At 48.9% G+C, this 135,302-nt stretch overlaps 9 protein-coding genes across 26 annotated transcripts; 4 read left to right on the top strand and 5 right to left on the bottom strand.

Moving 5' to 3' along the window:
* Nucleotides 1-2,074: 2,074 nt before the first annotated feature.
* LOC141573564 (zinc finger MYND domain-containing protein 15) lies at nt 2,075-8,152 on the bottom strand. 9 transcript variants are annotated; one of them, XM_074342361.1, is made up of 13 exons: nt 6,563-8,152; nt 5,920-6,154; nt 5,679-5,834; nt 5,257-5,417; nt 4,592-4,744; nt 4,193-4,273; nt 3,931-4,047; nt 3,725-3,813; nt 3,539-3,637; nt 3,268-3,421; nt 3,126-3,184; nt 2,695-2,855; nt 2,075-2,354 (listed from the first exon to the last, which is right to left on the bottom strand). In XM_074342361.1, exons 1-13 carry the CDS (start codon nt 7,125-7,127, stop codon nt 2,183-2,185), a joined length of 2,202 nt encoding a protein of 733 aa, XP_074198462.1. In that variant the 5' UTR covers nt 7,128-8,152; the 3' UTR covers nt 2,075-2,182. The 9 variants fall into 9 exon arrangements, with proteins under 9 accessions (XP_074198462.1, XP_074198459.1, XP_074198460.1 ...); XM_074342358.1 differs by having other exon boundaries at nt 3,725-4,047; XM_074342359.1 differs by having other exon boundaries at nt 3,539-3,813.
* A 2,434-nt stretch (nt 8,153-10,586) lies between these two features.
* Nucleotides 10,587-11,670, top strand: LOC105072081 (vitelline membrane outer layer protein 1 homolog). The gene is made up of 3 exons (XM_010958899.3): nt 10,587-10,841; nt 10,934-11,049; nt 11,306-11,670. The coding sequence occupies exons 1-3, from the start codon at nt 10,653-10,655 to the stop codon at nt 11,601-11,603; spliced, it is 603 nt and encodes a 200-aa protein (XP_010957201.1). The 5' UTR covers nt 10,587-10,652; the 3' UTR covers nt 11,604-11,670.
* A 793-nt stretch (nt 11,671-12,463) lies between these two features.
* On the bottom strand, nt 12,464-18,382 carry LOC105072084 (transmembrane 4 L6 family member 5). The gene is made up of 5 exons (XM_010958904.3): nt 18,044-18,382; nt 13,522-13,602; nt 13,043-13,179; nt 12,636-12,819; nt 12,464-12,558 (listed from the first exon to the last, which is right to left on the bottom strand). Exons 1-5 carry the CDS (start codon nt 18,215-18,217, stop codon nt 12,544-12,546), a joined length of 591 nt encoding a protein of 196 aa, XP_010957206.1. The 5' UTR covers nt 18,218-18,382; the 3' UTR covers nt 12,464-12,543.
* A 25,159-nt stretch (nt 18,383-43,541) lies between these two features.
* On the bottom strand, nt 43,542-49,429 carry LOC105066400 (zinc finger MYND domain-containing protein 15). Of its 8 annotated transcripts, XM_074342350.1 has the most exons (13): nt 48,030-48,600; nt 47,387-47,621; nt 47,146-47,301; nt 46,724-46,884; nt 46,059-46,211; nt 45,660-45,740; nt 45,398-45,514; nt 45,192-45,280; nt 45,006-45,104; nt 44,735-44,888; nt 44,593-44,651; nt 44,162-44,322; nt 43,542-43,821 (listed from the first exon to the last, which is right to left on the bottom strand). In XM_074342350.1, exons 1-13 carry the CDS (start codon nt 48,592-48,594, stop codon nt 43,650-43,652), a joined length of 2,202 nt encoding a protein of 733 aa, XP_074198451.1. In that variant the 5' UTR covers nt 48,595-48,600; the 3' UTR covers nt 43,542-43,649. The 8 variants fall into 8 exon arrangements, with proteins under 8 accessions (XP_074198451.1, XP_074198446.1, XP_074198445.1 ...); XM_074342345.1 differs by adding an exon at nt 49,298-49,429 and having other exon boundaries at nt 45,006-45,514; nt 48,030-48,629; XM_074342344.1 differs by adding an exon at nt 49,099-49,238 and having other exon boundaries at nt 45,006-45,514; nt 48,030-48,629.
* Nucleotides 49,430-49,603: 174 nt separating this feature from the next.
* CXCL16 (C-X-C motif chemokine ligand 16) lies at nt 49,604-53,060 on the top strand. Its single transcript, XM_010951722.3, has 5 exons — nt 49,604-49,802; nt 50,147-50,285; nt 50,563-50,645; nt 51,811-52,239; nt 52,764-53,060. Exons 1-5 carry the CDS (start codon nt 49,733-49,735, stop codon nt 52,808-52,810), a joined length of 768 nt encoding a protein of 255 aa, XP_010950024.1. The 5' UTR covers nt 49,604-49,732; the 3' UTR covers nt 52,811-53,060.
* On the bottom strand, nt 52,608-54,960 carry MED11 (mediator complex subunit 11). The gene is made up of 3 exons (XM_010951724.3): nt 54,804-54,960; nt 54,471-54,601; nt 52,608-53,867 (listed from the first exon to the last, which is right to left on the bottom strand). The coding sequence occupies exons 1-3, from the start codon at nt 54,886-54,888 to the stop codon at nt 53,730-53,732; spliced, it is 354 nt and encodes a 117-aa protein (XP_010950026.1). The 5' UTR covers nt 54,889-54,960; the 3' UTR covers nt 52,608-53,729.
* Nucleotides 54,955-99,380, top strand: PELP1 (proline, glutamate and leucine rich protein 1). 3 transcript variants are annotated; one of them, XM_074342343.1, is made up of 18 exons: nt 54,955-55,116; nt 68,600-68,676; nt 80,963-81,027; nt 81,403-81,508; nt 84,724-84,873; nt 85,114-85,185; nt 94,078-94,137; nt 94,418-94,568; nt 94,766-94,895; nt 95,043-95,130; nt 95,578-95,678; nt 95,758-95,874; nt 95,987-96,134; nt 96,270-96,429; nt 97,102-97,157; nt 97,304-97,510; nt 97,644-99,119; nt 99,234-99,380. In XM_074342343.1, the coding sequence occupies exons 4-18, from the start codon at nt 81,455-81,457 to the stop codon at nt 99,324-99,326; spliced, it is 3,063 nt and encodes a 1,020-aa protein (XP_074198444.1). In that variant the 5' UTR covers nt 54,955-55,116; nt 68,600-68,676; nt 80,963-81,027; nt 81,403-81,454; the 3' UTR covers nt 99,327-99,380. The 3 variants fall into 3 exon arrangements, with proteins under 3 accessions (XP_074198444.1, XP_074198443.1, XP_074198442.1); XM_074342342.1 differs by lacking the exons at nt 54,955-55,116; nt 68,600-68,676 and adding an exon at nt 75,105-75,564 and having other exon boundaries at nt 95,590-95,678; XM_074342341.1 differs by lacking the exons at nt 54,955-55,116; nt 68,600-68,676 and adding an exon at nt 75,105-75,564.
* ARRB2 (arrestin beta 2) lies at nt 62,436-70,799 on the bottom strand. The gene is made up of 15 exons (XM_074342353.1): nt 70,675-70,799; nt 67,652-67,682; nt 66,954-67,014; nt 66,797-66,841; nt 66,371-66,567; nt 66,091-66,150; nt 65,707-65,774; nt 65,467-65,602; nt 65,171-65,255; nt 64,824-64,896; nt 64,413-64,550; nt 63,620-63,703; nt 63,446-63,525; nt 63,280-63,334; nt 62,436-62,987 (listed from the first exon to the last, which is right to left on the bottom strand). The coding sequence occupies exons 1-15, from the start codon at nt 70,695-70,697 to the stop codon at nt 62,894-62,896; spliced, it is 1,230 nt and encodes a 409-aa protein (XP_074198454.1). The 5' UTR covers nt 70,698-70,799; the 3' UTR covers nt 62,436-62,893.
* A 16,680-nt stretch (nt 99,381-116,060) lies between the features above and the next one.
* LOC141573563 (polyunsaturated fatty acid lipoxygenase ALOX15) lies at nt 116,061-125,277 on the top strand. The gene is made up of 14 exons (XM_074342340.1): nt 116,061-116,206; nt 117,779-117,983; nt 118,233-118,314; nt 118,404-118,526; nt 118,689-118,792; nt 118,992-119,152; nt 119,798-119,941; nt 121,161-121,370; nt 122,678-122,764; nt 122,854-123,023; nt 123,203-123,324; nt 123,887-123,987; nt 124,110-124,277; nt 124,387-125,277. Exons 1-14 carry the CDS (start codon nt 116,072-116,074, stop codon nt 124,564-124,566), a joined length of 1,992 nt encoding a protein of 663 aa, XP_074198441.1. The 5' UTR covers nt 116,061-116,071; the 3' UTR covers nt 124,567-125,277.
* Nucleotides 125,278-135,302: the final 10,025 nt, after the last annotated feature.

Below are 135,302 nucleotides of genomic sequence, written 5' to 3'. Positions count from 1 at the left end.
CTCCAAATATCCTGACACCAACTGAGTGTCCTACAATTCAATCAGTTCTGACAGTAAATACCCGGAGTGAGCAGAAGCCCTACAGGTTAAGGGCTTGATCCTACAAGACTGCCCCCACTTCAGATACTAATGGCAAGTCCTGAGCAACTCTGACCAACTGAGTATAAATTGAGCTATCGCATGACCTCCTTCTCAGGTTCCATAATTTACTAAAATGGCTCACAGAACTCAGGAAAACAGTTTACTTATTATTACTGGTTTATTATAAAGGACACAACTCCGGAGCTGCCACATGGAAGGGATGTACAGGGCAAGGTGTGCTGGGGGTGGCCTGGAGCGTTCACGCTCTCTCCAGGTATGCTACCCTGAGTACCTCAGTGTGTTCACCAACCCCGAAGCTCTCTGAATCTCATCATTTAGGAATTTTTATGGAGGTTGCTTGGTGATTAACTTAATCTCCAGCACACCCCTCTTCTTCTACCTGGAGGCCAAGGAGTGGGGCTGAATGTTTCAGCCCTCTAATCACATGGTTGGTTCCTCTAGTATCCAGCCTCCAGCCTGAAGTTAAGTAAGAGCCCACCTAGAGTCACCTTATTAAAATAACCTCAGGTAATGCTGAAAGGGGCTCATTATGAATAAGCTGTCCCTCTTCACGTCTATCTCTCAGTTTATAGAAGCTCTTGTGCCAGGAATGGGGGATGCAGACCAAATATATGTCTTATAAAATCACACTATCACAGGGAGTAATAATGAAATTGGGAAAATGTTGGTAACTGTTGAAGCTGACTGATGGGTACATAGAGATTCATTATGCTAAATCTTCTGGGCTTTTGTGTATATTTGGAAACTTAGATAATAAAATGTTTATAATAAAAGAGGATGACAGAAAGAGAGGCACCTTATATGCCATACTAAGGAGTCTGAACTTGATTTTTAACTTTTTACTTTGAAATAGTTTTAGATTTATAGGTGAGTTGCAAAGATAGTAGTGTTTCCAAATACTCTTCACCCATCTTCCTTTAGTGTTACATCTTATATAACATGGCACGTTTATCAAAAGTTAGAAATTAGCATTGATATAATACCATTACCTAAACTGCAAACTTTATCAAATTTGTCCAGTTTTTCCTTTTTCGTTGTTTTCCCTGTTCTGGGATCCAATCCATCACATTTAGTTGTCATGTACCCTGAATCTCTTCCAATCTGTTTCTGGCCTTTGCCTTCTGTGACTTTGATACTTTTGAAGAATAGCAGTTAGGTGTTTTGTAGACTGTCCCATAATTTGAATGTGTCTGATACATTCTCATGATTAGACTGAGACTATGGGCTTTGGGGACAAATACTACAGAGGTGATGTGGCCATCTCACTGCATCATGTCAGGGAGCATGAGGTCAACATGACTTCTTATTTCTTCGAAGCCTTAGTCACTTGGTCCACGTGGTACCTGCCAGGTTTCTCCACTGTTTCCCTTTCTATACCTTGTGACAAGAGTCATTAAGCCCGGTCTACAGTCAAGGGGATTTTAAAATCAGGGGAAAGTCACTGAAGGGTTTTAAGCAGGGAGTAATGTTTTGAACGTGTGTTTTAGAAGCACTATTCTTGTTGAAATGTGGTGACAAGACATGGTGGAGTTTGCAGTGGGACTGGACATAAAGTGGTGGATGTGAGCGACCAGCAGTCAGTTGGAGTTGGTTCTTTATTGGAAGGTGAAGGACGGAGAAGGTGAAGTCAAGGATGGCCACGAGATTTCTAACTTGGACACCTGAGTGGCTGAGCTCTTTCACTGAATCTAAGCCAAGGCTTCTGTGTGCTCCCAGGAAGCTGGATACCTCCCCTGCCCCCAAGGGAGAAGCCACTTTTTGTTTCTTGGTCTTGCCTTGCCTCCGGTCGGGTCCCTGACAAATCAATTTACAGGTTAGAAGAAGTGTGGGATTACCAAGGAGGGTCGGAATCCCAAGAAAGAGAGGGGGCAGCCGTCAAGGAGCTGAAAAAGAGCTGGAGGAAAATGTTATCCCTAAATCCTTTTCTCCTCTCCCCGTTGAAGGACCCAATTAAGACCGTTTGTCTCAGTGGTTTCAAACAAGTAATTTTATTTACCTTTTTGTGTTCCGCCAACCATCCTCCCCCTCGGCCTCGCCTGTTACGTGTTGGGAGAGGGGGCGGCCTGCTACCTCTCCGGACTCAGCTCCGCCTGCGGGACCCCCGCCCCGGTTTCTTTTCTCCTCGGCGCCTGCGGGCTGGGGCGGGAGGAGCCGCAGGAGTCGGGGCGGGGGGCGCGGGCCCGGGCGCCGGGCGGGCCGCGCCCCCTTGCGGAGGCTTGTAGACCAGGTGGAAGATGAAGGCGTTGCAGTACCTGAGGGGGGCGTGGCGCCGTCAGGGGCGGGGCCAAGAGGCCGCGATTTCCCAAGGGGCGGGGCTTGTGGGCTCTGAGTTCTAGGGGGTGGGGCTAGAGCTAGGGCTCGGCCAATCATAGGACAGCAGGAACTTTTGAGGGGTGGGCCAGGAGTCGGAGAAATTTTGTGAGCCGGCTCTTAAGAGGGGTGTTTGGACGACGTGGAGACCCTGTAGAGGGGTGGTGAGGAGTGCGGGGCTGGGGCCAGGACGGTCCCAGGACAGCAGAGACAAGCAGCAGAGACGACGGTAGAGGTGGTGGGCCTTTTAGGATGCACAGCCAGGGAGTAAGAAGGCCTTACCAGGGCATGCAGTTGTCGGCCGCTCTGAGGCGAAAGGGGGAGCGGAAAGGGTTGGGCTGTGGAGGGCTGGTCCCCCCTCCTGTGGCCACCGCCATGGTCTGGTCATCCATCACACAGCCGTACTCGCTGCTCTCAGTGAAGAAGGCCGGCACTCGGAGGGACTGGGGTGGGTGCGGGACGTCAGACACTCTCGGTATAGGCTCCCACCCCCACGGACATCCCGAGCAACAAGGATCGCCACCCCGGTTGAAAACTGAGGACCCAGGAGGGCCGGGAGCCGGGGAGGCACGAGGCAGCCACAGAGAGGGGCAGGAGGACCCGTGGGCTCAACCCAGGTCTGTGGAACAGATAATGGGGAAGAAGAGACTTTCAGAAAAGGAGGAGGGACTGGGCAGGGGGTGAGAGAAGATCCTCTTTGTCCCGTCCCCCACCTGTAACCGGGGCAGCAAGCTCAGCCAAGTGTCCTTTAGACCAAAGCCGGAGTTATATCCTGTGGGCAGAGGGAGAGCAGGGAGCAGCTGGATCCTGTGGCCTCTCTCCCACCCTCCCCACACTTCTGCCCCAGGCTCTTACCAATAACCAAGTCAGGCTTGGGCCCCTGGAGCAGGTGGTAGGGCCGTGCAGACACCTTGATGTGCAGGTCTCTGCGGCCCCCCTTCTCCTTAGTCCCAGAGTTGAGCCGTGCTGATACCCCAGAACCAGAGCGGACAGGTACTTCGGGGCCATCCTGGGGAGTTAAGTGGGGTGGGGAAGCCACTGGAAGTTAGGGTACTGGAGGATGCGACAGGTGAGACAGGGGAGGGGAGGCAGGGAGCTGAAGAGCAGGGCCCCCCTCAGCCCTTACCCTCTGCAGGGTAAAATGCTGCTGGTCACTCTCGGGGGGCAGGCCGTCACCCACAAACTGCAGCTCCAAGGCCACGTGAGGGAGCAAGACCAGGAGCTCCTGAAGGACAGACAGGACAGATCTGGGTCCCACCCTTCGTCCATCTCCACACCCAAAGGCCCAACCTTCAAGCCCGGAGAGACTTACCCAAAACACCATGACAAGGTCAAACTCCTTCCCGGCCTCCACTACATGGATTTTCAGTGACTGTTTGTTCTGGATGTTCAGCTCAGGGACTGGGTGACAAGCTAGCCATTTCAGAATATGGTCTCCTCCCCGCCACCTGCTGTTCCCTACCAGCTCCCCGTCCCCCCTGCTCCATGCACTCCTCCCCGGGCCTCGGCTCTGCTTACAGGACTGGGGCACCAGGTGGGTGATGACATAGTACACCGTCAGTGGGTAGGTGAGAAGCACGGCCATGGGGGAGTCGAAGCTGAGGCCCCGCCATGTGTAGTAGTCCTGCCATGAGCCTGGGAAGAGTGGGTTACTGGGGACCTGGCCCCAGGCCTGGACCCCAAGCCCTCCAGTCTAATAGCCCCCTTCTCAGCCACCCAGACTGCTGGCCCTGCAGTCCCTTTCCCTACCCCTAGCTCCCTCAGGGCCCTTCCAGCTCACCAAAGAGGCCCCTGGGTGGATCTGGGGGCACAGGAGGCATCAGGGCAGGCCCGTCCCCCTGGAGAAGCTGGTAGGGATCTCCTGAGAGGATGAAAGAAGACGAGCCTGGTGTCAGGGAGATCCACACCTGCCTCTTCTTCTTTTAAAGGAGTTCTGTTCCCTGTGAGAGGGCCTGGGGCAGCAGCAAGAGGACTAGGGGGCTGCCTCGCGATGGGGCTCCTGGATGGGGTGGGTAGGAGTGACTTCTCTGAGGGTTAGGGAAAGGCCCGAAACAGCCCTGGGGCTAGCGGTGGGATTTGGTGCCTACGTGGAGGGGTCATCTAGGACTGGACAACTTTTTGCTTTCCCATCCTTCCCTCTAGTCTGAGGGGCCCATGCCTGGAGAGAGGCCCCATGTACCACGGAGAAGAAGGCTGAGGGATGGCATGCTGCCCCGGGGGTGCCTGGGGGTGCCAGGGCCTGATATCAGCATGCTGAGCTGCATCCAGTAGCCACGAGTGAGGCCCCGCGAGGCCAGGAAGGCCTCCTTGTTAAAGGTTTCACTGGTCACCTCTGGAGAAGGATGAGGGGAGCGGTTGAGGGCCCGGTGGGCAGGATTCCAGACTTTGGCTCTCCTCAGCCTCTCCCCAGGACCCTGGGTCTGAGTCTGGTTTCAGTCGGGGAGAGAACTGACAGTTCCGAGTGTTTACAGTATAGCCCACAGAAGCCATGTAACAGTTCCATGGGTTTTAACATTTGTTAGTCTGCCCATTTTACAGATGAGGAAACTGAGTCTCTAAGAAGGAAAGTGATTTAAGGTCACCAGTTAGTGGTGGAATGGAGAAGCAAGTACTTGATACCTCCTCCCGAATCCTCTAAGCTCTCTCAGGGGCCTACACATTCAGTCCTCAGCTCCAGAGATGCTGTCTCCAGCCCCAGGGGTCTAGCCCCCAGCCCCAAATACCCAGCCATTATTCCAGGGATCTAGACTCCAGCCCCAGGACCCTGTTCCCAGGCACCTGGGGCCCCAGTTCCAAGGATCTGGCCCCACTTCCCCCCTCCCCATCCTGACTTCCTTATGGTACCTGCGGTGTAGGTAAAAGGCAGAGTCGCCAGTTCTCCGGCCCGCTCCATGAAGGCTGCAAGCCTTGGGCACCAAAATTGGTGACTCACATCATCTGGGCACCGCTTCCAGTCGGTCTGGAGACAAGCCTCTCCACAGTACAAGACAGCACCACACTGGGGGCTGGGGTCACAGTGGGTGGTGGACATCCAGGGTCCGTCTCTGTAGGTCCCCTGTCTGCTGTGCCACTGTCCCACAGCTGCCTGTACGTCACTTGGTCTGTTTGTTCTCTCTCTGCCTATAACAGCTTGGTTTGGTTTTCTTTTTTCATCTTTTTCCCCTGTCCTTCACCCTATCTGTCCACAAGGTCCCGCAGCGGCCTGCTGTCTCTCTGTTTGCCTGACTTGGGCTCTTCCTCCCACTGCATCTCTGCAGGCTACTCACCAGGGTGTCAGCTTCACTTCAAAGCTGTGTCTGTGACAAACGTGGCAGGTTCGAGCCCGAAGGGAGGCAAAAGTGAAGCCTGGCTGGGGACCCCATGTCCGCATTGGAGTCTTGGCTAATTTCACTCCCAGTCTGGGGACCAGATTCTCTAGCTCTCTGAGTGGGGGTGGAGACAGCATCAGGCTGGGGGGCTCAGGACTTCAGGCCCCAGGCCTCCCCACCCTTTACCAGGTTTCCATACTTATGCAGCTGGGCATCTCCCACCGTAAGCTGTCGGGGCTTTCGGGGGTCTCCAGAGCCCATGGGGCAGGCCATGCTGTGGCAGAGGAGAGCATAGGCCCGGGGAGCCAGGTTCTCTGTCCCTGAGCCCCTGCCTGCAGTCCCCTGGGCTCCATCCATTAGCAGATCAATGCCCAAGATGGTGCCATGTTTATCTGTCACCAGTAGGAGGCAGGAAAGGTGCAGGGGTGCAGCCTCTGGGGAAGAAGGGAAAAGTTGGGGGTGGGTGGCAGCAAAGATGGTCGGGGTCAGGGGCATCAAATCAAATGCCTGCAAGAGGCTAGGAAACTGAGTGAAGGGGACAAGCCTCATCTGAAGGGGACAGCTGCTAAGCAGGCCCAGCATCTGCTGCCAGGTAGAAATGCGGGCCTGCAGTCGGAACTTTACATCTTCTTGCGAAGGTAGAACTGCAGACTTCTGAAATTTTTGTTTCTTTGAATGTTTAAAGGTTGGCTCAAATTAAAAAACAGCCTTGTGGATCAATGAAAAAATCCTTTTCAGGCCAGACTGGCCTGAGGGCCACCCATTTGTGACTCCTAGCTGGATTCTGAGGGGTGCAGGAGGGTTGGGCAGGGCACAGGGCAGGGCCAGCCCTGGGTTCTTACCACTTGTCCGTCCCTTCCTCCTCTCAGGCCCCGGCTCCATCTCTGCCCTGTCCTCTCGGCAGCCATCTTCGCCACCTCCTGCCTCCTGCTCAGCCTCCTCTGGCTCCCCTCCAGGACTTGCTTCCTGGGGAGACTCCCTGCTGGTGGGGGCTGGCTCCCCATCCTCTGTTTCTGCCTTCTCCATGCCCACACCCTCCTCTCCATTCTCTCGCTCCTCCTCCCCTTCCTCTCCTTCCTCCAGGCTGACAAAGCTGACATAGGGGCTTAGATCTCGCAGGTGGAGTAGGAGCTCATCTCCCAGGAGCCGAGCAGCTCCCAGGCCAGGTCCAGGGCCTGGCTCTGCCCCTCGTCCCAGGCTGATGCCCACACTACGGTTGGGCAAGACGTGGAGCACCCAGAGGGCAGGGTCCTGGGGCAGCCTTCTGATCTGAGCCTCCAGCTGTCGCCAGCGACCCTCGAGGCTGGTCCGCCCAGCCCCACGCTCTGCCACAAACTTGCGGTACCAGCCAAAGAGGAGGGCGGTGAAATCAAGGAACTCATCCCGGTATCCAGACACAAATTCCATGTCCTCAGGGGCACAGCGCCTGGGCCCACACTGGGCTGAGGAAGGGATAAATAGTGAGGGAGAGATCCTGGTGAGAGTTTAGGGCTGGGTCACAAAATGGGGGCGGGCTGTGTTTGAGGGTCCCTTAGGGTGGAATCTATGGGTGAGTGTTCGGAGTGAGAAAGGAGTTTTCAGGGCTGAGGATGGGAGTTTGGGATGAAATGGGGGCCAGACTTGAAAGTGGGTCATTAGGGTTAAGGATGAGTCGTCAGAAAGGAGATGGTATTTGAGGCTGCAAATTTGAGGCTCAAGCCGTCAGAGGTAGGGTTTGAACTGAGGATGGAGGTGAGGAGAGCTAACCCTATGGGAAAGGGTTTGGTGAGGAGGGAAGAGTCCCGTGGGCTGTGGGAGAAGGGTGTAGGAGCCAGGGCATCCCTTGGGCTTGGATCGGCTTGGCGGTGAGCCCCTCCCCGCCGCTCCTCTACTCCGGTACCTGTAGCCGCCACCACTTTCAAAGGTAAATACCTCGGGGTGGGGCGTGACGTCAGGCTCCCGAGACCCCGGCCCGCTCCCGGGTGGCCACGCCCCCGCGTGTCCCGCGCGGCCCCGGCCAGTGTCTGCGCAGCGGGGCGCGCGGACTTGCCTGCAGCGATCGCCCCGGCCGTGTGACTGACCCCGGCGAGGAAAGGGAGAGCCTCTCAGGGAGGAGGTCCAGCCAACTGACCTGCGGAGGGCGGGGGGAGCTGGCATCCCCGCGCCGAGCTAGATAAGCCCAAGGGACTGTCTTTCGCTTTCCTTCTCCGTTTTCCCACGCTCCTGGCCGCCCCCTCGACGAGGCTCGGGCCTGGGCGCGGGGGCGTAGACGGAGGAGCTCCGCCTCCCGGAGTTTCCTGGCCGCCGGAGGCCCGCGATCACGCGGCTTCGACAGTACTGACCGCACTGTCCCTTCGAGACGGTGGGACCCCCGGCAGGGAGGCGGAGCCGCCTCGCGCCCCGCCTCTGCCGGGCCTCTGGCGCTGACGGACGGCCGTGGTCTCCACCCCCCCCCCCCCCCCCGCCCCGGAGTCTCCGGCCCAGCGGGAGAAGGAAGCGAAAGCCCTTGAGAAACGGTCTGGACGTCAGGCTCCGGAGCCCGTCTGGGAATGAGAGAGGGAGACGCGGCCCCGAGTTGCTGTTAGGCTGGGAACATGCACCAGAGCCTCGAGGGCAGTGACTTTGGCGAAGGCCTCACTGGTGGCGAAGGCGTAGATGGAGCCGAGGGGAATTAGGAACCTGTGTGTGTGATGGTGGGAAGGGTGGGAAGGTTTGTGAAAGAGCGACGGAGCCACAAAGAGGCGGGGACTGGATTGGGGGAGGGAGACCACTCACCTGACTAGCTCCCTCCATCCTGCCAGATACTGCGACAACTCCACATCCCCTTCGGGGGTCATACTGGCGTGGAACGGCCTCACCATGCGGCCCAGCATCCCCTGGGGGCCCAGACACTGAGACTCTTCCCTTTCCAGGCCCTCCAGGGGTCCCGGCTGTTTCCGGACCTGGGGGTTAGATATGAGGGCAAGGGGGGAGCCGAATCCCTAGCCCGCTGGGCCTCTTTGGCCAAGCAGCCCAGTCGGACTGAAGAAATTGTTCCTAGGGTCTAGCTGGTGTCCCTCCTGCCGAACTCTCAGCAGGAGGCGGGAGAGTGGAGAGGAGGAGGAGGAGGAGGATCGGCCCTTCACCAGCTCCTCTGCCTAGCCTACTTGCCCCTGCTCCCACCTGGAGCTCCCAGTCCCAGTCCTGCCTGGAGCGTACCTGTAAAGGCGGCGGTCCCTCGGCAATGCAGGTCTGCGTCCCCGATCCACAGCCTGAGAGGGCGCCTGGGGAGAGACGAGACAAAGAATTGAGGGCTCTAGGAGGAGTCTTCGGTCCCCAGAGCCCGGATTCCTGGGTTCCTCCCGGAGCAGGTGAGGGAAGGGACCACTCACGAAGGCTCCGAGTCCAGAGATAAAGAAGCAGAAGCGCGAAGATAGCGAGAGGAATTGCATGACGCAAGCAGAGCCTCGGGACCTGCGGAGGGAGTGCGACCCCCATGACTGCTGAGGGGACCACCGCCCCCTCACCGGCCCCTAGCCAGTGCTTGTCCCTCTGCCTTTAGGAGGGGAGAGAAGCCCTGAGGGTGCAAAGGGTTAATAATTAACCTAGGAAGTCCCCTTCCCCTGTGCCCTTTGCCCCAGAGGGCAGCATCTGAGGGGTGAGGGACTGGATGAAGAGGATTTGGGAGATTCTGTAGCAATGACACGTCTTTACATTTCCCTTCCCGGTATGGCGAGGTTGTAGTAAGAGGCAGCCTGAGGACTGGGGAGAGACGCTGAGGTCAGAACCAGCTCCCCCTCTGAGCAGTGCTGGGGGCCTCAAGTTAACTCTGGGCTTGAGTTCCCTCCACTGTACACTGAGGATACTAATAGGTACGTTTGCAGTCATCATACAATGATATTGCATGTGCAACACAGTCAGTGGAAATGAATACCACAATTGCTCCATAAATCTTAACCTATTAAGTTCAAGCACGGGGCACCTGGATCCAGGGAACACTCATTTCTAAATTCCCTATCCTATCCCAGAATGTGAGCTCTGATGAAGACAAGGGACTTTTCTTTTTACAGGACTCTTCTATTTACAACACTTAGAATATTGACTGAGCCAAAACACATTATTGCTAAATAAATATATATTGAATAAACTAACGGATGTGTATGGTGGCAGGCAAATCAGGGGTGGAACGCCCCATGACAAATTTGAGCCCGTTTTTTTTATCTCCCCAAATTAGGAGTCCACCTGGTGGTCATGGGGGGAAAAACATTCAGGGAAAGGATACAGGAAGCAATGAAAGAAACAGCATCTCCTGTTCTCAGTCCCCTGTCCATAAACTTTTTAGAATCATTCCAGTCTCTGTGTATATTTTCTTTTGAGGGGGAAAGGTGTCCCAGATTCTGAATGAGTCACGGCCCCAGTCGCTCACCACATGCTTCCCAGCTCCCACAGTTCATGGATTCTTGTCCTGTCTCTCACTCTGATGCTCCCTCACATCTTGGAGGTCCCTAGGGTTGCTCCTAACCCATTGTGTCCGGTGGGATTTGGGAGCCATCACTTCCATCCCTAGCCTTGGGCTCCCTGCTTCCCAATGTTTGGATGTTTCCCAGCTTGCTGACTGTGACCTTGGGCAAATCGCTTGCCACTACAGCCCCAGTTCCCTCATCTGCAGCGTAGGAAGGGTAATTCCCACCCCTGAAAATTGTTGAGGGTTAAACAAAACATGCCTGCAAGACACCACGATTCGTGCCCTATAGCTAGTAAGTGTTCTGTTAAGTTGTGGTTACTTCCAGTCTTCGGTTCTCACAGCCCCTCCTCCTCTGGCGCTGGGAGCCTCCGTCTCCCTGAGGTGAGAACAAGTCTGTAGGCTTCCGGAGCGGATTAGTTTTGGGCGTCACTTAATCCGGGTGGCCCTTCCGTAATCAGAGTCCCTTGCACACACCTGCACAAGAGGCCGGGGCTCACAGAGGCTGCGGGATGGAGCTGGGTGCGGGAGCCAAGCTGCTGCTGCTGCTGCTGTGGGCGACATGCCGCAGACATGCTAGCGCAGATGGTCTGGGCGGCTACACGTCGGTCATCAGGGTGACCAACGGGGGCCCCTGGGGCGACTGGGCCTGGCCCGAGATGTGTCCTGAGGGATTCTTCGCCAGAGGCTTCTCACTCAAGGTAGGGGCTCGGGCCTAGGTCTCGGAGGAGACCTCAGAGCCGAGGATGTGGTCTTCTGACTCGTCCTCACTCCTCTTCTTGCCGACGCCCAGGTGGAGCCCCCACAAGGCGCTCTTGGAGACGACACCGCTCTGAACGGGATCCGGCTGCACTGCGTGGGGCGGAATGCGGCGCTCGACACTCACGTGGTGGAATCGGAGTCTGGAAGGTGGGGGGCCGGGGCCGAGGATCCTCTAGGGTGGGGGTACGCCCCTTACCCTCCGCCACACACCCCCTCCTGGCAGGCAGGTTCCCCCAGAGCTGTGGGGCAGTTCAGACCTGGGAAGCGGGTGGAAGACCTCCCCTCCGCACCCCGGGGGAGGTCAGGTGACTGGAGCACCTGGTGGGAAGCCCCGAGGTCTGGGTCCAGCTGGAGGTGGGCAGGGGGCGCCCGCGGAGCCCGCTCGTCTTTGCTCCCCTCGCAGGTGGGGCGCGTGGAGGGAGCCCCTGTGGTGTCCCGGCGGCGGCTTCCTCGTGGCTTTCTCGCTCCGCGTGGAGGTCCCTGTGACCCCCGGGGACAACACGGCTGCGAACAACGTGCGCTTCCGCTGCTCCGACGGCACGGAGCTGCAGGGGCCCGGCCTGACCTGGGGCAAATTTGGAGGCTGGAGTGAGCCGTGCCCTAAAGGCTTGTGCGGCTTGCAGACCAAGATCCAGCGGCCCGAAGGCCTCCTTGATGACACCGCCCTAAACGACGCGCGCTTTTTCTGCTGCCGCAGTTGATACCATTGCCCCCCTCTCCCTCCCAAGCCTAGTCTTACCTCTGGTATTAAAGCTTCTCTGTCTTGGCTTTGGTCTGGCTTGTGCTAGGGGTGGGAAACTGCGTCTCTCCGTCTTCCTAACCTAGCACTGGGCCAGGCCCACATTCGGGTTTGGTCTCAGGAGTCCGTAGCAGCCTCCTGAAAGTTACCAACCCATAGTTCAGAAAATACACACTTAAGCACAATTTTGTGTACAAGTTCAAGAAGTCTCTGCAGACATGTCGTCTCCAATAAGAGTCCAGGCTCTTTCCTTTCTGAACCACCAGTGACCTTACATTAAGAAACTTCTACCAAATTAGGAAGTGACAATACTATAAAGTCGTAAGTCTTCATTTTCTAGAGCATAAGAGGCTAACATGTCTTTCCCATAGTTTTCCTTTTGCCCCCTACACAACTCAGTAGCTTTTCTATATACTGAGTCCCATTTAGGGCCTTTGTCCTTGCTGTTCTCTCTTCCTGACCCGGCTGTCCAGATAGCTAGCCCATCCACCAGAGTTCAGCTTCAATTTCACATTCTCGGACTTTATCTTATTTTAAAAAAGTGCACTCATCATTTAAAAAGTGCTTATCACCAACTGAAATACTCTATTGCTTCTTTTAAAAATTGCCCATCTTCCACACCTGGAATGTTAAATTCTTTTAAGAGCTCAGAACTTGCTTGTCTTGTTTACACTGTATTTCCAGCGCACCAATAGCGCAGTAACTATTTATTAAGAAAATAACAAGCGGGGTGTAAGGGCCCCAAACAAGAGAGCTCCAAGCCCCGATGTATCTGGAGGCCTTCCAGCATTCCTTGTATAGAGCACAGTCTGAGACCGGGAGGAGGGCTCTAAATAGTTTATTCCAGGGACGGGGGAGGGCCAGGCGGGCGTCCAGGAGCGACGGACCAGGTCGGTGGAGCCTCAGTGGGGGGCGCCCTGCGGAAAACAGAAAGTGAGGACGCAGCTAGGGAGCAAACAGGTTTCCTAGACAGCTCCATCCCACGCCGTCCCACCTCTTTCTTCCTGCAATCGCCACAGAAGACACCAATGGTCGCGTTCACCAGCTGCAGCCCACACAGCAAGATCTCCAGGCACGAGGCGGCCACCAGCAGCGAGAAGAGAGTCACGTTCCAGTAGACAATACCAGGCGGCTGCACGCACAAGCTCCACTGCGTGCGGTTGTACAGATAAGAGCCCCTGCGGGCGGGGCGGGGCCCCGTGAGAGGAGGTCAGGCGGAGTGCCCCCGCCCCCCGCCCCGCGCACGCGCTGAGGCAGATATGGAAAGGGCTGTTTTGGCCCACGTGGAGGAAGCTCTCTCGAAGCCGAGTCCTGCCTAGGTTTCCAGGCCCACGTGGGAAAGGCAAGTAGGCAGAGGTAGAGAATGGGAGGGACGGGGCTCGAATACAGGCCAAGCCTTACAAGGTCTCTTTGAAGTGGTAATCCCAGGTGTCATTCATTAAGCATTTGGGTCCAATTCGGAGCGCAGTTCCTGATACCGAGAGGCAGTAGATGCCACCAAGCAACCCGAACGCGGAGCAAAAGATCGAGCGCAGCATCTGGATGCAGAATACGAGGAGGAGTGAGTAGCCCCCTCTCCACTCGTGTCTAGACCGCACCTGGCTCCGTCCCTCTTATAACCGCGCTCGTCTCCAGTCACGATAAAAATACATTTCTCGTCAAACCCCGGGGCTTGGAGTTGTGCTCACCCTAGGAGCCAGCGGCCGCGGAGGTTCATGGGGATTGTAGTCCCCTCTGGGCAGGCCCGCTGAAGCCTAAGATTTGCAGGTGCGAGGGAGGAGTGAGGTAGAGCCTAGGAGTCTGCAGAGGAACTCGGGAAGCTAGGAATTCTGTAGACGGGCCGTGGCTTTACGTATAGATAGTCTGAACCTGGATCTTACCCTGCAGCGATTTCCACAGCAGCCTGCACCACAACAGCCTTTGCCCCCTGCGCGGACGGCAGCAATTCCCGGACACAGTATCTATGAGAGAAGAGTCAATGTGATAGCGAGCCCCCCACGTCCCCAACTTGTATCCGTTCTTACCGCCTCCAGGAAGCTGCCTGTGATGGCCTCAGCCCTTTGGACTGCAGGAAGGCCGTATCTCTGGGGCACTGTCGAGCTCTGCTTTAATTTTTCTTTATTTCTGTGCCTATTTATATCTGTCCAGATTGTAGCCTCTAGGAGGGTAGGGCCCAATATCATTATAGCCCCTATAAACGTTCAGTAGGTGCCAACGGAACGGGAGTCAGGAGGCCTGAGTTTAATGCCAACCTTGTGCTCACTGCATACTCCATGAATTGATTCACCTCTGGGGGCCTCAGTTTTGTCCTCTGTAAAATGGGTCTGCAAGACCTACCTCCCAGGGCTGTTCTCAAGATCTTAACGGAATAACAGGTTGACGATGTCAAGATGGGCTAAGGGTAAATGCTCAGTAACTATAAAGTCCCTCAACAGCAGGTAGGAATAGTGGTGTTGGAGTGTCTGGTGAGTTGGGGTTATGGGGGAGGGTGGAGGAGCATGATAGTGAAGACTGCTGGGAAGTGTAGGAATCCCCAAGGTACAGCCCTGATCCTCTTTGTCTTTCTTTCTCCTATAGCCCCGCCCCTCTTAGGACATCAGCTGTTCCCTGTAACAGAAGTTCCCTCATAAGTCGATGCCTCCAAATTCAAACCTGCCTGAAAGACATTCCTTTCCTTCAGTGGGTCTTGAATCTGTCAGTCCTTTCTTCTTCCCCACCGTCAATCCCTAATCGCCTCCCATGAGAATGATGTGCTCAACCTCCATACTAGGTTCCTGTAGCTCTTGCCCTGTGCTCCCCCGCCACTCCATCCTACATTACTACCATCAGATTAAACTTAGTTTTCAACTGATCTTTCCCAAATCCAATCCCTTAGGGTCTCCTCAAAGAGGAACCCATCAAGACTGAATTTGAGGCAGGAATTCAAGGCTCCTGACTTTGGCTCCAGCCTTATCTTTGTTATCCCAGGCCAAGTTCTCTGAAATTCCACAGCTGTTTGGATCTTTGCTTCCTTGGGTGCCTTGTCTGAGTCTGAGCTGAGTGAGTTTAATTCCATAATAGCGTCCACAGCAGCATTACAGAAACACCTGCAGAACTGAATGAATTTTCCACCAGATGCTCCCTGCTCTCACATGTCTGACGGCAGATCTAGGGTCAGTGCTGGCCTCCTTGCTGAGCCTCTCTGGCACTTACTCGGAAGTTCCTGGATCCAGAAATCCCTGGTATTTGGAGTTACCTTTTGGATTCACCAATGTTGAATGACCTCCGCATTGGAGATGTTTACTTCTCTAGTCAAAGGGTTTGTCTCCTCTTGTTTACATTTCTTTCTCGCTTTCTGTGATCTCCTCTGATCGAAAAGAGAAGGATCATTGAAAACGCAAGAGGAAATGTGAAGGAAAAGCCGGGCTGGGCTAATAAGCTAACTCACAAATCCAAGTGCAACAAGTGTCGGATTACTGATCTAAGTTCTGCTGGGCGAACTCCTAAATCTAAGTTATTGGTGGCGGTTTGCTGCTTCCCTGTTCATGTTTTTTTTTTTTTTTTTTTTTTTTTTGCTAGCCAGCTGGATTCTCAAAGAGACATATCTGGCCTTGAAATGTTGGTTTGCTTCCTCCCTGCCTCTACTTTTGTGATAATGATGCTGCTAAAGCTGTTCCACGCCTATTGGCCGAATACCCAAAGCTTGTAATTAACCCTATAAAACCTCACGCACACATCTTGGAGGTGCTGAGAGCTTCTGAGTACAAGCCCCTCTAAGCCTGCCGGCGTAATAAGTCTGAGTATTCCAACTCTGAGTGGTGCTTGTTTCTTGCTGGCCTGTCATTTCCGTAACAGAAACACTGAGTTTATAGCTCAAATCTGTTTACTTTTCTCCATCTCCATGGCTGTTGGCCTAGTCCAAAGCCACTAACATCTCCCCTGGGCAACTGCAGTGACCTCATTCTGGGTCCACTGCTGACCTCCTGCTGTCCATTCTCCACCCAGTAGCCAGAGAGATCTTCTTAAGTCCAATAGAAAAGGGACTAACTAGAACTCAGACTTGGCTGATGGGAATGCAATTAATATAAGCACTTCAGACAACTGTTTGGCGATGTCTCTGAGCGCTGAACATTTGCATACCTTCAGAATCAACAGTTTTCCTCCTAGGTATATATTCAACAGAAATGCAATTGTGCATTCACCTAGAGACATTTACAGGAATGTTTCGAGAGCATTATTTGTAATAAACCCACACTGGGATCTCTCCAAGTGTCCCTCAACAGTAGAATGTTAAAGTAAATTGTGATCTATTCACACAATGGAACGCATAAGAAATCATAAACCACGACTATATGTAATAATGTGGATGAATCTTACAAACATAATATTGAGCTCAAGAAGCCAGACCCAGAAGTGTCCATGCTGCACGCTTCCGTTTATATAAAGTGCTTTACAGGTGAAACTAATCAACGATGTAGACGTCAGGATAGTGAAGTCGTTGTTGGTGGGGCGTTCAGGCCTGGTGGGAGGCATGTCTGGGATTCTGGTAATGACCCCTGTCTTGATCTGAGTGCCAAGTATATGGGTGTGTTCCCTTTGTAAAAATTGGCTGAGCAGTACATGAAGGAGCTAGGCATTTGTCTGTATGACGTAAATAAAAAGTTCCCCCCACAGTTTAAGAAGTTCAAAAAAAAAAAAAAAGGTAAAAAGTCCATCAGTAGTTTTCTGGGTACTTATAATAAAATTCCAGTTCCTCACTGTGCCTTTCAGGGGTGCTGTGGCCTCTGCCCACCTGAGATCTCGTCTCATTAGACCTCAGCTGCCCTGGCCGCCTGTCTGGTTGTCGCTGCGAGAGCCTGTTTCTGCCTCAGGCTTTTGCACCAGTCCCCCTGTCTGCTACGCCGAGTCCTGCTTTTTGTCATTTGGATCTCAGTTCAGACATCATGTCATCTAGGCCTTTCTTGAAAATGCTATAAAAAGTGGCCCCCCACCTTGCCCTCAAAGTTCTTTATGAGCACATCCTGCTTTGTCTTCTAGATGGGCCCTTGCTCGTGTCTTTGCACAGTGTTAACAGAGCGCAGGTTAAGGCACTAGCCTAGGCGCGCAGCAGCCAACACAACAAGCAGGGCTTACGGTCTCGCTTCCTGCTGTGTGTTTCCCTAGTGGGCTCACCGGCTTCAGGGAGAGCGGGGACCTCGCCTGTGTCCCTGTGGGGTAGCACAGACCATGTGACTACATTTGACACAGCATTCTCAAGGGTGGCAGCAAGAGGGTTGCTGGGAGTGAGCAAGTGGAGAGGGCATTGTTGGGAATCTCCCCAGAGGCAGGCTGATAAGATTGTGGCACTTTAGACTGAGGCTGGAGAAGGGGTGTGATGTGACGGAGCGTGAGTGTGTCAGCCTGGGAGGAGTGTGACGTCTCAGAGACAGTTGAAGTCAGAGCCATGGAGTGGAGTCCAACGGCCATAACGCCTTGCGGGAGGGGGAGTGGGAGAGAAGACCCGGACAGACGGACGGACGGACGGACGGGTGAGAGGGGACTGCTGAGTGACGGAGAAGAGGTCTCCCCATTTAGCTAAGGAAGGTGTGGCCAGCAAAAGAGACGCAGGTGAGGCATCCCCCGGAGAAGTTCATCAGCCAGCCATCCTGAGGAGTGGGGAACTGTACTGGGTTGATTTTTTGTCTTCATGCCATGAAGATATTAAATTCTCTGGACCTTCCCAAAAGTTCCCCTAAATGGGGAGGGGGTGGCGAATGGGGGTTAGGAAGTCCAGGAAATCTGGGTGTCCCCGTCCCCCACTCCTGCTGACAGATTCTAGTCTCCAGGAAGCCGCCAGGACCCACCCTTCTCCACCATCTGGACCCAGGTTCTGAGTTTATCCATGGCGCCCAGTGCAGAGTGGGCATCGGGAACGTGTGCTGAGAACGAATGGACATGGGGGCGGGGGAGGTGACACCAAGCTGATCTGTGACATCGCTCCCTGGCTCCAGATACTGTCATGCACCTGCCCTCCGCCGCCAAGCCCATCATTATCTTGCCCCGACAACCTCCCACACAATCAGCTGCTCCTTCTGCCTCAACGCTGGTAGCCAGTGTTCCCAGCATCTGCCAGGCAGTGGGGATGGGGGACGGGGCTTGGGGTGGGGTGGGTGCAGGTAGGACATACTCCGTACCCTGGAGGTAACTGTTTAGAGCAGCGAGGCTCCTTCCCCTCAGACATTCAGCTCAGGACCCCGGGGCTCCTCCAGAACCTCCCTTACAGAGCGCTCAGTGTTTGGGGGCAGACTGGACAGGCTCCAGGTCCCCAGCAAGCCACTGCCATCTGGCAGCTATCCTTTTCCCTCTCTCCCTCTCCCTCCTGTTCAGAACCCTGGAGAACGGCACCCAGGCCCCTGGCCTGTGCTCTCAGGCCGGCCCTCTCACCATCAGGCCCCCGCCGATGAAGCCGGCCATGAGCCAGACTTGCAAGCTGATGTGATCCTTGGTCCAGGTGGTCCTCCCGTTGGGCACCAGCAGGAGAGCGTTGGCCGTGATGCAGATCAGGGAGAGGGAGACGAGGGAGAGCCCCACAAAGCGGGCACACTTCCCCGTGCACATGGCGGAGCGTCTGGTCAGGACAGGCCGTGAGTGAAAGTGAGCCCGAGCTCCCCGGGACCCAGAGGAAAACAAGCCTCGAGCAAAGGTCGGGGAGGAGGTGCGCGCAGCTGGCAGGAGCTGATGATAAGGGACAGAGGCACCAGACAACCCGGGGCTGCTGCAAAGACACAGGCAAAGGGGAGGAGGTGGGGGAGCGAGACACCCAGAGGAAGTTGCCTGGTGTTAGTGTGTTCTTCCTCTTTTTCTGCACACACGCCTCTCCACAGGCCCTCTGTCTGCTCCTTACCTGCTCTGAGACTTAGCCAAGTCTCTCAGACTCCGTTGCCTCATCTGATGCCCCTTGGCTCTCGGTTGGTGGTGAGGATTAAATGGGACATGGAGAGAAGCATTTTGTAAACAAGGATGCCCTAAGCAGATGTACTGTGGCCTCATCATCTCTGTTAGTCCCATAGGGAAGGTTCCTCCTGGAAAATGACTAAAAAAATAGTGGTGGACTTTTGTCGTCCTTCCGTTTCTCCTTGGTCTTATTGCACCCTCCTCCTTTTGAGGCCACCCTCTGTCTCTCAGGCAGGCTCTCGACTGAGGTCTGACTGATTAAAGCATCCATCTCCCTGGCTTCCATATTTGATTCAGTGATGGCCACGTGATCCAAGCCAATCCCGTGAGAACCAATTTCTGGTTTTTGTTGTTGGCAATGTGAGGTTGAAGTCCTGTGTTTTGTCGTGGTGCTGCCGTTGCTGGTGGCATAGTGTCGCCTGCCTGCTGGAGAGTGAAGTCCATCCAGAGGAAAGAACGATCGAAACTTGGGAGAGGGACTAAGTCTTGATGACGTCATCGAACTTGTAGATCCAGCTGTGCCTGAAGCCTGATTGTTCCTTGGAAAGTTTTGATGATGGGACTCACTTTGTGTTTCCGTCAACTGCAATATAAAAAGTCTTTTCTGATACAGAGATGAGGTCACTAAGCCCTTGCTGTGGACAGGGCCTCGTGCTGGAGAGTATAGGGATTCACAGTTGCATGCATGGGACTCATATATGGGGTTCGGGAGCAAAAAAGAGAGGGAAGGCCCAAGTAGGATGTAGGATAGTGGTGCCCTTGGAGAGATGAGGGTGGCAGGAAGTTCTGGGGGGCTTCAGAGAGCACGTGATGAGGGTATCACGCAGGAAGTGATGTCCAGGTAGTGGCCTCTGAGGTAGCTTGTCCCAGCAGCCCTCTCAAACGGCTACAGAGACATGGAAAACGGTGAGTGCTTACAGCTCAAATTGAGTGCCAAAATCTGGGAGGGACTCCTCCTGTTGATAAGACAGAGGAGCCGGACAGAAAAATGTACGAGGAAGTTATTCCTTGAATCAGAGGATATCTGAAAAAAGGAAATGCTTGGCATCTCCCTGGTCCTGACACATAGACAGTTACTGTGGTAACCGATGTTTGGTTTTGCCCCTGTTGTATCGTTTATTGTTTTATATTTTCTTCCATGTTGTTTCTGATGTCTCTTTCCCTTAAATTTTCTCTCTCTTTTTATGAAAGTTTTTACATCCTCCTGTGTTTTATTTATTTTATTTTTTTTATTGGAGTACAGTCAGTTTATAATGTTGTATCAGTTTCTGGTGTACAGCATCATGCCTCAGTCATACATAGACATGTATTCATTTTCATACTCTTTTTCATTACAGATTACTACAAGACATTGAATACAGTTCCCTGTGCTATACAGAAGACACTTCTTGTGTATCTATTTTATATATAGTAGTTAGTATGTGCAAATCTTGAACTCCCAATTTATCCCTTCCTATCCCTTCTGTGTTTTAGATGGCATGGTTTAAATCCTGGTAGTGGTTGCTTGTAAGTGTCGCAAAAATATTCTTTAACTTGTCACCTTGCCTCTTTCTGAGAAACCTCAGACTGCCTGTCATCCCAGAAGCCTTCTTTGAGGGGTTCTGTACAGACGGTTTATGATGCTTAGCTTTATGGCTTATGGCTACCTGACCATCTGATCCTGTGATAAAGATTGAACTATTTGCTCCAATTCATAAATCCCTCCTGCCCTTTGCTATATCATTTTGTAGCCTCTCCCACTAGAGGTATATTCTACCTCCCACCCTATGGGCACAGTGGAAGGTGGGCAGAATTGGCAATATTCCTGTTCTGGGCCTCAGTCTCAAGAGGCTTTGTGTGTTGCTACTTGACATCTTGTGCCCCATCGTTGCCATGGAGAAACATGCCCGAGTTAGCCCACTGGTAAAAGGAAGGCATAAGGTACAAGGAAAAGCCCCTGATCAGATCCCAGCCCACATCAAGTGACTTTCAACAAATCCATATACGTTTGGGTGAAGTAAATGCCTGTCTTTGTAAGTCAGTAAGACTTTGTGGGATTTTTTGTTCCACAGCAGTAGCTGACTGACACAGACCTCATTATCCGGGCCACAGCTGATTGATCCAAGAATGATTAGCTGAGCAAAAGCAGACATGAAACCGGAAACCTGTGAGGTAGCTTGAGGTGAAAACTCACCCAACAGAGGAACCCTCACTGAATGATGACTGATCAACATATTGGATCATCATTCTTAGGAAAGGTGACTACAGACCACCTGAGAGAGTCATTAGAACTGAGGGAAGTATGAAAGCAGTGCTTGAAAAAAAACCGTGAGGCAACTGAAACAGTAAATAAGCAGAAGCCATGAGAAGAGAATTGTGTAGAATACAGTTATTCAAAAACAGCACAGGAGAAGGAAGCACATGGACTGGGGAGTAGAGGTGGAGAGCCTGGGTCCAGGTAAGGCGATGAGGAGAGGTTCTGCAGAGTCACCAGAAGTGATGTTGAGTTACCTGAGCAGCTGTGATGCCCGCGTAGCAACCTTCCCACTGTGGGCCTGAGGAGGGGATCCAGCCATTGTCCCGATGGACCCGGAGTAGGGCCAAGAGCAAAGTGCATATTCTTCTCACGTTCAGCGATCCTGAGTCTGAGAGGTGGTACTACTTTTCAAGCTAATTAAAGAGAGAAAAGAAAAGTTGTGTGTGGGGATGGCCCACAGATATTCATTTATATTATATTTTCTACACTTCTGTGTACATGAAATAATGTTAGTAGTGTTAATGACACCAGGGGGATTCTGAAAATTTTCCCCAAAACAAGTTAAGAGGCACATCGTCCTGAGGACTGAAAGAAAGAGAACTCTTGAGAAATATTTACTGTAGGATTCAGGTGGAATTTTCAGGAAGGGTTTCACTATACTCTCCTGGAAGGAAGAGCAGAGGACATTAAGGAAGAAAAGGCTGAGATGAGAAGGCACCAGCGTCTTTTTGAAGGAGAAGAAGGAGAATTTCTTGGAAACTCAAAATGCACAGAGTGCTGAAGCTCACGTTGGCAGCACCGAAGAAGAGAACTCAAAGTGAGACCAAGTGGGTGAGGGATACAGAGGACAGACTTGAGCAAAATTCACAGGAAAAGGACCAAAAGACTAGGAAAAAAAAAAAAAAAAAAAGGACCAGCAATGAAAGCAGCAGAAGGGAAGGTGACAGGGAGAACAGAGAGGAAAGGGAAGGAATCCAGCTGCTCCCAAAGACCAGAACAGGGCTGGTGGAAGCGTCCCCACAGATAACAGATCTGTGCTGGGAGAAGGCTTCCCTGGGCATACATTCACTTGAGTTAGCAGCCTGGAGGGCATCCTGTATCCCAGGTGAAGTATGAAAAGTGAGCTGAACCTAGATCCATCCTGACAAAACGTGTGACTTAAAGGAAACATCTCAACAAAGTTAAAAGGCTTCCTAAAAAGGAACAGAAGTCTGTCTGACTTGAGGCTTCTCTGTAGCACTAAACATCCAGAAGACAACGGCGCAATGTCTTTAGTTATGACAGTGAAAAAAAGCCATGACTCAATTACTGTATATATATTCAAGTTACGTTCTGTGTGTCAAAAGCAACAGAACTGCATTTCTGAGAATGTTTGGGTTTTGAAATACCACTATGTCTCTTCCTCCTTCCTCCTCCTCCTCCTGCCCCCCCCACCCTTCTTCTTCTTTTTCTCAGTAAGAGAGGACATGAAATAAATACTCCAAAATAGGGAAATCTTGGCATAACTAAATAATTCTTAGAAACCCAGTTCTGAAACTGAATGTTTTAAAAAATCCTTTTAAAGAGAAAACATATAATGTAAATTCTAAGAAATATATTAACAGTAGTAAAGATGTCAATTTTTTTTGAGGAGCGAGGCAATTAGGTTTAGTTATTTACTTAAAAATTTTTTTTCAAATGGAAGTATTGGGGATTGAACCCAGGACCTCATGCATGCTAAGCACGCACTCTACCACTGAGCTGTACCCTTCCAACAAGATGTCAATTATTTATTGCCTGCCATGACCAGAGTCCATTGTAAAGAGATATATCAGGTCACAGAAAACCAACTCTTCTGAAACAAAAAGGGCATTTACTGGTTCAGGCAGTCAAAAATGGGGGGAAAGTATTTGTGAGAGACATATCTGGTAAAGGACTGTCATCCAAAACATACAAAGAACTCTGAAAACTCAACAGTAAAAAAAAAAAAAAAAAAAAAAAAGAACCACCTGATGTAAAAATTACATAAAAGACCCGAATAGACACCTCATCAAAGAAGATATATAAATGACAAATAAGTATATGAGAAGATGCTCAACATCATATGTCATTGCCCTACAATATGATACCACTACAAACCTATTAGAATGGCCAAAATTCAAAACACTGACAATATCAAATGCTGATGACGATGTGGAGCAACAGGAATTCTCATTTATTGCTGGTGGAAGTGCAAAGTGGTACAGCCTCTTTGGAAGAAATTTGGCAGTTTCTTATAAAACTAAACATACTCTTACCATATGACCTAGGAATCTTGCTTCTAGGTATTTACACAAATGAGTTGAAAACTTATTTCCACATAGAAACCTGCATACAGATATTCATAGCAGCTTTATTCCTGATTGCCAAAACTTGGAAGCAACCAAGATGTCCTTCAATAGATGAATGGATAAATAAACTGTGGTACATCCAGGCTATAGAATATGTTCAGCCCTAAAAGAAATGAGCTCTTAAGTCATGAAAGACATAGAGGAAACTTAAATGCACCAATCTGAAAATGTTATAAGTTATGTGATTCCAACTATAAGACATTCTAGAAAAGGCAAAACTCTAGAGGCAATAAAAAGGTCAGTGGCTACATGGAAGCAACCTAAATGTCCATCAATAGATGAATGGATAAAGATGAAACAGCCTACACTCTATGCAGTAAGTATCTCTCCAAATAAACCTACCTTTACTCAAAAAAAAAAAAAAAAGATGTAATATACATATATAATGGAATATTACTCAGCCACAAAAAAGAATGAAATAATGCCATTTGCAGCAACATGGATGGACCTAGAGATTATTGTACTAAGTGAAGTAACTCAGACAGAGAAAGATGAATATATGATATCACTTATATGTGGAATCTAAAAAAATGATACAAATGAACTTATTTACAAAACAGAAACAGATTCACAGACATAGAAAACAAACTTATGTTTACCAGAGTGGAAGGGATTGGGGGAGGGATAATTTAGGAGTTTGGAATTAACAGATACACACTACTATATATAAAATAGATAAACAACAAAGACCTACTGTATAGCACAGGAAACCTTATTCAATATCTTGTAATAACCTATATTAGAAAAGAATCTGAAAAAGAATACACACACACACACACACACACACACACACACACACACGTATCTAAATCACTATGCTGTACACCCTGAAACTAACACAACATTGTAAATCAACTATACTTGGGGGAAAAAAGATCATTGGTTGCCAGGGGTTCAGCAATGGGGGAGGGTTGAATAGGCAGAGCACAGAGGATTTTTAGGACAGGGAAATTATTCTGTACGATACTGTGATGGTGGATCCATGTCATTATACATTTGTCAAAACCCATAGAATGTACACCACCAAGACTGAACCCTGTGTGGACTATGGACTTCGGGTGACAGTGATGTGTCAATGTAGGTTCATTGACTGTAACAAAAGTTCCACTCTGGTGGGGGATATTGTTAGTGGGGAAGACTGAGCGTGTCGGAGGCAGTGGGTATACGGAACTCTCTGCACTTTCTGCTCACTTTTGCTGTGACCCTAAAACTGCTCTAAAAAATAGTCTTTTTTTAGTGTCCAAGCTGAGAGAGTAGATCTTAAAAGCTCTCATCACAAGAAAAAAAATTGTTACTATGTGAAGCAATGGATGTTAACCCAACTTACAGTGGCAATCATTTTGCAATATATACATGTGTATATCAAATCATTATTTTGTATATTTAAAACCTATACGATGTTATCTGTCAGTTATGGCTCAAATTTTAAAAGGTCGCCAAAAAGATTACAGTGGGTTTTAAAATTGAGACAAAAAGCTAATGATATATTTAGAAAGTCACAAAGTAGTGCATCAAGAATTGGACGTGGGTGAAGGTGTTGATTCTGTTGATACCATGTGGTCAAACAAGAAAGCACCAGACTCGCAGGAGAACAATCTCGGTGACAGTAGGGGAACACCCTTGAGAACTGCTGCATCACGAGTGCCCTTGATGGCACAGAGGACAGTGTGGTGCGGAAAAACACAGACGTTGGTAACTCAGGCAGAAAATGAATCAGAAGGGTCAGACTCTGAAGAAACTCTGGGAATATTTTAACCACTATTTCACTTACAGTTTTCTTTTCCTGTATGCATGCACTAGCATGATTTTTTTTAAGGGCCCTTAAGACCTTTTAATTATAAAATAAGCATTTCAGGTGCTAAGAAAACGCAGTGTTATAATTTACAAGGCAGCATCTTTTCTTGGCGGTACACAAAATGATAGCTTGTGTTACAATTGCAGGTGTCTTAGATTCAGCGAAATTCAGTACTGAGCATCCTCTCTGGATGGGCCCAGTTCTGGGCCCAGTAGATCAAGCACTAACCTTGCCCAATAAGGTTCCTCCCTGTAGTTTAGATTCTACTTTGGGGAGACAGGCAATAAACAAGAAATTAGAGACTGTGCTAAATTCTGTACAGCAAGCAGCAGGATGTGATGGAAAGGGACGCGGGCGGTGGCTACTCTGGATTCTGTGGTGAGGGAGTGAGAACCACACCGAGACCTGGGCAGGAGGGGTCCCTGCCTGGCTTTCTGCTTAGTCCAGTGTTTCTCCAACTTTAACCTTGTGCAGATCTCTGGGGGATTTTGTTAAAATGCAGATTCTGACTCAGTAGGGCTGGGAGAGAACCAGAGAATCTGCATGTCTAACAGGCTCCCAGGTGACTGAAGCTCCTGTTCTAAGGACCGCACTATGGTGGCCAGGCTGCGGGGTGCCCTGCGTATCACAATGACTGAAACCCGAGGCCCCTTTCCATCCCTTTTGGCCTGTGAGAAAGTCTTGGAAAGTTTGTTAACTGACTGCGCTAATGGGGATTATAAGAGAGCATCGTGCTGGCTGGAGTGGCCTGGGGACCAAGGGGCTGCAGCTGTGTGTGCGCCGGTGGATCTGGTCAACCACAGAGGAGCCTGGGCCCAGAGCAGCTTCTGCTCACCCTGCCCCCGCCATCCTGGGCCGACCCACAGGCTCGGAAGCCCGAGCCCTGGTCCAGGGAAGAATCTGGCTCCTTTAGCCTCTGAGTTGTGAGGAGGCTAGCAGGCCGAGGGTGTGAATGTGGGCCAGGCCTCGGGCATGCCTTGATTTACACATTTAAGTATTTATTTATGTATTCATTCATTCATTTATTTATTTTTATTGATTCAGTTATACATGTACAAGATAGTGAATGGATTTCCCTGTGTTAAACGGTAAGACCTTGTTGTTTTTCAATTTTATATCTAGTAGTTAGTATCTGCAAATCCCAAACTCCTAATTTATCCCACTCCGCACCTTGTGCATTTAAGTACTTCGACTTAGGGTTTATATGCCTTCATTTGTGCTGCTGTCCTGGTCCTTACAGATGTTAGCAGTGGGCCTGCGGGATATGAAAGTAACAATAACTAACGTAATAGTAATGGCTGTACGCCAGGCTCGGTTCTAAGGACTTAACACATGTTAACTCCCGGGATTCTCCTAACAAACCTACGAATGGTTTCCTCATCCCCGTCTTGTAGATCAGGAAACTGGAAGAGCCTGCATTGGAACCCTGGCGGTTGGGCTCCAGGGTCTATGCGCTTGACCGTGGAGCTCTGTGGCCTCTGCTCAGAGAGGGGAGCATCCTGGAGGAAGCCCAAAGGACAGGAGGAGGCAGGCACACGATGAGCTGGAGGCAGAGCAGCGCTGGGTTGAGGGCAGAGACAGAGGCTCTGGGGGAGTGGAGTTGCACTAAGGAACTGAAAAGAGGCCAGTGTGATTAGGAAGGGAAGAGAGGTCCAAGGGGAGGAGACAGGCAAGATGAGAAAGGTAGGCAGGGGCTAGATCATGCAGGGCCGTCTGAGGAACTTAAAAGGCTTTGGAGGGTTTTAAGCAAGGGGTGACATGATTTTATTTACTTCAGGAAAAAAAACTGATGTATAGTTTGTTTACAATGTTGTGTTAATTTCTGGTGTACAGTATAGTGATTCACTTACACATATATATATTCCTTTTCATATTCTTTTTCATTATAGGCCATTAAAGGGTATTGAATATAGTTCCCTGTGCTGTACAGTAGGACCTTGTTGTTTATCTATTTTATATATAGTAGTGTGTATCTGCAAATCCCAAACTCCCAGTTTATTTCTCCTTACCCACTTTCCCCCCTGGTAACCCTAAGTTTATTTTCTATGTCTGTGAGTCTGTTTTGTAAATAAGTTCATTTGTGTCTTTATTTACTTAAAAAAAATTTTTTTGAGGGAGATAATTAGGTTTATTTATTTGTTTACTTGATAGAGGAACTGAGGATTGAATCCAGGACCTTGTGCATGCTAAGCATACACTCTACCAATTGAGCTATATCCTACCCATTTCATTTACTGTTTAAAAGCCCATGTTGGTGGTGTCTAGAGAATGGCTTGCAGGAGGGGAGGGTGGAAGCAGGGGGACCAGTGTGAGGAGATTATTGCAGTAGCCCAGGTGAGGAATGACTTAGGTGTGGATCAGGGACACACAGAGACAGAACTGGATTCCTGGGGGTTTGAATGTGAGGGAAATGGGAAAAAAGAAAGAGATCAAAGATGGTTTCTGAATTTGGGGTTTGGGTAACTGAATGGATAGTGATTTTGTCTTCTTAAGTGGGGAAGTTAAAGGTATGAAGGGAGACCCAGGCTGTTCAGAGGACCTGATGAACTGCGGCTGAGGATGGTTTGTAATACAAGCTGGGGTCGGGGGGAAGGACGCATGCTCTCTCAGCTTAGTAAGGCCAGTGTTGTCAGCTCCTGACAAGTAAGGTCCAAATGAGGACCAGAGGGAGCCCTCAGAAGGGAACTGTTCCTCAGATGGTGAAGAATGTTTGAATTCATATTTTTCAGTATACACCCTGCAAGTATAACCCTTCTGCATTTCTCTCTTCCCTCTCCGCTGAGCGCCCTGGAGACAGAGCCCACCCCACCCCCCCTTGCCCTCCACTCTATGTTTGTGCTGTGATAGCAGGAAAAAGTGCTTTTGGTTATGATATTTATAAGACCCAGAATGTTTGGGGAATAGATTCTTTCCATAGGCAGGAAGGGGTGGTGTTTCCTGAGAAAAAGGCAACACATTAACCGGGGTCAGAGAGAATGGTGAAAAGAGACAGGGTGCCGGGAATGCATTATCTGCCAGTGAGTCACACTTTTGTGTGTAGGACAAGGAACAAGGTTGCTGGAGCAGGTGCTCCACACCTGGTGTCTCTCTCCTCGTTATCTCCAGGGGAAGCTATCTGAATATTGCAGTAAGGATCGCTTAACTCCTTATCATAGGAGGCTAGCAAGGCAGAATCCTGAACGGGGGAGGGTCACTTCCTGTTCCATGTCCTCTAAGAGGCGTCAGTCACCACATCCTCATCAGAGACCGCTGAGCATCAAGGAAGAGATGCCCACGGAGGGCAGGCCGGTGGGGAGCACATCATGGTCTGTCCCTCCATTGGTCCCTCTCTTGAGGGTCATTAGAGACACCCTGTGGGGCTATGAGAGGGGCTTGCCCGTGGTCCCCGTTTTCCTTATTTTGGGTGATGTGTTATTTTGCTAGGGCCGCCATCACAAAGCCCCATGGACTGTGTGGCTTCAACAACAGACTTTATTTCTCCAGTTCTGGAGGCTGGAAATCTGAGGTCAAGGTATCGGCAGGACTGGTTTCTCCTGAAGCTTCTTTCTTTGGTGTCTCCCTGTGTCTTCACGCGATCTCTCCTCCCTACCTGTCTGTGTCCCGATTTCCTCTTCCTATAAGGACATCAGTCATATTGGATTAGGGCCGACTGTAATGACCTCTTTTTAACTTAATTACCTCTTAAAAGACCTTGTCTCCAGATAGAGTCACATCCTGAGATACTGGGGGTTCGGACTTCAACGTATGAATTTTGGGGAGATACAACTGAACCCTTAACAGGTGGGTAAGTCTCCCTTCCAACCACAGAGCAAGACTGGAGCAGTAGTAGCCATCTATGTCTATAACCCTCAATTTTATCAACATTATCTGAGGAGGAGAGGAAAGAGATATGCTAAGTTTTTTTTAACTTTTTTTTTTAATGAAGATACTAGGGAATTGAACCCGAGACGTCGTGCATGCTAAGCACATGCTCTACCACTGAGCTATTTCTGCCCCCCCACTTAACTTCTTGATTTAATTGGGAAGACATAGCGTGTTATTTTACTCTTGACTCCAAGTCAAGAAATACAAGTTAAGAAATATTTTTGAAAATATTTAAGGAAAAATTAGAGAAATAAATAATGGGCTCTCTGCCTTCTAAAGCTTCAGAAAGATAAAGCAAAGAAAATTTAATCCATACAGCAGAAGAGAAAGCATCAAAGAAGCGTAAGAAACAGAAAGCATAAAATAAGATGACTCATTATACTAAATATGTGGATCAAAGCAATTCATGTAAATATTTTAAATTCCTCTATGAAAAAAATTAATATTTTCATATTAAGCTAATTAGCAAATTCTATTAACAGCAATTGCCTCAGGGGAGGGAAACTAGGCAATGGGAGACCAAGGGAAAGGGAAATTACTTTTCACTTTTATGAAGGTACTATGGCACCTGTTGAATTTTATGTTTATGTTTTGCTTATTCAAAATAATAAATGCATGATCAAATTAAAGCATATCTTTAGATAATATTTTTTTAAGTGTTCATTTTATATTGATACATGGTATATTTACAATGATTATATAATAGCCACAAACCTTCAGGCATGAAATCATATTGTATTGAAATATATATATATATCTATATAGTAATTCACTGCTTTTTATTCTTGCATCATTTTCCCAAGCACCCCATAAATCGGATGTCCAAAAACAGGCTCCCTGAAGGACATGGGTGCTTCCTCAAATCCCCTTTCTCGGCTGGTGCTTGGAGCCGCCAGCTATTCCTGTGGACTTTTTTTTTTGCACACTTTTTCAGTTTTATTATGTAGAATTATTACAGTTCGACTGCACATACACATTATATTGCATGTAAATACATATATACAGTATATTACACTTTTTTTTAGTTTTCATATATGTACTAATCATTGTTTCTAAGAACAGATTAGATCTCTAGCTTTTTAAACTTACATAGTTATCAAAGGAATAAAGCCGACTACAAAATAAGAATCAACAGAATGAGGTAATCTAATCATAAAGGACAGTCAAATGTGCTTACACATATTCAAGAAATCAAAATAATAATTAGTTCATTTGTGTCCTTATTATTATTGTTATTATTTTTTAGATTCTTCATATAAATGATGTCATATGGCATTTTTCTTTCTCTTTCTGGCCCACTTCACTTAGAATAACAGTCTTCAGGTCCATCCATATTGCTGCAAATGGCACTATTCTGTTCTTTTTTATGGCTGAGTAGTGTTCCATTGTATATATGTACCACATCTTCTTTATCCAGTCATCTGTTGATGGACATTTGGGTTGTTTCCATGTCTTGGCTATTGTAAATAGTGCTGCTATGAACATTGGGATGCATGTGTCTTTCTGAATTTTATTTTTCTCCAGATATATGCCCAGGAGTGGGATTGCTTTGAAATACACTTTTTAAAAAAAGAAAAGAAAAGAAAAGGAAATATATAAAGTCAGAATACTTGGAAGTACACTGGGAAACTATCCATCTATCTATATCTATATATAGACAAGGAAATAAAATAGTAGGGAGAAACTGTAACATAACTCACCAGACTTTGGCAGATGAACTAAGAAAAAAATACACAAAAGTACAAAGGTATTGAGAATTTAAGTGATAATAAGGTTAACTGATTCATTAGCCAACCGTTCAGCAAATATTTACTGCCTTGTATGACGTGCACCAGGTCCTTTGCTGGATACCAGGAACACAGCGATAAATAAAGTCTCCATGCTGGAGCTCACATTCAGATGGTGTTTGTTGAACTTTGTAGCTCATCAGTGGAGACCACGCCCTTTTCAATGCCAATGAAACATTTAGAAAGATTGATAAAATATGAGGCTCCAAAGGAAATACCAAGTACCCCAAACCTGAAATTGTACCGGCCACCTTCTCCCACCATAATGCAATAAATCAGAAATTTACAAATGTTTAAGTAACAAAATCCAACCTTTAAAAAAGAAACCCAAAACAGTGCCAAATAATTCTTTGGTCACCAAGAAAATCCAAATTGCAAACATAGATGATTGTAAACAGACAGTTAGAATGTATCATGGCAAAACTCGAGGAATGGATGTAAACGACACCAGATTACTGAGTAGTTATGGTTAACACTTATGATGGGTGCCAGAGACTTTTCAAACATTATCTCATATAATCCTTACAGCAGATACGGCATAGTGCCCCTGTTGTAAAGATAGACACTCACAAAAACTTGCTGGAGGAGTGTATGTGGCTCAGAGACATTAAGTGACTTGCCTAAAACCACACAGCTGACATCAGTCAAGGTAGGACTTGTACTAAAGTCTGGCAGACTCTTGGGCTTGTAATTGCTGTGCTATCTGATCAGCATTGAGGATTGAGGAGGCATGCAGAGGGGAGGAGCCCGTGTTGTAAGCTGGCTTTAACCAAAACCTGTTGAAGTGCGGAGAGGCAGACAACAAACAAGTAAACCACACATATACAACTTTAGGGAGCAGTAAGTGCTATGAAGAAAAAGAAAACAAGATAAGGAGATAGATGGACAAGTATGGAGAGCTATTTAAATATTGATTTTATTTATTTTATTTTAAAAAAATTTTTATTGAAGTGTAGTTGATTTACACTGTTAGTTTCAGGCTTACAACAAAGTGATTCAGTTATATATATATATACACATATATATTTTCTTTTCAGATTCTCTTCCATTATATTTTGTTACAAGAAATTGAATATGGTTCCCTGTGCAATACAGTGGGTCCTTGTTGTTTGCCTGTTTTATATATAGTAGTGTGTATCTGTTAATCCTCAACCCCTAATCCCCTAAACACCTCCTCACCCTTTCCCCCTTGGTAACCACAGTTCTTTTTTTCTATGTCTATGAGTCTGTTTTTAGTTTGTAAATAGAATTTGTATCTTTTTTTTTTCAGATTACACATATAAGTGATATTATATGATATTTGTCTTTCTCTGTCAGACTTACTTCACTCAATGTGATAATCTCTGGGTCCATCCATGTTGCTGCAAGTGGCATTATTTCATTCTTTTTATGACTGACAAATATTCCATTTTCTATATACACACATATTCTTTATCCAGTCATCTGTTGATGGACATTGAGGTTGTTTCCATGTCTTGGCTATTCTTGGCTATTGTAAATAGTGCTACTATGAACATGTGAATGTGTTTTTTTGCCCAGGAGTGGGACTGCTGGATCAGATGGTAAGTCTATTTTTAGTTTTTTAAGGAACATTCATACTGTCTGGAGGGCTAGTGTAGTTAGGGAGATCAGGGAAGGTCTCTCCGAGGCAGTGACCTTCAACAAGGAAGTGAGATTTGGGAGGAAGAGTGATCCAGTGATGGCAATGGCAAGTGCAAAGGCCCTAAGGAAGAGAACTTAATATACTATAGGCTCAGCAAAGAACAGCAGAGTGGTTGGAGCTCGGGAAGTGGGGAAGAGCTGTAGAGGGGAGGCGGGGCTCTAGCCCACTTGGTCACTGTTAAGAGATTGAGGGCTGTCGTAGGTGTGATGGGGCAGCCCCCCGGAGAGTCTGGAGCAGGGATTGATGTGATCTGGTACAGGTTTTACTGTTACCCTTTGTTACAGGAGAATGGATTGAAGGAAGGCAAGACCGGAAGTCAGGAGATGAGTGAAGAGCTTACTGTAGTAGCCCAGGTGAAGGATAGTGATGGCTTGAACTGTGGGGTAAAGGCAGAGGTGGGGAAGAGTGATCAGATTTGGGGTAGAGTTTGAACGTAAAGCCATTGGGATCTGCTGAGGGGTTGCGTGCATGGAGGAACTCTAAGATTTGGACCCAGTGATGGAAGAAGTGGGGCCATTTATAAACACAAGGAAGCATGGGGAAGACAGATGTTGGGGGGCAGGGGTGGGAGAGGGAGTGTACTCAGAGAAAAGAGAGTAAAGCAGGGAGAGACATGCAAGAGGAGCAGGAGACAGCAAAAGACCCCCAAGCAAGCTGGGAGGAAAACGAGGAGAGTGTGATGACCTGGAAGCCAACACAGTGCTTCAAGGAGGGGGTGCATCTAACAACTCTGTTAAATGCCACTAAGAGGGTGAGTACTGACCATTTGGTTGTGCTTTATCTCCATAAGTATCCTTTCATCAGAATGGTTGGGATGTGAATAAGAGGAAAGTATAACCAGACATTTGAGGAATGCATTTAACAAGAAAGACCAAGAAACAAACAGAAAGAGGAAATTGTGGGTAATAGACATTGTAAGAAGCACTGGTGGAAAGATGAGGAAGTTCTTTTCTGATTGCTTCTCTTTTCTCTGTAAAATAAGAATTAAGATCACGAGCTAAAGATGGGGGTTGCAGTGTTGCCATCTGAGGCAAGAGACGGTATTTCAGAGGGCAGAAGAGCGTATTGAGCAGGGAAACCATAGGACTGTTGGGGATACTAAGAGCCTACTTGTGATCTATCATTACACATTCAAGGGGAGATTTATCAGCACAGTTGTTTATCCCCAGCCATGCTCAGTAGCTCAGGGAAAGTCTCACTGTTGGTGGAGTTTGGTTTGACTCTTCTTGCAGTTTTGCAAGTAAGATGGCAGGAGAAGGACAAGAGAATTGAGAGTGTAAGCAAAGGAATCATTATAGCCATGGACAATTGGATCTAAACTGGATGATGTGGGAATGTGAAGACATGAAAAGTGTGATGGACAGTGAAAATGTGGAGAGGTCAAAGGGCTAAAGAACCCAAAAGTTTGAAGGATTGATGCTGGGGAATCAGAAGATTGGAAGTGGTACAGTTACTGACAATGACAGGGCTCGAGGGTTTGGCGTTTGGAGGGTGTGGCTGAGGTGGGATGGAAGAGAAGAGTACAAGGAACCAAGAGGTGGGGGTGTTGGGTGGATTGTCTGGGTGGATGTCTGAGTTACACAGACGAAGACAATGCTTAATGATGGAGACATAAACATAAGCCAAATACTTAAGCCCTTGATGATGCCGGTAGATGCTGGAAGATGACTGCAACAAGGACGGGCATGGTCTGTTGGCACGTACTTCAAAGGGGCTGGCGTTTTGAAGGGAGGAGAAATTTTTTGGAAGCAAAAACAGTGGGTAAGAAAGACAACTGCCTCACCTCAGCGTCTGTGGAATGTGGGAAAACAAACAAACAAGTACCCCTTCAAAGGGTTGCCAGAGAAGAGTGGCTTCGGAGGAGAGCTATGTTAATAAGCCCAAAAAGGCAAAGGGAAAACTAAGAGAAGAGGTTGATTATTTGGGGGATCTTGTTGATCTTAAGTCCCAGAGGGTCCAACAAAAGGATCTGGGGCAAGAAAGGGAAGAGGTAGGAGACTGAACCCAAGAAGGGATGAACAGAGTCATCTGGGGATAAGTCAAGGTGACAATGGGTGCCCTGATAAGTGTGGACTTCCGACGTGCCTACAGTCAAAGGAGATTTATGGCACAATGTCTCTTTGTGAAATGTAGTTAGTTGTTTGTACTCTCTGTCTCGGGGTTGAACTTTTAGGCAGTTTGCAATAATGGTAACAACATACAGCATCTACTGAATACTTAACTATGCTGAGGAGTCTTCTGAGCACGTGCATTTATTTCCTTCATCCTCATGAGAACCCTATTACTATCCCCATTTTAAAGGGAAACAGACACGTTGAGGTTGGTCAATTGCTCAAGGTCATGAAGGTCGAAAGTGGGGGGCCTGGATTTAAACTCAGGCTGTCTGAATGCGGAATAGTGATCTTACTAGGAAATCGTGGATCTGTCTTTGTGGTCCCCTTAAATTCCTCCATGTATCTTAAAGAAAATTTGGGTGTGTCTGATTCTTTGCATGGTCAATCATCAAGGGAAAAAGAGCTTTCATAATGAGCCTTTCTATCTGTCCTAGGAAATGATGTCGTTTGCCAAGAAGCCGTAGGGTATAGAGGTTGGAACTGCATATTCTGGAGCCAGATTGCCTAGGTTTGTTTCCAGGCCACCCTACTTGACCTTGGTTAAGGTGCTTAGTCTCCCTGGGCCTCAATTTCCTCATCTGTGAAATGGGGGATAATGATAATAAGAATGTGCAGTTTTGTTGGGAGAATTAAATTGATACAAAGTTCTTAGAATACTGCCTGGCACAGAGTAAACACTATATCAGTATTTGCTGCTGCGTTTTTCATGCTAGGCCAATATAGCGTCGATCTCAGAAGGGCTTCTCCAGGGTTCTGGATCTGAATCTGCCTGGGTTCGAACCAGCTTTGTCCAAATTGGTCACCCATGGTCTATCTCTCCGCAACTGATTGAGCAGCTAGAGAGAAAATTAGCAAGGATATAGAAGAATTCAACACACCATCAACCGACAGGATGTAGCTGATACTGACTGGTCAATTACTCCACCCAACAACAGCAGAATACATATTCTTTTCAAGAACTCATGTAACATATGTCAAGATAGACCCTGTCCTAGGCTACAAAATGAACCCTAATAATTTTAAAAGAATTGAAACCATAGAGTGTGTTTTCTGACCACGATGGACTCAAACTAGAAATCACTGACAGAAGGATAACAGGAAAGTCTCCAAACACTTGGAAAGTAAACAAACCCATGGGCTCACTAGCTGGTCGGTACCAACGAGGGCCGTTGTTGGCAACAACCTGTAGCTTACTGGTCCTTGTCTCACCTGTGTGATGCTCCCAGTGTGAAACTGACAGCTTCTAAACCTGCCAGTCATCCATGTGCCAGTGCCATTTTTGGGGTTCTTTGGGGTTCTCAATGCCCCCCAAAGCCACATTGTGTTCCCAGAGAAGTGAGAGGAGCCCCTTCCATGTGTGACTTTGCTTCCTGGGCTCTAGGTGCTGTGAGGTTCGTGCCCCATGGTTTTCCAGCGGCTCCTTTGGCCTCTGCCTGTGGTCCCTCTCTTCTAGGCCTCAGATCTGAGTTCGTCAGGCTGGGATGGGACTAGCATTCCACACAGACCCATGTTGCCTCCCTCGTCCTACGCTTCTACCCAAGTCCCGACAATCTGCCTTCCCTCTTCCTTGGCTGGAACCTCCATGCGAAGTATCTCAGGCATGTCAACTCCCCACCAACAGGCAGGCCCAGGAAGTCTTGGGTCCCAAACTTGGATACCTTCTACTTCCTCCTTCATTTATAATAGAGAAAAATTAGGAACTGCCTAAATGTCCCACGGGGACATGTCACATTCACAGAGTAGACTAATACACAGCCATCCATGAAAAGAGACTGTCTAATGACATGTAAAGCTGTTCCTGACATATTTTTTATCTTTTTATTTAAAAAAATTTTTTTATGTAACTGTTTTATTAAAAAAGCGAGCTTTACAAACTACTATATATAAAATATATAAACAAGGTCCTATCATAGAGGACAGGAAACTATGTTCAATATCTTGTAATAACCTATAATGAAAAAGAATATATGTATGCATAATGGAACCACTATGCTGTACACCAGAAACTAACACAACACTGCAAATGAACTATACTTCAATTAAAAAAAAAAGCATATAAAGGAAAAAAGCAAAGTAGGGGGAGAGTAGAATTCAGTGCTAGAGTGTGTGCTTAGCATGCACAAAGTCCTGGGTTCAATTCCCAGTACCTCTCTTAAAAATAATAAACCAACAAATCTAATTACCCACCCCCCAAAAAAGAAAAAATGCAAACTAGTTAGCATGATGTACAGTATGATTAAAGTTTGTAAAACTATGTACATTCTAATGAAAGAGACAGTAAACACACCAAAATGGCAACGGTGGTTATCGCTGGGTGTTGGGATTGAGCGTCATTTGAACTTTCTTTTTAGTATTTTCTGTATTTTGTAAGTTGCCCAATTGTTGCGTCCAGTTTGCCTCTCTCTCACTTATCTATCCTCTCAAGTTGGCCCCCCCCATGCAATTGAATACTCTCATGTCTTTTTCGTGAAGTACTGGGTACCCTTCTTCACCCTGATCTTGCTGCAGAAAGACGTGTTACAGCTCAGTTGTGACAGGATCCTAGATCCAGGCGAGAGACCAAGCAGCACTCACAGAGGTGGAGAACTCAGGTTTACTACACCAGCAGGCACAAAGGAATTAACACCCCAAGCTCTGGACAGTATCTGTGGGTTTACACAGGCTTTATAGGCTGCCGGTTTACACTTTGCAAGATTATATGCAAATAAGGTATAACAAAAGTTGACTAATTAGGAACAAGCTTTGTAGAAATGGACCAGTCAGGAGGGAGAGAAATAACCAATCAAGAATGAGGGAAATGTACCAATCAGGAGTGAGGGAATTGTACCAATCAGGAGTGAGAGAAACAACCAATTAGGAGTGAGCCCCATGCAAATGAAGTACTACGAATGGACCAATCAGGACTGAGGGAAATGGACGAATAGAATTCTAGGGGTAAGTTCCACTTTCCTAGAAGTAAGCCTTTTCAGAGGCAAAAAGTGAGAGAGCTGCTGGGCCAGGGAACCTGATGGTGCTGGCAGGAGAGTAGTGGCCCTGCTTGGGGGTCCTGCTGGTCTTTTCTATGGGGCTTCCCAACTGAATCTGACCACCCTTTCTTGTTTCTGCTACCCAGTTTTCTTGCTTCCCTCAGCACTTCTCCCTCTCCTGGCTGGCTCCCCTTTCTCTGATCATCTTTATGTTCACCAGGATTCTGTTTTTAAGGTCTCTCCTCTCTAGGCCCCTCATTCACTCTCCTAGTTCTATGAGTCCCCTGTCCACTGCCTACCAGAATCTCCACCAGGAGATCCCACAAGCATTTCAAACTTAACAAGTCCCACCCTGAATTCAATACCTTCCACTCCCACCCCTTCCGACCACTCTAACTCTACCCCCTCCTCTTCCAGGGTCCCCACTTCCTTCTCTCCAGTTGCCCTGGCCAGGAACCAACGAGCCATCCTTTATTCCGTCACCTCCACTTGGCCTTCCCTTTGCCTCCAATTCATTGATCATCACCTGTTATTTCTGCTTCATCATTAGCCCTAGGACTTACCTGTTTCTCTCCAATATCAAGGCAGCATCAGCTCCTGCCTGTATTATAACTAAAAACTCCTGGCTGATCTGTCTCAAGTCTTACCCTCTCTTAGTCCATTTTCCCTCCAGCATAGTAGGAATATCTTTCTAAAATTTCTGTAGTAAATACTGAGTGGCTGTTACATCCTAGCACTGTGCTAGGACACAGTTATAACCAGACAGACAAGGTCTCCCCTTTCATGGGATTTACTTGTGAGCGTGTGTTGGAGGAGGAGGGGTAATAAACATAAATAAATGAATGACATAATAAAATAACTGTGATAAGTGCTCAAAGAAAATGAAAGAATAATGTGATGGAAAGTGATGGGAATAGCAAGTCCCATCTCATTCGAAGCTCCAACCATATTGAACATCATGTAGTTTCTCCCAAGTGCCTTGCTTACCTTTGCCTCAGGGGCTTTGCACAGGCTATTACTATTTTTATCTCTTCTTTACCTAGCTAACTCTACTTGTCCTTCAGGGCTGAGATATAATTTCTTCCAGGAAGCCTTCCCTGATATCCTAGGGCTGTCTTATCTGCCTCCTCTGTGTCTCCAAGAGTCTTTCATCATCACCCAGTCATACTGTAGTGTAATTTTCCTGTTACTTCTCTGTTTCTTCTAGGCCTCCCTCCAAGCCAGTGACTTTCAGATGTTTTGACCATGGTATGTAGGAAATATATCTTATATCATGATGCAGCACATACACACATAGAAGCATGTATCGTGTGTATAAGTGGAACAAATGTTTCACAAAACAATATTTGCTCTTACTACATGTGACACACCTAATCTTTTTAATTTTATTTCAATAAAAAGAGAATGTTGTTTGAGGCCCACTAAGTTGATTTTATGTCCCCCACAAAAATCTCATAAACCTGCATTTTGAAAATCTTGTCTTGAACCAGGAGTCAGCAAAACTTTTTCTTTTTTTTCTTTTTCTTTTCTTTTCTTTTTTTTTTACAGCTTGACTAATTTTTATGAAGTTTTGTTGGTTTTTTTTTTTGAAATATACTCAGTTTACAATTTTGTGTCGATTTCTGGTGTACAGCACAGTGCTTCAGTCATACATATATTTATTTTCATATTGTTGGGATTTTTAAATGTGTTTCTTGTTGCTAATTTTCTGTTGTTTGGTTTTTGTTTTGTTTTGTTTTGTTTTGTTTTAGCAAACCTATGATGAGCCTATTAGTCAATATTTTAGGCTTTGTTGGCCAAATAGTTTCTGTCACAAGTACAGCACTCAGACCCTGCTGTTTCAGTAGCCACATGAAAGGAGCCATAGACCATTCACAAAGAAATGGCTGTAGGTCTATTTCAATATAAATTTATGGATACTGCTATTTGAATTTCCTCTTTTGATTTCTTGGCTTGAGGCCACACAAAAACAGGTGGTGGGCTGGATTTGGCCAGAGGCTATAGTTTACTGAACCCTGCAATAGATGGTAAACTTCATGTTGGCAGGGACCACTCTCTTGTCTCTTCCCCATTGCAAGTCTAACTCAAAGCCATGTGTGCATTCAATCAATATTTAGTAAGTGAATTAGTAAAGAATACAATTTGTGAATTAAACATTTGTATTACTAAAGTGCTGTGTGTTCCTGGAAGAAAAATGAGCAGGACAGCTAAATAAAACAAATAAACAAACCCTGAGTAATCCCACCACTCAGAGATCACAATGTGCTTTCATAGTTTTATGAAGGAGAGGGCAGGAAATGAGGGAGGTTATTTTCGGGCCAAGAGAGTGGTGAAATGTTCTATTTCCCCTCAATCCATCAGGGACCTAGGCTGCCCTTTTGTGACTGTACTGGGCATGCAGGGCACTAGGAAGGCTTAGCAGGGGTGTGTACCCTCAGCTGGGATCAAGGAAGTCCTCCCCAACAAAGGAAATGACCTTTAGGCTGATAAGGATTCAGTTGTGCAATCAAACAGGGAAGTTCCACACTGAGAGGGTATGGTGTCTTCATTCCCAGCTCTGGCTCCAGGATAGAGGGGGGGCAGGAAGTGGTGTGAGATCAGCCTGGGGAGGCTGGCAAGGGGCCACATGAAAAGGGCCTTGCCATCTAGCTCTAACTGCCAGTTGACAGGAACTAAATATGGATGAACATATTAAAAAAGAAAACACCCTGAGGAAAATAATCAGCCAGAATGAGGAACATTCTACAGGACAAATGATTTAGTTTCTCGTTGAATCAGTGGGTTGAAAATAAAAACAGAAAAGGGAAGGAGGTCTGTTATGGAAAAAAAGAGACTTAAGAGAAAGGTATGACAACCAAAAGCCATGTGTGGATCTTATTTATTTCTTAATTGGAAAAAGCCACCTGTAAAAAGCATCTTTGAGATAATTGAGAAGACATGAATATGAAGTGGGTATTATCAAATTAAAGAACAATTGTTCATTTTATTGGTTATGATACTACTGGCATGGTGGTTCGTTTTTTAAAGCCCTTATTACTTATAGATACATATGAGTGAGATAACTGATGTCTGGGGTGTGCTTGAAAATGCTCTGGGAAAAAGCTGGGGGGGGGGTTATATTGTGATATAATAAGAAATATATATTTGGTCTTTGTCCCAGGTTCCTGGCTAAAAAGCTTGTGAAGCCCTTGGAATTTCCTAAGTGGCAGGGGTGAGAGGAGTGTCTTTTGTTACTCATAAAAAGCTCCTTTCAACTACATCCGGGTTGATGCTAACGAGGTGACTCTTGGTGGGCCCCTGTGTAGCTTCAGGATTATTCCCCAGGAATAAACTGTGTGTCTGAGTGATGGACATCCACCTGTGACTGTTTAATAGGGAACTGTGGACCCTGTATCAACCCAAATATGCTCTTCTGCCCCGCAGAATTTACAAACACAGATATTGCCCCTAAATTAGTCACTCTCAGAAGCCATTTTAGTAGAAGTTCTTCAACAAGCTGATGATACCAATCCACAAAATGAAGCAACTCCTTCACAACTCGATTCCTGGTTTCGGTAGTTTGTTGGTTTTGTCCTCCTCCTGTACTGACAACCTTGGTGACCACAGAGGCCTTAGAGATACTTTCTGTTCTAGCGTAATTTTTCCCTTTTTGTGGATAGCTTTGAGGCTAGTGGCCAAAACTCAGACTGACCCAAATCTGACCTTGGTCTAGCATCAACGTCCAAACCAGAACTCTTTTAAAATTTCATTTGCACTATTACAGATAATAACCGAGCGAATCATGGGGCTGTATATTTCACTTTTTGCCCCGTTGGTTTGCATTGCCTTATGCATCTAGTGAAACACCTTCCTGGGAGTTGAATCCAACTCTAACTATCCACTGATGACCTTTATCCTTAGTAACGGCAGCACAGCTGGTTTCCATGCTGTGGATGACCACGTGGCCACTCAGGTATCAAAGTTTCCTCATCTCCCACTTTCTTATCCTTTCTCTTCCCCAACCACATATTTCTGTGAGCCAGGGCCAGTCTAGCAAATCTCAGTTCTGACACCAATTATTAGCTATTTTTACTATCAGCAAATAGATGGGGTTTCATTTCCCCCTTAACACTAACCAATTCTCCAAATATCCTGACACCAACTGAGTGTCCTACAATTCAATCAGTTCTGACAGTAAATACCCGGAGTGAGCAGAAGCCCTACAGGTTAAGGGCTTGATCCTACAAGACTGCCCCCACTTCAGATACTAATGGCAAGTCCTGAGCAACTCTGACCAACTGAGTATAAATTGAGCTATCGCATGACCTCCTTCTCAGGTTCCATAATTTACTAAAATGGCTCACAGAACTCAGGAAAACAGTTTACTTATTATTACTGGTTTATTATAAAGGACACAACTCCGGAGCTGCCACATGGAAGGGATGTACAGGGCAAGGTGTGCTGGGGGTGGCCTGGAGCGTTCACGCTCTCTCCAGGTATGCTACCCTGAGTACCTCAGTGTGTTCACCAACCCCGAAGCTCTCTGAATCTCATCATTTAGGAATTTTTATGGAGGTTGCTTGGTGATTAACTTAATCTCCAGCACACCCCTCTTCTTCTACCTGGAGGCCAAGGAGTGGGGCTGAATGTTTCAGCCCTCTAATCACATGGTTGGTTCCTCTAGTATCCAGCCTCCAGCCTGAAGTTAAGTAAGAGCCCACCTAGAGTCACCTTATTAAAATAACCTCAGGTAATGCTGAAAGGGGCTCATTATGAATAAGCTGTCCCTCTTCACGTCTATCTCTCAGTTTATAGAAGCTCTTGTGCCAGGAATGGGGGATGCAGACCAAATATATGTCTTATAAAATCACACTATCACAGGGAGTAATAATGAAATTGGGAAAATGTTGGTAACTGTTGAAGCTGACTGATGGGTACATAGAGATTCATTATGCTAAATCTTCTGGGCTTTTGTGTATATTTGGAAACTTAGATAATAAAATGTTTATAATAAAAGAGGATGACAGAAAGAGAGGCACCTTATATGCCATACTAAGGAGTCTGAACTTGATTTTTAACTTTTTACTTTGAAATAGTTTTAGATTTATAGGTGAGTTGCAAAGATAGTAGTGTTTCCAAATACTCTTCACCCATCTTCCTTTAGTGTTACATCTTATATAACATGGCACGTTTATCAAAAGTTAGAAATTAGCATTGATATAATACCATTACCTAAACTGCAAACTTTATCAAATTTGTCCAGTTTTTCCTTTTTCGTTGTTTTCCCTGTTCTGGGATCCAATCCATCACATTTAGTTGTCATGTACCCTGAATCTCTTCCAATCTGTTTCTGGCCTTTGCCTTCTGTGACTTTGATACTTTTGAAGAATAGCAGTTAGGTGTTTTGTAGACTGTCCCATAATTTGAATGTGTCTGATACATTCTCATGATTAGACTGAGACTATGGGCTTTGGGGACAAATACTACAGAGGTGATGTGGCCATCTCACTGCATCATGTCAGGGAGCATGAGGTCAACATGACTTCTTATTTCTTCGAAGCCTTAGTCACTTGGTCCACGTGGTACCTGCCAGGTTTCTCCACTGTTTCCCTTTCTATACCTTGTGACAAGAGTCATTAAGCCTGGTCTACAGTCAAGGGGATTTTAAAATCAGGGGAAAGTCACTGAAGGGTTTTAAGCAGGGAGTAATGTTTTGAACGTGTGTTTTAGAAGCACTATTCTTGTTGAAATGTGGTGACAAGACATGGTGGAGTTTGCAGTGGGACTGGACATAAAGTGGTGGATGTGAGCGACCAGCAGTCAGTTGGAGTTGGTTCTTTATTGGAAGGTGAAGGACGGAGAAGGTGAAGTCAAGGATGGCCACGAGATTTCTAACTTGGACACCTGAGTGGCTGAGCTCTTTCACTGAATCTAAGCCAAGGCTTCTGTGTGCTCCCAGGAAGCTGGATACCTCCCCTGCCCCCAAGGGAGAAGCCACTTTTTGTTTCTTGGTCTTGCCTTGCCTCCGGTCGGGTCCCTGACAAATCAGTTTACAGGTTAGAAGAAGTGTGGGATTACCAAGGAGGGTCGGAATCCCGAGAAAGAGAGGGGGCAGCCGTCAAGGAGCTGAAAAAGAGCTGGAGGAAAATGTTATCCCTAAATCCTTTTCTCCTCTCCCCGTTGAAGGACCCAATTAAGACCGTTTGTCTCAGTGGTTTCAAACAAGTAATTTTATTTACCTTTTTGTGTTCCGCCAACCATCCTCCCCCTCGGCCTCGCCTGTTACGTGTTGGGAGAGGGGGCGGCCTGCTACCTCTCCGGACTCAGCTCCGCCTGCGGGACCCCCGCCCCGGTTTCTTTTCTCCTCGGCGCCTGCGGGCTGGGGCGGGAGGAGCCGCAGGAGTCGGGGCGGGGGGCGCGGGCCCGGGCGCCGGGCGGGCCGCGCCCCCTTGCGGAGGCTTGTAGACCAGGTGGAAGATGAAGGCGTTGCAGTACCTGAGGGGGGCGTGGCGCCGTCAGGGGCGGGGCCAAGAGGCCGCGATTTCCCAAGGGGCGGGGCTTGTGGGCTCCGAGTTCTAGGGGGTGGGGCTAGAGCTAGGGCTCGGCCAATCATAGGACAGCAGGACCTTTTGAGGGGTGGGCCAGGAGTCGGAGAAATTTTGTGAGCCGGCTCTTAAGAGGAGTGTTTGGACAACGTGGAGACCCTGTAGAGGGGTGGTGAGGAGTGCGGGGCTGGGGCCAGGACGGTCCCAGGACAGCAGAGACAAGCAGCAGAGACGACAGTAGAGGTGGTGGGCCTTTTAGGATGCACAGCCAGGGAGTAAGAAGGCCTTACCAGGGCATGCAGTTGTCGGCCGCTCTGAGGCGAAAGGGGGAGCGGAAAGGGTTGGGCTGTGGAGGGCTGGTCCCCCCTCCTGTGGCCACCGCCATGGTCTGGTCATCCATCACACAGCCGTACTCGCTGCTCTCAGTGAAGAAGGCCGGCACTCGGAGGGACTGGGGTGGGTGCGGGACGTCAGACACTCTCGGTATAGGCTCCCACCCCCACGGACATCCCGAGCAACAAGGATCGCCACCCCGGTTGAAAACTGAGGACCCAGGAGGGCCGGGAGCCGGGGAGGCACGAGGCAGCCACAGAGAGGGGCAGGAGGACCCGTGGGCTCAACCCAGGTCTGTGGAACAGATAATGGGGAAGAAGAGACTTTCAGAAAAGGAGGAGGGACTGGGCAGGGGGTGAGAGAAGATCCTCTTTGTCCCGTCCCCCACCTGTAACCGGGGCAGCAAGCTCAGCCAAGTGTCCTTTAGACCAAAGCCGGAGTTATATCCTGTGGGCAGAGGGAGAGCAGGGAGCAGCTGGATCCTGTGGCCTCTCTCCCACCCTCCCCACACTTCTGCCCCAGGCTCTTACCAATAACCAAGTCAGGCTTGGGCCCCTGGAGCAGGTGGTAGGGCCGTGCAGACACCTTGATGTGCAGGTCTCTGCGGCCCCCCTTCTCCTTAGTCCCAGAGTTGAGCCGTGCTGATACCCCAGAACCAGAGCGGACAGGTACTTCGGGGCCATCCTGGGGAGTTAAGTGGGGTGGGGAAGCCACTGGAAGTTAGGGTACTGGAGGATGCGACAGGTGAGACAGGGGAGGGGAGGCAGGGAGCTGAAGAGCAGGGCCCCCCTCAGCCCTTACCCTCTGCAGGGTAAAATGCTGCTGGTCACTCTCGGGGGGCAGGCCGTCACCCACAAACTGCAGCTCCAAGGCCACGTGGGGGAGCAAGACCAGGAGCTCCTGAAGGACAGACAGGACAGATCTGGGTCCCACCCTTCGTCCATCTCCACACCCAAAGGCCCAACCTTCAAGCCCGGAGAGACTTACCCAAAACACCATGACAAGGTCAAACTCCTTCCCGGCCTCCACTACATGGATTTTCAGTGACTGTTTGTTCTGGATGTTCAGCTCAGGGACTGGGTGACAAGCTAGCCATTTCAGAATATGGTCTCCTCCCCGCCACCTGCTGTTCCCTACCAGCTCCCCGTCCCCCCTGCTCCATGCACTCCTCCCCGGGCCTCGGCTCTGCTTACAGGACTGGGGCACCAGGTGGGTGATGACATAGTACACCGTCAGTGGGTAGGTGAGAAGCACGGCCATGGGGGAGTCGAAGCTGAGGCCCCGCCATGTGTAGTAGTCCTGCCATGAGCCTGGGAAGAGTGGGTTACTGGGGACCTGGCCCCAGGCCTGGACCCCAAGCCCTCCAGTCTAATAGCCCCCTTCTCAGCCACCCAGACTGCTGGCCCTGCAGTCCCTTTCCCTACCCCTAGCTCCCTCAGGGCCCTTCCAGCTCACCAAAGAGGCCCCTGGGTGGATCTGGGGGCACAGGAGGCATCAGGGCAGGCCCGTCCCCCTGGAGAAGCTGGTAGGGATCTCCTGAGAGGATGAAAGAAGACGAGCCTGGTGTCAGGGAGATCCACACCTGCCTCTTCTTCTTTTAAAGGAGTTCTGTTCCCTGTGAGAGGGCCTGGGGCAGCAGCAAGAGGACTAGGGGGCTGCCTCGCGATGGGGCTCCTGGATGGGGTGGGTAGGAGTGACTTCTCTGAGGGTTAGGGAAAGGCCCGAAACAGCCCTGGGGCTAGCGGTGGGATTTGGTGCCTACGTGGAGGGGTCATCTAGGACTGGACAACTTTTTGCTTTCCCATCCTTCCCTCTAGTCTGAGGGGCCCATGCCTGGAGAGAGGCCCCATGTACCACGGAGAAGAAGGCTGAGGGATGGCATGCTGCCCCGGGGGTGCCTGGGGGTGCCAGGGCCTGATATCAGCATGCTGAGCTGCATCCAGTAGCCACGAGTGAGGCCCCGCGAGGCCAGGAAGGCCTCCTTGTTAAAGGTTTCACTGGTCACCTCTGGAGAAGGATGAGGGGAGCGGTTGAGGGCCCGGTGGGCAGGATTCCAGACTTTGGCTCTCCTCAGCCTCTCCCCAGGACCCTGGGTCTGAGTCTGGTTTCAGTCGGGGAGAGAACTGACAGTTCCGAGTGTTTACAGTATAGCCCACAGAAGCCATGTAACAGTTCCATGGGTTTTAACATTTGTTAGTCTGCCCATTTTACAGATGAGGAAACTGAGTCTCTAAGAAGGAAAGTGATTTAAGGTCACCAGTTAGTGGTGGAATGGAGAAGCAAGTACTTGATACCTCCTCCCGAATCCTCTAAGCTCTCTCAGGGGCCTACACATTCAGTCCTCAGCTCCAGAGATGCTGTCTCCAGCCCCAGAGGTCTAGCCCCCAGCCCCAAATACCCAGCCATTATTCCAGGGATCTAGACTCCAGCCCCAGGACCCTGTTCCCAGGCACCTGGGGCCCCAGTTCCAAGGATCTGGCCCCACTTCCCCCCTCCCCATCCTGACTTCCTTATGGTACCTGCGGTGTAGGTAAAAGGCAGAGTCGCCAGTTCTCCGGCCCGCTCCATGAAGGCTGCAAGCCTTGGGCACCAAAATTGGTGACTCACATCATCTGGGCACCGCTTCCAGTCGGTCTGGAGACAAGCCTCTCCACAGTACAAGACAGCACCACACTGGGGGCTGGGGTCACAGTGGGTGGTGGACATCCAGGGTCCGTCTCTGTAGGTCCCCTGTCTGCTGTGCCACTGTCCCACAGCTGCCTGTACGTCACTTGGTCTGTTTGTTCTCTCTCTGCCTATAACAGCTTGGTTTGGTTTTCTTTTTTCATCTTTTTCCCCTGTCCTTCACCCTATCTGTCCACAAGGTCCCGCAGCGGCCTGCTGTCTCTCTGTTTGCCTGACTTGGGCTCTTCCTCCCACTGCATCTCTGCAGGCTACTCACCAGGGTGTCAGCTTCACTTCAAAGCTGTGTCTGTGACAAACGTGGCAGGTTCGAGCCCGAAGGGAGGCAAAAGTGAAGCCTGGCTGGGGACCCCATGTCCGCATTGGAGTCTTGGCTAATTTCACTCCCAGTCTGGGGACCAGATTCTCTAGCTCTCTGAGTGGGGGTGGAGACAGCATCAGGCTGGGGGGCTCAGGACTTCAGGCCCCAGGCCTCCCCACCCTTTACCAGGTTTCCATACTTATGCAGCTGGGCATCTCCCACCGTAAGCTGTTGGGGCTTTCGGGGGTCTCCAGAGCCCATGGGGCAGGCCATGCTGTGGCAGAGGAGAGCATAGGCCCGGGGAGCCAGGTTCTCTGTCCCTGAGCCCCTGCCTGCAGTCCCCTGGGCTCCATCCATTAGCAGATCAATGCCCAAGATGGTGCCATGTTTATCTGTCACCAGTAGGAGGCAGGAAAGGTGCAGGGGTGCAGCCTCTGGGGAAGAAGGGAAAAGTTGGGGGTGGGTGGCAGCAAAGATGGTCGGGGTCAGGGGCATCAAATCAAATGCCTGCAAGAGGCTAGGAAACTGAGTGAAGGGGACAAGCCTCATCTGAAGGGGACAGCTGCTAAGCAGGCCCAGCATCTGCTGCCAGGTAGAAATGCGGGCCTGCAGTCGGAACTTTACATCTTCTTGCGAAGGTAGAACTGCAGACTTCTGAAATTTTTGTTTCTTTGAATGTTTAAAGGTTGGCTCAAATTAAAAAACAGCCTTGTGGATCAATGAAAAAATCCTTTTCAGGCCAGACTGGCCTGAGGGCCACCCATTTGTGACTCCTAGCTGGATTCTGAGGGGTGCAGGAGGGTTGGGCAGGGCACAGGGCAGGGCCAGCCCTGGGTTCTTACCACTTGTCCGTCCCTTCCTCCTCTCAGGCCCCGGCTCCATCTCTGCCCTGTCCTCTCGGCAGCCATCTTCGCCACCTCCTGCCTCCTGCTCAGCCTCCTCTGGCTCCCCTCCAGGACTTGCTTCCTGGGGAGACTCCCTGCTGGTGGGGGCTGGCTCCCCATCCTCTGTTTCTGCCTTCTCCATGCCCACACCCTCCTCTCCATTCTCTCGCTCCTCCTCCCCTTCCTCTCCTTCCTCCAGGCTGACAAAGCTGACATAGGGGCTTAGATCTCGCAGGTGGAGTAGGAGCTCATCTCCCAGGAGCCGAGCAGCTCCCAGGCCAGGTCCAGGGCCTGGCTCTGCCCCTCGTCCCAGGCTGATGCCCACACTACGGTTGGGCAAGACGTGGAGCACCCAGAGGGCAGGGTCCTGGGGCAGCCTTCTGATCTGAGCCTCCAGCTGTCGCCAGCGACCCTCGAGGCTGGTCCGCCCAGCCCCACGCTCTGCCACAAACTTGCGGTACCAGCCAAAGAGGATGGCGGTGAAATCAAGGAACTCATCCCGGTATCCAGACACAAATTCCATGTCCTCAGGGGCACAGCGCCTGGGCCCACACTGGGCTGAGGAAGGGATAAATAGTGAGGGAGAGATCCTGGTGAGAGTTTAGGGCTGGGTCACAAAATGGGGGCGGGCTGTGTTTGAGGGTCCCTTAGGGTGGAATCTATGGGTGAGTGTTCGGAGTGAGAAAGGAGTTTTCAGGGCTGAGGATGGGAGTTGGGGATGAAATGGGGGCCAGACTTGAAAGTGGGTCATTAGGGTTAAGGATGAGTCGTCAGAAAGGAGATGGTATTTGAGGCTGCAAATTTGAGGCTCAAGCCGTCAGAGGTAGGGTTTGAACTGAGGATGGAGGTGAGGAGAGCTAACCCTATGGGAAAGGGTTTGGTGAGGAGGGAAGAGTCCCGTGGGCTGTGGGAGAAGGGTGTAGGAGCCAGGGCATCCCTTGGGCTTGGATCGGCTTGGCGGTGAGCCCCTCCCCGCCGCTCCTCTACTCCGGTACCTGTAGCCGCCACCACTTTCAAAGGTAAATACCTCGGGGTGGGGCGTGACGTCAGGCTCCCGAGACCCCGGCCCGCTCCCGGGTGGCCACGCCCCCGCGTGTCCCGCGCGGCCCCGGCCAGTGTCTGCGCAGCGGGGCGCGCGGACTTGCCTGCAGCGATCGCCCCGGCCGTGTGACTGACCCCGGCGAGGAAAGGGAGAGCCTCTCAGGGAGGAGGTCCAGCCAACTGACCTGCGGAGGGCGGGGGGAGCTGGCATCCTCGCGCCGAGCTAGATAAGCCCAAGGGACTGTCTTTCGCTTTCCTTCTCCGTTTTCCCACGCTCCTGGCCGCCCCCTCGACGAGGCTCGGGCCTGGGCGCGGGGGCGCAGACGGAGGAGTTCCGCCTCCCGGAGTTTCCCGGCCGCCGGAGGCCCGCGATCACGCGGCTTCGACAGTACTGACCGCACTGTCCGTTCGAGACGGTGGGACCCCTGGCAGGGAGGCGCAGCCGCCTCGCGCCCCGCCTCTGCCGGGCCTCTGGCGCTGACGGACGGCCGTGGTCTCCCTCCCCCCCTCCCCGGAGTCTCCGGCCCAGCGGGAGAAGGAAGCGAAAGCCCTTGAGAAAAGGTCTGGACGTCAGGCTCCGGAGCCCGTCTGGGAATCAGAGAGGGAGAGGCGGCCTCGTGATGCTGTTAGTCTGGGAAGCCCGGTCCCTCTTGTTGCTGACTCTCCTGATAGCTTGGCTGACTCCGCAAGGTTCGTCTGGGGCCCGGCTCGTGCCTAGATTCCTGAATCCGGGGAAGGGGATGGGAGGCCCTAGGGCCACGGATTTGAGTTGAATAAATGGGGAGCCTGCGTCCCCAAGGCAGCCGGGGTCGGGAGAAAGCCAGTTGTCTGGGGGTGGGGACAGGGCAGGGAACATCTGAGTCCAGGTGTGATTCTGGACGTATTTGCAAGTGTGATGTTCAGGTTGAGCTCGGGGATGGTACCCTGGGGTCTACGGGAGTGGCTGCAGTGGAGCTGTGGGTTGGAGGCCAAATAACACCTTGTGTGGTCCCCTAAACCTGGGAAACCGCTCTGACTACCTTGATCCTTCTCAGCTGATAGCAACGAGGGCAGCATCGTTGGAAGTTGTCCTTGTAATAGAAGATTTTCTTCCCACTCCCCTCCAAACGGCCGATACATGGGACAACTGCAAAAGCGCCTGAAAGCCTATCAGCGCTGTAATTCCTATGTCAGGTAATCTCACCCAAGCCTGGGAGGGCAGCGCCCCTGGGTGCCTGGAGGACCGTCTGTGGTCAAACTTGAACTCCTTCTGGGAGGACCTCTAGCCCCCTCTTGGGGGTAGGTTTGCCCTGATTTCCCTGTCCTACCTCCCTGGGATTTCCCAGCCCCAGCAGAAAGTGCTGAATCTTGACCGTGACTGCACAGCTTTGGAATGAGGAAAGACCTGTGAAAGGAGTGGGTGGTGTGTGTGGAGAAGGAACTGCTACTGAGACCAGGTTCTTCCTCACAGGTTCCAGCTACCCTTGGGAAGTGTGTGTGGGGGCAGCAGTGACCGGTGGGTCCAGGAACTGATGCACTGCTTTGATCGCAGAGGTAAGAGCTTCCCCGCTCATCCCCAGGCTCTGGCTCCAGGGCTGAGCCTCCTCCACCTTACAATTTTCTTTGCTTCAGCCCTTTTCCCTGTGATACCTCACATTCCTTTTCTGATGGACTTTCACTTTAGTCCCTGTTTACCAGAAATCATTCACCACCACTTTCATGAGTTTTGCCAATTCATCCTATCACCTGTGCTGTAATTTCCCTAATGTTTCGCTTGAAATCAAGGCACTATTTTTATTTGCCAATATTGTATTATGGAAATTCAAAGACATACACAAAAGTTGAAAGATTTGTACAGTGAACATCCATATACCCACCACTGAGATTCTACAACATTTGATTTTTATATTTTACATACATACCTAATAAAGCAAATGTGTTTTATATTTTACAATATCAAGTTTATAGCATTTTAACTATATCTGCTTTATTGCACACCTATCTGCCTAGGCATCACTCTGTTCCTCATCGATCTTTATATTTTTGGTACATTTCCAAGTAAGCTGCAGGTTTGACACTACTTTATCCCCAGACATTTCATCAGGAGAGTTCTTTTTATTGTTCCTTTTTTCTTTTTGAGGTAAATTTTGCAAACAATGAAACAAATAAATCTTAAGTGTACATAGACACTTTTGAAAAACTTCATGGCAATTTGTCCCAAGCAAGGACATCTGTGAAGTCCCAAATTTGATATGTTGATTGTATTTTTCTCCTAAAAATACACGACCATGAAGACACAAAGTGTTCTTCCAGGTCCCAGCTAAAGTTGTCTTCTGTAGCATTGGTGGTACTCATAGTGCCTTTCGGCTGTGAAGACCTACAAGATTTCACTTAGTCTTTCTAACTACCTTGGTATTAAAATGATTCCTACTTTACAGCTGGAGAAAATGAATCCCAGAGAGGTCACAGCTACTTGGTAGCAGAGCTGGGGTTCCAGTCTAGCTCTCCTGACTTCTCAGTTCAGAATGCATGCTCGCCCCAGTGCTTCCATGCTGTGATTTTCTCACCTCCCTCTCCCCAAGTCTGCCCTCTGCCCCTGCCCCCTTACCTGGCCTTTAGCTATTCCCTTGATGTTCTCCTTGACCCAGTACCCTTCCCTCTAGTTATTTCTTCACCTTGTCCCCTCATATCCCTGATCCATCCCTTCTTGTCTTTTCAGAATGTGGACTTGCTTACACCAGCAGTATGGCCCGCCAGAGGCATTTACCTTCCCGCAGCACCCAGGTTCCTGACCCCACGGAAAGGGCACGTTCAGACACCAGCACCCCTACCCAGATGTACCTGCCAGACACCCTGCAGTCTACCCAGCCGTCCACCCTTCCAGCAGACTTGCTGTCCTCAGACCAAAAGCTCATCCTCACTAACCAAACCACCATGTCCTCTGTGGGCCACAGTCTGGGGGTTAAGCCTGAGGCCAGGGAGAACCAGAAGCAGGGAAGCAAGCTGGAAGAAAATGTGGGCCCTGCAGCTGGGACGTCAGCCATGGTGCCGGTGCTGTCCCTCTTGGCCATCGTTTTCGTCCTGACAGGAGTCCTCCTTTATGTGGTGTGCAAGAGGAGGCGGGAGCGCTCGCCACAGCACTTTCCAGGTAAACTGGGCCTCTGAATGCCTCCTCCAGGGACCCAGAGCCTCTCTGGCCAGGATCATGCCCCCCACCACCCGCCACCTGTAGCTCTCAGGCAGACAAATATTGAGGTTGTCTGCACCATGGACTATAAGCCAGGGGGAAGACTCAGACAGGCTACGGAGGAGTCTGATGGCCACCTGACCACCCCCCAACCGCCCCCTGCCCTGTCCCAAGTCTTTCTTCACACCACACGAGCTGTTCCTCCTGGGGAGGGAGAGAAGCCACCATGGGCTCAGGGTCCAGTGCTTGGCCTTCAAAGCCAGGCAGTGCTTGGAACCCAGAGCAGGGTAGTGGAAGATGAAGCTGAGGAGGAAAGTAGGAGACATTCATTCAATTCACAGATCTTTACTGAGCACCTACTGTGTACCTGGTCATATAGTTAACATTTTGTAATGATTCCCCAGTTCAAGGTATGAGCCCTGCCCTCCCTTCACCCAACTTCCCATGGTCTCAAGCTGATCTCTCAATTTCTTGATCTTTTCCAGATTTGCAGCTTCATTATGTACCTGTGGCAGGACACCCCAACGCTTGAGTAAGAGTGTAACCTTCTTGAGAGCCAATTATGATTTATCATCAAATGCATTTAATATACTGGAACAATTACGGGTACATAGTAGTCACTCTCTAAAAATGTAATACGCAAATAACCAGCCACTGCCCTCTTAGAGCTTCCCTCTGTTCATTTTTTTTCTATGCTATAATGTATAGTTGCTTTTTATATAAGATATCTTGGGCAAATTCTGTGTGTAGGTATCTTTAACTACTAAAACTTATTTTTCTAATGATTGACTCTTCTTTCTGCAGACATTGGTCTCATGCCCTTGTCCCTTTACCATGATTCCTGGCTTCAGCTTCTCTGTTGACGGCCATACAATGCCCCTCCCCGCACCCCACCCCACCCCAAGTCTCTCTTCACACCACACCAGCTGTTCCTCCCCCACCTCAGCCCTCTCCCGCTTCTTCCCCTGACCCCACAGTGAGGGCCTGGACTTTCCCACCCCTTCCTCATCAGCAGCTGCCATACAGCCTGGTTTTACTTCCTCAATCCCTTACATCACCCACATATGCCCCAGTGAGAGTTTGAGCTCCTGGTTTTTAGTGTTATTGTTTTTTATTATTAAAACCCTTAGTTCTTCTTTTGTCTTTTCCAGTGGAGAAGAATGTGTCTTCACTGGCCCAAGTCATGAGGAAGTGGGTTGAGTGTCTGAGTCTCCACCTCCCATCTGAGCCCCTCAGCACTTGGTCAAGTGCACGGCAGGAGAACCCTGCTGGAGGAGCCTGGGCGCAGCGGTGGGCAGGCTTGGTCTTTAAGCTTCTCCATTCCCACCTTTTGGCCCCTTGTCCTCTAGCCTCTGACCAGCAGGGCCTGTAGGGGGCAGCCCATGCTCTCCAGGTTCTGTCCCAGGTGCAGGTGGTAGTCTGCCTCCAAGCTCTCATTCCACCTGCTTGGCCTAGTTTTCCAGCATCTGTTCACAGGTTCGGGCCACCTCACTAAGCTTGAGACGAGCATAGTCCACGCGCTTCAGGGCCATCTGACAGTCCTTCCTGGAAGAGTAGCTGGAACCCTCATGGGGCTGCCCTGTGGCAACCTACAGGACATTTAGATTGATCAATGAAGAACCCCTTCCCTTTCCCATTTCCCCAACCAGGCATCAGGTCTCCTGTCTTGTTTCCCTTGAGTCTGAATTTCTTACACCACCTGGTAGCTGAATTACCTACTACGGCACTTAACTTCTGTTAACCTCATCTGTGAAGTTGGGGGTGGGGGCAGTAACTACTACCTAGAGTTGTTGTAAGATTGTATAACACAGGGTGTCTGGCGCATTGTATAAGTTTAGTAAATGGTGATTGCTGCTGTAATGACGTCAGGGCCCTTTCAATCCTGTTCTCAAGAGACAGTCATCTGGGGCGCCAGACCCTTGAGGTCAGCTCATGTTTCTAAGGGCAAGTCCTGTGGCTTTGGTATTGTCTACATGTTCTCTCCCAGGACTTCCCCATCCTGTGGCTCATGTGATGCGACTCAGTGACATACACAGGGACGCCTTTAATTCTTTCCTTTTAGGGGAAGAAACCAGCCCTGGAAGGGAGGGATCATCCAGCCCGCTGGTGAAAGCTCTGCCTAGGACTTCTGAAAGCTAAGGTTAAGGCAGAGTGCTGAGGTGGATGCGTAGCACGTCCCACCACACACACACCTGAGTGAGATAGCGGATCTGAGCCGACAGCTCCGCCTCCACGTGCTGCACCGACGCGGTGAAGGCCGCTGCCTGTCGGTCTAGGAGCCGCTCGTTGGTTTTTTCCTTGGACAGTTCCAAGATCACTGTACCTACCGGGGTGGAGAGAGGGCGGGGCTATCCGGTGACTGCCAGTGTAGCCCCGCCACAGGGCCAGCCCCTCCCAATCCTGCACACACTGCGTGCACTTAGGATCCCTCCCAACCCGGATCCCAGTCTCCGGTCGGCGCATGTGCACGCGGTCGGTCTTGCTCTCGCTCTCGCTCCCGCACCCTCTCCAGTAGTATCCTGAACCTGCATTCTGAAGAATGGCTCCGATTTCCCGCTCGATGTCTTCCAAGGCGCGTAGTCGCTCGTTCGCCAGGCTGTAGGTAGCCATTGTCACCCTGGCAATCCGCGGGATTTTCTCCTTTTGCGAAATGAGACGGGAAGGTGCCCGGAAGCGGCTGACGGTTTGCGCCCGCGCAGAAGGCGCCTATGGGCTAACACTACACTTCCCAGGATGCTCAGCGCGGCCTCGCCTAGCCCTGCTCTCCTGGTAAACTACAACTCCCAGAGTCTCCTGCGCGTGGCCAGGTCTGCGCCAAGCACCGCGTGACCACCTGGGGTAAGAGGCAGTACCGAAATACTCCCTAGGCTGAGGCCGTTCAGAGCTGTCTTCACGACCGTCTTGTAGTCTATATTTAATTCGTTCTACGATAATTTATTGAGCGTCTGCTGGGTGCTAGTTGATGATGGCTGGAGCCCCGGGGTGTTTCAGCCTGGACAGCCATGGACAGCCATGGACCCTCTGTTTGCTTATCCCACTCCGCCACCTATCGGGGCCTGGGGAAAGCTTGATTTGATGAGTGTTAACACTGTTCGCCCTAGCGCTTCCCCTCGACAGGAACCCAGCTGAAACAGACGCTTAGAAGCCAGCTCCTTTCAGAGCTTATTGATTGCCTATTATGTGGATACAAAGGTGAAGGAGGTGCACTCTCACGTGACGATGGAATAGATGTTTTGTTAGAGATACACCCAGGGTGTATCTCTAGGAACACGGAGAAAGCATTGTGGGAGGAAATGCTGCTTGAACTGAATCTTAAGGGTTAACCAGGTGGATGAGAGGTTAGTGTGGAAACGGGAGAGACGCAGACAAGCTCGTGGTGCCGTGACGGGGGCTGGCATATTGAAAGTCCAGCCAGGGGTTCGTTGGCTGGAGAGAGTGTGGAGTGTGGCGGTGGATAGTTGTGCGTGGCCAGACCAGGAAGAGGCTTGCAAGCTAAGGAATTTGGACTTTATTTTGAAGGCATTTGGGAGCCTTTGTAGGATTTTCAAGAAGTGTGTTCTGACCAGCTTTACCTTTTAGGAAGGATCAATCTTGACAGTTTATGAAAGATTGAGAATGAAGCCAGTTTGCACAGCGTTAGCAAACGAGCAGACTTTCAGTTACACTTGAGGGATCTAGAGTTTAATTTCACCCCTTTCCCAAATCCTAATCAAATAACAAGGAGATTTTATAAAGGGGTCAAGGAGAAAGAGAGGAGTTAATAGCAAAACTCTAAATAGAAACTGGAAGACAGAAGGGTACGTGGTAACTGATTTAGCAGTGAAGTGGTAACTAAGCCGGCAGTGAAGAAAGCTTAGAAGCAACTTGATTTACCCTGAAATCAGTGGCATCCCAGTACAACTCGGCTGTAGGTGATATTAGAATTAGGAAGATTATTTGAAGCAGTTAGACACCACCCCCGTCCCCTCGGCAGTCGCCTCATTTACTCCATAGATCTTAGCAGATTCTCACCCCCAACTCATCAGATTACTGAGGTCATCGTTGTTGTTGTTGTTGGAGATGGAAAACAGAATCTTTGGCATGGAGGGCACCTGGGCGTGATTGTACTGAGAACAGAGATTAAGTGAAAGTTGATTTTACTGAGTGGTGGTTTCTAGAACTCTGGCAGGCAGGTCAGAGACTGGAAGACTCTTATCTAGGAAATTTGACTCTTCAGAGAAAAGACCAGGGGTTCTTCAACAAAGCAGCTAGCCAGGTCACCCCATAGTGAAATACACAGTTGTTAAGTCCCAGCTGTGTCCGTAGATCTTCTAGTCAACTTCTTAGTACCTCATCCTTAAATATGAGCAGACAGAAGAGAAAGGATTTCTAGATATTTGAAGAAATTTTCTAAGATGAAAGGCAGAGAGCAAAATAAACAGGGAAAGAAAAAATCCACACACACACCCCTTAGATAATGTAGAGTAAAACTTAAGGGGAAAAAAAAAGAACCTATTGATGCTCTTGGGTAAGAGATGCCAAAATAAAGGACTGAACTCAAGGAAACACACTTGAGAAATAAAACCATGAGGGTAGGAATGAGAACTAGGCAAAAGGGTGGGAAGAGAAATTGAGGCACTCTCCCAGCAAGTAAAGCAAAAGAAAAAAGATGGCGTAGAAGAAGGAAAAGGTAAGAAAATTAGAGAATCAGCCCAGGGGGGTTAAATTCTGTAAGAAGAGAACAGAGAAAACAAAGGGGAAGGAAGGACTTGCACTTCCAGAAGAAAAGAGCTCATTCAGTGTCCCGCATCAAGGCACGTCATGAACTGTCAGAACACTAGGCTCAAAGAAAAAGGTCTTGCAGAAGCTTCCAGAGAGAAAACAGACCACATGCTATGGATCAGCAATCAGAAGGGCGCTGGGCCTCTGAACAGGAACACTCCACAGAGAAGATGGTGGAGCAGGGCCTGCAACATTTTAGGGGAAAGTGATCTCCAATCTGGAATTCTCAACTCCGGCTGTGCTAGGGTGAAGGTTGAAAATGCTGTGACTCAACAAAATAGAACTTTTTTTTTTTTTCCTCAGAAAACAGTTCCATGTGCTCCACAAATCACACAGAGACCAAGGCCAGCAGTGCGGCTCTGCCATCCTTTAGGGTCTGATGCTCAGAAGTACAGTCTGCAGGCCAGCAGCATTGGCATCACCTAGATGCTTATTAGAAATGCAGAACCTCATACCTGCACCCCAGTGTTCATAGCAGCGTTATATACAATAGCCAAGACATGGAAACAATGTAAATGTCCATCGACAGATGACTGGATAAAGAAACTGTGGTGTGTTTATACAATGGAATACTACTCAACCATAAAAAGAATAAGATAATGCCATTTGCAGCAACATGGATGGATCTGGAGATTGTCATTCTAAGTGAAGTAAGCCAGAAAGAGAAAGAAAAATACCATATGCTATCACTCATATGTGGAATCTTAAAAAATAGAAAAATGAAGACACTAACGAACTTACCTACAAAATAGAAACAGACTCACAGTAAACAAACTTATGGTTACGGGGTGAGGGAAAGGAGGCAGAAAGGGGTAAATTGGAAGTTCGAGGTTTGCAAATATTAACTACTATATATAAAATAGGTGAACAACAAGTTTCTTCTGTATAGTGTGAGGAACTATATTCAATATCTTGTAATAACCTATAATGAAAAAGAATATGAAAAGGAATATATGTGTGTGTATGTGTATGACTGAAACATTATGCTGTGCACCAAAATGGATACACTGTAGAGTGACTGTGCTTCAATTAAAAAAAAAAAAAGAAATGCAGAATCTCAGGCCCCACCACAGACCTACTTTACTGTGTTTAAAGATCTCCGGTGATCTGCATGCCCAGTAAACTTTGAGAAACACTGCTTGGGGGCATTGCTGTCTGCAGTGTCAGAACTGGGTTGCTGCCCTCCCTGGGTTGCAGCTGGCAGGAAGGCAGAATGTAGACAGGAGGCACCCCAGTCTCAGAGGTCTGGCCAGGGAGTGGCCCATGTAATTTCTACTCACGTGCTTTTGAAGAGAACTCAGTCACGTGGTCTTCCCCAGCTCTTGGGTTCTGGGAAGTCCAGTCCTGACCCAGGCGGCCTGTTCTTGTTTCAGCACTGTAGCAGAAGGGATTTTAGAGGATATCTGGACTCTCACAACAACCATTAATAACAAAGAAAGAATGAGGGCATCTTGATATGTACAAGGTCTCAAATTTCTCTTCCCAGTACCTTTCTTAGGAGGTTATTAGAGTTGGACCCAAGTTAGAAGGCTCCTGGAGAGATTTCTTCAAGGAGGTGGAAGAGATAACATCTGTTTTCTTCTGAATGAAGCAAGAGGATGTATAGACTTTTGGAGGAGAGTATAGGGCGGAATTAGTGATAAATTTGGAGAATAAGCAAAATTTTAAAATGACAGTTGTTCAGGGAAAACAGTTGTGCAGGAAGAGAAAGATAATCGTAATATACCACGTGACGCAGCCATGGATAACGTTTGCGATAAGTGCTGAGCGCTGACTTAACCTTGATTGATGGAATTCTCTTGGGAGCGTGGGACGTGGGGACAGGATGGAGAATGTCCCACAGTAGGGGTTGGGGGGCGAAAGGGAGCTCAGGCTTCACCTTCCATGGCGGGAAGATGATGCTTTAAACAAAGATCAAGAAGTAGCAGAAATAAGCTTGTTAGAGACATGGAGGTAAATACCCAAAGAAACATCCGGAGGAGGTGAAGCAGTTGCCTTAAGGAGAAGGAAATTGGAGAGGAAAGGGGTTTACTTTTTATTGTAATAGGCCATGTAGTCCTGCCTGACTCCTTAAAAAATGTGCATCTATAACTTTGAAAATAAAAACACAGAAAGTGGGAGAAGAAATGGAGGCATACTTTACTGTGAAAGAGCCCTGAGTGTGGAGGAGTGTTTTCTCTTTTGCTTCTTTCCTTTATCTCTTCTTCCCTCCCTCCCTCTCTTCTTCCCTCCCTCCCTTTCTCTCTTCTTCCTTTAATGGAAGAGACTTGTGTGGGTTTATTTACCATGGAGGAAGAACCAGCAGAGCGAGGCAGAGTTTGAAGACTCGGGGGTGGTTCGATGAATGAAGGTCTCAGAGAGGGTGGGAGGGGAGCGATCTGAGCACAGGTGTAGGGATTAGCTTGGAACCAGAGGAGGCATCCTAGCCTGGGCCGTGTAGGAGAAACGGTGTCGATGTCAGTGCTTGTCGGTAGGAGGTGGGAATTGAAATCATTCATCCCTCGCAGCCTCATCTCTGGAAAATGGGAGAAGCATCCTGAAAGTGAGGAAGGTTTGGAAAATTAGTGAGTAGGATGGGACCAGGAGAAGGAAGCGACCAGGCACTTGGAGAGGGACCAGAGTTTATGGGGTATCGAGGGCCCAGCTGAGATGAGGTTAAAGACCATAGGTTTGTAGTGGCCCAGATCCATCCCCAGCGCCTAGCACTGTGTGGGCACCTAGGATGTGTTTAAAAAAAAAAAAACTTGTTAAATGAACGAGTGAAGATGGTTATGTGACTTTCCTCTGGCAGTCCTCAGCAGCCCTGTGGGGAAGCTGAGAAGGGCGGGGTGGCGGTTGGACAGAGCCAAGGGTGGGGTTTGAGAGCCAGTATTGTGATAGGAGGGCTGGTTGAGGGTGCCGAGGAGATACGGGTTGGATATAATGATCCTGAAGTTTAGTCTGGAAAGAGAATGCAGTGTCAAATTGTGAGAAAACACAAGGGCTAAGAGCTTTGTGACAAAAAACCAAGAAGCTATTAAAAAAAAGTGATTATAATTGACTACGGATTAAAAATTTTAATTTAAAGATTATGAATTATTAGAAATACCAGAAGCAAAATACTTTGAAACCAGAAGTGATGGTGGCACAGCATTGTGCAGGGACTAGATGTCACCAGATTGTACACTTTAAAATGGTTAACTTTGTGTTATGTGAATTTTAAGGGGAAAAAAAAAGCTAGGAACAAATCTAGAAGACAAACTGGGAAAAATATTTTCAAAACATATGACAAAGGGCTAATTCCTTTACTATATAAAGAGTTCTTACAGTCCATTAAGAAAAACATCAAACCCAATAAATTGGCTTCATCCTCACTCATAGTCAAAGAGAAGCAAATTAAAACGTGCGTGATTAAGTCACCTGCGTGATTGGCAGTGATGAAAAAGACACTCACCCTTTATGAGCCGCCGATTCTGCTTTTAAGAATTTGTCCTTATGCACTTTGCATGTGCAAAAAAGACATATCCTCAAGGATAATTATTGTAATACTGTCTGAATTAGCGAGAGTGGACATCCTTTATGTCCATCGATAGAAAATTGGAAAAAATAAAGGACATCTAGGCAACGGAAAGCTGTCTAGCTCTTTAAAAGAATGAGGTAGATCTGTCTGTATTGATAAAGGAGTGTTCTCCCAGCTGCGTTAAGGGGAAAAAGCAAGGTGTAGAAGAGTGTTCATAGGATGCTACCATCTGTATTTAAAATAAGCGGGAAGTGTGTTCCTGTGTGTGTGACTGACTGAAGAATGTCTTTGGAGGAAGAGTCAAGCACCTGGTGATAGTGATCGCCTTTAGGAATGAGAAATGGGAGCCTGGAGATCAGGGACAGGAAGGAGCCTTCTGTTCACTCTGTACTGTTTGGATTTTTTTTGAACCATGTGTGTGTTTTACTTTCTTAAAAACATGAAAAGCTGAAAGAAACAAGGCATTGTTTCTCAAAACGTATGCTAACTCAAAAATATGGATTCGTGGATTTTTCCCGGGACGGGCTGAATGGGAATCGGGGACGTAGAGCCTGGGACTCTGTCTTTATTGTGTGTCCCAGAGGATTCTAATTCATCTGAAAAAGTTGGAGATCCGCAGGCCAAGAGCTCAGAGGTCAAGGAGCAGGCTCATGGGAGTCAGAGGGAGTCCTCCTCCCCTGAGGAGGACCAGGGTCTGCAGGGTGGGCGGCTGCCCTGGGGAAGTAAGCAAGGTCATTGGCGTTTTGGCAGCACTGCAAGCCTGTTGGTAAATAATGATGTAACTAGATGTCTTGAGCCCTGTCGTGGATTAAAGGCCTGTGTGAGCTGCCCCATTTCCCTCACCAGCCCCATCTGGAAGTACTTTGTCCCGGGCTGTCTCTGTCCCAGTCCCTCTGAAATACGCTGTTCCTTCCTGCCGTCACACGTGGTGTTACTGCTGCCGAGACCCTGGAATTCCTCCTCGTCTTCCAGTTCTCTCTCTGCTCAAAGGTCCCTGCCTCCAGGAAATCTCCCTCCAGCCACGGCCTAGGTCAGGACTCGCTAGCTCCTGCAGTTCTCCTTTGGGGCACAGGTTTTGTAATGTTTTCATGTTCGTTTTGATCACTGCCATCCCGCCAGGATGCCTGGCACATAATAGGGATCTAAGCCAAGATAGCTCATGGCATGAATGAATGAGCCTTAAGAGAAAAAGGAGAAAGGTTGGGCTGCAGAAGCGGGAGTGGGTGGTGGAGGTGAGGAACGTCAGGGGAGTATTGCTGACTCCCTCCAGCCCAGCCTGGGACTTCAGCCAAGCCTCTGGGAGTCCCTGATGAACGTCAGAGGAGCAGCAGCAGGATGTAGCTTCTTGGACTTGTCCACAGCAGTGTGACTCCCTTTGGCTGCCCAGAGCCTTGGCTTCTGTGCTAAAAATGTAAGTATGAGGCTCCCCTGAGATGTCTGTCATGTGGCTTCTGCCTGCTGCTGTGGTCCCACTGAGCCCCAGGAAGGGACAGCTCGAGCAACCCTGAGGAGCAGTGGGGACGGACACACTGGGTCACAGCAGGTCACCGTGCAGCCATGCGTGGCAGCCCCGACAGGGGCGGGCCTGCCTGCCCAGCTCCCAAGAGCATCTAGTCTGCAGGGGAGTGAGTTACTATTCCCTCTGTAAATGAACACGTTTACTCTGTGGCTTTACCCAGCTGTACCTTTGAGTTTGGACTGATCAAATCAAGTTTCCGTGTTTACCTTGGAACACAGGTTCAGCTAAGCCATTCAGTAAATGTTTATTGACAGACAGCATGTGGGCCAGGTGCCCTGCAGGTGTAGAGAAGAGACTGGCCCTCACCCACAGCTGCCAGAGTCCTGAAGGAACACACGATGTACTCCCTAAACGCTATGCAGAAAACACACGTGCTCATGCCTATTAAAAGGTTTATTTTCTTCTTTATGCTCAGAAACAAAGAAGTGGCCTTGCCCCCCAAAGGGTCTCATCTTGAAGGAATGGAAGGCAGAGGCAGTGACAGGAAGGGGGTGTTGGTATGAGGTTGACTGTAGGAATGCTTTCTCCCCCTTCCCTCCTAGCCCTCCTCTAAGGCGTCCCCATCCAAAAAATTTCAGTATGAACACAGCTTGCCACCCGCTGGGGGGTCGGGGAAGCACAGCTGTAGTCAAAAAATTAATGCCCACGTTCCACAAGAGATGGGTCCAGTGCGTATCTGGTCGGGGGTGGGGGCAGGAGGCAGGGGAGGGGCCGGTTGAGGAAGCTGCTGGCTGGGCGGGGCAGGAAGAGAGGCTGGGATTCCCCCTGTGGCAGTGGGGATAACGGTCCTGCCCGTACCTCTCCCAGCACCACCACTCCCTTCATCCAGCCCCTTCTTAGCAGAACTGGTCGTCGTAGTCCTCATCCTTCATCCCCTTCAGCCGAAGCCGGGCGAAGTCCTCAAACACGATGTCGTCATCTGTGGCGTAGCTGGGTGGTGGGGAAGAGGGGGTGAGGGGGGCTCCAGACCCTCTTCACTGTCTCCCACGGCCCTCCCAGAGACGGGGCTGTTGAAGCAGCAGCAGGACTGGAGGTATTTGCAAGAAGGGACCAAGGGTGGGAGGCGGGGTATAATAGGCAGCTCAGCTCACAGGGCTAAGTCATCTCTTCAACCATCCCTCCCTCAAAGAGAGAAAAATAAGAGGTAGTGGGGTAGACCTGAATGTTACAAGAATCTTTGTCCAGAGAGTCAAAGCAGGAAGGCAGGGGACAAGCCTCTTACTTGGTATCAAATTCAATGAGGTTGGTGTCCACAGGGGCATCTGTTTCAGGAGCAGCTGAGGGGAGGAGAGCGGGTGAGTGGGTGGGCGCTGAAAGGACCAGCTTTTTTCTCCACTGGCCCTCCTGTAGGCCCTTCCTTTGGGGGCTTGGGCGGGTGGCCAGCTCACCTGACTGGGGCCTGGGGAGGGTGATGTGGTCATGGGGCTTGGGGTGCATAAGGACAAAAGGCAGCTCCACGGAGACATCCCTGGGGAGGGAGAGACAATACGAAGAGACAATGAAAAGCCAGAGGAAACCATCGGGCCCCCCACCCTTGGCGCCCTCTCCCCACAGCCACTCACCCGCCTCGAGACACCACCAGCTTCACCTTGACCCTGTAGGACACCAGGATTCCCAGCACCTCCTTGTTCGCACCTTCTTTCACACTGCAGGTAGGGGGCGGAGTCGGACCAGAGCCCTTTGCCCTGCACCCCAGCCTACCCTGGGGGCTCACATCAGGATTTGGAGCAGGACTCTAAACTTGCTATCATGTAAAGTACCCCAGTGCGTCCTAAAAGCCCTAGTTCTTCTGACCCCACAGCCCTGAACTGTCTTGCTCTCCATTCGTCCATCCTCTGACCTCACTTCCTACCCCTCTCCAGGCTCGCCATGTGTGGTTGTGCATGCAACGCCAGCGGGGGTGGAACCCAGCCCTCCCAGGGGTTCGTGCAGGCCAGCAGGGGCTCGGTGGCCCCTGACGGGGACCAAGACACGGGGGCCGGCCTGCCTCTGTGTCTTCGTGCTGCTAGTGCCCTCTGCCAGGGGCCCTCCCACCCTGCGTAGCCACGTCGCCTGCTTCCTTTGGGTCCTTACTCAGAATTCACCTCTGGCCACCTTCTTTAAAGTTAACACCCCCCCACCCCCACCCCCATCTCCCTTCTCTGCCTTTTCTCATCAACACTGGTCACCACACAAGCTCTGTATTTTGCCATTTCTGATTCTTCTGGCCTCCCTCTCCAAGAATGTATGGGATCCTGGGGGTCTGTTCTGTTTACCGAGAGCGCACCGGTCCCTGGGACTGAGCCTGGCACGTTGCTGGCCCAGAATGAGTGTCTGTCTCCTGCGCTGCAGGCCCCCCACCCTGACCCCCCTCACATGGTGCTGGAAGCCAGGTTGGTGTCCTCGTGCTTGAGCTTCCCATCCAGGGCGAGGCCTCGCTTCTCCCGGTTGTCGCTGAGCAGGGGGGTGATGGTGTACACCTTACAGAACGTGGAGCTGGGTGACACCTGGTCACTGGGAAGTGGGGACAAGAGAACGAGACCCTTGGAGGGGCCAGGCGGGGTGAGGGGGCAGCTCCCCCATCATGAACCCCTTCTCTCTTTGGGCTTGGGGCCCAGGGGGTAGGTTTTGGCTCGACCGACTCAAGAAAATGAGCAGCTCAGACTGGAGGGAATGCCCTTGTAAGTGGAGACAGTTCGGGAAGGATTCTGCCCCGCCTCACATCCCCGCACCCCAGGCCTACCCTTCTCCCTGGAGATGGGGACCCAGGGCTGTTATGGTACTCACTCTTGTTCGATCTGAGCCACAGGACACTTGTACTGGGCCGTGCTGAAGAGGCAGATGTCAGCATACTGTCTCACTGCGGGGCGGGGTGAGGCTGAGCAGCTCTGACACCCACTCCACCCAACTCCAGACCGCCAGGCAGGGCCCCAGGCTCCAGCCCATCACTGCCTCTACCCCTCTGATGACACCTGCCCGCCCCTTAGCAGTAACCCCCCCCCCATCTCGTCCTGAATTCTCTGAGCCCTGTGGGTCTCCTGCCTTGGAGTATGTCCTTGGGCTGAGGGGATGCCTGAAGCCACGTTGGCAGCAACTCCCTCCCCTAAGAGCCCTTTCCAACCCCCACCTCCTACCAGAGACTTTGATCTTCTTGACGGTCTTGGTGGAGTTGTTGGTGACGTGGACGTTGACATTGAGGGGCTCCCCATGGTAATATAGCTTTTGAAGGGAGGGAGGTCCAGTTAATTGGGTCTGTTTCCACTGACCCCATTATGAGCATGCTCCCCCCCATCACTGGGCTTCCCCCCTCTAACCCCGAGCCCACACCCAGCTAAAGTGGCCTCCATTAAGAAAACCGCCACCCTGATGTGTGGCTTCCCCCTCCCGCCATGGTCTGGCCTGCACTGCAGCACCTGCGTCACCTCCCCACCTCCTTGTCCAGGGACGCCTCAAGGTGCAGGGACCGGTCAGACATGAGGAAGTGGCGTGTGGTTTCAGCTGAAGGCTGGGGGCCGGGCTTCTCGGGGGCAAACTGCACCTTTCGGATCACCAGCCGCACAGAGTTCCTGGGGGCGGGGATGAGGGGTGGGAGGGGTTGGTCCTCAGACACCCAGACATCCTGGTAGCTGGGAGGGAATGGTCAAGCCCAGTGGGAGGTTGGTTCCTTCACCTTTTGTGGCTTTTCTCTTCGAGGGATTTGGCACAGAAGGCTCGAATCTCGAAGTCTACCCCGCAGGCCTTGGGAGGGGGAGGAAAGGTCACATCTTACACAAGGCGCCCCCCCACCCCCGCCGCTCCCTTCCTGCCTGCTGCCCTCATCTAGGGCAGGGACTCTTGCCCCATCCTGGGCTGAGGAGCACAGGGCCTGGGGCTTCCTCCTCCCTGAGGCCTAGGGCCTGGCAGCGTCACATGGGCAGTGGCCAGCTGAGACGCCCCCCCTCCACTACCCTGGGGACTTTTCCCTACCCTTAGTCCCACCTTGACTTCACCTCAACAGCCCACCCCACTCTTGGGGGGCGGCCCAGGCTCCTGCTGGACCCCGTTCCTCCTGTACCTTCCCTGTGTCCTCTGGGCCCGGCTGCAGGGTGACGGAGCAGGGCAGGTTCTGGGGTATCTGTGGCAGAGGGAAGGAGAGGCTTCAGTTCTTCCAGAAAGTTCCCCAGATCTTCCTCCCAGTCTCAACTTTAAAGGCTGGAGAAGGACTTTGGGGGACCCTGAAGGGAGGGGGGTCTGGGGTCCCTCCTCACTGTTTCTTCCAGATCTGCCTGTACTGGGCGCCTCACCCCCCAACAGCCCCAGGCCCCTTGCTCTGCAGCAGGTGGGGGTGTCCTTACAGTGAAGAAAAAGGGGTGGGCGTGCTGGCCTAGCTTCCTCAGCAGCCGGTCCTGCAGGCGGGTGGGGGGCCGGGGCGGGTTGGGCACTGGGGGAAAGGCCTGGTAGGTGGCGATGAACAAGTCTTTGCGGAAGGACAAGCCCAGCACGTCCAGGTCTTCGCGGCCATAGCGGAAGGCGCAGGTGAGGGTCACGAACACTGGTGAGGGAGGGCAAGGTGGGGCGGTCAGGAGTGCCCCCTTCCCTGACCCCCAGGTCCTAGGGTCCTAGCAGCAGCTGCACCTCCCTCAGCAGCACAAGACCTGCCTGAATCCCACTCCTGGCTTCTGCCTCAGCCCTCTATCTCTCTGGGGTCCCCCTCAGGGTCAGCTCGTTTCATCTCCCCACCTCCCTCCCTCCCCTTGGGTGCCTGGACTCCGGGCTAGTACCTTTGCGGTCCTTCAAGTAGTCAGGGTCCACGAGCACCACGCCATCTGGGAAGGGGACACGTGAACTCAGTTCCCATTAGGGCCTCTCCTCCACTCCTGTGCCCAGGAACTTCTGCCCATCTTGGGGGACATGATGCCACTTTCTGGGCACACTTACCTACGGGATCCACTTTATCCAGGTGATCTACAAAGTCTCGCTTGCCCAGGTACACAGTGAGCTGAGGATGTAGAAGGGGTCACAGGGAAGACTGGGTGGTAGGAGGGTGGCAGGGCATCAGAGCCCTCCAAAGTGGCTGCCCTGCCCTGGTCTTCCCAGGCTGGGGTATCTGGAAGGAGTTTCTCCTGCTTTCCTCCCAGTAGGGTTTGAGTGTGTGGTGGGGGGGTGTTTCCCAGGCTGCCCAACCTTGAGGCTTTTTAACTGCCCCCCTAATACCTATTCACACTTTTGCTCACCAGTGTGTGTGTGTGTGTGTGTGTGTGTGTGTCTAGGAGGACCTCACCCTGGGCAGCCAGTAGAGAGATTCACCTGTGACTCCAAGGATCTCGGATAAAGAAGCCATATCCTGGGGGCTTGTGAACTCTTCTGGCCCCAGGCACATGGGTTGGCTCCTAAGAGGGCTCTAAGCATGGGCTTCGGGCCCCTCCCCCCTGGTCTTGCTTAGGGACCCAAGCCTGTCCCCACCCAGCCCTGTGGCTGGCTCAGGCTTTTGCGGCATAGGGCTTCAGGAGGGAAGGAAGTCAGCTCTTAGCTGTCACAGGAAGTGGGGAGCCTGGGGTTGGGGATCGACTAGGGGCAGGCTGAGCCTGGTGAGGGCCCAGGGAGGGTTGGGAGGAGGAGCACTGTGGGAGACTCACCTTGCAGTTAGGACTCGACTTCTTGAAGACCCTAACAAAACAGAAAGGGAAACCCCACTGCCTCCCTCAGACTCAGCAGGGACCCTGGTGCCAGGACCTTGTCCCTTCCCAGCCTGAGAAGCAGAGCTCACCCGAGATTCTTGCCTGGAGGCTTCAGGCCTTTACCCAGCCCTATCCCGTCCTGCTCCTGCCCAGAAGGAAAGGTAACCCCAGGTCCTTAATAATTCCCAGCATGGCAGGCCCTCAAAGCCGGTTGCCATGGCAACCCCCTTGCTCCACCCTCAGTCTTCCCCTCCTTCCATGGTAGTGGCCACTGGTTGCCAGAGGAACCACTTAGCCTCTTCCCAGAGGACCTCCCCCAGGGGGACCTGAATGAGGAGGTTGCAGTAGTGTCTGTGTAAGACCTAACCCTCTTGCATCTCTTCTCCACCTCCAACAAGAGCTGGAGTACTTGGAAGAGCAATGGCTCTGGGCTTCGCCTCTAAAATGGTTTCTATTATGGGCACTACCTAAGTGCGACCCCACTCTCCATTAACCTCCAACTGTCCCCATCTCTGATCTCAGCAGCTTAAAAGCTTATTTGTCTTTCAAGGCCCAGCTCAGATATCACCTCTTTTAGAAAGCAGATCCAGCCCAGACTCCCAGTCACTCCTGTTTTTGGGATTCCTGTCACACCTTGTTTATGCTTTCCCTGGGGTGGGATAGCCTGTAAGGGCAGCTGTATGTATCATCTGTCTCACTAGATAGACTGAGTATCAGAGGCCTTACTGATGTAGGCGTCCCCAGCACTACGCCAGCTGTAAGATGAAGATGACGATGCTGGCTAACATTTATTGGATGAACGGTCCATGCCCAGCACTGTTGCAAGCATTTCATGTGTGTTATCTCATTTAGTACTCTTAGCAACCCACTGATGGAGGTCCTAATAATAATATTCCTGTTTTACAGATGAGGAAACTTTCCAGTGGCTTGGCACAAGTCCAGTGGGGATCCCCCTCCTAGCATCCAGCCTGGCCATAGCACAGGTGAGGTCAAGTATTTTGTCTAAGGTCACAGAGAGTGGACATGGTGGAACTGCGTACAGACAGAAGCAGTCTGGCTCCGAGTCCATGCTCTTCATCACTAAACTACTATACTCTCCTGCCTCTGCAATTGGCCTTATGTTTGTTGGAGTGAAGGGGATCCGCTTTCCAGTTGCTGAAACAATCTAAGCCTGGACTCCACCCATTGCTGGGAGGGTAAGGAAGTGTCTGGCAACCCTGATGCCCTGGCCACTTGTGGGCCTGTTCTTTGCTGGACCACCTTATTCCTCCCAATCCACTCTGCTTCAGCAGTGGTGCTGGGAAGCGTCCCCAGGTAGTAGAAATTGAAAGCCCACCAACTGGCCCAACCCTCCTCCAATTCCACCCCTTAGTTTCCGCTATATCAACTTCACATGGCCCTTCCAGAGGGCCAAGCTATCCAAAGACTGTAAGGCAAAGGGTATGGAGGCCCCCAAGTATCGCCATCCAATAAAGGAGAGCAGATACTGGTATGGGGCAGCTGGGATAAGCCCCCCGTCTCTTGTCCCAGCTCAGGGGCTGATTGCTATGGCACCATCCAGCTTTCCCTCCCCTTGGCTTCTGGTTTTCCTCCTTGTCCCAGTGCTTCTTCCAATTAGGCGTCCTGGCAGAAGGTTGGAACAGCCACAATCCATTGGACAACTGGGAGTGTGGCTTTAGGGTAATTGCTTTGAAGCAGCTGCAGAGCACCTGTCCTTTGGATCTTAACCCAGCCAACCTCCTGCTGGTTAGGCAAGAGCAGCAGGTGTATACTGAGGTTGGCCAAGGAGGCGGAGTGTTGGGGTGATCGCAGAAGAGCCCAGCGTGGGGGACAGCAAAAGCAGATGCCCCCCTCACACTTCCTGCTATTCTCTCCAGTTCCTGTGGCCCAGAATTTGATGGGGGTGGGAGGAATTGTGCCAAGTCAGCAGTACCCCTTTGGTACATCCATCCCCCTCCCTGAACCACATAACGGAAATCTAGGGCCTCCTTCAAGTCAGCAACTTCCCCTTTCTCTGTGTTTAACCCCTAATCCAGGACACTAATCCTCCCTCTGATCACCTCTCCAATATCAGCCGACTTGGCACTCAGAAACCTATGTTCTCCTACTCTATGGGTAGGGAGTAGTGGGGCTGATATGATAATGTTTTGCAGAACAAGTGACAGCTCAGAACAGGGCCCCCATTCCTGATCCCATAGCCCCAGTCTTTTTCCTCTTTTGCTCCTGCTCCCCACGGACTCAGGCATTCACCCCCTTCCCCCTTAGGGGTGTTGGGTCACAACAGGAAGTGGATTTTGCTAGAGACCAAAAAAGAGAACTCGGGGTGTCAGTGGAAGGAAGGAGCCTCGATTACAGAGAAAACATCCGGGGAGTGGATGGTGCGCCCAGGGCGGATACTGCCTCCCCTCACTCCCTGGAAGAAGGGTAAGGCCCAGAATCGGGGAAGGTAGCCACGCATTCTGCTACCCCAAGATGAAGCTGTTGCTCCTAGCAACCCAGGGGAAGGCAGAAGTTTCGAAGCGGAGCCACCTGGCCCTTGGGACAGGTTGGGGCAGCCCAACTGCCTGTAGGGTATTGGACAGGAGGCTTTCCAGTGGCTCGGCACAAGTCCAGTGGGGATCCCCCTCCTAGCATCCAGCCTGGCCATAGCCGACCCCTCGGGGCCGGCCACCTGCTCCTCCTTCCTCCGCCCCTGCATCGCAGCCTGCACCAAAGAACCCAGTCGTCCGGCCCCCACATGCCTGGGAGAACCCATAGGCAGGTTTCCTGATTCTCTTCAGCCCTCCCGTTCTGCAGGGGCCGTAGCATGCGTTCCCTTCATTATCCCGGAGGACCCAGGCGTGCGGCCCCGGATGGCTGCCCCCTAGGGACCCAGGTGTCTGGCCCCCGGCTTCTCTCCCCGGTGTCCTTGTCTGGGGACTGTCCCGGCACCCGCCCGGAGCCGCCGCCCACGTCCCGCCGCGTGGCCCCACCTCCCTTACCTGGTCCCGGGTTTCTCCCCCATGGTGCGCGCGCCCGCCACCCGCCTGGTTCACGGCTGGCTCGCAGCCTCCTAGCCCGCTGCTAGGTCCCTGCTCCTCCCCGCGCCACTGCGCACGCGCGCCCCTGTTCTTTCTCCACTCCCCCCTCCCCTCCTGCCCCCACCTCGGATCCTGGGGAACCGAGGCCAGATGCGTCAGCCCGGATCGCGCGCGCCGCGGCGCTGCCCGCCCTCTCCTCACAGTCACGCGCGCTGATTGGCTCAGCCCGCCCCCCTCCCGAGGGATCCCTCCCCAGCGCGCGCCGTCCCTACACCCTGCTCTTCCCGCCCATCTCCCCGCCCCACCGAGCTCACCTAGGAACTGATTGGACGTCCTCAAACCAAGGCTCCCGCCCTCCAGAAGGTTAGGGCCTTCTGATTGGTTCCCTGTGTCCAGGACACTGCAGGGGTCCCCTCCCTTTTGTTTGCTTTCTCGGTGGAGGTGGAGGCGACGGGGGCGGTGGGGGGCAGTGAATGAGCTCAAGCAGTCTAGGAAGGAAGATGAGGGGATGCACACTTGTGTGAGCGGTTCCAGTTGCGAGATGCTCGCTTATTGCGCGCCGCTCACCGGCTCACCCCAGAGGTTGCAGCCTTCTTTGGTTCGCTCTCCGGCTTTATTGTGATGTGTCAGCTCCCCCTGGTGTCTGTCTTTGTTCTTCGCAGGGTTGCTTTTCCTAATTTCTCTTACTACCCTTCTCCATCCATTCATCGCAGCTAACATCCATTCATCCGTCATCCATCCACCCATCCATCCATGCTTATTTTGTGCTAATCACTGTGCTAATACATGGGGACCCAGACATACATTAATATGGTCCCTGGCTTCCTAGGATAGTTGAGGAGACACATAAACAGGTTATTATGATCCCAGGATTGCGGTAATAGAGGTAGGACTCAGAAGACAAAGCAACTCCCAGCGCTTGACTTGGGGAGGGATGGAGGGAGTGAACGCTGTCCAGAGGAGGGGACATTTGAGGACAGTCTTTCTGTCCTCGTGGCATGATGAGATTTCTCCTTTAGGAAGATAATTTTGGGCCAAGTGGAGGGTGGAGGGAGTGGGGCCAGACTTTTGTAGACTAAAACTAGACACGAAGGGATGACGAACCATAGAGTGGAAGGGAGAAGCGGGTGCCAGGCTGAAGAGTCATTTCTAGGGCAAAAGTTGACTGGACTTGGGGAGGATGACGAATGACATTTCTGGACTTGAGGAGATAAAATATTTCCCTTCTTTCATCTCTTTTCCCATACTCCCCCATCTTCCCCAGATAAACTAACTTCACTCTTCTCCCTCCACTTTTCCATGCAATAAAAAGTAATGTGCACAGCAAGACAGTTTCTGAGATTATCTTTAAGGTTCAAACACAGGCCTTACTCACCCGCTGCCACCTCCCCATCCCCAGTTCTATCACCATCTTCTAAGCTCATTCTCCACCCCTTTCAAGCTATAGCTCATATATTTCTTTTAGACTCATGAATCACTCTTATCAAGGGGTCATGACCAGAAGGTAATGAGATCTACATTGCTACATATCTAGAATGATTTTGGAACTGGCGGGTAGTGATCTGCCTGGCATGAAAGCTACTGTATTAAAAAATACTAATATAAAGACAACTGTAGAAAGATATTAAAGAAGACCAGAAAGAACGAAAGAGATACACCATATCCTAGGTAGGAAAAACTATCATTACAATGATGTCATTTCCCTTCATAGTGTGTATAAATTTAACACCATATCAGAATAACAATGGGACTTTTTTTGGGGGGGGGGGGACGACCAGATTCTAAACATAATTAGAAGAACCAACTTTCAAGTAAAGCCAGGAAAATTCTGAAAAAATAGGAGTAAAGGAGGCAGTTGTCTTACCAGATAATTTATTATGTTACAATCACTAAAATAGTGTTGTTGGTGTGGTAATATGAAAAATGGCAATGAAACAGAATAGAGAGCCCAGATACCCACGTGGTATTTCAAGTCAATGGGGAAATAAAGGCAGATTCACTAAATAGGGCGGGGACAATTGGCTATCCACTTGGGGAAAAAATTGTATCTCCCACATGTAAACAATAAATTCTAACTGGGTTAAAGATCTAAATGCACAGAACCAAACTATGAAAGTATTAGGACGAAGAAATACTTTTATATTAGAACAGTTTTATAATCTCAGAGGTTAGGGAAAGCCTCCCAAGATAAATTCCAGGGCTGTAAGTGATAACAGCTGAACACTTTATGTACAGTATCTACCAGGTGCCAAACATTGTTCCAAGCGTTTTACAAATATCAACTCATTTAATCCTCACAATCCTATGAATTAAGGTTCTATGATATCCCCACTTCCTAGATAAAGAAATGGAGACACAGTTAAGTAACTTGCAGACTCACACAATCAGCAAGAGGCAAAGCTGGTGTTTGAACCCAGCAGTCTAGCTCTAGAGTCTGTGCACTTAATCATAACATCTTACTTCAAAAAGACTGAGATTAAAAAAATAGCAAATAAAAAGGCAAACTGGTAAAAAAAAAAAACAAAAAAACACCCCTTGCAACCTTGCAATACATATAGCCATCAAGAATAAATTCCCCCCCAAAAAAGAAAAAAAAAGAAAAAATTCCCTCATCTACAAAGAGTCCCTAGAAATTAATAAGATAAACAACCCAATAGAAATTAAGTAAAAGGTATAAAAAGGTAATTAATAAAGAAGAAATATAAAGGCCTACTAAACATATGAGAAGTTATTCCATTTTACTAATGATCAGGGAAAATGAATTAAAAGAAGGTGATATTCTTTTTTATCATTTGGTTGACAAAATTAAAAAATAAACCTATTATTGGGATGATGTATAAACAATAAAGCACTATTCTACATAGTTGGCAGGGGTATTAATTGATACAATCTTTCTAGAGGGCATTTTGCTTAGTTCTTGTCAAAATTAAAAATAATCATCTTCTTTCATCCAACACCAATTCATTTAGTCACTCAATAAATATTTATTGAGCATCTTTTATGTGCACTGTTCTACGTAATGAGAATACAGTAATGAAGTTGACAAGACCCCTCTCATGGAGTTGTTTTTTTTTTTTAATGGAAGAGATAGTCAGTAAATAAGGAAGATAATAAGTAAATTTTGGATAGTGCTATGAGTTGTAAAAAAGAAAAATTAAGCAGGGTAATGTGATAGAGGGTGATAGGGGTGGGAGTGGGAACTTCTTAAAAAGAAGCCCTTTCTAAGGATGGCCAGATGGTGTCAGTTATACAGAATCCAAGGAAAGTTTCTCCAGACAGCAGCAGTAGCGTGGGAAAAGGCTCTGAGGCTTGCTGGAGGATAGCAAGTAGGCTAGTTTGGCTCAAGGATAGGGAAAGAGAGGGAGAATGACTCCTGTGGTATGTGTTGAAGTCAGAGAGGTGAGTAGGGGTCTGATCGTGTAGGTTCTAGTTGGCCACGGGTGAAAAGATGGTATTGCATTCACATCATAATGGGAAGCCACTGAAGGGCCTTAAGGAAGGAGTGACAAGAACTGATTTACCTTTGAAAAGACCACTCTGGTTGCTGTGTGAAGAGACTACAGAGGGCCAAACAGGGAGCAAAGAGAGCAATGAAGAGGCCACTGCAGGAGGCTAGGATAAGAGGCCAGGTGAAAGAGAATGGTGGCTTGGCCCAGAGTGGCACTGCAGATGGAGAAAGAGAGAACAACGAACCCTCTTGGGTTAGTGTATTTTGGAGGCAGAATGCCAGGATTTGAAGGATTAGATAGAGTGCAATAAAAGAGGAAAAAAATGATCCTTGGATTTGAATCTTGGATTTGAACTTGATTATATTCAAATTATTAAGATTATCTCTGTGCACAAAAAGTGCACAAAGGTTCACTAAAGTGTTTGTATTAGTGAAAAACTGGAGCAGTTTGAAGTATTCGTCAATAGAATTGTGAACTCACGGTGCACGCCAATTATTGTACCATGCCGCTTAAAAAATGGCTTAATGTTGCCCACAATATAGAGTGAAAAAAGCCAAGTGCAGCCTCCGCTCCTGTAAAATAAACTGTGTGTTTATGCACAGACTAATATTGGAAAGTATACACATTACTCGGGGAACGACTTAAGGGGAGAGGTTCTCTTTTTACTTTATGCCCTCTTTTGAATTTGTTTTTGCAAGGCGCGTGTATTGTATTATTTCTGTAGTTGTAAACGCAGTTTAAAAACGTCGGTGAGTTCAGACAAGGCCAGTCCCTTAGGTATCAGTGAAGCCTTGAGTGAAAGTGTCCTGAAACTCCGTTACATCAAAGGCTAGCTTTCAGACTTCGGCGCCTTTTGTCCGGACCACGTGTTCTTTAAGCGTCACTGGCCCGCCCCGGGCCTGCCCCTGCTCCCGCCCCCACCCCCGCCCACCTGGCCGGCCTTGATAGCCAGGGAACCGACTGAACCGCCGCCGCCCAGGCGCCCGGGCTTCTCCGCGCTGCGCATGCTCCTTCCCAGCCGGAGCGCGGAGTCCAACCTCCGTTCACGCAACGCGCAGGACCACGGCCCCCTCCCCACGCCCCTTCCCCACGAGGCGTTGGTCGCGGTGTGTTTGCGTCATCGCGCCACGCCAGCACTAGAGCCCGGGTGAAGATGGCGGCAGCCGTTCTTAGCGGGCCCTCTGCGGGCTCCGCGGCTGGGGTTCCCGGCGGGACCGGGGGTCTCTCGGCCGTAGCCTCTGGCCCTCGTCTCCGCCTGCTGCTGCTGGAGAGCGTGTCGGGGTTGCTGCAGCCGCGAGCGGGGTCCACCGTTGCACCCGTACATCCCCCAGTCCGCTCGGCCCCACATTTACCGGGGCTCATGTGCCTATTGCGGCTACATGGGACGGTGGGCGGGGCCCAGGTGAGTGGCCCGCACGCCGGCGGCCCTGTTGGAAGGTTGGCGCAGCTTTTGTGCGCCGGGGTCTCGGTGTACCGTCGCTGCAGTTGGGAGGTGGAGGGAAGGAGAGCCGGGGGCAGAAAGTGGATCCAGATATCACGTGGACGAGATTCACGCGTTTCTCCCTCATCAGCCATGAGCAGGAGAAACTCAGGGAAGAGGAAGGGCCTCATTTTTGTATTGCTAGGCTGTTGGTAGTCACACGTGAATGGGTTCTATTCCAGGCCCCGTCACTCATTAGAGGTATGATGTTTAACTAAACTCTGGCAGTATGTATGTTTGGGATTGTTTCGACTGAGTGGATGGACGTATTTAATAAATATTTACCGAGCTCTTACCGAGGGCCAAATCCTGGGCACTCCAGTTACAGATGAAATGGCGATGAACAAAATGTTATGAAACACTATGAGAATTGTATGGTAGGGATCTCAAACCTAATCTGGAAAATTGCAGCGATTTTCCTGAGGTGCTGGAATTTAAGCTGAGATCCCCAAGGATAAGTAGAGGTTGGGTAGGGAAAGAAAATGGGAGGAGCGGTTCAGTTAGCGGAGAACTCGTGTGGGGAGGTCCTGTGGTAGGAAGGAACTGAATAGAAGGGCATCGTGCCTGGAGCTCCCAGGTGGAGGGGAAGAGAGTGGGCGCGATGAGGCTGCTGAGGTGAGTAGGCAGTGGACAGATCATGGAGCGCTTTGTAGACTGGCTTAGAATGGTCCATTGAGTTATATCAAGAGTAGACTCTAACATCCATTCAGTTCTTCAAGCTAGAAACCCAGATGTCATTCTAAACACTTTTTTCTTGCTCACTCATCTCTATATGCAGTATGTTAAGTCCTTTTGATTTTATCTTTTAAGTAACTTTCAGATCTGTCCACTCCTTTCCATATCTTTCCCATTGCCCCCATCCTAGCCTAATCCCCATCATCTTGCCCAGGTGAAAGCACTGATTCTAAGATGTAACTGGCTAACCTGTGGTAGGTTCACCTTTAATATTTTCTGTCTTTCATCTTTCCCCCTAATCCTCCCGCAAATTCTGCTCATCTTTGAAGACCTGTGTACATGAGGTCTTCCTTGTCCAACCTTTGTTACTGGGACCTTCCCAGCTCTACGATTCCTTTCAGGAAGAGAGTTGTGACAACCTGCTGGGAGGTTCCATAATCTTAGCCACAGATTTATCAGAGATGACCTTATTTGTTTATTTATATTAACATTACTCCTCAGTGAGGGTGACAGAACTGTGTCTCTGGTACATTCCCACTTTCTCAACTCTATCTCCCGCCCCTGGAGCATTTTAAAGCAAATCTCAGATCTCAGTTCCCCTGTAATTGTATAGACTTTCAAGGATAGAGTGTATTGTTCTGCACTGTGTCCTTAGGGCTTTGTACTATCCCATTGCCTGGCCAATAGCCAGTGATTTTTAAAAAAATATCGATGAGATTACAGAATTCTCTTGCTTAAAACTGTACAGTAACTTACTGCACCAGGCCCTACATAGTGTGACCTCTGCTTACCTCTTGACCTCATCTCATACGACTCCTGGCCTGTCTTCACTGTGCTCCAGCCACCCAGGCTGATCTCATTTCTGCTGCAGCTAAGGCCACTGCTAGTCAGTCCTCTCTCTGCTGGGAAACACCTGGGGAGGTGAGCTGCTTAATTTGGTCTCAGCTTACCTGTCTCCATTCAGAGGAGCCTTTCCTGGCCACCGTGTTTTAAATACAGTAGTCCTTCCCACTTCAGTCATTCTCAGATTATTCTGTTTTGTTTCTTTCCTAGCGTTTATCACTATTTGAAATAAATTAACTTATTTATTATCTGTCATGTTCTCTCTTCTCTTCTTACCCTGTTTAAATTCCACTATAATCACTTCCTTGCCCCTCTCCTTTCATTGTACTTGCCTGGCAGCAGTCCGTCTGTGTTGAATCCAAATCTGTTTATTTGGTGCCTGCACCTGCATCGCTCGGTATAGCTGGAGAAGAACATGTATCCTGATGACTGGTCTCACTTAATTAAAAATTTTTTTTTTATTTTTTAAATTTAGATTTTTAATCGAAGTATAGTTGATTTACAATGTTGTGTTGGTTTCATGTATACAGCAAAGTGATTCAGTTATATATATGTATTTCAGATTCTTTTCCATTATAGGTTATTATAAGCTAATGAATATAGTTTCCTGTGCTATACAGTGGGACCTTGTTGTTTATCTATTTTATATACAGTAGTCTGTATCTGCTAATCCCAAACTCCTAATTTTCCCCTCCCCTACTACCTTCCCCCTTGGTAACAATAAGTTTGTTTTCTATGTTTGTGAGTCTGTTTCTGTTTTGTAAATAAGTTCATTTGTATTATTTTTTTAGATTCCACATATAAGTAATATCACATGATATTTGTTTTTCTTTGACTTCACTTCGTATGATAATATCTAGGTCCATCCATGTTGCTGCAAATGGCAATTTTTCATTCTTTTTTATGGCTGAGTAGTATTCGTGTGTGTGTGTGTGTGTGTGTGTGTGTGTGTATACACCACATCGTCTTTATCCAGTCATCTGTCAGTGGACATTTAGGTTGCTTCCATGTCTTGGCTAATGTAAATAGAGCTGCTGTGAACACTGGGGTGCATGTATCTTTTTGAATTAGAGTTTTCTCCAGATGTATGTCCAAGAGTGACTGTACTGGTCACTCCCTTATAGTCTTGTTTACTGGTTCCTCCTCACCTCTTTGATCTGTAAGTATTTGAGTGCCCAAGAACCCAGTCCTTGTGCTGCCTTTTTTCTTCGTTTATACTCATTTGCTCAGGGAGCTGATCCAGTCTCATGACTGACAACTTCCCGTATTCATACTCTACGTAGGATTTCTCCTAACTCCAGACTTATCCACCCAGTGCCTGTTTGGCATCTCTATTCTGATGTTGAATAGACATCCCAGATTTAACATATCTGAAACTGAATTCCTGATTCTCACCCCCAAAATCTGCTCCTCCTGCAATGGTCCCCTTCTTAGTAAATGACGACTGCATCTTTCTAGTTGTTCAAGTGAAAAACCTTGGAATTATCTTTGCCTCTTCTCTTTATCTCCCACCCATATCCAATGTGTTGTCAAGTCCTGTGGGCTCTACCTTCAGAATCTGTCCAGAATTTGATGCGTTGTGTCCCCACTATTACAGTGCCTTATAAACTGCATCCTCTCTCTCCTGGATCATTACAGTGGCCACCTGCTTCTGTCTGCTTCTGCCTTCTCTGCAACGCAACTCATGTATTGTGGATGTGTTTTAAAAAATAAATTATGTCAAATAACATCCCTTCTCTGCCTAGTTCTCTCCCACCATGGCTTTTATCTAATTGAGAGTAAAAGTCAGCAATCGCCTATACGAACGACTGCAAGATCCGGCTCTGCTCCTGGGACCTTTGGTTTTTTACTCCTCTTCTCTCTTGCTCAGTCTTCTCTAGAGACAGTTCGCCTCCTGGCTATTCCCCAGATGTACTAAGGGCACTGTTGTCCCACAACCTTTCCTTTTTCTCTGCTCTGCCTGGAACATCCTTTGTTTTTTGTTTTTTGTTTTTTGTTTTTTGTTTCATTATCAGTGTGCCTTTTTTTAAAAAAAACAGTTTTGGGTTTTTTTTTTTTTGAATTTTTTTTAACATTTTTTATTGATTTATAATCATTTTACAATGTTGTGTCAAATTCCAGTGTTCAGCACAATTTTTCAGTTATTCATGGACATATACACACTCATTGTCACATTTTTTTCTCTGTGAGTTATCATAACATTTTGTGTATATTAAAAAAACAGATTTATTGAGGTGCAATTCACATACATACAGTTCACTGATTCAAAATACACAGTTTCATGGTTTTTAGTATTTGCAGAGTTGTGCAGCCTTCACCACGATCAACTTTAGAACATTTTCATCACTCCCAAAGGAAGCCCTAAACCCATCGGTCGTCACTCCCATGTCCCACCAAGCCCTCTCTGCCCTTCAGCCCTGGGCAGCCACTAATCTACTTGTCTCTATAGGTTTGCCTGCTCTGACCATGTCATAGAAATGAGTCCTACAACGTGTGGCTTTTTGGGTCTGGCTTCTTTCACTTAGCATGATGTTTTTAAGGTTCATCCATGTCTCAGAACTCCATTCCTTTTTATGGCCAAATAATATTCCATTGTATGGGTATACTACGTTTTGTTTATCCATTCATGGACATTTAGGTTGTTTCTACTTTCTGGCTCTTACGAGTAATGTTGCTGTGAATGTTTGTGTACAAGTCTCTGTGAGAACATACATTCTCTTTTTTCTTGGCCATATACTTAGTGGGCTTGTTGGGTCATATGTTAACTCCGTATATAACCTTTTCAGGAGCTGCTGGGCTGTTTTCCAGAGTGGCTGCACCATTTTGTGTTCTTAGCAGCAGTGTGTGAGCGTATCAGTGTGTCTTGCTCTCACTTTCCTCTGCTCCAGTGGCCTTTTTAGTGAAGGCCCTGTGTCCCCTCCACATAAAATGCTGTCTCCCTTCCCTACTCCAAGTGCTCTGTTCTGACCTCAGTCTGCTTTATTCTTCCTGTAGCACCTAGCACCAGCCAACACACTATTTGTTATGTGGCCATTTGTTTATTTTCTGTCTCCTCTAACAAGAATATAAGCTCTCCAGCCCCTAAAACAATGTCTTACATGAAGTAGATGGTAAATAAATGTTTATTGGGTAAAAGAATCAGCATTGCTCTTCATGAGAACTGGGACCTTATCTATTTTATTTAGCTCTGTATTCCGTCATCTGACTCGGTGCATAATACGTGTTTGTTGAAAGGAGTGATGAGTACCGTTAGGGAGATACTGGGGGAGATAAGAGTGGAGGCTGGGGGTAAAGAGGTTACTTGTGGGAAGGCTGAGGAGGAGACCTTTCAGGGCTCCCACATGTGCTCCAAGAAAGCCAGGAACAGGAGGAGGATTTGTGTGGGGTGAAGGAAGAAGGCTATCAGATGAGTTCAGTGTCCAGTCAGCAAGCATTTAGGGATGTCCTTCTGTGCTCGATGCTGTCCAGGGAAACAGAGGTAAAGGAGCCTCTGAAGTCTGGGAGCTGGGACGAGTCGGGGTGTCTAGCCATCTGGGTAGCAGTGATTTGTTGGGTGGGAAGCGGTGGGTGGGGGGTCAGGTAAGACGTAACCGAGGAAAGCCTGCAGGACAGGCTGCCGTGAGTGTCACCTACTGAAAATAGGGCAAAGGCTGAAGGCATCTAGAAGAATGGTCTTTTGGCCTCAAGGAGGTGTTACTTCGGAAAAGGCTTTAGGAATGCCAGACAGGGAAGGACTTGGAGAAGCCTTCCTGTGTCCTTAGTGTCCTATTCCTGACTCACTTCCCTGTTTCCTTCCCTCCAGAACCTTTCCGCTGTTGGGGCGTTGGTGGGTCTCAGTAATGCACGCCTCGGTTCTATCAAAACTCGGTAAGTCTTTAAGCCTGTTTTTTCCTCCAGGGGGTTGTTTCTTTAGGAAGAGGGTTATATACCTGTCTGTCCGCTGTCCCCACCACATGGCTTCAGACTCCGTGCCCGAGAAGGTGGAGAGTTTGATTCTCTTCATGGGCTCACTTGAACCCCACCTGTTCCAGCTGCCAAGTTCCCTACGCCCCACCTTCTGTTCCCTTCTTTCCTTGCTGCTCGCCCCTCACTCCCCATCCTCCAAGTGTTTCAGGAGTGAGAGACCACAGGGGATCTGGAGGCGATGTCCTACTCTAGCCTGGGGGAGTAAAAGAGCAGGGAATAGCTCCCCCTGCAGTCGGGCCACCACCCGCTCGTCATCACTCACTTCTTTCTTTTAAGGTTTGAGGGCTTATGTCTGCTGTCCCTGCTGGTGGGGGAGAGCCCCACGGAGATGTTCCAGCAGCACTGTGTCTCCTGGCTCCGGAGCGTTCAGCAGGTCTTGCAGGTAAGGATTCAGCTGCTGCCCTGCCTCCTCCCCCTCCCTCAGCCATACCTTCTCCCTTTTGGATGTGGTTCCTCTTCATGGCTTAGACATTTAATTCTGAGGACAGAATGATTAGAAGCAGTTCCCTTCCAGTGGGGAGGATGAGCATCAAATAGAAACATCATTTTAAACTTTTTGGTATTTTTATCTACTGGGTTCTTTTAATTCATCTGACCTTTCACACACTGTAACCTCTGACAGTTTCACTTCCTCGTTAGCTTTTCTAATGGGCGACATCTCTAAAGTTCCTTTTCCCAGGTGTTTGTTTTTTTTCCCTGCTCTTCTCCCTCTTTTTAACATTTAAATTTTTTTCCACTTTGACATCCTTTGATGGCATCCCCACTTAGTTCTTCCACAAGCCTGTTCTGAGCACACACGGCAGGCTGTGCGCTAGGCTCCGGGGAGGCAGTGGTGAGATGTACTGGGACCCTGCCTTCACGGTGTTTAGAGTCAATTGCAGGGGTTGGGAAACTGTCTATGAAGTAAATGTTTACAGATAGTAAAATGTTTTTGGTTTTGTGAACCACACATAGTTTCTCTTGCCTGTTGTTTCTTAGTTGGTTTGTTCTCTAACCCTTTAAGATATAAAAACCATTTTTAGCTTGGGGCCTTGCAAAAACAGGTGCCCACAGAGCATAGTTTGCTGATCCCTGTTCTAGTGGAAGAGATGCTATTTGACTGATTACATAATGAGCGTGAAATGGTAAACTGCAGTAGGTGCTGTGGAGGAAAAGGCTGTGGTTCCCTGAGAACTTGTAATGAGAGGAATCTGACCCAGACTGGGATGGTGTGGGGGGGTGATGATCAGGGTCAGTGGTTTAGGGAAGGCTTTCCTGAACTGATGAGTAGAAGTAAATGGGGCTGAGAAAGTTTTCTGAGTGTTCTAAGTGTAGAAAGGCCCTGAGATAAGAAGAGTTTGGTTCATTTGAAGACTTATAAGTGAGCTGGTGTGGCTGGGGTTGGAGAGGTGGGTGGATGGGGACCAGGCCATGTGCGGCATTGTAGGCATGCTGAGGGAGTCTGGTCTTTGTTCTTGGAACAGTAGGAACTCATGGAAGGGTTTTTGTTTTTTTTTTAACTTTATTTTTAAAATTTTAAAATTATTTTTAGGGGGAATAATTAGGTTTATTTATTTATTTTTAAACAGGTACAGAGATTGAACCCAGGACCTCATGCATGCTAAGCATGTGCTGTGCCACTGAGCTATACCCTCCCTGCCATGGAAGGCTTTGAGTAGGGGGGAAGGAGGTGGTGGTGGTGATATGATCAAATTTTCATTTGGAGATATCACTCTGGCTGCTGTGTGGAGAAAGGATTAGAAAGGAGCCAGAATGGCAGCAGAAAGACCCTGTACTGAAGTAACCTAGGGGAGCATCCACGGTAGCTGGACTAGGGCGACAGAAGAAATGATGGCAAGTGGGTGAGGGATTTAGAGGTAAAGGCGACAGGTCCTGATGGCATACGGTCAGGGAGAGGATGTTTCCAGGAAGACTCTGGATTTCAGAACATGGGAAGACAGCCAGGTTCAGAGGGGAGTGGTGAAGATACCATGAGGATGGCCCTGGGCATTCAGTAGAAGCCCTCTTAGGAAGCTTACCCCAGATCTGGTGCCAGTGGGAGTGGCCAGTTATTTCAGGGTGGAAGCCCTGAGTGGGTGGGTTCAGTGGGTGAGGGCTTCAGTCACTATGTTTTAAAAAGGGGAAGAGTCTTCAGCATTTAGATGGCAGCGGAAGGTGAGGATGAGGCTCAGATTGTCAAGTTGAGTGCTTACACAGATTGGGTTTTGAGGCACTACACATTCAGTGGTCAGGTAGAGGAGGATGAGCTTATAAAGGAGGCTGAGACAGAGTAACAGAAGGAGATAACCAGGGTGGTGGGTTGGATGGAATCTAAGGGAAGAGTGCTTCAGGGAGAAGGAGGAGTCATTTCTGCTTAAGCCCCTCTGGGCTGGAAGAAGATGAGGACAGAAAATTGTTCATCAGACTTAGCAACTCAAGGGTTCTGAGACTGCGAAAGAGTTTTTGGTGGTGCAGTGGACACTGAAGCCAGATTGACCTGGGATGAGCAGTGAGTGGGAGGAGTGGAAACAGGGGAGGTAGGCAGTCCTTTCAAGACGTCTGGCTCTAACAGTGACAGAGAGAAATTGCACAACAACTGAGATTGGGCAAGTGGAGTGGGGGCTCAGGAGGAGGAGTTTTGGTATAGGAGAGACTGGAGCATGTCCAGACGTCAGCGGGAAGAATCCTTCTGAGATGGACTGTAGAGAAGAAGCTAGTCAGCAGTGTATGGTTCTGAGAGGAAGGCAGGGGACAGTACGTAAAGCATCGAGGAGCAGTCGTCCTTGGAGGGGAGGAGTACCTCCTCTAGTGAGACAGGAAGAGGGACAGCAGGGATGAAGGTAGAGATGGTGTTTCCAGGGTTGGTGGTGAAGGAGTTCCCACTTTGGGCTTCAGTTTTCTCTGAAGTCGCAGGTTAGGTTGTGCAGAGGTGGTGTTGGGGGGGGGAGGGGCTGAGCAGCAGACAGTGTTGCCCAGAGAGAAGTGCAGCGGGACTGCTGGGCCGTGTTGGGGGCCTGTTGTAGCTGATAGGCCTACCTGGACTTAACTTTCCAACAGACGTTCTTGTTTCATTGACATGTGGCCTCTGGTCTGGCAGGAGGGACGTGCCAAATGCTTTCTCCTTAGATACACGTTAACAGTTGGGGGGAAGTCCTAAATTCGAACTGTTTTTCCTCCATGAGCTCCAGGGTGTGTTTGAGCCAGCCAGAAGCAAGCTGAGAGAGATGGGGTGGTCTTGTGGCTGAGACTTTTTTCCCCAGTCTCAGAAGTGCTCCTCTCTATTCCCGGTAGGGAAATGTGGTATGAGAGAGTCAAGCAACTCTTGAGATCTTCTGATTAGTCAGATCTTTAAGGTGTGTCTTTGTTCCTTTTTTCCCAAACAAATTTCTAGGACCCCCAGACACCCATAGTGGTAAACTGTGGACACGTGTCCTTTCTGTAGACAAATATGTTACCTTGGCTGCTCCGTGACTCTGGTGCACTCTGTTCCTAGTGGATTCGATGGTAATGTCGACATTAGCTGTGGTATTTGTCAGAAGCCCCAGGTTGTCACACCTCTCGTTCCTCCTCCTGTTGACCATGAACGTGAGGCTGGGGGCCTGAGGTGTTGCTCTTTAGTCCCAGGACCCACCCCCCACGATGGAATTGGCTGTGGCCATCCTGAGGGACCTACTCCGCTACGCCGCCCAGCTTCCTACACTCTTCCGGGACATCTCCATGAACCACCTCCCTGGCCTTCTCACCTCCCTGCTGGGCCTCAGGCCAGAGGTGAGACCCCCTTTGCAGCTCCCCTGCCCCTCAGCCCCTTGCAGGGCTGCCCTCTGTTCACACTGATTGGGTTAAAGAATGTGCTGGGAAGCGACTGGGGAAAAGGACTGAAGATGTGAGAGGAGGGAGAGGACAAGGGAAAACGTGAGGAGAAGGGGCCCTGCGGGGCGGTGGGGCAGAGTCGGGTCTGCGGAGGCGTTGGGCTTTCAGCCTCTGTCTCACTTTCTGTTTTTTCCACAGTGTGAGCTCTCGGCACTGGAAGGAATGAAGGCTTGTATGACCTATTTCCCTCGGGCGTGCGGGTCTCTCAAAGTAAGCATTCGTGGGAGCTCCTCTCCCCAGAAATCTGGTTTTTGTTTTTTTTGTATATCTATATTTTTTATTGAAGTATAGTCAGTTTACAATGTTGTGTCAATTTCTGGTGTACAGCATAATGCTTCAGTCGTATGTGAACATCTGTATATTTGTTTTCATATTCTTTTTCACCATAGGTTACTACAAGATATTGAATATAGTTCCCTGTGCTCTACAGTATATACTTGCTGTTTATCTATTTTATGTATTTTTGTATCTGCAAATCTCGAACTCCCCATTTATCCCTTCCTACCCCCTTCCCCACCTGGTTACTCTAAGTTTGTTTACAATGTCTGAGTCTGTTTCTGTTTTGTAAATAAGTTCGTTTGTCTTTCTTTTAGATTCCACATATAAGTGATATCATATGGTGTTTTTCTTTCTGGCTTACTTCACTTAGAATGACAATCTCCAGGTCCATCCATGTTGCTGTGAATGGCATTATTTTATTTTTTATGGCTGAGTAGTATTCCATTGTATAAATAGACCACAACTTCTTTATCCACTCATCTGTCAATGGACATTTAGGCTGTTTCTATGTCTTGGCTATTGTATATAGTGCTGCTGTGAACATTGGGGTGCAGGTGTCTTTGGATTAAGGTTCCTTCTAGATATATGCCTAGGAGTGGGATTGTTGGATCATATGGTAAGTCTACTTTTAATTGTTTGAGGAATCTCCATACTGTTTTCCATAACGGCTGCACCAAATTGCATTCCTACCAACAGTGTAGGAGGGTTCCCTTTTCGCCACACCCTTTTCAACATTTACTGTTTTTGAACTTCTGAATGATGGCCATTCTGACTGGTGTGAGGTGATACCTCATTGTAGTTTTGATTTGCATTTCTCTGATAATTAGCTATATTGAGCATTTTTTCACGTGCCTATTGGCCATTTGTATGTTTTCATTGGAGAATTACTTGTTTAGATCTTCTGCCCATTTTTGGATGGGGTGTTTGTTTTTTTATTATTAGATTGTATGAGCTGTTTATATATTCTGGAAATTAAGCCCTTGTCAGTCTCATCTTTTGCAAATATTTTCTCCCATAGGTTGTCTTTTTGTTTTTATTATGGTTCTTTTGCTGTGCGAAGCCTTGTAAGTTTAATTAGGTCCCATTTGTTTATTTTTGCTTTTATTTCTCTTGCCTGGGTAAACTGCTCTAGGAGAACATTGCTGAGATTTATATCAGAGAATGTTTTGCCTATGTTTTCTTCTAGGAGGTTTATAGTGTCTTATCTTATGCTTAAGTGTAAGCCATTTTGAGTTTATTTTTGTGTATGGTGTGAGGGAGTGTTCTAACTTCGTTGATTTACATGTGGCTGTCCAGTTATCCCAGCACCACTTTCTGAAGAGACTGTCTTTTTTCCAGTATATTCTTGCCTCATTTGTCGAAGATTAATTGGCCATAGGTCTGTGGGTTTATTTCTGGGCTTTCTGTTCTGTTCCTTTGATTCATATGTCTGTTTTTGTACTGATACCATGCTGTTTTGATTACTACAGCTCTGTAGTATTGTCTGAAGTCTGGGAGGGTTATTCTTCCAGCTTCGTTTTCCTTTTTCTTCAGTATTGCTTTGGTAATTGTGAGTCTTTTGTGATTCTGTATATATTTTGGAATTATTCTAGTTCTGTGGGAAATATGCTGGGCAATTTGATAGAGATCACATTAAATCTATAGATTGCCTTGGGCAGTATGGCCATTTTAACAATATTGATTCTTCCAATCCAGGAGCGTGGGATATCTTTCCATTTCTTTAAGTCATCTTAAATTTCCTTAATCAATGTTTTGTAGTTCTCTGCGTATATGGCTTTGATTCCTTGGTCAGATTTATTCCTAAGTATTTTATTTTTTAAAAGGGATTGTTTCTTTACTTTCCTCTTCTAATATTTCATTGTTTTTTTTTTTTTTCTCTTTCATTGTTAGTGTAAAGAAATGCAACTGATTTCTGTATGTTGATCTTGTATCCTGCTACCTTGCCGAATTCTTTTATCAGCTCTAATAGTTTTTGTGTGGAGCCTTTAGGGTTTTGTATTTATGGTATCATGTCATCAACATACAATGATAACTTTATCTCTTCTCTTCCAATTTGGATCCCTTTTATTTCTTTTTCCTGTCTAATTGCTTGGCTAGGACTTCCAATACTATATTGAATAGAAGTGGTGAGAGTGGGCATCCTTGTCTTGTTCCGGATTTTAGCAGGAAGGCTTTCAGCTTCTCACTGTTGAGTATCATGCTGGCTGTGGATTTATCATAAATAGCTTTTATTATGTTGAGATATGTTCCTTCTATACCCCCTTTGGTTAGAGTTTTTATCATAAATCGGTGTTGAATTTTATCAGATGCTTTTTCTGCATCTATTGAGATGATCATGTGATTTTTGTCCTTTATTTTGTTGATGTGTGAATCACATTGATTGATTTGTGTATGTTGGACCATCCTCGTGTCCCTGGGGTGAACCCAACTTGATCATGGTGTATAATCTTTTTAATGTGCTGTTGGATTCTGTTTGCTAATTTTTTGTTGAGGATTTTTGCATCTATGTTCATCAGTGATATTGGCCTGTAAATTTCTTTTTTGGTAGTATCTTTGCCTGGCTTTGGTATCAGGGTGATGGTGGTTTCATAGAATGAGTTTGGGAATGTTCCCTCCTCTTCAGTCTTTTGGAAGAGTTTGAGAAGGATCGGTATGAGCTCTTCTTTGTATGTTTGATAAAATTCCCTAGTGAAGCCATCTGATCGTAGACTTTTGTTTGTAGGGAGGTTTTTTATTGCTGATTCTATTTCACTTCTAGTGATCGGTCTGTTCAAATGATTTATTTCTTCTTGATTCAGCTTTGGTGGACTGTATGTTTCTAGAAACTTTCCCATTTCTTCTAAGTTGTCCAATTTATTGTCATATAGTTGTTCATAGTATTCTCTTATGATTTTTTATATTTCTGTGGTGTTGGTTGTAATTTCTCCATTTTCCTTTCTTATTTTGTTTGTTTCCTGTCTCTTTTCTTGGTGAGCCTGGCCAGAGGTTTGTCAATTTTGTTTACTCTTTCAAAAAACCAGCTCTTGGTTTGATTGATTTTTTTCTATTGTGTTTTAAATCTCTATTTTATTTATTTTCTCCCTGATCTTTATTATTTCTTTTCTTTTGCTGACTTCAGGTTTTTTGTTTTTCTAATTTTTTAGGTGGTAGGTTAGGTTGTTTATTTGAGGTTGTTCTTGTTTTTTGAGGAAGGCCTGTATCGCTATGAACTTCCTTCTTAGGACTGCTTTTGCTGCATCCCATGGATTTTGTGTGGTTGTGTTTTCATTGTCATTTGTCTTAAAGTATTTTTTAATTTCTTTTTAATTTCATCATTGACCCATTGGTTTTTTTTAGTAGCATGTTGTTTAGTCTCCATGCTGTTGTTGAGTGGGGTTTCCTTTTTTATTCTGTGGTTGTCACAGCCTTGACAGGGGCCAGGACTGCCCACCTGTTGCTGGAATAGAGGGTTCTAGACCCATTTTTGAGCTGCAGTGTGTGGTAGGCGGGGTTGGAGCACTTCAGCTGGAAGGAAGAGTTGCTGAGTGTACCTCCACAGGAGATGTCCACGGGGGAGTGCCCTCTGTGGTGTTGTCTGTCACTTGTTATGCAGGCTTACAAAGTACTCTTTGTTGATGCTGCATTTGTCCCTGCCTTAGCTGTGGGAATGTCAGCCACCCTCTGGTGTAACCCAGGTTCTAGGCTCCTAGAACCACCAGCACAGATTGGCCAGTGTCTGACGCTAGGACCCACTGTAGCATGCAGTCACACACCTGGATCCGTGGTGTGCAACAGGGTCAGCACAGACCCCAGCCCCACCTTCAGATACCATTTGGTATGCCGGCCGGCTATAAATATCTGTACCTTGCAGTGCACCAGAACTCCACTCACTGTTAGCCCCAGAGGCGTGGGTCCACAAAGGGTCCAGAGAGAGCACATCCACCCTCTCTGCCTGGGGCTGTAAATAAATCTCAGTCCTACCTGTGAAGTTGCAGGGCCGCTGGGTATGGGTTCAGCTTTCAGCCCCACTCCGCGCAGCAGCACTGGCTATGACTGAGCCCTACCTCTCTTCTCGCGAGAACACACCAACAGTGGAGCCAAGCAGAGACAGAAGCTATGGTGGTGCGGCTGTGTTGCACCACCCCACCCCGTGCACTTCAGCAGTGGTGCTTCTTTATCTGGGTCTCAGGCTGTTCTGTTCCTCATACACCCGCAGCCGAAGCTCACACCGCCCTCCAGTCCCCTGAAGCTGCCTCTGTGCAGTGGGCCCCCATCCTCTCCACGTCACCGATCTCCAGCAGCCAGTCCCGGCTCATCCCTGAGGGCTCACATCTAGCCGGGGATCGCAGGGACCCTCTGTGCCTGTTTCTGTTAGTTCTGTCTGCCAAGTGGCTGCCTTTTTCTCCTCCGAGCCTTGGAAGCTCTGCTTCTGTCCCCAGTGACCTCCCGGCTGGAGAAGGAGCGTCCCAGCGTGGGGGCACCTTTTTCCTTTGTTGCTCCCTGCCCACAGGACTGGCCCTACACCGATTTCCTTTTTCTTTTTTTTCTCTTACTGGATTTTGTGAGGAATCCTCCTGTATTTTGAAGCGAGAGACACTGCCAGAGTTCAGTAGGTGTTCTGTGCGATTCAGTGGGTCTGTAGGTGTAGTTCTTGGTGTCTTTGTGGAGTGGGCGAGCTGTGAGTCTCTACTTCGCCATCTTGGCACCTCCTCCCCGACAGAAATCTTGATAGCTGTCTTACCTCAGATTTTGATGCTAAGATTTCTGAGCACCTGCCTTCTGATTATTACGTCACCCATCTCCACAGCTATGATTATACCACCTCATAGCTTTAAACTCATTCTCATTTAATCCTCTTAGATAAAGAAATCAAAATTGAGTACCTTGCCCTAAGATCTGACGCCAATGCCCAGCCTCTTACCCTGGACACCATCCTCTGCCCCTCTGGAATGCCCTGCCCATTTTTCTACCATCTTGTTTCTCTTTGTCTGTAAAGCTCTTATAATTTCCTCCAGGAAGCCTTCCTGACTTATTACTTCCCTGTATCAACTTCTCCTATGCTTCTCTCTCCTTCTCTTCCTGACTAATCTCCCTTTGTCCCTTCCCTACCCTGTCCCCCAACCTGTCATGACCCGTACAGAGGTGGCTGGACCTAGGGCCTTAATAGGTTAGACAGGCAGGTTGGATGTGGATCATGTGAGGGAGGAAGAGGTCAGTGAAAGAATTACAGTTTCATTTTCAGGGCCATACAATAACAAATATGAATGGTTATCAAATTCTGCCAAATAACAGTTAAAGGGCCTTTGGAATTGGCATATTTATTTGCAGAATAATTTGATGCCAGCTAGTATCTAGGAACAAATAGATGTACTCCTGTCGATTAAACGTTCTGTCTTGTTTTGATAATATTTGCCACTGTTTGACAATCCTTTGGGCAGCCCCTTTCTTAGATGGAAGCACAAATCTGTGGAGAACCAGAATTAGTGGCAAATAATTTTTTTACATAACTGATGTGCTTAATCACAGTAATTGGTGATATGAATCAAGAGGGAGTTTGCCATTGAAATTATCTAGAAAATAACATCATGTGGTTCTATGACCAGGTCACGAAAAGGAGGGGGAGCTGGTTAGTAGGTGCCCACCCTGTGCCAGGCGCCCAGCTGAGAGTCTGAGATGTATCGTCTCATTTTACAGTAATTCTGTGGAGTTGGCGTCACCGAATGAAACAGGGAGAAACAGGCCCAGAGGGGTTTGACCACCTTAACCGACGCTTGCATCTGGTAGTTAGAAAACCAAGGTGTGAACCAGAACTGTTTGCCCTTCAAGCCCAAGTTTTCCACCAAACCTAACTCCCTGGATGCTTTTAAGAATGTAGACAGGATTGGCAGAGAGGCTTGCACGCTGATGCTGGCTCTGATGGCTCGTCAGTGGCTTGGGAAGGATTGTGACCAGATGTGGAGCTTGGGGGACACAGTGGTCTGGTCTGGGAGTGGTGCTTGCTGAGGCTTTGGGACTGGTTACTTGCAGTATTTGAAAAGCCCCAGAGCAGGTGAGGTTTCTCAGTGAACGTGGGGTCACGTCCTTGCCGATGCTGTTTCCATATGAATGCCCCCGATGGCAGGTCATACAGGCTTTGGCAGGGCAGGACTTTGTCAAGAAGGCATTTGGAGTAACTCAGGGATTTTACTGAATTTGAGTGAAGTTTGTTTGTTGTTTTTTTTTTTTTTAACTTAAGTTTGCTAAGTTGCTTTCTTCTAAAATGCCCTGTAAATTAACTTCTCAAATTATGCAGGCTAGATCTTTGTCCCTGACCCCTCATTGGTTGAAGTCTGTGAGGTTTTGCTGCAGATGTCTGTTTTGATTCAGCTTGGTTAGGAGTTATTTGTACCAACCTGCATCCCCCATGAAAATGGAAGGGGAATCAGGCGTTACCTGCGGGGCAGACGAGATGAGACTGGGCCGCCGGGGTTGCCTCTGCTGGTTCCCTTAGTGTTCACGGTGAGTGGTCAGGAGACTCTGCCTCTAACTCAGAACCTTTTGTCAGACGGCCTGCATTTTGAGTACCCTCTCCAAACAACACAGCTTTCCTATGTTGTTACAGGGACATATGCCTTTATTTCTCTAAGAATTCAGTATCTGAATACAGCGTCATCTGGAGCACGTCCCTCTGTTGAGGAGTTTCGCTCTGCCTGTTGTCAATGTGGCGGATAGAGTCTGTCTTGTGCGGAGGCCCTGGGGCAGTTTGCACTTGGAGTATCTTGCACACCAGTTCTTAGGAAAGTGATAATGGGAGTGTTTATCTGCTCTCTGTTCCATCCCCCAGAAGCTCCCAGGGCAGTGGCTGTCTCCAAACTCAGGATCACTCCTCCCAAATGAAGCATCTCAAGCATTCTGAGTTCATGAATTCAGGCCAGTAGAGGCCTTACCTCTACCCTTCTGTGACAGATTGATGAATAGTTCTGGGAGTGGGTGGGAAGACTAACCCCACCCTTGGGAGACACCCAGGACATGCTGTGTCTGCACACGTGTGTTCGGGTGCCACGTGAGATGTCCCAAGTGAGCATTCCTTTGGTTTGCTTTGTGCTTCAGCTGGGGTGGACCTCTGGCCAGAGCCACGTCCCTGTACTTTGCCTGACTGCAGTCACGTAGGCAGACTTCTGTTGGCCTCAGCCCAGCTTTTTGAATCAGAGTCTCAGGGAAAGCGGGAGCAGTAAGTTGGCAGAACGGCTGAGTGCCACTACAAATGAGGCTCCGGGGACTCGCTGAAGTTTCATCCTTGGAGAAACTGGTGAATCAGACCTGTGGGTGGTTGCTGTTTTTGAAGTGTTGTGAACCCTACCCCATCGGTCATGAACTTGCTTTCCAAGTCCCAAGGGAAATGGTTCTAGGTCTTCCAGCTATAACAATGCTCGCCCCGCGGTCGATGAGAATCCTGAGGTGGAACCTGGGAAACCACATGTGGTTCCTGCCACGGGGCAGATGGCAGGGAGCCCTGGGAGGGTTGCTTTCTGGACCACACACTGCTAGCCTGCATTTCCTCCCCAAGGCCTCTGCCATGTGCCTGGTGCCACTGTTGGTTTGTCTTTGTGGTCTTCTGGAAGTTTACCTTTGTGTGGGTGCTGCCCACCCCCTGATGAAGTCCGTACTCAAGATCCTGGGATGTAAGGCCTTGGTCTGCTCCTCCACATCTGTAGCTCTCCTCATAGCAGTCTGTCCTCCCCTTTCTCCCAAGCCCTGCTCAGTCCTGCCTCCCAGCTTCCATTCCTATTGACCCACCCTCTGTCCCCCTCTGGATGCCACTGCCACTTCCAGCATATTGTTCTCCATACACTTGTCTCTGACCAACTGTTGCACCCACTGAGGGTGGAAATCCTGTTCCACTTCAGGGTTCTTACCCTTTTTGTGCCATGGACCTCCTGTCAGGATGTTTTTAAATTCATAAAATACCTGGAATTGCAAGGGAGACCAGTTCTGTGGACATGTATATTGTGATGGAGTCTGTGTGTTTATTAACGTGTCAGCAGGAGCTGGTAGCAGGTCTGATAACTACTGAAATTTCAAATCAGTTATTTCAAGATACTTGTTTACAAATATAATGTGAAATGAAAAGAAATGATTTCTGGTGGTGACAGAGGTACTGCTAATACTGCTGTGGCTTTTTGTCTACATTTACAATTAAAAAACACATTTCAAAAAAAAACACATTTCATTTATAGATTAGTGAAAATGGTAAAAAAAAAAAAATTTTTTTTCCCCTATCCATGTGGTCCCTTTGATTCTACCCCAAGTAAATGTGGCCCCAGTGAAATACTCTGGGGCCAGCACCCTCATGGAGCAGGTGGAGGAAATGTTGGCTGACAGGTCGCTGCTCTGAGATGTGCTGCCTGGGTTCTGCTTGGCTGCTCCCCCTTCTCTCTTGACCTGGTCCTGCCCTCGTACCCTGGCTTATGCCTCAGCTCCCAGCTTGGACCCTCACTTCTTGTCTGAGCTGGCAGGGAGTTGGGCTGTGGGGGTAGCTGTTTTTCAGGACTCTGTCCTTTTGGCAAGAGGGAGATGATGCTCATTTCGAAAAAATTGGCAGGAGGGAGCCCAGGTGTCTGTAGGGCACAGACAGACCCTTTCCACCTGAACAGGGAGGCTGCGGACCAGAGGTGACACATAGGATGTCTTTCTGCCACGAGAGCACGTCTGCTCCCAGGAGTGACTCTCCGCAGGGGGCGCTGCTTTCTCGTCTGCAGGAAAAAAGGCCTGCGCTTAGATTCTGCTGCTGGGATTGTGCAGGGTCTACTGCTCTGGCCCTTGGAGCTGACTCCCCAGCCTCTCCCTCTCTTTTCCTTAACCCAGGGCAAGCTGGCCTCATTTTTCCTGTCTCGGGTGGATGCCTTGAGCCCTCAGCTCCAGCAGGTAAGGGAGAGGAGGAAGATGGAGCCTCTGGGGGTCTGAGCTGGAGCTTCTCGTCTCTTAGCTTTTCTCTGTTCCTGCTTTTCGACCGTGTTCTCACTTCCTTCTCTTACATACATGAATCATGACTTCTGCCTCTGTTTCTGTGTCTTTCTGCCCCATCACCCCTTCCATTTTCCCTCGGAGCGCTCTTTGATCTCTGTCTTTCTCGCACTAGTGGGGTTGGGATTCCGTGGCTGGGCTGGATTCCCATCTGACCAGGTTTCCCACCTTCCTTCTGCAGTTGGCCTGTGAGTGTTACTCCAGGCTGCCCTCTCTAGGGGCTGGCTTCTCCCAGGGCCTGAAGCACACCGAGAGCTGGGAACAGGAGCTGCACAGCCTGCTGGCCTCACTGCACAGCCTGCTTGGAGCCCTGTACGAGGGCGCAGAAACAGGTAGGGACCATGGCTGGGAGCTGGTGGCTGAGTGGTTGGGGAACATGGTGGGAGGGGAACCAGGAGGGTGGTCCAGAGAGGCGGGGCCGTTGATTTCTAGGCCACATGGATTAGAATATGGGTGGGTCCTCCACCAAAGTGAAGGAGGAGAGGCTGGAAGACAGGCCTGGTGCTCAAAGGTGGTTGTTCCCGTCCAGCTCCTATGCAGTATGAAGGCCCTGGGGTGGAGACGCTGCTTTCCCCCTCAGAAGATGGTGACGCCCATGTCCTCCTCCAGCTTCGGCAGAGGTTTTCCGGGCTGGCCCGTTGCCTGGGCCTCATGCTCAGGTGTGTGAGTGAGTAATGGAGAGAGCAAGGGCCTGGAGCAGGAGGGGCTGAGATGGGGGTTGTCTTCATCATGAGGAGGGAGGTAGAGGGCGTGGAGTCCCCCTGGGGTCCCTGCACTGAGGGGCTCCTTGCTCTGATTCTCTCTAGCTCTGAGTTTGGGGCTCCCGTGTCCGTCCCTGTGCAGGAGGTCCTGGATGTCATCTGCCGGACCCTCAGCATCAGTGCCAAGAACATCGTAAGTGCAACCTGACCTCTGTTCACAACCCTGACCCAGGACCCAGGGCAACCAGGAGAGTGGTGTGGGATTGCAGCTCCCAAAATGCTGCCGTCCCAAGGTTGTCCCGGACAGCTCCTTACCTCGTCCAGGTGCCGGCATTCCTGTGTTCCACACATACATGCAGGCCAGCGAGGATTCTCTCATGTGTTGCGGGAACACTTGTAGCAATGCTTCCCCAGGGGAGGGTGAACGGGGGTCAGCTGAGTCATTGCTGAGAGGCTCAGCCATCCCTCCCCTCATCCTCCTCCCAGGGTCTGTCTGAGAGGATGGCGGGTTGATCTTGTTGGGAGAGCTGGGCTCGGCGGTGGGTTCCTCACCTGCGTGAACACGTGTATGTAGTCACACAGATCTGTGCTGTCTCCAGTTCTCTTTCACTTCCTCCCCCTCCTCCTTAACTTTTGCCAGTTTTCTCCACAGAGCTTGCTTGGAGATGGTCCCCTGCGGTTGCTGCTGCTGCCCTCTCTCCACCTGGAAGCCTTGGACCTGCTCTCTGCGCTCATCCTCGCGTGAGTGGGCTCGGGAGGGTGTGCTGCGGGGGCTGGGACGCCCTAGGAACGGGGGTCACTGCTCTGTCTTCACCCCCAGGTGTGGAGGCCGGCTCTTGCGCTTTGGGGCCCTGATCAGCCGCCTGCTTCCCCAGGTCCTCAATGCCTGGAGCATTGGTAGGGATGCCCTCTCGCCAGGCCAGGAGCGGCCTTACAGGTGACCATCAGGAAGAGAATGAGGAGACGGTGGGTGAGGGGATGCAGGGGAGGAGGGGCATGAGCTGGCACGTCGGCTCCCATTCACAGGCTGCCCTCTGCTCACCCCACAGCACCGTGCGGACCAAGGTGTATGCTGTCCTGGAGCTGTGGGTGCAGGTGTGTGGGGCCTCGGCAGGAGTGCTTCAGGGAGGAGCCTCGGGAGAGGCCCTGCTCACACACCTGCTCAGTGACATTGCCCCCGCGGCTGATGCGCTCAAGGTGAGCGAGGCCTCTGCTCCTGCCCCAGGACCCCAATCTGTGCCCCTTGTCCAAATGTGCCTCCTCACCAATCACTGCCCTGTCCTGCCTTGCTGTGCGCCTGTGCATGTGATTAATGTTTCCCTCCCCCGCCAGCTGCGCAGTCCCCGGGGGAGCCCTGACGGAGGTTTGCAGACTGGAAAGCCCAGCGCCCCCAAGAAGCTAAAGCTGGATGTGGGGGAAGCTATGGCCCCGCCCAGCCACCGGAAAGGGGACAGCAATGCTAACAGCGATGTGTGTGCGGCTGCGCTGAGAGGTGGGTAAGACCTGTGCCCTGCACCTCGGAGTGCTGGGGTGGCCTGGACTGATAGCCCCAAACCAGTTGAAGTGGAGGGTGTAGGAAGAATGCAGACCCAGCTCAAAGCTGCAGAGAAGCCATGCACCTCCCAGGGCTGCAGGCGGAATCTTGGGGCCTGCTGTCCGCTAGATGGGGGCTGCTGGTGTTGTCACGGGTCTTGTTTATCTTTGTCTGTGCATCCTCTGTACACGTCCAGTGCTGTTCTAGTACAGGAGGGCGGGGGAGGAAGACGATGAGATCCCTGCCCGTGGAGCTTACACTCCCCGGGCCTCAGTGGGGCTTCCTGCTTCCAACACAGTCGCTAATCTGGGAGCAGAAGTGACGTTCCTTTGGGTCCCCTATAGTTCACTGCCCGCCCCCTTGAAGGGAGGTCCAGCTCTACCCAGACAAGTAAATGCATCCTTAGAGTGTCCTGCCTTCAACATCTCATTCACATAATGTTGTCAGCAGCCTCATGCAGTAGAGGTGCTTTCACGATCCCTGTTCTGTAGTCGAGGAAACAGCAGTTCAGGGACTGGCCCGAGCTAGGCCAGGGCAGAGCTGGGTGCCCGCCCAGGCTGTGTGCTCCAGAAGCCCTTGCTCGGAGGTGTGTTAGCAGCCCGCCTCTTACACACCGTTCTCCTTCCCCAGGTCTCAGCCGGACCGTCCTCATGTGCGGGCCTCTCATCAAGGAGGAGACCCACAGGGTGAGTGGAGCCTGGTCCCCGTGGAGGTTGGGGAGGGTCTACTGCTCTGTACACGGGCTGGGGGTCCATCCCTACCTGGGAGTGGGCCCTGAGAAGGGTTGGGTCATCTTGGTGACATCTCTGGGAGTGCTCTCTGTCCTTTGCAGAGACTGCATGATCTGGTCCTCCCGCTGGCCATGGGCGTCCAGCAGGGTGAGGTCCTCGGCAGCTCCCCATACACCAGTGCCCGCTGCCGCCTCGAACTCTACCGCCTGCTGCTGGCTCTGCTGCTGGCTCCTTCTCCTCGCTGCCCGCCTCCTCTGGCCTGTGCCCTGCAAGCCTTCTCGCTAGGCCAGAGAGAAGACAGCCTGGAGGTAACTACTGCCGGGGCTGAGTTTCCCTCTTTGGTTTCTGGATTCCCGTTTCTGATGCTGGTCGGCTTTCCCTCCCTGTGCCCTGAAGGCCTGTATCCTTGATGCTCACTCTGGCCCTTTCTTCCCTCCTCAGGTCTCCTCTTTCTGCTCAGAAGCACTGGTGACCTGTGCTGCTCTGACCCACCCCCGGGTTCCTCCCCTGCAATCCATGGGCCCTGCCTGCCCCACACCTGCCCCAGTTCCACCTCCCGAGGCTCCATCTCCATTCAGGGCTCCAGCCTTTCACCCCCCAGGCCCCATGCCCTCGGTGGGCCCCATGCCTTCAGCCAGTCCCATGCCCTCAGCGGGCCCCATGCCTTCAGCAGGCCCCGTGTCCTCGGCGGGCCCCATGCCCTCAGTCGGCTCTATGCCCCCAGCACGCCCTGGACCTCCAGCCACAGCCAATCACTTAGGCGTTTCTGTCCCAGGCCTGGTATCTGTACCCCCCCGGCTCCTTCCTGGCTCTGAGAACCACCGGGCAAGCTCAAATGAGGACCCTATCCTTGCCCCTAGTGGCACTCCTCCACCTACTGTACCCCCGGATGAAACTTTCGGGGGGAGAGTGCCCAGACCAGCCTTTGTCCACTATGACAAGGAGGAGGCGTCCGATGTGGAGATCTCCTTGGAAAGCGACTCTGATGACAGTGTGGTGATCGTGCCTGAAGGGCTGCCACCCCTGCCGCCCCCGCCACCCTCGGGCACCACACCGCCCCCTGTAGCCCCAGCCGGGCCACCAACGGCCTCCCCTCCTGTGCCAGCCAAGGAAGAGTCTGAAGAACTTCCCGCTACCCCTGGGCCTCTCCCTCCCCCGCCCCCACCTCCTGTCCCTGGCCCTGTGACACTCCCTCCACCCCAGTTGGTCCCTGAAGGGACCCCTGGTGGGGGAGGCGCCCCAGCCCTGGAAGAAGATTTGACAGTTATTAATATCAACAGCAGTGATGAGGAGGAGGAAGAAGAGGAGGAGGAGGAAGAGGAGGAGGAAGAGGAGGAGGAGGAAGACTTTGAGGAAGAGGAAGAGGATGAGGAAGAGTATTTTGAAGAGGAAGAGGAAGAGGAAGAAGAGTTTGAGGAGGAATTTGAGGAGGAAGAAGGTGAATTAGAGGAGGAGGAAGAGGAGGAGGATGATGAGGAGGAAGAGGAGCTGGAGGAGGTGGAAGAGTTGGAGTTCGGCCCTGCGGGTGGAGAGGTGGAGGAAGGTGGGCCTCCGCCCCCGAGCCTGCCACCGGCTCTCCCGCCTGCCGAGTCCCCCAAGGTGCCGCCCGAGCCAGAACCAGAGCCCGGGCTGCTGTTGGAAGTGGAGGAGCCGGGGGCCGAAGAGGGGCCGGGGGCCGAGACGGCCCCCACACTGGCCCCTGAGGTGCTCCCTCCCCAGGGCGAGGTGCAGGGGGAAGAGGGCAGCCCCCCCGCAGTGCCATCTCCTCAGGAGCTTGGTGAAGAAGAGCCCTCTGCACCCCCGACCCTGCTGGAGGAGGGGGCTGAGGGTGTGGGTGACCAGGTGCCACCCCAGCCAGAGGCGTCAGCAGCGGAAGAAATGGAGATGGAGACAGAGGCGGCAGCGCTCCAGGAAAAGGTGAGTGGGTGGCAGGGAGATGGGGGTAGCTGCCTGCGTTTGTCCCCAGCCTGACCCATGCTTCTGCATACGTGTGACTGACTGACTAGAATCTTATGTCTTTGTCCCTGAAAGGAGCAGGATGACACAGCTGCCATGCTGGCTGACTTCATCGACTGCCCCCCCGACGATGAGAATCCCCCGCCCGCCCCAGAGCCCGATTCCTAGCCCTCCTCCGCCCTTGCTCCTGGTTTCCAATAAAGTTATGTCCTTGTATAATGACTGCTGCTTTTGCCTTTTGCCACCACTGTGTCCCCGGCTAGAAGCCCAGATGTCTGCTGGGCTTTTCACAGTGTCCGTAGCATCCCAGACTTGGCCATGGTCGTCCTCTTCACGCCACTGTCCAGAAGCGGAACCACTGACTTACGGGGGTAACAGACTGTCCTGTGGTTCAGCAGGTCAGCGTTTTTGACTTCTTGCCCGCTGCTCTCGCTGATGCTAAGTGTGTGCTGGGTCGCCTGTGTGGCTAAGAAGATAAGGAGTAGACCTGCTTTTGAGTGTGCGATCCAGGTGTGGGGGCACGTGGGAGATTTAGGGAAGTAAGTGTCCTGGTGAGTGCACCTGTGTGAAAACACACGTGCACACGCCGCCCTCGGGTCTGAAAGAGCAGGCCGAGGGACTGTGATACGGAAACTTACGGGAAAGGAAATTGGGAAACTTCGCACATTTCCCAGCCAGCTTTTGATCCCAGAGGTGTGTCTGTGGGAGGGGACTGAGGTGGACAGACTGGAGATAGATGTGCCCTGGTTTTCTCAGTCACTGTTGAAGTGTGACCACGAGTAAAGTGCCTTGGAAATGCAGAAAGGGGAGTGGCTTTCCCAACTGCACATCTGCAGGGCCTCTGAGGGGGTACATTTGAGCTAATTTTTTGAAAAATAGTAGGAGTTTAAAAAAAACTCCCGCCTCCCAACTTACTATTTTGAAAAATTTTAAACCTGCAGAAAAGCTGAAAGAACAGTACAGCACATAACCTTTGCATAGATTTACAAGTGAACATCTGCCACCTTGGTTTTTACCCCGTATAACTACGTACCTGCGTATAGACCTGTGTTTACACTTGCACGCATCTCCAATCAGTACAGTTACATCTATGCACGTTTTTGTGGGGTCACATAAAAGTAAGTTGCAGACATCATGGTCCTTCACCTCTAAACTCATCAGCATTGTCTCCTAAGATTAAGGACACTTTCCTACATAATCACAAGACCACTATCAAACCTAAGAAAAGTAACCATGATTCAATAGTATGAACTATACACAGCTGACCCTTGGAGAATGCGGGGGTTAGGGGTGCCAGCCCTCTGAGCTGTCCGAAATCCACGTGACTTAGTGTTGGCCCTGTGTATCTGTGGTTCTGCGTCTGTGGATTTGACCAACCTTGGATCATGTAGCACTGGTATTTACTATTGGGGGGAAAAAAAAACTGTAGAAGTGGACCATGCAGTTGAATTCTGTGTTGTTGAAGGGTCACCTTAGTGTGATGTTCAAATTTCCCTGTTTGTTTATTCTTAAAATGTCTTATAGCTGTTTGTTTTTTAGGTACAGGGGACGTACAGACCAGTGCAAGGAATAAGGTACAGAGGTGTGAAAACTGCAATAATAATTTTTCAAAAATGGAAAGAACCTGAATTCTGGAAACTGTAGATAGGTCAAGTTGACATGGACCCTAAGGAAGAAGCCAGAACAGAAAATTTTCTAATTTAAATTGTATTCCGAATAGATGACACATTCACATGGTTCAAAACTTAAGAGGTATGAAAGGTTTGCTGAAAAGTCTTCTTGCCCCTGTTTCCTAGTCACTTAGATTTCTTTTTCACCTGAGCAGCCCATATAACCAGTTTTATATATTCCAGAGGTAACGTATGTGCATACAAATATGTATAAAAATCCTATTTTTCACACAATAGTAGTATATTATCACTTAATACAAAACACATAATTTCACTAAGTCATGGGATTGGTTCACTCAATGAATACTGAGTACCAGTTTTGTACTAGGTACTGTTTTCTCAATATATATATTATGAAACAATTGTAGATTGGCAGGAGGTTGCAAAGTCCAGAGGGAGTGGGAGTGACAAGGCCCCCTTCCTCCTGTTTCCCCCCAGTCTTACATCTTTATAGCATAGTATAAAAACCAGGAATTTAACGTTGGGACAGTGATAGGCACCTGTTTTACAAGCTGGAGATGGAGCAGTGAATAAAATAGCCCTTTACAGGGTTTGTAAGTTCCACACAGGAGGTGAGATAGATAAATAAGAAAATAAAATGTATGTTAGGTGGTAACCAGTGCAGGGGAAACAAAGGAGGAGGGATAGGTTTGTGTGTGTGTTTTTCAACATTTTATAATGAAAATTCTCAGGCCTTGAAAGAATTATTCAGAGACCACTCATATATCTACCATGTTAATACATTTGTGTGTGTGCATATGTGTATGCAGTTTTAAGTAGGGTGGTCAAGGAAGGTCTCACTGAGAAGGGGATAGTGAAATAAAGACCCAAAGGAGTTGAGGGGTGAGCACCACAGTTCTGGGGAAGAGTTTTCCAGAGAGGGCACAGCAATCAGAAGGTCCTGAAGTGATCAGAAAAAGAGAGTTAAAAAAAAAAAAAAAACCCTTTTAAAATCGCATCACAAAAATAAAATACTTAGGAATAAACCTGACCAAGGAGGTGAAAGACTTATATGCAGAGAACTATAAAACACTGATTAAGGAAATTAAAGATGATTTAAAGAAATGAAAAGATATCTTACGCTCTTGGAAGAATGTCATTAAAAATGGCCATACTACCCAAAGCAATCTACAGATTTAATGTGATCCCTGTCAAATTGCCCAGGACATTTTTCACAGAACTAGAACAAATAATCCTAAAAATTATATAGAATCACAAAAGACCCAGAATTGCCAAAGTGATACTGAAGATGAAAAATGAAGCTGGAGGAATAACCCTCCCAAATTTCAGACAATACTACAGATCTACAATAATCAAAACAGCATTGGCACGAAAACAGACATATGGATCAATGGACAGAATAGAGAGCCAAGAAATAAGCCCACATACCTACGGTCAATTACCTTTGACAAAGGAGGCAAGAATATACAAGGGAAAAAAGTCTCTTCAGAAAGTGGTGCTGGGAGAACTGGACAGCCGCATGTAAACCAATGAAGTTAGAACACTCCCTCACACCATACACAAAAGTAAACTCAAAATGGCTTAAAGACTTAAACATAAGACAAGACATTATAAATCATATAGGCAAAACATCCTCTGACATAAATTATAGCAATGTTCTCCTAGGGCAGGCTATTGAGGAAATAGAAATAAAAGCAAAAATAAACAAATGGGACTTAATTAAATTTACAAGCTTTTGCACAGCAAAAGAAACTATAAACAATGAAAAGACAACCTACAGAATGGGAGAAAATACTTGCAAATGATGTGACTCACAAGGGTTTAAATTCTAGAATATACAAATAGCTCATACTCAATAATAACAAAAGACTATCCAATGAAAAAAATGGGCAGAAGACCTAAACAAACATTTCTCCAGTGAAGACATACAAATGGCCAGTTGGTGGGAATGTAGTTTGATGCAGTCATTAAGGAAAACCCTATGGAGAATCCTTAAAAAACTAAAAACAAGACTTACCCTATGATCCAGCAATCCCACTCCTAAGCATATATCCAGAGGAAATTCTAATTCAAAAAGATACATACACCTCAATGTTCATAGCAGTACTATTTACAATAGCCAAGACTTGGAAGCAACCTAAATGTCCATTGACAGATGACTGGATAAAGAAGTTGGGGGGGGGCGGGGGTGTGCATGTGCGTGCGCACACACACACTGGAATACTACTCAGCCATAAAAAATAAAAATGTCATTTGCAGCAACATAGATGGAACTGGAGATCGTCATACAAAGTGAAGTAAGCTAGAAAGAGAAAGAAAAATACCATATGATATCACTTACATGTGGAATCTAAAAAAGGGAAACGAACTCATTTACAAAACAGAGACAGACTCACAGACATAGAAAACAAACTTATGGTTACCAGTGGGGAAAGGGTAGGGAGGGATAAACTGGGAATTTGGGTTTTGCAGATACTAACTATTGTATATAAAATAAACAAGATCCTACTATACAGCACAGGGAACTATATTCAATACCTTGTAATAGCCTATAATGAAAAAGAATATGAAAAGGATATATATGTATGTATAACTGAATCACTATGCTGTACACCAGGAAAACAGCATTGTAAATTGACTATACTTCAGTTAAAAAAAAAAAAAAAGGTGTGTTTTGGCTTGACCTTGGGAAAAAATAATTGGTAGGAGCCAGAAAGGGTTCACAGTTCAGAAAAGGCCTGTCAGACTAGCCCTTCTGGGTTTCTGGATTGATGGCCGTGGAAACAGGGAACACTTCACTGCAGCAAGTCTTCAGCATCTCACAGTTGTGGCCAGTGTAGAGAAAATGTTGCCTTAATATTAGAATAGTTAAACTATTCAAGCATTTAATAATCATACCCAAAGGGTAACAGATCAGGGTTATCTTGGAGATGATTTCTTGGGCCGTGTTGCAGACCTTGCTCAGAATCCCCATACTAACTTGGATGTAGATCTGTTTACCAAATTTTCGTGGGCCACAAAGTTGGAAAGCTAGCATATATTTGGAATTATCTCACAAGGATTTCTAAAAAGCTGCAAGGTAGAACCACGTTCTGATCTCTATAAAATTCTATCTTTGGGCTCCTCAAGCAATTGTACAGGAGTGGAAGAAGTTGTGGCTTAGCAGAAAGAGGGGGATTCAGAGATGGGTGGGGGGGCCTGGAGCAGGTGATGAAACGGAGCCTGGGGACGAGGTTGGATGGGTTAGCGGAGGCTTGAAAAGCTGGATCCGGAGTTTGGGCTTCGCTCTCTAGGTGGCAAGGATCCCTTTAATGTTTAACCTGGAGGAGGAAGTGATCTGTTCTATTTTCCATCAGCCTTGGCAGCCTGTGGGGGAGAGCTGGAGCCAGGGAGAATGGAGAGGCATTGAACACTGGTTTAGGTGGAGGACCTTGAAGAGTGACTTTGGGCAGTGGTCCTGGGCAGGGATGGGGAGGTCTGGCTGCCTTTGACCTGCTTCTGGTAGTCGTGAATGGCTTCAGTTTTGGCGACCTTTGTCAAAGGCTGCCTGGGCCCTGTCTGGGAGCAATCTCTAAGCCCTTCTGCCTTTTCCTAGGAAGCAGATGACTCTTCTGCCGTCACTCAGTACCAGTGTCCTTACAGCTTACAACCCCCTAGAGATGGGGCTTTGAGAGGACAGCTAGCTAGAATTCATAGATAATCCCCCAAACGGCAGGGCCTATAGCCAAGATAGGAATAGTTTGGGGTTTACTGAGTGCTTATGGTATAGCAGGCATTGGGGGAAATAATATATTATTCTTTCTCTAAAGGAACTCCCAATCTGGCGATAATTAGAGCACTTTGAGTAGTTCCTCCAGGAAAGCGAGCAGCTGGATGTGTGGGGTTTGGAGCTCAGGAGAGGCACTGGGGCTGCAGAGAGGTTTGGGAGAGGGCAGGTATCCCAGGGAACATGATTGAAGTGGAAAAAGTGGGCTGAGTATGGGACTCAGAGAACACCAACATTTTAGGGGCAACAGAAGCCTTTACAGGAGAGTGAAGGGGGGAGAGCAGGATTCTGCATGGAGAGGGGCAGAGAGACAGTGGGGAAGTGAGGACCACGGGCAGGCTCTGACCACCCCATCTCCATCCACAGCCTGCTCTGCTCCATTCCTGGTGTGATCTCTGCCTGGTTTGTCTGCTGGGGAGGGGCTGCTCCCCAGCCTCACAGATGGTTCCTGTCAAAACCTCCTGGGAGACACAGAGCTCCCCAGACAGATTGCAGGCCCTGGCCGCCTGTAACAGAGGCAGAGAGCTGATGTTTTCAGACGTCCTGGCTAAAATCACAGCGCCCTGCTCATCTCCCATCACGACGCCCTTATCCTGCTCCTCAGCCCCCGCCCCCCCATCCCAATTTGTAGCACTTACCACCACCTAACGTATACTATTTAGTATGAATTTACTTGGAGTTTGTCATCTCCCAATAGAAGGTAAGCACCATCAAAGCAGACTTTGTTGTGTTTTGGTTTGTCCACTGCTGTATCTTCAGTCCCTAATTCCTGGTTTGAGGTGGGGGCTCAGTAAACCTTGAATGAATGAACCCATGACTGAGTGAATGAGTAACTGAGGAGGAATCCCTGCTGGGCCTGGGAGGTGTCACAAAGATGGGTAACTGTGGTCCCTCTCCATCCCTTCCGGAGCCAAAAGTGGGGGACGAGCAAGCCTCACCCACAACTTGATAAGCTCTTCGAGACCAGGGTTGAGGCGGCCTCTCCAACTAACAGGTGTCTGCAGACACCGAGCTCACGGGGTTTGTCCTGTCTGGCTGAGGTCACCACGCTGTTCTTCCCTCAGCCGTCTGAAGAGGTCACCCTGCGTTCATCTCACCTGGAGACTGTCCCAGCCCCTGTTAGAAGGCCGAAGGCGACAACAAAGAACGGGCTGGGGCTGTCGGCGCCCTGGAGCTGTGCTGTCCCCACCCCTCTGCTCCCCAAAGAGACCTTTCTCGGGGCAGCAATCAGAGCATAGATCCTGTGGACCCCCAGGGGCAGCTCCCTGTCCTGTCTCCCAGGGGTCACGCTGATCTCCAGCCCACGTGCCTGGTTGCTGCTTCCACTATCCGTCTCCACCTGCAGGGGTCCAGGTGAATCCGTATCCAAACGTGTGTGTGCAGCCTCACTGCCACCTACACATGCTCGGCCGCAGCGCCCTCTGGGTGGGGCCCGTGCGCTGGGCGATCTTTTCTCCCTGTGGTTCCCAGCAAAATGCTTGGTCTGGAGGAATTATTAGTAAATAGTAAGTGGATCCTGTGTGTGATCCAGAGTCTGAAAGGAAGCTGCCTGCTTTCAGTGCTTCATGATTATCCTCAGTCTCCCTAATCTCACGCTGCTCTGATGTTTCTCAGTACATGAACCCATTGCTCCAAATTTCCTCACCTCTCTGGCCCTCTGTCTCGCGAGCTCCCATGTGGTAGCAGAGCACTTAAGCCACAGGTTTGGGTCTCAAACACCAAGACTCAACACCTCTTTCCACATGGATCATTTCCGTTCTTCTCACCCAGCCTGGAGGTTACTAGCTTTTATTTGTCATATTCCACATACTTCCTCTGTTTCTCCCTCCATCCATCGAGCCACGCACGCACTCATCACTTCCACAATGTGCGGTAGGACGGCTGTAACGTACTTTCTGGGGGCCACACATGATGCTAAGTGCTGGTGGGAACCCCAGTGAGAACTACCCAGTCACTATCTCCAAGGATTTCTCAGGCTCCTGGGGAAGAGGAAGCTAAATAGCAGAAGGCCAGGAAGTGGGTTTGTTAGGTAGTTACAGAGGATGGTGGGAGCCCCCAAGAGAGCTGTTAGGTACAGAGCGGGCAGGCATAGGAGGGAGACAAAAGGATACAGGGCTTTGGAGAGCAGTGCCTGTTGTCTGGGGGACAGGCATTCTGGACAGAAGGTTGGGGAACTCCACCAAACCTAAGTGATTGGAATCAAGAAGGAGGACATTTTACATTAAAATTTAAAAAAAGTTTTCAAATCTGTAGAAAGGTTAACAGAATAACAGTACAACAGACACCCATGCACCTTTTATTAGATGAATCAGATACTGATACATGACATGGTTCTAACACCTCTGCTAACTCCTGCTTAGTTGTTAAAGCACCAGATGCTAGAATCAGTATTTACTTCTTCCTTTCTCACCACAACCCAAGTGCCCATCAACAGATGATTGGCTTAAGACGGAACATTACTCAGCCATAAAAGAATGAAATATTGCCGTCTGCAGTAATGAACAGACCTAGAGAACGTTATACTTAGTGAAGTCAAAGAAATACTATATATCACTTATATGTGAAGTTTAAAAATAATACAAATGAATCTATATACAAATTAAAACAGGCTCACAGACATAGAAAACAAACTTACAGTTACCAAAGGGGAGAGCTAGGGAGGGAGGGACAAACTGGGAGTTTTGGATTAATAGATACAAACTACTATACATAAAACAGATAGGCAACAAAGATTTACTATATAGCACAGGGAACTATGTTCAATATCTTGTCATAAATATCTTGTATATAATGAAATATAATCTAAAAAATAAATGAATCATTTTTTTGTACATCTGAAACATAATATTGGAAATAAACTATACTTCAATTTAAAAAAAAGACTAGAGTGGCTATGGTGACATCAGACAAGCCAGACCTCACATCAAGCAATGTCATCAGGAATAAAGAGACATCCCAGGATGAAGAAAGGTCATCCTCACAAGAATTCATAAACAACCCTAAAGGTAAATGTACCTAAGAAGAAAGATGCAAAATACAAGAAGAGAAAATCAATAAGAACTGAAAGGAGAAATGGGCAAATTACACTTGGAAACTTCAGTACTCCTCTCAGCCATCACAAATCAGCAGAACACAGCAGGGATGAATAGGACCATCAACCAACTTGACCTGACACAGAACACGCCACCAAATAGCATCAGAACAACACTTTTCAGCTTCATACTGAAAATTTGTCAAGAGATTATATTCTGGGCCATAAGAGAAATCCTAACAAATTTAAAATAATTGAAATATCGTACAAAATATGCCCCCAACCATAATGGAATTAAACTAGAAATCAGCAATAGAAACATAATCTGACAAATCCCCCAAATATTTGGAAATTAAACAACACACTTCTAAATAGTTCATGGATCAAAGAAGAATTATCTCAATGGAAACTAGAAATTAAACTGAATGAAAACATATCAAAATTTGTGTGAGACATTAAAGCAGTGCCTGGAGTCATTGGTTGCTAGTAACTGTTTAACAACAGGCTCTCTGGAAGCGGGGAGACTAGCCCTACTTTGTAATATTTTCTATGGTGTAAATACTTCTCCCCCCAACCCCCAGCTGATTTCAAGGTACCAGGATGACATCGCTGAACACAAGGTTGGGAAGAGAAATACACAACTGACTCTCAGAAGCTGTTGCAAACCGGCTCCAAGTCGCCACTGCCTGCAGGGAAATTGCAGCAGTAAATGCTTGTATTAGGAAAGACGACTGCTCCCAAATCAAAATCTAAGCTTTGCATTTAGAAAACGACAGAGAACAAATTAAACCCAAACCAAGCAGAAGGAAGGAAATAATAGAGCAGAAATCAAAAACAGAAGACAAAACAGAAAAACCAATAAAACCAAAAGCTGGTTCTTGGCCAAGATCAGTAAGTCAATAAACCTCTAGTTGTGACCAAGAAAAAAAGAAACAAGTGACAAATTACCAGTGTAAGAAATGAAAACAGAGCTATGTAGACTGTACTCACATGGAAAGGATAATAAGGGAATATTACAAACAATTCTGCCATGTATTTGAGACCTCAGATGAAACAGACTAACTACTTGAAAGACTTGAACTACCAAAACTCACTCAAGAAGAAACAGGTAACTTGAACGGTTCTATATTAAAGAGGGCTCTGGACCCAGTTCCAATACGGGGGTGGGTTTTTCCACATCGACAATTCAGCACCAGCTGGATGTCCTATAATTCAATGCACTTCTGACAGTTCCTGGAGGTAGCATCAGATCCTACAGGTTAAGGGTTCAGTCTTAAAAGACTGCTCCCCAGCACGCCCCCACCCCACCGCGCGTGCATACACACACTTCAGATGCTGGTTGCAAGTCCAGGTTATCAATTGTGCTTCTAACCAACTGGCTATAGATGGGAGGTTTCAACAACCCACTCCTTGGTTTCCATTAATTTGCGAGAGGCTCACATAAGTCAAACATTTTACTTACTAGCTCACTGGTTTATTACCAAAGGACATAACTCAGGAACAGCCAGATAGAAGAATGTATAGGGGAAGGTACAGGGAAAGGGCTCAGAGCTTCCATGCTTGTCCTGAGTGCACCATTCTCCCCAAGTCTCTATTTGCTCATCAACCTGGAAGCTCTCTGAACCCCTCCTTTTGTGTTTTTATGGAGGCTTCATTACCTAGTCTTAAAACCTAGTCCCCCTAAACTGAGTTCCTCTGCCAAGTTTATGTTTAATCGTTCTATCCAAAACTGTATTCCTTTTCTTGTCCTGCACCTGTTCCCCCTCAAAATTGCAGAGTATCCAAAAGGCGGAATTGTACCCCAGTAGGACCCTAAGGGAACTTGCTGGGACAGATCCCCCTCTTAAGTCCTCCACCTGCCTCTTGTTTGTAGAAAACTTGAGCCTCTGTGGCCTTCCCCGGGTTCCAAAGAACAAATTTAATCATAGAAGTGAGAAAAAGCAGAAACAAAGGAGAAGTGAAGCAAGACAAAATAATAATAGTTCAGCTATTAAAGTCAAGGGTCTTTAGCACTTCCTTGAGATAACATTCAAGCCCCATCCTAGAGCTGTTTGGCAGATACTGAAACCCTCACCAGATGGAAGAAGTTAGCTGCACACTGACCACAAGCATGTAGACCCCAGACTGGCTGGAACCAGAAGGCTGATGATGTTAATTCCCAATTACGTCACCACCAGCCAGTCAGGAGAATGTCCAGGAGCTGGTCATGCACCCCACAACCCTCCCCTTCGCCCTACCTGTAAAAGCTCCTCCCTGAAACCTATCAGGGAGTTCGGGTCTTTTGAGCATTAGTTGTCTAGACTCCTTGCTTGGCCTTGCAACAAGCTCGGCTTTTCCCTTCATTACAACCTTGTGTCAATTGGCTTTACTGCGCACAGGTGAGCAGACCAAAGTTTGGCTCCGGAACAGCCATGATTGATTAAATCATTAGCCTTTTGGTGATTGATCCAATCTCTAGCCCCTCTCCCCTCTCCCAAGGTCATGTGGGTGGGATAGAAATTCCAACCATCTAATCATGAGATTGGCTTCTCCAGCAACCAGCTCCCATCCTGAGGTGCTTTTCAAAAAGTCACCTTATTAACATAACGACGACCCCTTGTTGCTCTCATCACTTAGGAAATTCCAAAGTTTTTAGGAGCGCTGTGCCAGAAATGGGGACAAAGACCAAATATATATTTCTTATTAAAAATCACAATATTATATATAACTATCCAAGAAATGGAATTCATAGTTAAAAACCTTCCAACAACAAAAACTCAAGGCCCAGATGGTTTTGCTACCGAACATTCAGGGGAGGAGGGTGTAGCTCAAGTGGTAGACCACGGGTAAAGCATACGCAGGTCCTGGGTTCAATTCCTAGTACTTCCTCTAAAAATAAATACGTAAATCTAATTACCTCCCCCGGCCAGGAAAAAAGCCAAACAAACCAAACATTTGGGGGAGAAATAATACCAGTTTACACATCTTTTGGAAAATAGAAGAGGAGAGAGTATTTCCCAATTCATTTCAGGAGGCCAGTCTTACTGTATTGCAGAAGCCAGTGTCTGCCCATGTACAGCAACCCAAACGCTGAAACGCTGAGATCTGCGGCAGAGGAGGGGTTTATTCACAAGGAAGAGAAGCAAAAAAACAAGAACAAACCTCAAATCTGCATATCTGAAGGCAAAAAAGTCTCAGGGTATTTATAGGATAAAGCTGAGTCAGGGAGCGCGGGGAAAGGTGATTGGAGAGAAGAAAAATGTGAGACAGTCTTCGTTCTGCACATACGCAATTAGGCTACAGGCTTTTCATGGGACGCGTGTCCAGAAAGTGGCAGTGACAGCATGTTCTGAGAGTGGAGCACCTGGCCCTCTGACCTCAGAAGGTCACTGGACACTCACACATGACCAGCTAGTTCCAACTGGTCTTAACCAGCTCAAGCTTGAACTGGATACAGCTGACTACAAGTTTCTGAAAAAAACGACTTGGGCAAACAGTTTATTGTTTAGGCTATGTGAATGCTTGGAGGACACACAAATTTTTGCAAAAACAAAGTGAGCCTGATCAATGAAGGCAATTTATAAGTTTAATGGATCTAGATTACTAAAAAAAAAAGTTTAATGGATCTAATTGATGACTAACTTCAGTTTCCAAGACATTACAAGAAAGAAAAACTGCAAATCAATATCCCTGTAGGGGAAAATCTATAAAAAACTATTATCAAATCAAATTCAGCAGTACAGTAAAAAAAAAAAAGAGATGATCATGTCCAAGTGGAGTTCATCCTGGGAATGCAAGTCTGGTTTATACCGTTGAAAATCAGTCAATGCAATTTGCCATCTTAACAGAGCAAAGAAAAAAAATTTGTATGATCACCTTGATACATGAAAAAGCATGTGACAATTTCTGTTCATGATAGTGATCAGCAAAATATGAATAGAAGGGAATTTCCTCAACCTGATGAAGTTGAAAACCTACAATTAACATCATATTTAAGACTGCAGGATGCACTGTGGGAGCCCATGATTGGGTTAACAAATTGTAACAGACCCCAGCTGCTTATCTCTTTAAAGAAGAGCAAATGTGCTTAGTAACCACCTTGCTTGCATAGTTGAGGTTTTAGAAACGACTCAGGCCTTGGCTGTAAATGCTGGGCATGCCTGCTGTTAGATAGTCTTCTATCTCCAAAGCAGCCTTGGGCTGGAATGGCAAACAAGTTATAAAAAGCTGCAGACTCAGAGGTGAGAAGGCTGGTTAGCCAATGATGGGTAAGATCCCCTGAGGGGGGCAACCTAAGACAGGCACAGCCCCCTGAGTCCAAGAAAAATGTTGTTAAGCATCTGATTCTCATCCATTCCGCCCTGATAAGCTGAAAGGCTCAACACAAATATGATTTACCAAAAAGGGTCTTCTGACCTTGAGCCAAACACCAACAATAAACAAAGCCTTTGTACTCATTGTGATCCCACCCTGTCCTTCCCTAAATTCTTGCATTCCTCCTTTGACTGTACACAATAAATATGGGAGCATTTGAGAGGCTCCTGAAGTTGGCTCCCAACTCACTCTCACTCTCTTGACTTTTTCCACAGAGTTTTGAGTAATTCATTCCGTCTCAGTGGGACTTTGGCCGGCCAGAACCCACAATGTATGAATCAGTATACAGAAGTCAGTTGTATTGCTATATAGTAGTGATGAACAATTGGAATGTGAAGTAAGAAAGAACCATTTGCAACCACACCAGAAAAAGAAATACTCAGGTGTAAATCTAACAAAACATGTACCTCTCTATGCTGCAAGCTATGAAATCATAATGGAAGAAGTCAAAGCAGAACAAATAAACGGAGAGATAGACCTTGTGCATGGGTTGGACGATTCAATAATGGTAAATATCGATTATCCTCAGTATATCTATGGATTCATGTAATCCTAATCAAAAATCCAGCAGAAATCTTTGTTAACAATGTTTGTCAGTATCAATAAGCTGACTCTAAAATGTGTGGTGGCGAAGGCAGAGGAAACAGGCCAGCTAAAACAGGTTTGGAAAAGAAGAACAAAGGTTTAAGACTCATGCTACCTGATTTCAAGACTTCCTAGAAAGCTGCAATAATCAAGTCAGTGTGGTATCGGCTAAATGTTACACACATAGATGGTAGAAGAAAATAGGTTGACCAAAAGTAGACACAACTATGGTTAGCTGATTTTTGGCAAAGATGCAAGGGCGATTCAATTGAGGAAAGAGACAGTCTTTTCAAGAAGAAGTGTGGGAAAACTACTCCCATGTGCATATATCCACAGGCAAGACAAAAACACCAACCTTGACCCTCTCCTTACACTTCATACAAAAATTACGTGGAATGCATCACAAACCTAAACGCAAAATGTGAAGAAGTACAACTTCTAGAAGGAAACATAGGAGAAAAACTTTATGAGCTTTTTGTTAGGCACAGGCAAACATAATCTGGAAAAGAAAGACATTGGTAAAGTATATCTCGTCGTAATGAACAACGTCTGCTCTGTTGAAGACACTGTCAAGAGATGAAAAGACACTCTTACATCCTGAGACCTCACTTGTTAGAAGAAAATAATTGCAAATCACATATTTCATAAAGGACTTATCTAGAATATATAATGCTCAAAACAACGAGAAAACAAGCAACGCAAAAATTGGGGAAAATTTGAACAGATGTTTCCCAAGAAAGATATACAAGTACAAAATAAGGACATGAAGAGATGCTCGTTAGAATTAGTCATTAGCGAAATGTAAATTCAAGCCACAATAGCATACATCTATACAACTATCAGGATGCCCTGCAGCCTCAAGAAACCCCCATCTCCCCTAAGCTGTACTGGTGAGGATGCACAGCAACTGGAACTCTCCTCCATTGCTAATGAGAGACGGAATCTACAAAGGGAAAATGACCAGACTTGTATAAAGTAATAAAACTCTGACCTACAACTTCTGCAGCAACCAGTCCAGAAAGTCAAACCACAACTCTGGAGCAATTGGCCCCAAACAGTCAGAACTTGGTCAATAACTGCCAGCTTCTCTAATTTTGCCCGTGCTTCCACTTTAGGACCAACCAGAGAAAGACATACGTGCTCCATTAACCAATCGCACTGGAGGCCCCGCTTCGAGTTAGCTCGCCTGCAGTCGTCCCATGCCAACAGCCCTTTTTCCATTGTAAAGATTATCAACTACCCACCTGCCTTTGAGTCTCTGCCAACTGTATGTGATGGTGGCTGACTCCCTTGATAGAGTAAGCTCTGAATACATAGCCTCTGTTCTCATTGGGGGGGGAGGTCCTTCAGTTATTTCCCCACTGGTGGGAATGCAAAATGTTACAACCATGATGGAAAGCTGGAATTTTCTTACACACTTGCCGTATGAGATCCAGGTCCAGCCATCTCACTCCCAGGTGTTTACCCAAGAGAAATCAACATACTTATGTTCACACAGCAGCCTATGTGCAAATCTTTATAGAAGTTTGCTCCATAATCCCCCAAATAAAACAACCTAATGTCCTTCAGCTGGACAGTGGAATCCTATCTCAGCAGAAGGAACAGTGGAGGATGATCAGTTTCAAGCACCTCTTACACACTTCCCAAAAACTCCACTCTCTTAAGGAAGGGAGTGTCTACAGAGGCTGCTGAACACCAGATGTTGAGGTCTTCCACCCACAATTATTTCACTAGAGAATTTCTTAGTGACTCTAAGTTCACCTAATAGTGTAGACAAAACTTACTGTTGTAACATCCAATTCCAGATTGTACATTCATTCCCCGAAAACTCTAAGACTTTCAGGACCTAGCTTCAGAAGTCATACAGCATCACTTCTGCCATATTCTATTGGTTACAAAGACCAATCCTGATATATTTTGGGAGGAGACTATGCAAGGGCATGAATATCATGAGGTGTGGCTCACTGGGGCCCATTCTGAAGGCGGGCTACCACTGCATGGCCTCTGGCCTGCAACCATTGATATTCCTCCCACATGCAAAATGCACTCATCCCCTCTTGAGGCACTCCAAGGTCTAATTCCACTATAGAATCAGCTTGAAGTCCAGAATTTCATCATCTAAATTAGGTCCAGGTATAAGTGAGATTTCTCAGGCACATTTCCCTAAGTTCGGCTTCTCCAGTGAAGTTCTTCTGAAGACCTTTGAAGTAAGGAGAAAGTCATCAGGCCCCCAGTGACTGCTGGGGGCAGAGGAACTGGGTGACTTGGGGACAAGAGGCATGGAGATACCACGAGTGAACCCCACTATGTGCCCTTTGAACATTGAACCACGTGAATGTACTCCTCAATAAAAAAACAAACAAGAAACTAAGCATTGCAGACATATTTCGACCGACTTCATTTATTTTACCAGCTTATATATACTACTCTGTCCCATGGTGGTACTAGAGTTCATTTTACTTTTCCCTTAGGATTTACACTGCCTGGGAGTTATCTGTTTGCCTTTGACTCCCCCAAGGGAAGGACTTATTTATAAGGGATCTTTCAGTTCAGTGGGTTTCAGCAAACACTCCTGACACCCAAAAGCCCTCATACTGTGCTGAATACAGGGGAAACAAAAGTGAGTAGGTGGTGCTGGGAACGCAGTCCCTGTCTAGGAGGAGCTCACCTTAGCGGGGGATCCAGACATACAAACAGATGTCTGTGCGGCAGTGCTCAGTGTGCCATAACAGAGGTGCACACAGCGTGACAGCAGCAGAGGGGAAAGCTGGTCAGCTCTAGTGGGGGTAGTGGGGAGGGGTGGAATTGCCAGGAAAGACTTCTCTGAAAAACTGGCTCTAGCGAGGGATGAGAAGCCTGGACAGAATTTTCCAGGATCAAGGAATGCAAGCAAGTATGGGAAAGATAGGGCTCCAGCCCAAAGTGGAGAGACCAGAGATGAGGATGGGGTGCAGTGGGACGAGATGGGAGGAGGCAGGACAGGTGGGCAAGGGCTTTGAATGCCCAGAAGTTTGAACTTTTATCCTGCAGGCAAGAGGAGGCAGAGGTTTTTAAGCCAGAAAGGAATGAGCCCCTGAGTCTGGCACAAGGCAGGCAGGCAGGCAAGTGTCCCCAGTAGGTCAAATGAGTTTCGTGGCTGAAATGTACCTTTCTCAACGCTGCTGCAGACTAGGTCTCCCTGCCCTGTGTGTGTGTTTCGATGGAGGGGGCTGCCAGCCACACACCATCTCACTGTCTGTCCGCTGAGCCGATTCCTTCTTCCTACATGTTTTCTGCCCAAATCGTCATCTGCTTCCCCTGCCATCCTCCTCCCAAGACACTGGTTTGCACCCCCTGGCCCTGCCACGGCCCCACCTTCTTGGGCTGAGGGCTGCGCTCCGGGCTGCACGGAGCTGGGGGCCCCGGAGCGTGGCCAGGCGGGGCTGGTTGGAGACCTGCCACCCACACCCCCAACCTCCGCAAGGCTTCCGAGGGGCGGGGTCTCAGGCCCGGTTACTTGGCGCGTCCACCCTCCTCCCCCTCACAGCCGGCGAGCCCTCCGCGCAAGATGGGTCTCTACCGCGTCCGCGTGTCCACCGGGTCCTCGCTCTGCGCCGGCTCCAAAAACTGGGTGCAGCTCTGGCTGGTCGGCCGGCACGGGGAGGCGGCGCTCGGGTCGTGCCTGTGGCCGGCGCGGGGCCAGGTGAGCGGGCCGGGGCCGGGCGGGGCGGGCTGCGCTCCCGGCCCCCCGGCCGGCAGAGCCCGGGAAGGGCCGCGCCCCGCCGGCCGCCGGCTCCGCGCGGGGCTCGGGGCGCGCTCGGAGGCCGCAGGGGAAGGCGCTGCAGGGCGGGAAGCGGCGCATCAGCGCGCGATGATGCTCCCGCCGCCCGGCCTCCCGGGAACGGAGCGGACACGCTTGTGCGCCCGCCGTTCCACAGAACCCCGTCTGTTCTTGAAAGTCAGCGAGCTGCTAGCGGGCTCGTTTCCTCTTCTCAGTAAGTGCTGTTTCAGGTCTTCTCCACGGAGCTAGATCTCCGCCCTGCGGGTTTTACCACCGGGACGAGATGGGGAAGGGTGGCGGGGAGCGAGCGGGGAGAAGCCAAGTGGGGAGAGAACTCTCAATTTCCCGACCCCCTCCCCTCTCCCATCACATCTACCTGGAATTGGCCTCTGGCTCCTGTTCCTTTTTTTCTCCGCTGACCCCCACATTCCCATCGCCTGTCCAGCTCTGTCCAAGACCCCCAGATCCGACGTGTGTCCCACCGACGCTTCGAAGGACCAGGCTCAAGTGAGGTCCTCCCCTCTTCCCGCCTCCCAGACCCAGCCTCTTGTCTCCACCTCTCTTCCACTTCGTCTAACCAAGAATCAAGCGCTGTCAAGTCCATCTCTTACGACATCTCTGGCATCCGTGCCCTGACGTGGGTCCCACACTGACCACCAATGTCCTCTTCAACCGACATCACCTTCACCCTCTTCACTCACCTCGCCGCTTGCGCTCCTGCCCTTCCAAGTCCTTCTGCAGTCAGAGCGGCTTCTTCCCAGTAGATTCCCACCTTTTAAAATAGTCCCCCCACCCCGCCCCACCCTCCTGCTGAAAACGTGTGAATGGCTCCCGCTTGTTCTCAGCACCAATCTAAAGCTCTTAGCTTAGCTTTCCAGCCTTCACGATCTGGTCCTGCTCAGCTTCCCACACCTCGGGTTCAGAGCCCCGCTCCAGAGCTGCTCGCCTGGCCTTGGTTCCTGCTCTCCTCTCTTCCTCTCCCTGGCCTGCCTTTCCCCCCCGACCTCTTCCTCTCTCTCACCCTCCCTGGCCAAGCCCTTTCTGCTCGGGCTATGCCCCTTAGTGGGATTTCTCCGGGAAGCCTGCCCCAGGCACAGTCGGGGCTCTTCCTGCGCTCGGCCTTGCTGACGGGGTAGGGGCACGTCGGGCTCTCAGCCGAAACGGCCTGCTCACCAGCGTGTCTCCCGGCTCACATGCGCCCAGGGCACGGTTGCCCGCCAGCGCTCAGCACGCTCAGGGACTACGGGGAGGAAAAAGCGCAGGAAGGAGTGCTCCTCTGCATCTGCCATCCCCCGCCTCGCCTCACCCGGGACTGAGGAACGGGACAACCCAGAATGGGGCCCTGGAGCCACCTGCTCCGTGTGCGCAGCTTTCTCTTTCTGACTGCTTTTGCGCCGCTTTCCCAAAGGCCCAGGGCAAAGGGCGTCCAGGGCTCAGTCTGAGGACCCCTTCCGGAGAGCCCCATCTTGCTGACCCCCCTTTTGTCGCCTGCAGGAGAGGGAATTCAAGGTGGACGTGCCGGAGTACCTGGGGCCGCTGCTGTTCGTGAAGCTGCGCAAAAGGCACCTCCTTCAGAGTGACGCGTGGTTCTGCAACTGGATCTCCGTGCAGGGACCAGGGACCAGTGGGGACGAGTTCACATTCCCATGCTACCGCTGGGTGGTGGGCGACGACATCCTGAGCCTGCCCGAGGGCACTGGTGAGCGTGGGCGTGGGGGTTGTGAGAGGCCTCGGGGTGGGGTGGGGGGGCACAAGAGAAGCTGGGGTCTGGGGAGCAGAGAAGAGGGCTTGCGGGCAGTTAGAGGCGCGATGCGGGAGCTGGCGCAGAGCCGGTGGAGGAGAGGGGAGCGCAGTGATGCCCAAGGGCGGGCTGAGGGACCCTCGGCAGGGACAGGGGAGGGGCTCTTAGGAGGAGCCTCATGGCCGGTGCCCTTCTCCTCATTTCTAGGCCGCACGGTGGTCGATGACCCTCAAGGCCTGTTCAAGAAACACAGGGAGGCGGAGCTGGCAGAGAGAAGGAAGCAGTACCGGTCAGCGGCACTCCCGCCCCGTGACTCCCGACCCCGCAGGGAGCGGCTTCCCTTCGCCAGGACCAAGCCTGGTTTCATTTCTGCCGCAGGTGGGGTAACTGGAAGGAAGGGTTGATTCTGGGTATCGCCGGGGCCAAACTACGTGACCTCCCCGTAGATGAACGATTTCTGGAGGACAAAAGAATTGACTTTGAGGCTTCGCTGGCCAAGGGGTAAGGATGAGGAGGGCTGGGTGACAGGGAGGTGTCCCGGTCCGGTGGAGGCCAGTGAGTTTCTGGACTTCACAGGGCTGGGCCAGCCCGGGTGGATGCCTGCGGTTGCGAGGCTTGATTCTGAGACTAACTCTCTTACTCTTTGCCTATCCTTCCCTGAAGGCTGGCAGACCTAGCTATCAAAGACTCTTTAAATGTTCTGGCTAGCTGGAACAGTCTGGATGACTTCAACAGGATTTTCTGGTGTGGCCAGAGCAAGCTGGCTGGTCAGTACCCCTACCCAGTATTTCCCCAGGACTTTTACCCCCGGATCCCACCCAGTCTAGAGAACCAGGGTTGGGAGACCAGAAGCCTGGGCCCCTCTGGTAGGCTGGGGTCATGTGGGGATGGTTTGGGTGGTTTGGTGGGGGTGGGGAGGACCAGGAGGTCGGTTCCCACAGCGAGCCCTGCCACTGCCATCCCCAGAGCGGGTGCGGGACTCCTGGAAGGAGGACGCTTTATTTGGGTACCAGTTTCTCAACGGCACCAACCCCATGTTGCTGAGGCGCTCTGTGCGCCTTCCTGCCCGCCTCGAGTTCCCTCCAGGGATGGAGGAGCTGCAGGCCCAGCTGCAGAAGGAGCTCCAGGTATGGACATAAGAGCCCGAAGGAGCTCACACAGTGAAATGGGGGTGGGATCAGCATTTGTGCTGCTGCGGGGTCCACTGGGGGCCCAGCCTGCTGCCAGATGGCAAGAAGGGGTTCTCCAGCAGAAATCCTGAGGGGGTGGGAAACTCCATGACCTTCCTCCGCAAATGAGAACAGTGTGCTGTGGAGCAAGAGTGTGTGATGGGGGACAGAGACAAAGCCAAAATGAAGAGCTGGAACTGCACCTTGGTGCCAGGGATTTACGGAGGGTGCAGAGTAAGAGAATCAGGGCCAGGGATGGGGCTGTTAATGGGGAGTTGGCATGGAACCATGGAGAGAGAAAGCTCATGGCATTTAGGGAGAGACTGACTTGAGTTTGAATCCTGGCTGCACTGTTTACAAGCGGTGTGACTTCAGGCAAGATACCTATCCTCTCTGATCATCTGTTTCCTCTTTTATAAAACCGGGGCTAATTCAAGTGCGTCTAAGAATTATATGAGGCAATAAGGACATGACCCACTACCTGGTATGAAGTAGGTGATCGAGACAAGTTAGTTGTCTTCTTTCACATCATCCTTCGGTGAATCAGGGTGGGAAGAAGATGCCTTACGCTGATAGCAGCCCTTGCCCTCTGCCCCCACGCAGGGAGGCACACTGTTTGAAGCTGACTTCTCGCTGCTGGATGGGATCAAGGCCAACGTCATCCTGTGTAGCCAGCAGTACCTGGCCGCCCCTCTGGTTATGCTCAGACTGCAGTCTGACGGGAAGCTCTTGCCCATGGTCATCCAGGTGAGAGGACCTAGCATTTCTGCTCCCCAGCGGCTGAGCCTCTCTGCTCAGCCCCCGACCCCGGTTCTCTGAGTACCCACCTTCATGCCTTGGGGGTGGCATTGAAGGAGGAAATGGGAAATGGAGGAGAGCTGCAGTCTAGCTGAGGAGACAGACCAGACCGGGTGGACACATCTGAATAGGCTCCAGTGTCAAGGAAATCCACGAGGATGCAGACAGCCTGGGAGGCATCACTGGAGGTGGGATGGGCTGGAGCCTTTCGTTACAGTCAGGGCTTTAGATCTTCCAGCAGGAGGAAAGGGCAGGACCCCCCTCCCCCGGGGCAAAATAGGCTGGGCAGAGAGGCTGAGGTGCAACTGAGTGCGCAGGAGTCAGGAGATGCCCCGGGGACACATGGGCTGGCACGATGGGGAAACAGGTGAGGGGAGAGGGTTGAGACCGTGGTGGGCTGTGGATGCCAAGCTCAGAACTATGAACGTGGGACACGGGTGAAGGCTATTGTGAAAGCTGCTCTTGGCACATTCGGGCCAGTGTGTTTAGGATGGATTGTGGCAGGGAGATGTTAGAGACGGAGAGGACAAGCTAGAGCAATCATCCACAGCGGTGATGGGCTTAGAAATGTGGGAAACGGCTGTTGGGAAGGGAGGAAAGATGGAAGGGAGTGCAGAGGTAAACTCAACTGGCCTGGATTCCAGCAGAGAGGGAAAGGAGGGGTGAGGCAAGGCACCTGCCAAAACAGGACAAATAAAGAGGAAAAGATGCTCACGCAGGCTTTTGTCTAAACCAACTTTGAGGTGATGGGGAAACATTCAAATTGTAACATCGAACTAATGACTAGTGGAGAACTGGAGACTTAGTGGAGTAGAGGTGGGTTTGGAAGATGGGAGAGAGGCTGAGATTTCTGAGGAGTGTGGGATGAAGGAAGCAGAGGGTTTGAATCTTGTCCACCCTGAAGGACTGAAAGGGGAAGTGGGGCCGGGAAGGCAGTGGGAGAGCAGTTTCCACAGAAAGCTGAGGGTGGAGCCTCCTGCCCAGTCTTAATGGCTGGGTGGGCGGGGATCGGAGAGGAAGGAACAGCTGCTTGAGGGGAGCAGCAGCAGGCAGAAGCGGAGGCTAGCAACTTTGAAGGAAGAAGGCAGAGTTGAAACAGGCAAGGGAGGGGAGTCTGTTGCGCACCTGGCCCTCGTCCCCCTTCTTCGCACTCTTGTCCCTGTTCCAGCTCGAGCTGCCACGCAAGGGATCCCCCCCGCCACCGCTTTTCCTGCCCACGGATCCCCCGATGGCCTGGCTCCTGGCCAAATGCTGGGTCCGCAGCTCTGACTTCCAGCTTCACGAGCTGCATTCTCATCTCCTGAGGGGACACTTGATGGCTGAAGTCATCGCCGTGGCCACCATGAGGTGCCTTCCATCCATACATCCCATCTTCAAGGTGACACCTCGTCCTGTCTCTCCTGCCTGCCCTGCTCTGCCCCACTGCGCCGTCCCACCTCTGGAGGCATCTTCTCTCTGGAATCGCAGGGTTTGGGGAGAATCGCTAATGAGAGACCAAGGAGCAAGGGAGTGAGAGCTTGCCCTCTATTTTTACTAGGGCGCTAGCCCTTTCCAAGGAGGTAAAAACGATGCATTGGCAGGGTGGTTGTGGTGGGAGGGCGAGGAGGTGGGGATGAGAAGTCTTGCTCTTTTTATGTTAAAACACGGATCTACATACGACACATAAACAATACACACAAATGACTGAGGATTCCGTCCAACAAGAGGGGACGATGCAAATAATAGAAAAGATTTTTCCAGCCGGGTTTGAAGACTTCTCAAGTAGTAACACATGGGCCGCTCAGAGGGGCTCTGGTTAACGGCAGGAGCCTGGTTCATGACAATTAGAACAGCGTGGTCGTCCTTTAGCACTTTTCTTGGGTGCCTCCTTTGGGGCAAATGACCATTCTAGATGCCAGTCCTAAGCAAGACAGGGAAGTTCCTGGTCTTTGGGGATTTTCGTTTCCATTATAGGGCAACAGACAATAAAGACAGTATTGTAACAGATCAGCTGGGAGAAGTAGAGCAGTTAGGTGGGGAGTCAGCGCAGGGTGATGTGATGGCGAGTTTAGACTGGGTGTTCGTGAAAGGCTTCTTTGAGGAGGTGACACAGAGAATGAAATTACACGGAGCCAGCCATGAGATGATCAAGGGGCACATTGCTCTAGGCAGAGGGAACAGCTTGTGCCAAGGTCCTGAGGTAGGAACAAGGTTGGTGTGTTTCAAGGACAGAAAGATAGCTAGTAGCACGGACAAAGGAAGAGGCGAGGAGGTGAAGTTCCAAAGGTCGCAGATTAGACCATGGTTGCGGGGCAGGGCACAAAAATCTTCTCACTTTTATGTATAAAGCACATATATACATAGTGTACTTAACAGCTATATAGTGTATGTATAGCATTAAAATTGCACGGTTCGGGGTGGTGGCGAGAATAGGACAAAGACCTTAAAAGGCTCTTTAGCGGAGTGAGCATGAAAAAAACGGTGGCAAAACACTGAGCTAGACCTTGAACAGTCTTACGTGAAGTGGAGAACGATTCCTTTCAATTATCAAAGAGCATTAAGTCAGTAGTGTCGAGGGGCCACTGGACTTCAGTGTCTGCTTTTGCTGAGAGACCTGGGACCTTGCCTGCTTTGCAGCCCTTCTCTCCTGCGGGGACGGACCCCCGCTGTCTTCTGATCCTGCCCTTCCCTGTTCCTCCCCTCTAGCTCCTCATCCCCCACCTGCGATACACCATGGAAATCAACATCCGGGCCAGGACTGGGCTGGTCTCTGACTTTGGAGTTTTCGACCAGGTATGAGGAGAGAAAGGGGGATCCTGGAGTTCACACTCCCTCTGCGTGTGGCAGGTGGATTTGTCTGAGCCACTGGCCTTGCTCCTCAGGTGGTGAGCACAGGTGGGGGCGGCCACGTGGAGCTGCTCAAGCGAGCGGGAGCCTTTCTAACGTATAGCTCGTTCTGTCCCCCGGATGACCTGGCTGACCGAGGCCTCCTGGGCGTCAAGTCTTGTTTCTACGCCCAAGATGCCCTGGGGCTCTGGGAAATCATCTCTCGGTGAGGCGGGGGCAGGGAAGACAGGGCTGGGGTGGGGTGGGGATGGAGGCTGGGAGAACAGGAGGTCTGTGTGCCAGTTTGGGGGTGGTGGGCCCCGGCCTGGCTGTGCCCACAAGGAGCAGAGGGCGGGCGGGCCCCTGTCAACCTCAGCTCTCTCGCCCTGGCCACTGCGCTGGCAGCTACGTGGAGGGAATTGTGAGTCTCCACTATGAGACGGACGAGTCTGTGAAAGAGGACCTTGAGCTGCAGACCTGGTGTCGGGAGATCACTGAGGTTGGGCTGCTGGGGGCCCAGGACCGAGGTGAGATGAGCCCGGAGATCTCCTACACGAGAGATTCCTCCTGGGAACTCCCAGAATCCTCTCTACTTCTATGGAAACATTCAGAAGCATTTCCAACCCCTACAAAAACACCGAAAGCCTTCCCAAATTTCTTTTGCTCTCAACTAGTGACAGGTCCCCATCCTGTACACGGATGTAGTGGGACCAGTGGTTGGGTATAAACGTTTAACAACTGGCTCTCTAGGGGGAAATATGCCCTAATTTGTAGCCTTTGCCCATTTCCATGGTGTAAATATTCCCACTGAGGCTTCCAAGGGGATGTCAGCCAGCCTGCTAAATAGCTGCACATTTGCCATCATTGGCTTTTGTGAGCCTGTATGAGCCACATCAGGACCCCGTGGGTGGGACCCACTCAGCAGAGCTCCCCTCTGCCTCCACCCCAATCCCTGCTCATGGCACTTCCCACAATAGTTACCAAGAGTCCTTGGCATCCTTCTCGCATCTCTTGTTCTCCCCCTCGGTCCCTCTGAGCTCTGCCTCCATCCCTGGCCTCATAGCTTCTAACTCTCCCTCCCCACTGCAGGGTTTCCCGTCTCCTTACAGTCCAAGCACCAGCTTTGCCACTTCGTGACTATGTGCATCTTCACCTGCACTGGCCAGCACTCCTCCATTCACCTGGGCCAGGTGCTTATCACGGGGAGCAGCTGGGCATTTTCGCCTGGAGTAGGGAGGGGCGCTGTGGGAAGGTGGGCTGCGGGGTTTTCGTGCTTAGCAGACACTGACGTTAGCTATCCGCCCCTCCGTAGCTGGACTGGTACGCTTGGGTCCCTAACGCGCCCTGCACGATGCGGCTGCCCCCGCCAACCACCAAGGATGTGACACTGGAGGTGGTGATGGCAACACTGCCCAACTTTCATCAGGCTTCTCTCCAGATGTCCATCACTTGGCAACTGGGCAGACGCCAGCCCATTATGGTGAGAGCCTGGTGCCCGGGTCGCAGGAAAGCGGGTGGATGCAGAAAAGTGTGGCACCCTAAAATAAGCGTCAGTCCAGCTCTTAGCTGCCTTTTCCCCTCCATTCCAGGTGGCTCTGGGTCAGCATGAGGAGGAGTATTTTTCAGGCCCTGAGCCCAAGGCTGTGCTGAAGAAGTTTAGGGAGGAGCTGGCTGCCCTGGATAAGGACATTGAGATCCGGAACGCAAAGCTGGACTTGCCCTATGAATACCTGCGGCCCAGCCTGGTGGAAAACAGTGTGGCCATATGAGCGCCCCCAGCCTTTGGCTGCTTCAGTCCCCTTCCAGCCAAGCCACACCCACCGCTTAGTGCTGTCAGTCTTGCCCGCCCCGAGCCCCGTCCTCTTCCCAACTCCCACCCTCAAAGAGTCACCTTTTCAGTGTCTATGCCTAGTGAGATCACACTTAAGTCTGGACGCCCCACCTAGGGACCCCCGTCCTCATTTCTTCCTCCCCCTCCCCTTTCTCCTTCATCTTTCAGATCTCCCACAAGGCAGATAACAGCCCCATTGATACAAAGGGTTTCAAGAATAGAATAGGGTAATAACACAGTTTATTCTAGATAGGAATCAGATAGGATTTTGAACCTAAATTGAGCTTAATGTCAAGAAAAAGATATTTGAGACTAATGAAAGAAAAGAATCTAGTCCAAACGATCCTAAAGCAAACACTGGCAAAAGAGTATACCACACATCTTTCTAATCCGGTAGGATTTCCCACATGTCCTGAAACCAGACACAGCACAAAGCCAACCATTAACACAGCAGTTCTCAAGATTTTCATTTCATGGCCGACTTACAAAATGATCCGTGGAAGTAAATAACTCCCAGCTGGAGGAACTTGGCTTCGGGGTTTTGCCGGCGGGATCCGTATCTATAACCCTTTTGCTGTTCACCTTTTGCTCCAAATTAAAATAATCCACTGGAAAAATACTAAAAACCAATCTCATCATTTTACCGAGGGACACCAAAGGAAACAATAAAATCCAACTTCGGTATCTGATTAAAATTTTGGAAAATTAAACTTGGAAGTCTGATTTCTTCCTATGATCATCCATGGATATTTTAAGACAGAAACTAACAGGAAGCAAAAGCCAAACCTGTTGTAGTTACAGTATGAACACAGGTGCTTCTTGCCTCTAATTCTGTTTAATTTGGCAGAAGACATGTGGGTAATGCTTGATGCGATTCTTGGTGGAAGAATAGGAAATAAACAGCTGAGAAGGGCGGGCAGAGTTTAGCGCTGGGATCCAGGAGAGCCCCGCAAGGTCAGAGCGAGCCTGACGCAGCTCCGCCCTGGGAACAACAGCGTGGTGGTCGGTGCAGCGCGGGGAGGAGGAGCAGCTAGAAGAGAAGCGGAGGGAAGGGGTGGTCTCGTGAAGAACATGTCTGACGCCAGGAAATGAGGCTTGACCTTTAGGAAACAGCCAGTGAAGGATTCTAAGTAAGCGAACGACAGGGTCCTGGAAGTCACACTCACCACAGAGGCACCCCGTTCTCCTTGGAGGCCACACCCTCTTTTCCTTCGAAGCCACACCCCTTCCCTTTGTGGGCCACACCCTTATGATTGATTCCTTGTGGTTGGATCCTTTCATTCGGACAGCTTTTCTCCTCAGTCCCTAACAGAGAAAACTTCACATCCCAGTGCTTTCTGGGAATGAATCTTCTAGAGTCACAGGTTTATTTCAAACTGGCTTGTATGGAGAAAACCAAGACACACGGTCTGGATGTTCTCCAAGACATGAAATCATGGGTCTTAAGAACCAGTGAAGTTACAGAATAAAAAGTGAAATCATAATGAGCTACGTTACTTTTAGATGAGGAAGCTAGGAGTGAAACTTCTGGTTCATTTGGTAATTCCATGTTTAACTTTTTGCAAAACTCTCGGAGTATTTTACATAATGGCTATTCCATTTACATTCCCACCAGAAATTTCCCCACATCCTCACCAATGCTTGTTATGTTTTCTTCTTTTTTTGATTATAGCCATCCTAGTGGATGTGAAGTGGTATCTCATTCTGGTTTTAATTTGCATTCTCCTAATGACTAATGACATTGAGCATCTTTTCATATCCTTAGTGGCTATTTTTATACCTTCTTTGTGGCAATGTCTATTCAAATCCTTTGTACATTTTAAAGTTGGGTTGTTTGTCTTTTTATTATTTAATTATAAGTGTCCTGCATATATTCTGTTTACTACACCCTTATTAGATACATGATTTGCAAATATTTTCTCTCATTCTCTAGATTGCATTTTTACTTTCTTGATAATGTCCTTTGCTGAAACTTTTATTTTTCTTCAAAAGTTTTTGTCTTTGTTATAGAAGGACATCTTTTTCTTTCATTGCTTTAAAGATGTCTTTCCATTGTCTCTTGACTTACATAATATCTGATAAGAAGTCTGCAATAATTTTAATCTTTATTACATTGTACATAATGTGCTTTCTCTGAGTGCCTTTAAGCTTTTATCTTTTTTTAATGTTGAGATCTTTTTTATTTTTGTTTTTTTTAAACATTTTTTATTGATTTATAATCATTTTACCTGTTGTCTCAAATTCCAGTGTACAGCATAATTTTTCAGTTATACATGAACATATATATATTCATTGTCACATTTTTTTCTCTGTGAGCTACCATAAGATCTTGTATATATTTTCCTGTGCTATACAGTATAATCTTGTTTATATATTCTACAATTTTGAAATCCCAGTCTACATTTCCCACCCCCCCACCCCCTTGGTAACCACAACTTTGTATTCCATGTCTATGAGTCTACTTCTGTTTTGTATTTATGCTTTGTTTGTCTTTTTGGTTTTTTGTTTTTAGATCCCAGATATGAGCGATCTCATATGGTATTTTTCTTTCTCTTTCTGGCTTACTTCAGTTAGAATGACATTCTCCAGGAGCATCCATGTTGCTGCAAATGGCATTATGTTGTCGGTTTTTATGGCTGAGTAGTATTCCATTGTATAAATGTACCAACCTTCTTTATCCAGCCATCTGTTAATGGACATTTAGGCTGTTTCCATGTCTTGGCTATTGTAAATAGTGCTGCTATGAACATTGGGGTGCAGGTGTCATCCTGACGTAGGGTTCCTTTTGGATATATGCCCAGGAGTGGGATTATGATATCTCTTGGTGTGGGTCTATTTGGGTTCTTCCTGTTTGGGACCCTCTGAGCTTCCTGTACTTGGATATCTGATTAATTCTTTAAGTTTGGGAAGTTTTCAGTCATGACTTCTTCAAAAACCTTTTCAGTCCCCTTTGATCTTTCTTCCCCTTCTGGGACCCCTATTGTGCGAAGATTGGCACACTTTATATTATCCCATAGGTCCCTTATGATATTTTCATTTGTTTTTATTTGTTTATCTTGTAGCTCTTCTGATTGGGTGCTTTCTATTGTCCTGTCTTCTAGGTCACTAATTCGTTCCTCTGCATTATCTAGTCAGCATTGTACAGCCTTTAGATCTTTCCTCATCTCAGTCAATGAGTTTATCCATTCTACTTGGCTCTTCTTTATAGTTTCAATTTCACTTTTGACATATTTTATATCTCTAAACACTATCTCTTTTAGTTCCTTCAGCACTTTGGTCACTCCTTTTTTGAAATCTTGATCTAGTAGGCTATTGATGTCTATTTCATTGATCGTTCTTTCAGGGGATTTCTCTTGTTCTTTTAATTGGGAATGGTTTCTCTGCTTCTTCATCTTGCTCCTACCTCTCTGGCACTGTGGTTTATGGAGTATCAGTTATCTATTGTGGTCCTTAAGGAGTTTATCTATCTAATGCCTATGTAGGAATAAGACTTATGAAAAGAGAAGAAAAAACGAGAGTGGGAGAGAAAGAATTTTAAAAGAAGGGAGAAAAAAAGGTTTGAAAACAGTGTATAATGAATAATAGAAGAGCACGTTGAAGCAGAATAGCAATCGAGTTGAGACGTCCTTTTAAAACCTTTTTAAAAAAAAGGGGAAAATATGAAAAGATGTGTTTGAAACCTGTGTGTAATCAATAACAGGACATCAAAACCCAACAGAAAGAAAAATGAATTAAGAAGTAAAAATTAAGAGGGTAACAGAAAATAAAACATATAAAAACAGATTTTATAAAAAGGGGGGGGGGGTTCGGTGTTCTCCTGGAGACTGTGTGCTTTTAATGTGAAGTCCTTCTGTCTTCGCCCTGTTTTGGAAGCTCAGCTTGCCGTTACCAGAGGCCCTCCGTTAGCGCCCTCATCTGTGCTGCTCCCAGTGCCTGTCGGCAAGCAGGCCGCGCCCCCTCCCAGCACTGGGTCAGGTGCAGCTCTCCTTGGCTGTGGGCGGGCGGGTCACTGCCCCTCCCGATGCCGCAGTCAGATGATGCCGACTGGCCGGGTAGGAGGGTGGGCGGCACCCGCTCCCAGCAGCGCGGTTGGGGCTGCGTTCCCGCCCGCAAGGCGGTGGGCCGCCCGCCCCATCCCGGGCCGGTGGCTCCGCTGCCCTGTGCGGCTGCGCGCTCCGCCCCGGGTCGGCGCTCCGCAGGCGGGCTCGGGGAACACCGAGGGACAGCCCTGTCCCTGCTCCCGGCCAGAGCCCAGCTCCTTGTTTGTCTTGGGGGAGCAAGTTCTCTGAGGGACCAGGACGGAAGGATCCTACCTGCCTCGGGCTGTAGACAAGTCTCCGTCAGGCCCTTGAGGCTGCTGAGCCCTTCGGTGCGGATGCAGGTTGCGCCCCCGCCCGGGTGCTCAGCCCGGAGGATTTGGTGGCTGTGCCTGAGGTCCGCCTCTCTTCCCCCGAAAACTTTCCGCGGGTTTTCAGAGATGGGGGTGTGCACCCTTCCCCCCAGGGCACATCAGCCATGCTGTTTCATGGAGGGCCCGGGTTGTTGTGCCCTGTGCACCCACAGGCACGGCGCGCAGCCCCCTGCAGTCCCCCGGGGCCGCCTCCATGCCCCCGTTCCAGTCCCTCGTCCCCCGCCCAACTCGGGCAGCCCGGCCCTGCCCCCAGCTGCCGGGCCGCGTCTCGGGCTGGGTGTTGAGGGGACCCTCTGTGCCCGTTTAACTTAGTTCTGTCGGTCAAGGGCTGCTCTGTACAGATCCGAGCCTCGGAGGCTCCCCCTCCGTCCGCTGGCCTCTCAGTTGGAGAGGGGAGACCCAGCGAGCGAGCGCGAGTCCTCCTTTGCCGCTCCCTCCCCGCGGGACCCGTCCCGCGCTGCTTTGCCTTTTGTTCTTTCTTTTTTCCTTTTCTCCTACCAGATTTTTGGCGTCTCTATCTTTTGAGGAGGACGATGTTCTGTCGGAATTCCGCAGGTGCTCTGGTTGGCTGAGTGGGTCTGTGGATGTGAGTCTTGATGCATTTGTGGGAGAGGGTGAGCTGAGAGCATCTTTCTACTCCACAATCTTGGCCTCCTCCATCAACTTTACTTTCTTTTGTAGAATTGTTACCTTATAGTTTTGGTCATTCTTTCCCCCAAAATGGACACTATCACTTTTTGCTGGGAGCTTGATTTCTACAATTTATACAGGATGGGAATATCTTCAGATCAATAGAAAGAGATCTAACTACTCTTTTCATTAGTTTTAAGGATTCCCCTCTTGAGGAGTGTGAAGGTTGTTACCAGCACCTTCAAAAATGGTAAGGGCTTTAGTCACCTTTGCATGCCTACCCTGATGGACAGGAGATTTCATTTTTATAGGATAGATTCAAGAAATGAGTTTTCAGAGTGACATGGTATGCGTTTTATATTCAATAGTATCTTTAAAAAAAACTTTATTGAAGTATGATTGACATGTAAAAAACTGTGACTTGTTTAATGTATGCACCTCAGTGAATTTGAAGATAAGTATCCATCAATGTCTGTTAGGTATCATCAAATTACTTTCCCAGAAGGCTGTAGTGTGGATTCAGTGTCCTTTTCTATACATCCCACCAGCAGAGACAGCTATCACTACTTACCTTTTGCCAGTTGGGTAAGTGTAAATTGTCAAGATATGTGAGGGGTTCTGGGCCTTTACCTACTTGAAAACTAGCCAGGTAGCCTGTTTGGGGAGATCACAGAAGACACAAGAGTGCCACTTTGTAGACAAAAGACATTTTTGCTCAGAAAAAGCAATAGCAAGAGCTTCATATCCACACCAGTTCCTCTTACCCTCCCAAGTACTGGGAGTGTGATGCCAGTGGGCTAGAAGATGGACCACACATACGGGTTGCATTATAGGAGAGACCATGGAGTTTGGGGGACATATTACTTATATAGTGAGTAGATTCATGTCCATTCTTTGTCTGTGGGGACTGTTACCTCATCCCTCGTGGTTGCTGTCTGCAAATACAACCCCAAGAAATAGCCCAAGTAAAGAGCAGTCAGGACCTTGCATTCCTGACAAACCCAGCAGGAAGTTTCAGGGGCCCCGAGGGCACGTGGCAGATCACCTCTCCCAATAGAAGTCAGCGTGTCAGCTGCTTAAGCCCTTCTAATAGCTCCTGGTAAATATGAAGTAAACCCTAAGCCCCTTGCCAAGGTGTGGCTGTCACAGTTAAGCCTGCCCTGGGTGTAGTGAAAAAGAAAGAAGTAGAAAAGAGAAGTATATAGGTGTGACACATCAAGAATGTCTGTACATATTAGTGACATGGACCCCTGAGCACTGGTGGAGCATGCCCTGCACTCTTCCGTGAACCCGACGCTGTCATCGCAGGCTCTCTGCCCTGGTGGGTCTCCACTCTGTATGAGGACATTGAGCAGCCAGCAAGCACCACAAGAAAAAGGAGTCCACATGGAATAATAAATACCCTTCATGCCTGACCATTTTTCTGTCCTTTATTCCGTGTACTTGCTGATTTGACAATAAAGGAACCTTAAGCCAATTCCAATTCCATGTTCTTGCCAATTTCCAATCCAGACATCTCAATGGAAAATTTTACTTCTCATATTGACTTTCTCTATATTCCAGCTACTAAAAGAGATAGGAATATTTTAATTAGAGCACCAACAGTGTGCAACCTGTGATAAAATATTAAATCGAGGAAACAATTACCTCTGGTGGCTAAATTCACAAGAGACTGCTGAACATCACGTGCCGTCCACACAGCTATTTCATGGTGGAAATGCTTAGCACCACTTCTGAAGTCATCTTGCAACGAAAAATGTTAGTGATTCTCATCCAATCTGTGGATATAACTACAAATATATGGAAAATATACAGGACAAAGAAACATGTTAAAAAACACTACGGACAAATAACTAGCAAAATCCATGTTGGGAGACAAAAATCTACTTCCATCAACATATACATTGCAAAAAAATAAAGGAAAGAAGCAGGAGACATACAGACTAAAAGAGACTCAACCAACTGCAAGATATGGGCCATAAATATTTAAATATTGGGATTGGGAGTTGGCAGAACTGTTGTTTTTCACTATGATTCTTTTTCATTATTTGAATTTTAGAGTATAGAATGTGTGCTTTAGGAAAAAACCCAGAAAAATCCCTACAGCTATAAGCAATGAATGAATGAATGAATGTCAGGCAAGATGCATATACGGAGGTCATTCTGATGTTATGGAAACATGTTTAGCAGAAAATAGGATGGAATGCAGCAAGAAGTGTGAGTGAACAGGGAGGGGTTTTCTTTGGGACAAAATAGGTTTGAGGCTATTTGGATGGCAAAGGACAAGAAATGTTGAAGATGCAGGATACAGAAGTCATAGCAGATGGAGAAACAACATGATGGGAGTGGGAGGAGTGGCCTCAGATAAAAAGAGACTCTTCCTTTCCAATAAGAGGCAAGCGAGAGAGAGAATTGAGCAGATATGAGTGAAACAGAAGATTTTTTGAGGCATTTCTCATCTCACAGTTTCGATGTTCACCACACCCCTCTTCCTAGTCTTGATGCGAGATGTTCTCTACTTCTCAGGGACCCGGCTGTCACAGTCCCAGAGCTGAATCAGAATGGCTGTACTACCCCTTTTCAAATTTCTCTGTCCATCTTGGACAAGCCATGTTAAAGCCCAAGTGAGAAGTGACTCCCCCCTGGGGCAGCAGAGGTGGCAGAGGCTGCCTAGATTAGGGGTCTCTGCCTATCGTTCCAAATTTAATCTACATTTCCTTTCATCTGTTCTTCTTCTAATATCTTTCACTCATTAATTTCTTTTATTAATGTTTTTAGAGGGAGTACTGGGGATTGAACCCCGGACCTTGTGCATGGTAAGCATGCACTCTATCACTTGAGCTATACCCTCCCCCACTAATTTCTTGACCTCATTCACTACTTGCCTACTGATTCTGGTCCCTGCTCTGTCCTGATGACCCAAACTTAACAGTTATCCCTCCAAGAATCTTACTGCTCATGCAGTCATGCAACAGAGGCTTTGTAAAGGTGGTTGCAATGGATTATGGGTAATGTCATCACTTAACCCAGCAATAACTATAACACTTACTGTAAGAGACTCATATTGTTAAATGTTTTATGTCTGTTCCTGACAACCGGAATTTCACTCTGTTGTCTTTATTCCCAGTACTTCTCTCCCAAACACATGCACAAACGTTCTCAAACACACACACACACACACACACACACACACACACACACGCACACACGCACATGAGCCATGTTGCTCAGGTCTCATTCTCCCTCTCCGCTCTCTGTTTCTTGCTAGTCACTCTCACAGTGCTCCCTCCAACCTCTACTCTGACTTCAAGTGTTTTTGGAAAGTGAAAATTCTTCCCATTTTATTGTATGGAGGAATTTGGTTCTTTTGACCAGTATACTGTTTCAGCAGCCTAAAGTAAAGGCAGAGACATTGACTGTTAACAGGATCAATTCTTTGCCATAATCTCTTTCCCAGCAGTTGCTGCAAGCAGGAGGAAACAGAGGTTGATTCTCCCAGGTATATGATTCAAGTGCCACCAACACTCTCAAGGAGGAAGTGGCTACATTCAGTTTTCTGGTGGAGTGAAAAAAATGAACTATGTTTTATTTAATCCTTGCAAAAGCTCAGTGAGATAGGTATTACTAAACCACTTCTATAAATAAAGACATTCAAATTCAAAAAGGTGAAGAGATGTCCCCCAAAGCACCCAAAATGCAAGTGGATGATCCCAGAAAGCATCCCGGCCCCTCGCTAATTCATAGCCTAGTCATCTGTTCCCTAGTTGATCCCGTGGATGTTGGCTTCTGCCCTTTGTTCTCTACTGGCACTTCTCCTAAAGCTTCTTTTTGACTTGTTGATTCTTGAATCCTGAAGATTTTCTTCAGTGTCATGGCTGTCAAAGTCTGTGATGCCGTGATTTTTTGTGTCTTTTACCTGGGCTGCTGGGAGAGGTTCCTGTTGAAGTTCGTTGATCTCAGGCCATTCTCTTTGGTTCTCACTTGGAGCCCCTGGGGTTCAGAGAGCAGAGGAAGTGTTGGTCCACAAACCCACATGTGCTTTTCAATAATTCTCCAAATTCTGACCTGTTTTATTTCCTTTCTTATGCCAACTAAAAATTGGCACTTGCCATCTAACTCTGCTTGGATTTCATCACGAGCCACTTCAGCCACTGACCTCCAACAAACCCTGAAAGGGGTTCAGGATGGAGACCAGGAATGAGGCACTCTGTGCTCTAGGAATACTGGCACAACAGACCTTCTGGTAGTTAGGTATTTTCAGGAGAAGATTTTATGAGCTCAAATTCTTGCATCTCCTCCTATCTAGAAAAGCACTAAAATTATTAATGGTGACATCTCCCCGTACTAGCAGCAAGCTTCTGCCTAAATGTGTGCTTGACTGCACGTACCCCCTCTTCACTAAAAATCATATATAATACTGACTGTCCCCCCTGCCTCTTCACAGCAGCTTCTCAGAGCTATCTGAGATGCTATCTCCCAGGCTATAGTCCTCATTTTGCCCCAAATAAAACTTAACCCACAACCCTCACGTTGTATGCTTTTATTTCAGTCAACAGTTTTTGTGCCCACATAGGAAGGGACCCAGAGCATACTTCTCTCCTTTGCCTGAACTCTACAAGGGACCGGACCCTTGGTACCGGCAGAAGCTCCTTGTATCCATCCATCTCCTCAGGGAGTCCAGACGAATTTAGGTGACTCTCTCCTGTTTCTCAGATCTCCCATATTGTTGATGATCCTGAGTTTTATTTGGCAGTGTATCCAGGTATCTGGCCTTCCAGTTGAGAGATACTGGGGGGAAATACTCACCCAGTGGAGACTTGAGGGTTTGGACTGAGTGGTTAGGTAAAAGGCTGATCTGACGCTTTTCCTCCATTTGGCTACCTCAGTAGAATTTGTCTCCATGAGAACAAGAAAATAAGAAGTTCCCTAGTGTGGGCCTGGGGTGCGGCTTGGAACTAAGGTGCTTCCTAAGGGCAGGCAATGCTGGTGTTGGAGCGCTGAGCCCCGCATGAGCTCTGGCACGTGCACAATGCCGTGTGCCTAAGGGAGTCATTAAAGTCTGTGAAGTTCGTAGGACCCTCACAAGGGGAACAGATGGAATCATAAAGATGATTATTACTGCTTCGCTATTCTTGGAGTACTAAGGGTTTGTAGACTGCTATCCCTGCACTGAATTCTTTCAAGTTATTTCCTGCAGTGCTGCGTCCAGCGCAGCTCGGGACTGCGTCTGAGGATGGGCGACGCAAGACTTAAGAAACAAAGAGACAAAGGAGCAAAGATGGGACCAGGAAACTCAAGATCTCGTGGATCTAGAATGCCGAAAGCCTGGTCAGACATCATGTTTATTAGGAGTATACAGCTCAGAAAAAAATGTGGTCAAAGAGGTGGGGCTTCAGATATTCCATGTGATAAGCACTAAATTCTGCCTGCCGATTAACCGATTAATTTCAGGCCTATCCCTTCCAGGAACAATCACCCTCCTCGGGGTATGCAAAATTTCTAAGTCTATCCTGGTATTCCCTGTGGGACATCTCGAGATAGCCAATATTTCCCCGGGGTTAAACCGCATGCTTTCATGCCAGAACCAAGTTCTGCTAATGGATGATCTGGCTTTCCAAGACCGGCCATTGTTT

The sequence above is a fragment of the Camelus bactrianus genome, chromosome 16 (assembly GCF_048773025.1).
Source record: "Camelus bactrianus isolate YW-2024 breed Bactrian camel chromosome 16, ASM4877302v1, whole genome shotgun sequence".
NCBI lineage: Eukaryota > Metazoa > Chordata > Mammalia > Artiodactyla > Camelidae > Camelus > Camelus bactrianus.
Note: the sequence above shows the minus strand (reverse complement) of the source record. Positions and strands in the feature narration are given on the sequence as shown.

What these genes read in the sequence shown, in the direction of transcription:
- LOC141573564 (XM_074342355.1), bottom strand. Translation starts at nt 7,127, where the DNA reads ATGGAATTTGTGTCTGGATACCGGGATGAGTTCCTTGATTTCACCGCC. An exon ending in GAGGAAGGGACGGACAAGTG is followed by an intron (nt 6,155 to 6,562) that starts GTAAGAACCCAG and finishes CTTCTTCCCCAG; the next exon opens with AGGCTGCACCCCTGCACCTT. An exon ending in AGCATTTTACCCTGCAGAGG is followed by an intron (nt 3,422 to 3,538) that starts GTAAGGGCTGAG and finishes TTAACTCCCCAG; the next exon opens with GATGGCCCCGAAGTACCTGT.
- LOC105072081 (XM_010958899.3), top strand. Translation starts at nt 10,653, where the DNA reads ATGGAGCTGGGTGCGGGAGCCAAGCTGCTGCTGCTGCTGCTGTGGGCG. An exon ending in CCAGAGGCTTCTCACTCAAG is followed by an intron (nt 10,842 to 10,933) that starts GTAGGGGCTCGG and finishes GCCGACGCCCAG; the next exon opens with GTGGAGCCCCCACAAGGCGC. An exon ending in GTGGAATCGGAGTCTGGAAG is followed by an intron (nt 11,050 to 11,305) that starts GTGGGGGGCCGG and finishes CTCCCCTCGCAG; the next exon opens with GTGGGGCGCGTGGAGGGAGC.
- LOC105072084 (XM_010958904.3), bottom strand. Translation starts at nt 18,217, where the DNA reads ATGTGCACGGGGAAGTGTGCCCGCTTTGTGGGGCTCTCCCTCGTCTCC. An exon ending in TCATCGGCGGGGGCCTGATG is followed by an intron (nt 13,603 to 18,043) that starts GTGAGAGGGCCG and finishes CTTCTCTCATAG; the next exon opens with ATACTGTGTCCGGGAATTGC. An exon ending in TACCACTTCAAAGAGACCTT is followed by an intron (nt 12,820 to 13,042) that starts GTAAGGCTTGGC and finishes CCCCGCCCGCAG; the next exon opens with GGGCTCTTATCTGTACAACC.
- LOC105066400 (XM_074342345.1), bottom strand. Translation starts at nt 48,594, where the DNA reads ATGGAATTTGTGTCTGGATACCGGGATGAGTTCCTTGATTTCACCGCC. An exon ending in GGAGATGCCCAGCTGCATAA is followed by an intron (nt 47,302 to 47,386) that starts GTATGGAAACCT and finishes ACCCCCACTCAG; the next exon opens with AGAGCTAGAGAATCTGGTCC. An exon ending in GCTTGCTGCCCCGGTTACAG is followed by an intron (nt 44,323 to 44,592) that starts GTGGGGGACGGG and finishes CACCCACCCCAG; the next exon opens with TCCCTCCGAGTGCCGGCCTT.
- CXCL16 (XM_010951722.3), top strand. Translation starts at nt 49,733, where the DNA reads ATGCTGTTAGTCTGGGAAGCCCGGTCCCTCTTGTTGCTGACTCTCCTG. An exon ending in AGCTTGGCTGACTCCGCAAG is followed by an intron (nt 49,803 to 50,146) that starts GTTCGTCTGGGG and finishes GATCCTTCTCAG; the next exon opens with CTGATAGCAACGAGGGCAGC. An exon ending in CGCTGTAATTCCTATGTCAG is followed by an intron (nt 50,286 to 50,562) that starts GTAATCTCACCC and finishes TCTTCCTCACAG; the next exon opens with GTTCCAGCTACCCTTGGGAA.
- MED11 (XM_010951724.3), bottom strand. Translation starts at nt 54,888, where the DNA reads ATGGCTACCTACAGCCTGGCGAACGAGCGACTACGCGCCTTGGAAGAC. An exon ending in AGCCATTCTTCAGAATGCAG is followed by an intron (nt 54,602 to 54,803) that starts GTTCAGGATACT and finishes CCACCCCGGTAG; the next exon opens with GTACAGTGATCTTGGAACTG. An exon ending in AGATCCGCTATCTCACTCAG is followed by an intron (nt 53,868 to 54,470) that starts GTGTGTGTGTGG and finishes AATGTCCTGTAG; the next exon opens with GTTGCCACAGGGCAGCCCCA.
- ARRB2 (XM_074342353.1), bottom strand. Translation starts at nt 70,697, where the DNA reads ATGGGGGAGAAACCCGGGACCAG. An exon ending in GGATAAAGTGGATCCCGTAG is followed by an intron (nt 66,842 to 66,953) that starts GTAAGTGTGCCC and finishes TCCCCTTCCCAG; the next exon opens with ATGGCGTGGTGCTCGTGGAC. An exon ending in GTGGCTCAGATCGAACAAGA is followed by an intron (nt 64,551 to 64,823) that starts GTGAGTACCATA and finishes CCCACTTCCCAG; the next exon opens with TGACCAGGTGTCACCCAGCT.
- PELP1 (XM_074342341.1), top strand. Translation starts at nt 75,316, where the DNA reads ATGGCGGCAGCCGTTCTTAGCGGGCCCTCTGCGGGCTCCGCGGCTGGG. An exon ending in AGAGAGAAGACAGCCTGGAG is followed by an intron (nt 97,511 to 97,643) that starts GTAACTACTGCC and finishes TTCCCTCCTCAG; the next exon opens with GTCTCCTCTTTCTGCTCAGA. An exon ending in CGGCAGCGCTCCAGGAAAAG is followed by an intron (nt 99,120 to 99,233) that starts GTGAGTGGGTGG and finishes TGTCCCTGAAAG; the next exon opens with GAGCAGGATGACACAGCTGC.
- LOC141573563 (XM_074342340.1), top strand. Translation starts at nt 116,072, where the DNA reads ATGGGTCTCTACCGCGTCCGCGTGTCCACCGGGTCCTCGCTCTGCGCC. An exon ending in GAGAGAAGGAAGCAGTACCG is followed by an intron (nt 118,315 to 118,403) that starts GTCAGCGGCACT and finishes TTTCTGCCGCAG; the next exon opens with GTGGGGTAACTGGAAGGAAG. An exon ending in CTCTGGGAAATCATCTCTCG is followed by an intron (nt 123,024 to 123,202) that starts GTGAGGCGGGGG and finishes CTGCGCTGGCAG; the next exon opens with CTACGTGGAGGGAATTGTGA.